The sequence below is a fragment of the Anoplopoma fimbria genome, chromosome 8 (genome assembly GCF_027596085.1).
Source record: "Anoplopoma fimbria isolate UVic2021 breed Golden Eagle Sablefish chromosome 8, Afim_UVic_2022, whole genome shotgun sequence".
Lineage (NCBI taxonomy): Eukaryota > Metazoa > Chordata > Actinopteri > Perciformes > Anoplopomatidae > Anoplopoma > Anoplopoma fimbria.
In genome coordinates this window covers 10,963,798-11,087,619 of record NC_072456.1, presented here as the reverse complement: position 1 = coordinate 11,087,619, position 123,822 = coordinate 10,963,798, and the positions used below count along the sequence as shown (strand labels likewise).

The 123,822-nt window shown below is 40.1% G+C and overlaps 2 protein-coding genes across 2 annotated transcripts in view; one reads left to right on the top strand and one right to left on the bottom strand.

The window, feature by feature from the left end:
* The first annotated feature begins 2,246 nt into the window (after positions 1 to 2,246).
* Positions 2,247 to 64,753, top strand: kank4 (KN motif and ankyrin repeat domains 4). The gene is made up of 10 exons (XM_054603044.1): positions 2,247 to 2,296; positions 47,888 to 47,961; positions 48,618 to 51,932; positions 55,160 to 55,253; positions 58,047 to 58,325; positions 59,907 to 59,991; positions 60,334 to 60,553; positions 60,709 to 60,851; positions 61,433 to 61,633; positions 63,929 to 64,753. The coding sequence occupies exons 2-10, from the start codon at positions 47,943 to 47,945 to the stop codon at positions 64,046 to 64,048; spliced, it is 4,476 nt and encodes a 1,491-aa protein (XP_054459019.1). The 5' UTR covers positions 2,247 to 2,296; positions 47,888 to 47,942; the 3' UTR covers positions 64,049 to 64,753.
* An 18,420-nt stretch (positions 64,754 to 83,173) lies between these two features.
* Positions 83,174 to 123,822, bottom strand: part of lrp8 (low density lipoprotein receptor-related protein 8, apolipoprotein e receptor) — a 152,192-nt gene continuing 111,543 nt past the window's right edge. The window contains exons 5-18 of the mRNA XM_054602128.1: positions 123,078 to 123,452; positions 119,961 to 120,083; positions 118,851 to 118,973; positions 115,859 to 115,978; positions 114,058 to 114,183; positions 107,718 to 107,889; positions 104,528 to 104,752; positions 103,502 to 103,620; positions 102,038 to 102,177; positions 95,857 to 95,998; positions 92,965 to 93,117; positions 90,888 to 91,280; positions 87,102 to 87,170; positions 83,174 to 84,112 (exon numbers count right to left, since the gene is read on the bottom strand). Coding sequence (XP_054458103.1) covers positions 83,829 to 84,112; positions 87,102 to 87,170; positions 90,888 to 91,280; positions 92,965 to 93,117; positions 95,857 to 95,998; positions 102,038 to 102,177; positions 103,502 to 103,620; positions 104,528 to 104,752; positions 107,718 to 107,889; positions 114,058 to 114,183; positions 115,859 to 115,978; positions 118,851 to 118,973; positions 119,961 to 120,083; positions 123,078 to 123,452 — 2,564 coding nt within the window. The 3' untranslated portion in view covers positions 83,174 to 83,828. The remainder of the gene's footprint in view (positions 84,113 to 87,101; positions 87,171 to 90,887; positions 91,281 to 92,964; positions 93,118 to 95,856; positions 95,999 to 102,037; positions 102,178 to 103,501; positions 103,621 to 104,527; positions 104,753 to 107,717; positions 107,890 to 114,057; positions 114,184 to 115,858; positions 115,979 to 118,850; positions 118,974 to 119,960; positions 120,084 to 123,077; positions 123,453 to 123,822) is intronic.

Below are 123,822 nucleotides of genomic sequence, written 5' to 3'. Positions count from 1 at the left end.
CAGTGCATTTCTTCACTCAGTGAGCGTACCAGAAACCCATACCTCTTTATACACATTATTTTGGAATTATCTTAAACCCCACACATAATGTTTAATAAAGAATTGCCTAATGAAATGGACTTCATTATAGATTTAATAACCAGCAGGGGATGTATACAGATTTAACACTGGTGGGGAGGTGTTATGTTCTCTCACATCCCATCTAAAGCATAACCAGGAGATGCAATATAGAGAGGGATTACTGTGTCACATCCTGATAACATCATTTTCTCAAGAGGAGCCCTTTTTTGCATATACTCTGAACAACGCAGATCCTGCCACCCATGTCCTAGTCTATGAGAAATCAGGACAGGGCCTTGTTTTTTAACAGGATTGTCAGACACTGAACAAGGTCACTGGACAGATTTGAGAAATGAAATGGGGGCAGACATGTACCCTCCATAAAATATCCCTATAGGCCCCATTTTGGGAGATTTGTTTCTATTTTCAGATGGCAAAAAAACAAGAAGAAAAACATCCACCTGTTCCGTCTTGAATTGCATGAACTACCCCTACTGTGAATGCAAACATTTCAGAAATACCACCTTCTATCTGCCCACCCAACAAGAATTTAACCTCTAACCTGTAGGAGTAATGAGGACCATTCTCCATGTACTAAGCAATTGAGTTGGCCATTATCAAGGCAGGCTTTGTCCCAGGAGGCACAGAGCTCTCACGGCTAGAGAAGCAGAGGTTGGCGGTGTTGCAGCTCAAAGTCCTGGCCCATGACATGAAACACCCCCCTACAGCCTCCACCCACCTTCTCTCCCGGGGGGGGGGGGGGGGATCCCTGGAGGGAAAATGAAAGCATGTTGAGGGACAGGCAATAGTGCACTCCAAGAATGAGAGGCATGTGCTGAACTCAACAACCATCCCCCCTGAACACACAAGCGTACCTTCTTTTCTGCAAAACTGCAGGGTGATACAAAAACTATTTAACCAGTTAATTACAACAAACAAACTAAGTATAACATGTTACTTAATGAGCTTAAGCGGTGCTGGCAGGTGGATTTTGTTACTTTTGGACAGAACCAAGCTAGCCGGTTCCACCTGCTTCCAGGCTTTGTGCTAAGCTAAGTTAGCTTGCTGTGGGCAGTAGCTTCAATTAAGAGTGGTATCAGTCTTCTCAGCTAACTCTCACAAGAAAGCGAACATGCGTATTTCACAAAATGTTCAACATTTCCTTTCATTTTTTTTATTTCTTAGAGAACAAAACTGAAGGTTTACTTTATCCACAAGGAATTGAAACAGGGACATGCAGTGATTCTTAGCATTGAAGAAGCTGAAATCAGCAAATGCTAGATCATTTTGATTAATAATTAACTTTAAATGAATTATTGATAATTGTAATTGTTCACAAATGTTAAGGCTCTCCTCTAATTCATAAAAAAATGAGGCAATTAATAAATGTGAGCCCTCATCACATGTTATGGCCTCAGTTTGGACATGGAAGTGATTTTTCCCTCTCAGATTGTTTAATTTGAGTTTTTTTTAGAGGCCAAAGGGCTGAAAAAAATACAGTATTTCACAAGATTAATTAACTTTTTCAGCGCCTCAACGTCTGTGAGCGCCAAGATAAACTCATTAAAGGCTGTTTTTGCCATGAAGACTGTTATTGCTTTGCTCTCCCATCTGCTAGTGTACTTATTTTCACTGAAAGTCCCGGCAGACATCTCACACAGGCTCTGTTCAGTCGAGAGAGTTCTTTCTGTGTGTGTGTGTGTGTGTTTTTGCGTGTGTCTGTCAGTAAAAGGGGGTTAATGAAATCCTTTTATTAGTGTATGCATGTGTGCGTAAGCCCACATGCATATGTTCATATATCAGATCAGATTAGGAAGATTTCTCCCTCGCTCCCTCTGCATACTTTAGAGCATCTGAGAGACTCCCATTCGATGCATGCTTGACGAGGTGGGTGTATCCAGCCCAGCCGCTCTGATGTTAGGAAGCAGCAACTCTTCCATCCTACTCAGTCTGCTCTCTACTCTCCCTGTGTCAGCCAGTCTGTCTGCCCTCTAGCGTAGTACTCTTCTTTCACTCACCACTATTCATCACCATCCAGGATACATTTACACAAACCCACGCAGGTAGACAGAATACTGTCCCGGTGGACTGAAGAGTTTGGCTGATAGATACAGATATATATGTACATTACCTTGGAAAGAGCTGGAAAGAGGGGATCTGTGGTGGTGCTGTTAAAGCTAGAGTTTTCCCCCCACTACGTTTTTTGTCCCAAAGGATACCACACACAGCTGCAGAGGTAAGGGAAGGATAGATGTGGTCTACGCTTTCAGCTTTTCCTCTCTCTTTATTTTACTGTTTGGCTCTCATTCTTTCTTTCTTAGCTGTTTCTTGTTTGCCTCCTTTCTTATCCTCTCATATCACGCTATTATATAGTATCTTTCTTCAGCTATTGATTTAACATATTCATTATTTTATTTTCATTCTGTTTTTTCTATCAAGTATTAAGATACTTGCATTTTCCCTTCTCTCTGTCTACTCTTCATTTTAACATAATTTCTAGAACTAAATCTACATTTTCAAACCAGCACACAAATATACATTCCAGCTATGTTGTGGTGACTCCAGCTTTTATCATCTTTCTCTCTATATGCTGATGTTTATTTCTACTTGTATCTGTGTGGTAATCAGATGCTAGAAGCGATGCATGCATGTACATATTGGTACACCTACGTACAAACATAGTGTCATAGGGAATCTCTCTCTCTTTATCTTTATCTGTTTGTCTTTTACGGCTCTCTATCTCTCTGGTAGATCCCTTCTCTGAAACATTTCATTAGCCGGACTAGGTTTAAGTAAAATTCCCTTCTGGCCTGACTAATGTCTTTCAGCCTGATACATGCACATATTCACACAATTACAATAGACACTGTAGAAAGCATGGTAACCAGGCAGTGGATAGAGCTGAGAAGAAATAGCAAGTGATGGTTGTTATTTAGATTGATCATATATGCAACTTTTGCATGGTTGCTTCTTAGCGGTATGCATACGTTCAGTCTGCATCTTTGCTTCGCTTGCCATCCCTCCATTGCTGCCTCTCACTCTCTCTAATGCAAAACCTCCCTGTCTCTCTCCATCTCTGCTCTTTTACGGTCTGTATTCTGAGTTAGTCTTGGTCACTGCTCTGCCTGCCTGCCACAGAGCATTGGCCATGGTTGGCTGGCTAACCGCAGCTACACAACATTAAAAAGGCAAAGCATTCTTGTTACATGGGGCATGTTTACAGGGTGTCACGTTGTGTGTGTGTGGGACTGTGTTTTGTGCTGCTTTCATTGACATTAAGATGGCTTTCACCATCCATGCTCAGGTTAAAGGGCACATTGTTATTCATGCACACATACACACACACACACACACTGTCTTCCAAGATTTGGCTGACCCGCATTAGTGTACAGTTCCTGGCTATATGTGTCTGTGTGTTTATCTTTGTATGCGTGTGTGCGTGTGTGTGTGTGTGTGTGTGTGTGTGTGTATGTGTGTCAGGGTGATTTCCTTGGAGGTGCAGAGAGGTGACTCATACCAGCTTACATGCTGGTGGCTGTTAGATGCATTCACTGTTACGATGCCATAATGTGTGGTTCGCAAATAGGCACTGTCTGATGAAACCATGTATCTGTGAAATGTAAACTTTCAGGAAATGAAAACAAGCAAAACAGTCTCTTTGTTTTAGCTCGCCAACCCTGAATTTTAGGTTGAGTAAGATCTGAGAAGGTTTTGTAACCCCAAATCCCATAGCATTTTTAAACACAGAGGAGCGTGTCATCTTTTAGGAGTTGAAATATTAAAATAAACTAACGATTGCATTGTAGTAAAAAAATGTAATTGATACATTTATTTTGAACTGAAAAGTAGCTCCAGGGACTGCAATGTCTATGAGTCCACGACTTTGGTCCGGACTGAAAACTGGATAGCCATTAAACTGGGTTCAGACATTCATGTCCCCCTCAGAATGCAGTGTAATTACTTTAATGATCTCCTGACCTTTCATCTTGTACCATCATCAGGTCAGATTTTTAATTTGCCCAATACTATTTTGGACATTTGTCTATGAACAAATAAAACATCTGCAAAACTAATGACATCCCCATCAGCCTCAGCTGTACTTTGTTTTTAGAGCAAATTAGCAATTGGTAGCATGCTGACATGCCAAACTAAGCTGGTGCACATTGTAAATGTTATACCTAATGAACATTAGCATATTAGTATTGTCATTGTGAGCATGTTAGCATGGCGATGTTAGCCTTAAGCTCAAAGCATTGTTGATCAAATTGCCAACAGAAGGGAAAACAAAAAGGGTTTTCTGTGGAAAACTAAATGTCATGAATAGTCAAGTAGTCCACTTTGGTCCTGCAGTGGATATCAGACCATTAGGGACCGAGCCTTAGGTAGAACTGTATAGGAAAGGCTTCGCAACTTAATCTGATGGAAAGTGTATTGAAGCACACACACACACACACACACACACACACACACACACACACACACACACACACACACACACACACACACACACACACACACACACACACACACACACACACACACACACACACACACACACACATCTGTAGTCACTCCAATGAGCATCTTAGGATGGCTGCTCTGATTCAGAGCAGCCATCAAGAACATTCTGAACAACAAAACATGCTTTGCCTTTCTCCCATTGTCACCACATGGAATAAACACTGGTTCAGAGTTAGCGTGATAGTCATGACGGTAATTATTCAAATTCGTTATCAGCTGTCAGCTAAGAAACAACACAAACCACGTGGCAGGCGACACGATATCTTTACACAAACACAGTAGTGATGAGTGTGTGTCTGGCGCGTCTAGAGCAGTGTTACAGGTTGTTTTCTCACTGAGCGAGCTGTGCAGCAGCGTGTGTGGTGAGTGTCTGTGTGTCAAGTTGGCCGGGGCCAGTCGATGCCAGCCTGTGCTCTGTCTGGACTGGCTGAGGGCCCGGTGCTCCCATGTGGCTCATATTCTCCAGACTTTCACATCCATTGGCTCCTCCTAAGGCTTCTCTGAACCTGTAAATGCCTCTGTTGGCCAACACAGCGGGAGTGTGTTTGCTAAAAAATGTGTATGCTAAATTGATTGCTGAAAGGGATCAAGGTGTTCATTTTCTTACTGAACCAAATAATCTACTAGACAGACAAAACAAAGCTATAAATAATAAAGCTTGTGAGCTTTCCAAAACAACAAATGTGCTCGAGTTCGAGCCTTGCAGGGCGACACTAGTTTGGATTTTTTATTGTTTTATCTCCAAAGATAAATTAAAAAAAAGATGTTTTTTTCATAGAACAAGTGGCAGAGTCTGGGCTAAGGAGCTTTAGGGCATTTTAGCCGTGCTGTGGGAGGGAAAGGGGCTCCCTAAACTCTCTGTCTGTGTCAGTCAAAGAAGCCAAAAACCCCTCGCTGAGAACACAAAACAGATACATGAGTGCCAGGAGTCAGCAGGCTCGCACACACACACACACACACACACACACACACACACACACACACACACACACACACACACACACACACACACACACACACACACACACACACACACACACACACACACACACACACACACACACACACACACACACACACACACACCAGCTGAGCGAACGCCTAGGGATAGCACTACTAATCTCATTCTCTGTTGACACACGATTCCTCAGCTGTTCCATGCTTTCACAGCTCTGTCTCTCTCCATGTTGGTATCCTAAAGCTAGATGTGTGTTCCCTCCTATCACTGTCAGCAGAAGGTGCGTTCACACCGCGCTGGAGGTGTGTGTATGCTTTGTGCCTGCAGCACATCTGCTCTGCAAACCACAGCTTCCCACAGACTGCATGACTTTATGAAACAGTGGGACTTTGCAGAAGTTCAGTTAAAGTGGCTCTTTGGTCCTCAGGTGGTGTTTAAGGGTTAGGTAAAAGTGTGAGGAGATTCTCTGACTAAGCTATTATTACTTAATACATTTAGAACAATTTAATTTCAACCCAGTGTCAATTTACTTTATCTTATAGCTTTTTCTTTAATATTTCATTTCTATGGACCACATGTCGGACCAAAGCATAACATTATAATGTATGGATTCAGAGAAAGTGTGAAACTTAATTTAACTTTGACTAAATGAAGAGTTTGTAGACATCAGCATTTTGGCCCCTGACAATTCATGAGTTTGTTGTGGCTGATTCAGCGCATTTTTGAACCGTAGCCAGCTAGCATCGAAGTCATTGCCAAGGTGGGCAGATTTCTTTCTTTGCTCTGAAATCACATTTTGTGTTTAAAGGAATGTCAGCTGGCTTAGATCACAGACTATGTATCCTTTTAAAATCTGTTTGGTTTTCTTGGCAAACCTATTTGAGTCATTTAGTTTAGTGTCGTTACATAACACTTAATAATTCAGGGACCCCTTCTTATTTGTCCAAAGTTCTACTGCTGTGTAGGTTAAGATCGATAATATAATTTAAACTAGTTGCCAGACAGAGAGCAGTACAAAAGAAGCTGACATGGCTATTTCCCTTCTTTAGCCCAAGTTCTTGAAAGACCCAAATTGTAGAAAAGAATGCAGCTGATCATCACATACACCATATGTTGTACTTCAAATGTTTATGAGTCATGTCTATGTGACTGCATGATGCCTTTCATCAGGCAAGGGTAGTTGTGTCGGGCTACAGGGCAAAATATATTCCTATTGATCACCATCACCGCTTCACCTATGGGATTACAAAACTTTAGAAGGAATATATAAATAAATAGAACGTATTTTATCACTTGAAAGCAGGTGAGCTGTCAGTGAATAAAACCCCATATTTTTCAGTTTTATTGTTAATTTGCTTCTATAGTGTCCCGTTTTATGTATTGAACATTGATTAGGGAGAAATGCAAAGGCATTTTTTGCTTATCAAACAGCCACAAAAAGTCGCTAATTTCTTCCAGGGATTCTTCAAAACAGCATTTCTTCTGTTTTATTGTAAGTGATGAGGGAGATGATGTAGGAAACAGCCTTCTCTATGTTGTGACAAATATTTATTGTGTGACATCTTTATCAGATTCTTTTTTTGCCTTTTTTGTCAGAACAATGCCAGTGAGAAGTGTTTCCAACTTTTTGTTAAAGTGTTAAAAAAGGGGGCACCTAGACAGTCAATGTACACCTCAAATATTAACAACATGTAAAAGCTTTGTGTGAAATATACTTTTGTAAAACAGTCCAGTCTTTGAAAGACAGTGAGTTATGTGATGAATTGATTTGCATTGTTAATCGTCACATGTTTGTATGAGGAGTTTCCATGGTGGATGTGTGAGTGGGTGAGTTTAGCTAGACACAGGTCACTGAGGTGGGCTGCAGTTCAATGTTGAGGGGAACTATGGAAATCAGAGGAACAATACAGGCTGCAAGGCTTTCATTTTTTTCCCTTTTCTGTCCGTGCACTCATTGGCTTTGGAGGTAGATCATAAGGGACGGGCTGTCAGTGTTGTCGACTTGGCAACTTTCTTGCTAGATTTAGCGACATTTGGAGGTAGTGCTGCTAGCTACTTTCATTGGAAAGAGTTGGCAATGCTGAGCTGGGTTTTGTGGTTGGATAAGTTTTTAGAAACCTAGCTTACCCTTCCTAGTTTTTCAAGATTACCAACCCTAGCTTTTAAGTATGGATGTAAAAGTTTCCTTAAATGCACCCCAAAAAAAACTGCCCCCCTCGAGATGATCACAGTCCTAAGCATTCACAGTAATGTATTATCTACAGTGTCCACTTGCTTTTTATACTTACCTACGTCAGACCCTGTTTGTGATTTGTAGTCAATGAGCTAAAACATGTTAAAATCAGAGCCATATTTTATACAGCCATGTCTTCAGGCAGTATTTAAGACGAGGTCCTCCATTTCAGCTCAGCCAGAAATAAAGCAGCACAACAGGACATTTCTCAAGTAGCAACGGCGAGGAACAATGGCTAGGTCCATCCTTACATTGTTTCCCTACGTTGCATCCCCACCACTGCTCATTAATGGGTTCCTGGCATTGACAGGCAGGAAAAAACAGAGTCTGTCATGAGAGGAGTCCAGAGTGCACAGGGGAAAATGGGACTTCCTAATGGAACCCTCATCACTAAATGCTGTGTTGTTATTGGCTCGCTGCAGGAGGCAGGAACTTCCTGTCTAAGTGTTGTTGGAAGTGACCACTCCCTGCCAAAAGTCAAACTTATTGTGTAGACTTAGTGTGTGTTTCCATATATATGTGTGTTTGTTTGTGGGAGTCAGTTGTGTCTGTTGAACTTGAAATAACCTTTGGCTCTCTGAGTACATATATTTGAATATTTGAGATGCTTGTGTGTGTGTAAATATATCCAATGTGGATACAGTGCGATCTTCATTTGTGGAGGTTGTGGGAGTGTTGATTCCTTTGCATACTACTTGAGTTCCATTCAAACACAACATGGTTAATTACTAAAACATGTTTTTTGCACTGCGGTCTATTCATGCACACTCTTGTGTGATATTTTCCCATACTTTCTAATTGCTCAGTTAGCAAACATTCCTGTAACTTTTTCTACTGCTGGTCAGTATTACAGCATTTCCCACTTTCCCACTGACCTCAGCATCCACCTGCAGGTTCTGATAATACGTTTTCCTAAGAGGTTTATTATCTTCGCTCCCCATATGCTGCACTTAATGTATGCTTACTCAATTATCAACACTGTACATACTCTGCATCCACATTATGAGTCTGTTCCATGTGAGTTCACTGGCTGAAATGCACTCACAGCCTCAGTGGCCGTCTGCATGGCCTCCTACTGCTCTTACTGAAAGCGGGAGTTGCAAGGAGAGATTGTGAGTAAACCACAACTATGTGAAAGTTGTGGTTTGGACTGTGATTGTCACTGTGGCTGCTGGACAATAGTGGGAAGTAAGAAGGATTTAACTGTTATATCAACTATCAAACCGAGCCAGTGGTTTGCAAAATCTTGGTTGGTTTTGAAAATAGATCTTTTGTGGCCCCCCAAATAATAAAGTCCAACTATCTTTTCTGTAGACTATAAAGACTGTATTTCTTAAATTTGGTTTACAGACTGTACAATAATAAAAGAGTTAAGGAGAAATATAAGGTCTGAAATAATTAGTCTATTAATAAATAAGTTGATCAGAAAATTAAAATATTTTAATTATTGATGAAATTTTAGGCAAAACATATCTTCTCAAATATGAAGATTTGGTGCTTCTCTGTGTTTATCACTTTAAACGGATTTTCTTTGGGTTTTGTACAGTTGGAGGACAGTAAATATTTATATATATATCATTTTTTAGTTCAGCTCTAAAATGTATAAAGCTAGAAGGCTCTCGTTTGACCCATTTCTGTTATATTCCTATGTTTTCTTGTGGCAGACAACTGGCCAACAAGTTACCAGTGGTGAGCATCTTAAATGCTGCATGAAAATTGCATGGATGGACGAGTGAGAGGAACAAGTGACATCCTCTATGGGGTTGCTAGAGCCAGAAGTAAAAAATGCCTTACGACATATTTCTCAGCTGTGTGACTTCTAAAATGTTTGACAAATACACATTGAAGACAGAACACGGAACCGTCCCCACAAACCAGACACAACCAATATTAGTCAGTTGCCCAGCTGCAGTGCCAGCATGCTTGTGCTTCTTATCAGCTAGAAGAGAAATGACAGCAGTCAAGTCAGTGTGTGCGTCTTTTTGTTTAGTTTGTGTTTGTTTGATTTCAGATTTTACATTTTAATCCTGTGAACATGTAAATGATTCATAAGCTGCTTCCACGAGCTGCTTCGCACCTTACATTTCTTGTTCTTCCTGCCTGAATATATTTAGGCTCTGATGCAATTAATGTAAAGGTAATTTGTGATAATGTAAGTTGCCAGTGCTGAAGATTTTGTTGTATCACTTTGTCTTGTGTGTGTAGGTTTTAAAGTTTTTTTCATCATTTGCTAGATTTTGTCATCTGTTTTGTTGTTGAAGGTGTTATTGTTAATGGTAAAAATCAGTCATAATGCTGCTGATGTGCTTGTGTGTGGGAATCTCTGTGCACCTGTTTCACTAAGTGACAGGTTTTATGTTTGTCGCCTTCTCCAAACCCCCCAGCCTCATTCTCAGGACATCTCCAACACATGCTTTCTCTATCTGACAACCCTTTTTTTCTTATGAAAGTTTTATGTCTCCCATCTGCTAGCAAAAGAGAAAACTATCTTTATGGCACTTATTCTCTATCCTCCACATTCTCTCTCCCTCTCCCTCTCTCACACACATAACACAAAGCACACCCACACACATACTCTTCTCTGTTGTTTCTTAGGTAGTTATTGCTTTCCCAGAGGTTAAAGCACACACATTTTAGATGATAGAAGTAAAGAAGAGCAGAAGAAAGGCAGAGATGAAACAAAAATGAAAAGGAAGAAAGAAATTGATGGAATGACTGAGGGGAGAGACATGATTTTTTTTGAAAGAGAGAGAGAGAGAGAGTGTGTGCAAAGCTTGTTTGATGTTCTTCCCATCTTTCAAGCTAACTGTGTTGAGATGGCTTGCACTAATGGGTTGCATGAAGCTCAGGAATGTAGATCAACAGATGAATGCCTCACCGCTGCGTACGACTGTGTGTGTGAATGTGAGTGTGAGAGTGAAAGCACTATGCAAGTATTTGGTGTTGGTACATGCACACACCCACACACACACACACACACACACACACACACACACACACACACACACAGCACACACACAGGTTATGAGCTCTCACACACTTGCTTGTAAGCTACCAGGTTATGAGCTCTCAGGGGTGTGTGTGTGTGTGTGTGTGTGTGTGTGTGTGTGTGTTTTTACCTGAGTAAGAACCGTTCTCGTGTGAGTTGCAGAGTGTTTCGCCTCAGAGGAGCTGCTGCCTGACCTGGATTTAATGAGCCCTGAACCTTGTCTGCTCTTCCACCTGTGAGTGTGTGTTTGTGCATTTCAGTTTCTCACAGCTTGTTGTTGGAGCTGCTCAAACACAGGCTCACACCAAGGACCATGCAGAAACGTCTATATCTGCCCATTGTTTTCTGTGTTATGTATACACTCTAATATCCACAGAGTTCCCAGAACATTCTGGAATCCAATGTTGGAGCCAACAAATGTGAATTAGGTAGAGTTTACGTAATACTGTGTATCAACAGAAATGTGCTTAACAAGCAAAGATTAGACCATTAAAATAATTCCAAATAGTGCGTAATTGAAAAAGTGTGTTAAATACAGTTTGTGGCATAAATATCTCTCCGTGGACAAAAAATAATGAATTGTGTGTGCTTTCAGATACAAGGGCACATAAGTTCACAACTGGGTTCTGCTGGCAGCAGGAAATGGGATCCAAAAGTTATTAAAAAGGCAGTTTTTGGAGGGTAACACTTGGTGACAAGCAGTCAGGATCAGGCAAACAAACACAGCAGACTTGGCAGACACAGCTGGCAGGCAACAGGTAAGAGGCAGGCAAGAAACTAGTAGAAACCTGCCTGTGTAGCAACATTAACAAATTTGATGACCTGGCAATAGCTGGAAAAGCTAAATATATACCTGTGTTATCACTCAGGAGCTGCTTCCTTTCCCTTAAGAATGGATACGTCAGAGCGGGTTGACAAGGCTGTCCCCTTTCAAGTGTATTTGAGAAATGTGGCCTCCGATGCATCTCTTTCAGCTCTTATTTCTACTCTGCATCCTTTAGCAGGAGGCGAATCCTGACTACTCTATTACAGAGACTCCAAAAAGAGAGTCAGAGGCATAAGAGGAGGTAGAGAGGGAAAGAGCAGGTGTCACAATGACACAATCAGACTAGATTGCAGCACTTGAACTGGCACACTCACCACGAATGACTCCAATCAGCAAGATTGTATCATCAGGGAGGCCTCTTCTGTCTGTCAATCAGAGCCCAGTGTTTAAAGACGATCTTCATTTTGAAATCCAGGTCCTGAACTGAAATACCAATGTCACAAAATGTTGCTTTTAGATTTGTTTTTTTATTCTTCAATAGTACAACAAATGAATGAAAAGGGAATAGATTTTAAGATCCAATAACTGTGTATGAGTTTATTGAAAAAAATATGCTTTAAAGCTCTACTGAGTAGTTTAACTACTTGTGTGACATAATAACTAATCCACGCTGCATATACAGAAACGCAGTTTTATTACCATCCGTATTTTTTTAAATGTACTTCGAGATGTTGTACTGTTGTTTACATTCATTTTTATGTGATTTTTTGTGATTTTTTTATCCCCAACACTGGGACCACATGGCTACTTTTGGGCTTTTTTCTGTAAATCTCTTCTGCTGGAGCATCACAACAGATTTAGTTGTTGTGTATGTTGGTTTTACAATGTATTTGGTTTCTTAAGTAGTCCAGTTGTTATTAGACAGTGGCAGTATAATTTCAACAATTATGGCTCATGGAGAACAGAAGTTATTATTTTAGTAAACCATAAAATAAACTTTATTTCATCAAATTCTAACAAAGAATTGAGAGTTGCACTTGGAGGCAGATTTGTTGTGTATGTATGTGTATGTGTTTTCATGCAGTATGTGGTCATAGTTTCATTCATTCATTTATTTCCTTGCTACACCTCATAGTGATGTTTGCAAAGCCTGGATGTACAGTTCACAATATGAGATCAGACTAAAATCAATAAAACAAAGAATGTGACAAAACATACTTCTACACGACCGGCCATTAATTCTACGACTATCTTCTTCTGGCCCCTGCAGCTCCAGAAGTTGCTGACACCTTATCTCCCTGTTCTCCCCGGTAACTAAAATCCAGAGAACAGCTCTCCATGTCAGCCAATCAGATAACAGATAGCCCCTAATTTCGAGTCGGTGCGGCATGCCTTTCATCTTGCTGCTAAAAAGCGTTTTGCTAGACAGATAGGATCCTGTGGAGTGTTTACTGTATGCAGCATGTGAGGAATGGACATAATGAGAAAGAGGCTACAGGGGGGTGATCTTGTGCTTGATTTCAAGGATGAAGAAATGAATGAAGGGAGGAGGAAAGGGGTGAGGTATGCTGCGGAATAGATGAGCAGGGAGGTTGGAGACAATTTGAAAGAAAAGCGTTGAGAAGGACTGATGGAGGGAAGGGACGAGAAGAAGGGAGACAAAAAACTTATTTCAGCTCAACTCTCCCATGTCAACTATAGGGAGGCCTGGTAGAGAGGCATTAAAGGAATGGAGGAGAGGGAGAATGTCAGCAGGGCATTCCAGAGGCCATGTTTCCCCCACTATCTGTCTTTCTGCCTGTATGTCTGCGACCCAATCAGACATTTCTATCAGTCAGCAGTCGGTTCCTGAAACACTGAGGCTCTTTTTGCATTCAGTAAATCAGATGCAGAGATGGAGGAAGGGAAAGAGGGAGAGAGAGAGAGAGAGATTGAGGAGAGACAGGGGAAGAAAAAATCAAGAGAGGAAGAAGACGAGGAGGCAGAGGTGATGGGTGAGGGGGGAGCGAGTGAGGGAGCACACTCTTCATCCCTGATATAATTGGCATCTTAAATAAGGTTTTCTGTAGCACCAGTACACTCACTTTATCACTCTATCACTCTCACTCTCATATTTCCTGAGCAACATTAGTGTCTTAATGAAACTCTCGTCTGAGCCCAGGCCGAGCCTCAGAGCAAATTAGATTCCTCATTGCTAAGATTTCTGGTTGTTCCGCATATTAACAACGGACAAAGAAGGCCTTCCCGTTCAAATAAGTCTGCTTGGTCGACTGTCACTGTGAATTATTTTAACCATCAAGTGATGTAAATGTTTCAGATTTTCAGGGAAAGGGTACAGACGTACTTGCAGTTTCATAGTGAAAAAGGATGCGTATAATAGCAGAAAGGAGCAGTCAGTGCAGAACATGCTTTCAATAAATATATATATATATATACGCATCTATATGCACATCTACAATGTAGATGTGTATATATACGCATCTACATTGTAGATTAATATTGAAGACATCCAAACTATGAAGGAACACATATGGAATTATGTCGTAAACAAACAAATGCTCAACAAACCAGAATATGTTTTATATTTTAGATTCTTCAAAATACTTGAATGAGAAGGTGTGTCCAAACATTTGACTGGTACTGTATGTATATCAATATGTGAATGCGGTTTGGTTGCGGTCTTGGAAGAATGTGCCATAGGTGAACAGAAATGCAGAATTCAAAGTATGATGCACAACATATTTGTACTAAATAGAAAAACTGAAAGCATTTTTGAAGTTACATTACAGCAGTTCAAGATTTTAAAGTTATTGCTTTTGGGCGTTTTATTTGTACCCTTTACATTTGGTTTGTTTCATTTTTTTTTTTTTCTCTCTACAGTGACACATTCTTGTTGTGTTGGCTCTGAACTCCAGCACATTTGAAATTAAACATGTGTTCACATTAATATTTGGGTGAATCATGTTGGACTGAAAAAAAATGAAGCTACTGCGTTTAAAAAAAAGCTTGGGCTAAAATAAATAAGTCAACATCCAAATACTACGGACTACCCTGTATATTGCACCTGTCAGGTGTAATATACATTTGAAAATGAGGCCCGGGTACGTCACACTTTGCTCCTGCTGTGTGGTCATGCCTTCTCCCAGTAGATAAAGCCAACACATGCAATTGGCAGCCTGCATCGCAGCACAAAAACAAACCAATAGTGACCCACTGACGCATTGTTTTTCTGTGTCATGATGCCACATGCCGTGCATTGTCTGCAACTCACTAAGCCGCTTCAGAGCTCTCTATGCGATGTTGCAATTTGGCCCCAACCCAAAGCCCCAAATTTGTACTAAACCATTTCAGTTAGAGCATCTGTGCCAACTGTAGAAAATGTGGAGAGAAATAACTAGCCTGCATAACAAACCAAGCTTTTATCAGCAGGATCAAGCAGATGGGTCGTGTTTAGTTTGTCTTTTTGGTCTAGTCCTGTCATCTCTTTATCTGAGCGTCTTGCTTTATTGCACACTTGTCTGGCACATGGTCATAGGTGGCCATCTGTTTGTTTACTGCAAAGAGATGTATGCTATCTGGACAGCCTGTGCCTCTCTTTGATGGGTTGTTAGGTTGCATCTTCTTTATAAGGTGACAGTGTATGTACAGTATGTGTGTTTAATATATCTTTTTTATTGATGCTGAAAACAGGATTTTCTCTCTCGTCCTCCCACTGAGCTTTAACACCACGGGCGCACACACACACACACACACACACACACACACACACACACACACACACACACACACACACACACACACACACACACACACACACACACACACACACACACACACACACACACACACACACACACACACACACACACAAATGGATGAAGCGAGGTCTGCAGAATAAATCTCTTCCAGGCTCCTAGGTTATTTTTATCCTGAATGCTCGTAAGCTATGTGTCTTCCTCTTTACGTACCTCGGCCCCTTAGTGACTTCTCTTTCCCTTTCAAATCTCTCTCTTCTCTCTCTCTCTCTCTCTCTCTCTCTCTCTCTCTCCACCCCCTCCCTTTTTCTATCCAGCCATTCATCTGGGCTGTGGGTGAGTGAGGCTGAGAGCAGAGATGAGAGAGTGGGTTTTTTTCACCATGGACACACATGTACACATAGTCGCACACAGCTCTCCTGATGTAGTTTGTGTTTGTACAGTATTGAACTGAATACACATGTAACTGTGTGTTTTTCTTGCATTCTGACATTCATATGTTACACTTCTTGATGAAATTCTGATGAAAAGGAAAGATGAATGTGCTTTGGATTTGCCTAAATTGTGAGATTTTCTAAATGTAAAAGTTGTATCATTCTTAAATGTTTGTGTGTTAGTGTGTGTGTGTGTGTGTGTACACACCTTATAATTAACCAGGATAAGTGAGTTTCCGAGAAACAGTGGCAATGCATTTCTGATTTAACAAAGTCAGAGAGATGGTGAGAGAGTCTGTGAATGTGAGAAAACACATTAAGCAGATGTACACTCTCTATCTCCCTCTCTCTCTCACACACACACACACACACACACACACACACACACACACACACACACACACACACACACACACACACACACACACACACACACACACACACACACACACACACACACACACACACACACACACACACACACACACACTTGCTTTAGTAATGATTTAAATGATTAATTGATTAGTGTCATCCATTATTGTTTTTGTTAATCAACTAATCAACTTGTTTTCTGCCAATTTAGGAATGTGAAAAGGACAAAGCTAATCACTATGGCAGTCACCAATAACGGCCAAAAATGCTAATCTTCTTGTTACCTTTAACACTGAAATGCATTGCCACAATTAATTTGCCTCATCAATGAGAAAATCCTCTCTGCAGGATCTTAAAATTGAATTGATTGACGCTGTAGTGCTGGACGCTGTAGTGCTGAGTGGGCTGTGACGTCTCGACGCTGGAGCCTGGTTGACTCTTGACATACAGCTTTGTGTGGTATTTAACATGGTGGGTGAATGGGAAGAGCGTAAACTGACAGGCAGAAAGAGCCCTCCCTTTGATAGGATTAGCACAGTGGCAGACAGAGACTAGTGCTTTAGATTGATTAAAGTGTAATCCTAGTGGATAATCATGCCTCCTGATGTGACATGTGTGGCCAGCAGCCCCCCATCTATAGCTTACACATAAACACAAACAGAGTCCACATTCACATGCTCTGTGCTTTCTCCATCTTCTTTCCCATTTCTTATTATGTCTTTCCTTGACTGTAGCCTCTTGTAAAAGGTCAAGAGTAATGGAGAAGAGATGGCAAGGATAGGAAATTAGCACTTTATCATATCTACTATGTCTCTTTGAAGATTTATTCGGAAGGTTTAAGGGATTGTGTCAAGCTTTTCTCGGAGAGTGGAAAAATAAGTATGTGAATCTAGGACTAAAATAGAGAGACGCTATGTCCAAAATCACATACTGGATAAGCAAAAGTCTCTAGTGGGTAACATTTTTTAAATCTAGAGAGTCATGAATCTTCATTATATTTGTACCATCACTGGCAGGTGCATAACTGTGATTTACACATTCACTAAAGGCAAAGCACTGAGGGGTTTTGACAAAAAGTAGTGTACATGCTAAGACCAAAATTTTCAGTGTTTTTAGTGCACAAAATGTATTATTACATTTTCGACACTGACAGAAAGTTAATGTAGTGCACTTAAAGAAAATGGTGATTTAGAGACACTGTCCTACAGTGGTTTTTTTTGTTACAATTAAATATCCTGTTTTGACAGTCTACAATTTTAAAAACGGCTTTTATTGTTTAAAACCCTTTTCAACATGAAGTCTGGTGGACATTTGCAGCAGGTCTGGCTGCAATCTACAAATGATTGGTTGTTGCTCTAAGTTTGGCTTAAAACCATTGTTCCCTTTTCCCCCTTGATTTTAAACAACTTGATGTAGTGGGAAAAAAAATGTATTGTACTATGATGTTGACAGAAGGTTTAGAGTTATCTGACTGGTTTTAGCCTGGCGCCAGACCTCTGAGCAGCTACCTACATCTGGGATTCAAATAGTGAAACAAAATGTCAATTCATTCAAATTAGGCTGTTAAGTAGCACTGTCTCTGTTAGAAACACAAGTCAGTAAATAATTGTAATGAATGCTGGGGATGCGGTGATAGTGCTAGTACTGGATTAAGTTTAGTTGGTTGAGAGAAAGTTTAGCGACATCAACTTTTGTAATAAACAAATTAGTTCATTCATTTATCAGCAAAAATGTTTAACAGTTGATGGTGTTGCATAAAACATCAACCGCAACAACAGGATTTCCTGCTCTTGCTCTCTATATCATTGTAAACGTATGGTTTTGGATGGCCTGACAACATTTAGAATTTAGACTTTTGGAAAATGTAGTAATCATCTTTCAGTATTTTCTTAAATATTATAGATTTAATGATAAAAACATGAAATCAACAAACAAACTGCAGATAAATTAATAATGAAAAATAATCCCTGAATGCCAATAAATGATCATTTATAGTATTGAGCAGTCTCACAGTATTGTATGCCTCTATTAGCAGTAAAGCGGTATTTTTTTAGCAACATGGACACAGAATCGTTTCCAGTTTTCCATGCTTCGTTCCAAGATTTGTGGCTCATGGGAACACTGTGCATGAGGGCCACTGAGAGTATAGAACGGAGGTCAACTATCAGCAGTTACTCAGGCATTATCATGAGTGGGGGAAAAAAGCTGTGAGCTCTGTAGAGTGTCTGTGTGAGCCTGTAGTATGGGAACTTGCCTGCAGCCTAAAAGAGGGAGAAGGCCATTTATTTTAGATTTGGATACCACATCCATGTTCTGGATAAATTCAGCTGCGATGTGTTCGTCATGTTCTGAGGGAGGTTAAAGTGTGGTTTTGCTGGATTTTGTGGTGACTGTGTGGTTTAGCTTTAACTATGGGCAAAAAGTTAGGTATTTTATTAAGACTTTCTGAACTGTTTATTCTGGCATTTATACTGTGGGTTGTATAAGAGGCAACAGAAGAAATTGTAACAAAGTGGATAGTGAGAGAATAACAAAGAACAAAGAGCTGTAATACATACTGGCAATTAGGAGAGGAAAAGCAAGGCGGAAATATATAATACAAAAGCCAGGCTATTTATTTCAGCTTCACACAACAATCACACAAACATACTAGGTAATTATTGAGAGTTAGTCATCCTTATATCTCTCCTTGTTCATTTTCATCTCAACTGAACAAGCTGCGCATTTCTCTTCCCTCTTTCTTTTTGCTTTTTTTCTTAATATTATAGCAACTCAAGTGGTGACATCTTATCCTGGCAGACAAAGCAGAGGACAGGATAGGAAATCAATACTGAGAGAATGATATAGATCCAAGATCTGAGATGATGCATGCTGTTATGTGTCGAGATGAAGAGACAGAGATGTGGCTGACCCTGATTCTGCTGCTATTCTCTGTTCATCAAAGAGAAGGATTTGGCCCCCTTGAAGCATATTCTGCATGGAAACATATAAAGGCTTTTCAGCTTGTCTGCTGGTAGGTATGTAAGTAGGCCTGTGAGGCTGTAGCTGTCCATTGCCATATCTTTTAGTTGATTTATTTTACTTTTTGCATCATGTGCTAAAAGTGTCCTCCCATGAATTTGTTTTTACTCTTTTTTTCTATAACTGCTTTTCAGGTTTGAATCATTCGCTAAATCTCTCTTTGACCCTCTTTCGGACAGACTAGCCTCACACATAGAGTTCCTTCTTAAACCATCTGCACTGTGTATCTCTGGCCATCTGCTTTGTCAACCTCTCGACAGTGGTCAAAATGTTTCTCAGTGCTGTCGATGGAGAGGCCAGCAGATTAAGCTTTTTGACGTTTTTTTCCCCTCAGATCACTCACAGTGAGTGTGTGGTTATTGGAGACTATTAAGTAACAGATGGTTTTCTCACATCAGCATCATGATAAGAAGGGGATAGTTGGATTTGAAGGGTATTCCCTAGAGGTGGTTATCTAATAAACATACAGCGCTTTTTGTTTTTATTATTGGTATGATTATCCTTGCATCCTGTGCTACAAATTACAAATTGGACACTGCTGACTTATAATGTCTTATAATGTGGAAATAATATTAGTCCTTTGATAGACTGGTGACTTGTCCAGAGTGTCCTATACTCGCACGATAAGAGCCCCTCAAGGCATTAAACAGCATTAGGGTGTATAGATGAGTGGATGGATAAATAGATCAAAGAGTGTGTCACATTGCAATGACTTGCTATAGAGTGTGAATGCTAATTCATTTTCTTTTTGAGAGTTAGATGAGAAGATCAGTAATCCCTCTTATAGCCAGCAACAGTTGGGTGCAGTGATTTCCTGGAGTCGTCACAGTGAGGTTGCATGATTTAATGAGTATACTCAAACCTGTGCTCGCTAACAATATCCGGCAGCAGGTACTGTTGTGGAGTCACGGATGTTGTAGAAGTGCTGGGCAGATAGATAAACTGTTGTAATACCTCAACTGTGTACCGATTAGACAAATGAGAGACAATATCTTAAACAGGCCCTATTATGCTATTTTCCGGGTGCATATTTTTATCTCAAGTTACAGTTAAAACATGTTTACATGCGTTAATGCTCATAATCAGCCTTGTTTTTCTCATCCTGGCTGTCCTGCAGCAACTCTTCTCACCCTCTCTCTGAAATGCTCTGTTATAGTGCTTGCTCCTCCCTCCAGAAAGCAGAGTCTGCCGTGATTGGTCAGCTAGCCCGCTCTGTTGTGATTGGTCCACGTTTCACATTTCAAAAAACTCTTCCTCTGGAGCTTCAGCTCCGTCTCTCTCTTTAGTTGTTTAAGGGCGGGCCAAACTACCCAGAAGGAGTTTTACGTCACTTCTGTAACATTATGACCTCATAAAGTTACTGAAGTAAAGGAGATAATTCAATCATGCCGTTTCAGGCAGCTCAGGAGCAGTGTGTCTGAGGGGAGGGTAGATCCTTTTAGGCGTGGACTTCAGGTTTTACACTCTACGGACCTTTTACATGTACACAAATATATATAACACACTAAAGAAGAGGGAAAAAGTGGAAAAGCATACATAATAGGGCCACTTTAACTAAGGTTGAAGAGGTGATGTGGGCGGATTTTTAAACGTTGAACAGAGCCAGGCTTCCCCTTTCCCCCTGCTTTCAGTCTTGCTAAACTAAGCTAATCTCCGTTCTGAAATCAATGTACAGACATGAGAGAGGCCAAAACACACTTGAACAAAAAGCAAACAGGATTAATTTCCTAAAAGGACTTTTTAAAACTGTCAGGTAATTGTAAAAGTAAAAATGATGGTTCTTTGCTTGTCACATTATTTTTACTATACACTATACACTCATTATTTCATATCATTTTGAATTAAATACCTACGGGTTTTCATGATTTCACAAGATACTTGGAAGACATCGCTCTGGGCCATAGGCAGCTGTGATGGGCACTTATCATTGTCTGACATTTTATAAGCTGAACCATTAATCAATTAATTCCTTGCTGTGCAGCTTGATTAAAATCTGGTTAATGTAGTCCCTTTGGAGCTGGTATTAACTATAATCTATTTTTACCAATAATGGAAAGGGGGTTATTTAAAGTCTTCATCCTTTTTTCTTTCTTTAAATGTTTTTTTATCCCTCATGTTTTTAGATTTGGTCTCCGTAGACTTTCGTGTCCGCCTCAATTATTCTCTTCATCTTGACAAGTGTGAGTGTCCAGAAAACTCAGCACCATGTCCACCTCTCTCCGCTGTAGGAAGCCTGCCTATTTTTACTAGCTTGCAAAGCTGTAATTTCAAAGTGGCTTTTATAATTCAGGCACCTTTGCAACCTATCCATGTATTTCCTAAGTCAGTTGTCCATTGCTAAAGGAATACCTGAGCGGAACAGCATGAAGTTATCATAGTGTTGTGGCCACAGTGGTGAGAGAGAGGAGGAGCAGGTAAAAGAGAGCCGAGGTATAAAGTAGGGACGGGTTAGGAAAGCATGCACTCAGCTCAGGACATAAAATAAGAGAGGGCGGAAACAAACATGGCTTTACTCCATCTACTGAAGAGAGAGATAGAGTTATGGTGCTTTGAGGGGCAGGGGAATCCCACTGTGGTGACCAGCTCCCAGAATTCCTTGCTCCCCCAGTTTCCTGTTTGTGGTTCCCCTTCCCTGTACCATATGATCATGACCTTAAGAAAATAAAATATCCTTTCCATCGGACTGTCATAGTTGCTTCTCTGTGTCGTCTCACAAACGCACAGACTTTTATGTGATATGTGATATCACGGGAATCCAGTGGCCATGCAAGATAACTCCGTGGCACCCAGGTGTATACGTCTGAAATGGTGTGAATGTTTAACTGTCCAGTGTCGAAACATATTTTCAGTTACTGCTGCACTATTGGACACTCCAGTCACATTAAATCCATGCTAGGATAACTGAAATCAACATCACATGGTAATAAAGGGATTTATGCTCATTTAAATAATATTGTATAATCTTTGATAATACAAATAATGACAGAGCAAATGACATTCAAATTAGGGAGGAACGTGTATGAGCGAATGCTTCAAGCCAGCACAGAGGGTTGTCTAAACACAGCCAAGTTTTTACAGACCTTCGCTCTTCGTTCTTTTCCCATTTGAGTGCCTGCTGCTACTGCCTCTTTTTGGAAAGCATAACGACTTCATCAGTTTATTCCTTGGCTGCTCCAACTCTGTAATTTAAATTGTAAAAATGGCCGTTATCTTGCGCGTGTAAAAGCCATGTTTTTAAGTTCAGGCTATCACAGCTAAAGCAGATACATTGTGTATGTTACCCTCTCTATGTTGGCTTTGGCAAGCACATCAGGGATCAATGAAATGTGTTATTTGTATTAGCTCTGTATTTACTTTATTGCAAGAATATCAAATTATGAAATATTCCTCCTCACATCGGCCTCTACTCAGCCAGCCAGCCTTGTGTTTGAGAGTCCTTTTTGCCGCCCAAACAGAGTCTGTTTTTAAATAAGCTCCCTTCAGGCCAAACCATACTGTGTTCTCTCCAGTTATATTTTTTTGTGGTCATTTTGTGACCCAGTGCCCGTGTCCATGTCTGACTGTGGCTTTTCTTCAGTAGAGTCTTACAAAATGCATTTTAGTGGTCTCTTTATATGCTAAGTTGGAAGTTCCTCTCTATAAATACCAAGTCCATAAATACGTATTTCCCTCAAAAAGTGAGGAACATTCTCACTTGATTCACAGATATCCCAGTTGATAAAACTCCAATCCATTTGCCATTCATTTTTCCAGGCTTTTTGCTATCAATTGCTAAACAATGGAAATACTACTAAGTATAAAACAAGTACCTCAAAACACAGTAAAGTACTTTAAAGTTAACGAATTGAGACCATTGCTTATAATGTTGCATTAGCTACATCGTATCAACAAAAATGTCTGAATGTAATACTGCCAGTTAAACTGAATTTAGTCAGTAGTTGTTGCTTGGTGACAACTGACACCAACTGCTGGTGAACATCAGTTTGATATATACATTTGCAAAATCATGATAAATGTACATATATACTGGTATTTAAAAATGTTCCTGATTTATATTGTTATAATGATTAACCATGCCCAGCATAAGTGTTGATCGGATTCTGACTAGTTTTTCTGAGGCGTCACTTTGAATTTAACACTGGCATGACGGATGATGAAAATCCTTCGTGTTGCTTTGTGTAAAGCAACAGAGTATCCTCATGGGTATCTTCAAGGTGCCTGTGTATGTTGCAACCCAGGGATTAGTCACATGACCACTGCAGTCTCTAATTAGGCAACTGCAGGACTCCCATCATCAGAGGAAATGATGTATATCATCTGCCCTCTGAGAATATACATTAATGTATCCATCCTTGATTATGTCTGTGTGTGTGTGTATGTGTATGTGTGTGTGTGTGTGTGTGTGTGTGTGTGTGTGTGTGTGTGTGTGTGTGTGTGTGTGTGTGTGTGTGTTAATCGAGTAAGAAAGAGAAAGGGAGAACGAAAGTGACCTTGGTAACCCTTTCTTTCCCTCCGTCTTATTTCTCCTTGAAGTAGAGAGTAGGAGGCGGTGAGGAGAGGAGTGGGAGACGGATTTCATTTGATATCTCTCCGCTGCTCAGGGAATAGAGCCCCCCTCCTCTCTCAGTCTGGCTATCTGAGTGTCTTTCTCTTCGGTTTACAGCTGAATAAAAGCTGCCCTTGGAATTAATGACTTGGATCTTGGTCTCCATTAACATGGACGATACACATGATCTGCTCAGGGATCATGGATGGATTTTATAGGACTGTCTGACCTCTAAGAAACCTTAAATTAGAATCAAGATGAGATTAGTGCTGTAAATTATGATTAATGAAAAATACAAACCCTAATGCTTTGTCTAGCCTGTTATGAGCTGCTTTCCAATCGTGTAGTCTCCTTGTTAACACAAAATAATGAGTAGAAATGTTTCAACATCTTCCAAACTTCTTGATACTAATACCATTAAGTTTAACTGAACTTCTACCAGTGGCTTCATTTACTGATGTTAAAAAAGCACTGATCAATACTTCCTTTCTGGTCTTGTAGCTGTGACCGGAAGATAAATTGGCTAGAAGCTAAGCCATCTTGAACACAAAATAAATTGGGCCTCTCAGTGCTACACTGTAACCATGTAGTTATAATGCTGTGTGAGCATGTGAGTATGATTCACAAATACCCAAACAATTATTATGCGATTAGATGAGTGCTCTGCGCTGTTTAGGTGCCAGGCTGTTGATGTACAAAAAGAAAGACACTCTGCACCTGGCAGTGAGCTTTATCAGGACACAAGTAGAGATGTGGAGTCATGATAAAAATAAAAGATGAGAGAGAGAAAAGAGCAGGAGGCACAGAGGGAGACACTCAGACGGAGAAGACAATAATATCAAACTGCTGTGTAAGTGAGTTGACAGAGCTTGCAAGCTGGGGATCACAAACAATTTTAGTTTTCTTGTATTTGTGTGTCAGAATGGTGTGTTGTTGTTTTTTTTAACTGGTATTTTGCTGTTTTTCCCCCCCCTTTCTTCACTCATGCATATTTAGTCTGAACCAGCAATTAGCTCAACAAGCACCACCTGTGCCACTGAGTGTGACCCATTTAAAGGCCCTGCAGACCTACACGGTGTTTTCATTTATTCTGGCTGATTAGACCTCTGCTCAGGTTGAGACTGGGAAGAGGAAGGCTAGTATAAGAGATCATGGAACTCCACTGCTTAATTAAAAAGGGTGAAGGCGTTAAAGGTGCAGTGCGGACGTGGAATGGGATTCAGACAATAAAGGAAGTTTATAGAATACAGAAGTCTGTTAATGCTAAGCATTTTAAAAGAGGATGGCCCAGTTGTAGAGAAGGGGTGGTCTTTAGACGGATCTTTAAGGATTTTGCAAGCAGGTTTTAATTCAACACTATATTTCATTGGAAAAAAGTCCTGTAAATCTTTTTCGGTGATGTAAATCTCCGGGAGGATGTTGAACACATTATGATGCTCTGTAGTAAATATAATTCAGAGAGGGAGATACTAAGATATATTGTAGTTCATATGAGGCAGTGCAGGAATGGAGTTAAAAAGCATTATTGAATGTAGGTCAAGGATCCAGGGAGCTCAGAGGAGGGGGTAGTGTGTTATATTATGGAGCCCGGATTAGAATAAAAACCCAATCAGTATTCAAATGATTTAATGTCATGAATCTAGGTGGCAGTATGCATCCTTCACGCTGGTTTGCGTTCCGCGAATAAACAAAGAAAAAACAGAAGATGCGGCCCTGATGCCGCTCTCTATTTGTTTCTATGAAGCTTGATAGTTGGACAGATATTGTTGTTTCTAATCTGTTTCTATAACTACATTACAGATTGATGCTACTTGGCTACAGTGAGTGCAATTACATTGACCGAGATTATTGAGGGTAAAATGTAAATCAAGCACATTCTGTAAACACCAATGCAGGCCTGAGAAGAGGTCTAATCAGGCAAAACCTACTGTATGTGTGGGCAACATGGATGCCTCTAAAACCAGTTTTAGGACTCAATCTGCAGTATGTGCGATACTTGCATACGTAGGAGATAATGTATCTTAAAACCAGCCATACATTTGTTGGCTAGTAAGTTTTGTATTTATCGCCATACTTGATGTGATTTTTCCATTTCTGATAAAACCCTTTAAAATGTCATTCCTTAATTAAAAGTCAGACATGTAAAGTGCCCACCATTTGCATCATCATTTTTGTAAGAAAAAGAGAAAAACCACCAAATTCCATAAGTGGAAGTAAAGGGAAAGCTGAAACTTGAAATTAATTCAGGTTTTTACTGTAGTTCCGTCTGCTGTTCAAGTTTCAATTATCAGAGTACTAATTCCTCATAAAATTGAATACTATGTTTGTTGACTTTTGACAGTTTGAAAAATGACCCTGGCATCACTGCAGACCGTCCATCTCAATGAAACCTCTTTCACCAAGCTGCAATCACTTCTTGTGTTTTTCATTGAACTTAAAGTTGAGACACCTTTCGTATTAAATCCGTCTCACATGGATGCACACTCACTCACACACACAGCATTGGATTTGTATTCAGCTGCCTTTTCAAAACCCTGGTTTGATAGTTTCAATCTCTACTTTTTAGAAACCTCATCAATCATCCTGAACGGAATCCTGTCTGTGTCTTTGTAATATGTAAATCAATCTGGTATTGGCCCAGTGTTTAATAGTTGTTTTTCCGGGCTCTCACTAACAATTGCCCCTTAGGCTATCTTCAATAATGAGGGAGTACATCTGCTAAAGATCCATCATCACCTTTTCTCCAAAACAGATGTATATGACAGCAGGTATTGCTACAACAAATGACTGAATACATCTACCATTTTCACGATAAATTAAATGGGAAATAAGTGTTAGGTCTCCCCAACACGCCTAAAACATTGCCACTTAAGACAAGAATCCACATCAGAAAGTACAAGGTGCAACTAAAGCAGTTACAACCCTCTGACCAACACTTTCTTCATCTCAGTTCAGCCACATGCAAAAGTGATGGATTATGCCACAGTTGCAACCGAGTGGAAAATCAATTTTCCCCTGAGAAAATGTTTCTCTTTCATACATTATCATATTTCACGCTACAAGACACAGACTGAGATGTTTTATTTTCAGACTTTTCAATTTCGCTCACAGCAAAGCAGAAACGGGCTGATGATTAAAAAACTAGGAGCTGGTTAACAAGGTGAGAAAAAAATAGTACTTCAAAAGTCACAGCCGGGTGGTGCCGGGTTGGGAGAGAGTTTTTTTCTGCTCATTAGGAAAGAGAGAGTGATAGGGGTAGTGGAGTATGACTTGGGGTTGTTAACGCTTAGAATACTTACAGAGTCAGGGTTTCTACCTGGATGCTAAATTACAAAAAGGGGTGCTGATCAGAAATCTGTCTATTAAATGTCTAAAATATCTCTCAGTGGTCGTACACAACTAATCTCCTAATAATTCAGGCCCCGTTCAGTCAGTATATGGAGCAATTTCAATTTCAAGCAATTAGTAAAACAAACCAGCGTTAGATTGGTGCTGCTTACATAGAAACTATCAAAAACAGCAACAGAAAATAAATTGGCCTAAAATGAGAATACTTATTGGGTGTCTCTGGTGAGTCAGAATGGAAACATTTTCTCAGGCTGACTGAGTTGACTCCCACATGTGTCTATGGCAACATCATCAGTTCATGAGTTTGGCCATGGTACCTGAATCTGTTTAGAAGTTATGAGCCTTTAGAGATGCTGGTCGCAGCTAAAAATGTTTTATGCAAAGAATTAATGTGTGAAAAATTTCCCTTTCAGACTATCAATGCTTTTTAGATAGGGAAACAGAGTGTTAGCTTCTCAACGATGGATGAATTACTTTCAATAATGTTGATTGTTTTTTTATGATTGCAGTTAAATGTCCACTAATTGTTTTCGGCATATCTTAGACAACAAATTTAAATGACCACAGCTGGCCACCAAACCCAATATCTGACAAGTGCTCTACATTTTCTACAGCTCTGATTTGTGCGTCGGACTGTCCATCAGGTATAATTATTCCAACCCAGTGAAGATTAGGGGACTTCTCACAAACATATGTTATTGTTAAATTGTCCAGGATACTCCTCTGTTTCTATCATAATGAATGTTGAGCATATCATAAAAAAATAAGGTAAAAAAAATGTCTGGAACCAGCAGCTCCTCCGAGCTCACAACTCAATAAGCTTGTTTTGATTTTTCATTCTACTGCAAAGACTCAACTTTCCCCACAGCAATCATTTTTAATCTATTATAAATATATTTATAGAATGATAACAATTCATGGCACTTTATCATATTATAAATCATATTCAAAGAGTAAACACATAAGATTGCATATCATTCCACTGGCTACAGTATGTTTGCAATTGTCAGTATGCCCCGAGCCCTCAACCTGTATCTCACAGGATATACATATCAAGCATGTTTGGAAAAGATAGCCGGGCATGTCAATGACTACATAAATGTTGAGCCATTGTTTCCAGGCTTCGTCTCTGCTGTAGCATATTTACTTTGGCATCAAGAAACAGGGGGTGCTGGGTTTTTTTCCCACATAAACATGCAGGGGTTATTTTAACATTTTCTCTACCTCCCTCTGTGTTTCAGTGTCTTTAAAAAAGGGATAAAGCCTTTGGTCTGTTATCTGGTAGGAATTTTGAGTTATTCCCAGCTCACCCTATGGTTTCTGCAGAGATGGATGGCTTCTATTAGACTGTGAGAGACAGAATGAGGTGAGTTGAATGGGGGTTTGGCTACACAGAAGCAGATACCCCCCCATAAGACATTGTTCTGATAGATTTGGGGTCGATGAGATTTGGGGATTCAGCTCCAGTGTAAAGGGAGATGGGGAGGTTCAAACGATGTCCCTATTGTTCCACTAAGCATGTCCCAGATCCTTCACATTTGTGAATGCATGTGTGTGTGTTCCTCTCATTTGTGCACGTACTGCATCTCTCAAGCTGCAGTGCTTGCTACCTGTGCCATTTGTGTGTCTCCTTGTTCGTGTTTGTGTATGGTGGTGTGCATTTTTGACTGTATCCACCCATTTTGGCAGCTGACAGACAGACAGATTGATGCACAGCAGTCGCAGCATCTCTCCAGTACCTCTGGGGTAAGCAAACTATAGTGCTGTCAATATGAAAATCCAGTAGCTGCATTTTGCAGGAGGGCTGTGCTAAGATTGAGTAGGACCCAGTGAAAATGCTTACAGCGCAAGATCAAAAGCACTTAAAAAAAAACTTCGGTTTAATTAAAATGATTGCAGGGACGTGATCAGAAAGACAAAAAGTGCAGGGAAGCAGTACTCTCCTTCTCACAAAAATGAGCCTCCTCGAAATCCTCTAGAAAATTAGAAATATACCATGCAGACACCCCAGCTAATGATTTATCTCTGCTGGCAGTAAGAGGGAGATAGAATTAAAAGCCCTGCTGTCAAAATGAGTCCAAGCTGTGTACTACAGGCATGTCCAATAATCAACACCCCCTCATCAGCATCTTGTGTCTGTCCGTCATGTTTCTTTCCTGTCCCTTTTTAGTTTGTTGTTTCATCTCCTCTCTTCACTTTGATTAATTTCCCTTCTCTTCCAAGTTATTTCATCTGACGGATTAACCTCGATTCTCTTCTCTCAAACTTTTGTAATTGCCTGCCCACTCATGATTCCAATGATCACTCCATCTCACATGATTAAAGACATGTTCACATCGGAAAGTTCATCTGCACATCTTTGCAAAATAGTCCTAGCTAAAGGCTTGGCGACAATATTGGCAGAATGGGAAAAACAGGAATACCTCTTGTTATTCTGACTTAGGAATGTTCACCCATTATTACAAGATGCTTAACCCTTCATCAAGCCTTTGCCGCACCACAAAACTATCCTGAATAGCTTCTTTTGTTATGTTACTTACAGTATTTGAAGCTTTTTGTTAACAAGGGAAGTCAGATCGAAACAATGTATTGATCCTGGTAAATTAGTTGTATCTCATATGCAGATGTAGCTGGAAGTGATTGTGGCTTTGCAGCTCTATCACCTGTGATTTATTGACACTTCAGTAGTTCTCTTTGCCAAGTTAATAAACTAAAGTAACCTCCTCCATTTTGGACTCTCCATTCCCTTATAGGTCAGCTCTTGTGTTTCCATTCTTCTCTCTGTATTTTAGCTGTTTGCTATTCCTGGATTCTCCCATTGCTTTTTTCAGCCATTCCTAATTGCTCTTACTTCCTATCATCACCCTCTCACTCTCTTCATCTGCTACTTTCTTCAAAAACGTCGGGGTCAACATCTGCATCGCCACATTCATGGTGTTAAGGCCAGCGGGCCTCGTTGCTCACGCCTGTCCAAACTCCCGCTGCTGCTCTTTGTGCAGAACTTCTGCCTGCAGCGCTGTGCCGTATTTAGTGTGCTTCTCAGTGTGGCCAGACAGATAATGGAAAGAGAGAAGCAAAGCAAAGAGAGAAGTACAGGTGGAGAGAGAAGGAGTTTGAAGAAATGAAAGGGTTCAGGCCTGACTCTCTTCTTTGTAGCCGCAGGCAGCTGTTGCTCTACAATGCCAATAAACAAACCTCTCCCCTTTGGTTGCAGTTCATCTTCCAGATTAGTTTGACAACCCTGCTTTTTCAGATAGGGCGCCATGGAGAGTGTCAGGAAAGATAAGAGAGCGGGTGTGACACACAAAAAGGGCTGTGAGCCAAACTTGAACCCTTTATTTCAGAAGCACATGGTAGGAGTGCAGCCAGCTGAGTCACCAGCGCTGCTTCCTTCTACATCTCCTTGTTTTATCCACATTCTTTTTGTTTGCTTGTAACTGGATCCAGACCAGCAAAATTCCCTCAAAAGACACTTTATTTACCCAAAGAAATGATTTCCATTGTTATCAGCAATTATGCAAATCCCCTAAGCCATTCTCAACATGTGGCCCCAGTTTTTTTTTAAATTTACAGCATTTTGTTTGAATTATAAAGATTTATGTACATGCCATCTTGCGGTTTTCTCTTTTTAAATCAAAGGAAAACATTACATACACACAAAGGGCTCCCTCAGGGCAGCTAAAGATGGCTCTGCTTTGTGTGAGCAATACTCAGTGGTCCAGAGTGGGAGTGAGATGAGTATAGGATGTTTATCTTTAAACCTCTTAACTCTATGATTAAGGCTCCCATCAGATTTCTGTGAGGCATTTTCTTTGCAATCATAACATTTTGTTGTCGTGTCTGTCAAATCTATCCACATGTACTACATTACTCTCACAGCATGTGGACCTACCAAATAGATTTAACCCCTTTAGCATCAACACAATTCTGACCCACAACGCATCACTCCCCCCCTCCCATTTGCACTTATGTAAGGAGAGATTCCTGAGAATTGTTAGGACAGGGTTGCGACCTCATGTAGCTTCCTGTAACACTCAACAAATTGCCTGTGCTGAGAGAGCACCTCTGTTTTCCAGCTCAGATGTGCCTCAAGAGAGTTGGGCAAATGTAGAGGAAATCAGCAGAGAACATGAATATTCTTTACCCTCCAATTTGGGCCTAATCCACACAGAAGCACCACTTTGAATCTTGTGTTTATCAGAGATGTGCTGATAAGTTTCTTGGAAATAAATCATTTAGCATAAAAAAGCCATGACAAATTAATAAAGAAATCTTATTCGACTAAAACCAAAATAACAGATTAGTCGACTTGTGAACTAAGAGGGTCAGCCTTAGGTTGTTGCCCTTGTTAAATATGTTTTTAAGGATTTGAAAGTGATTTTCAAGGGTGTTATTCTAATATATATATATATATATATATATATATATATATATATATATATATATATATATATATATATACACACATATATATGAATATAAATATATCTACGAGACAAATTTAGCAATCTTAACAAATCATAATGATCATCAAAATTCTAATAAAAATCCAGTAATGACATTAATCAGTGCTACCCACTGATTTCGCATCACTGTTCACAATGGGCTCAGCCACAGATAAAAACAGCCACAGATAAAATTATATCGCTAAACTCTACCTCTATTATAGAGATTTGGGAAATATGGCAACACAAACCGGGCATGAGTGAATGTCAAACATTTGTCTGTGAATCAAATCAAAAGAAAACACACACAGTAGTCCCCCAGATATACATGTATCTACTGTAGCTGCTTAGCATTGTGAAACCATTTTCACATCTGCATTTTTCAAACAAGAATGACACCCAGGTTGAAAATATGAAGAATTTCCCTTTTACCACACCCACATTTTTTTAAATAAATGTGGAAAGTATTCATTTAGATAGTCAATCAATCGATCTCAACATTTAGTCAGCTATTGTTATACTATTATCACATGGTAAGGTAGTCTACAGCAGGACTGATTTTGATCTGAACTATAGAGCCACTGCTTCCCATTGTTGCCTGTAGATCATTGCATTTGTTTACATACATAGCTTACAACTCCCCCCTTATAGACTGGTGAGACACATTGGCTGTTTACTCTGGTCATTGTTTAGACTTCAGTGTTTTCAGGGTTGATTTAATGTCTGGAATACACAAGAAAGATATGACAATAAAGAGAGAAATACAAGATGTGCCATGATTCTACAAAGACAATAAAACATAGATAAAGATAGAGCACATAAACACTACCCCTCTACTTTATTCCACTCCCTCAGTGCTCTCTAGCTGCGGTTTCTTGGCTGTAGTGATTATTAGTGATATTAGAGCCCGGGCTGTAGTCTGTGTAGTCTCTCGCCCCCACAGGTCAGCAGAGTGCAGCCCTACAGGAAGAGGCTGTCTGTGGGAGAGAGTAGACCAAAGCCACAATCAGGTTATTGCTTAGCCATGATTCATCCACACTTAATGATAAAACTCTCTCCCTCTGTTTCTTTTCCTCTATTTCTGTCTTTCCTTGAATACTTCTTCCTTAGGCCTATTTTTTTTTTTGCTTTCCAATTTTTCAGTTTGTCCTTCCAAACCTTAGAAAGATGGAGATTGAGACAGATAAAAGGGAGAAATCAAATCGGATTGATTGACACTGGGTGGTAAATAAAAACAGATCTTATTTAGAAAGACGATAAGAAACTAATGCCGAAGTTCGCCTCCTGCCATCAGCCACTAGAAAGTGCTTCCTCCAAAATCAATGAAAGCTGATCACATTGTGTTCGAGCTGCAGATGCATTGTTTCACACCCGAATGGAAACGTGCAAGCTCAAAAATTGCCCAGATTAAATTCCTGAGGCCTGACACATTTTCATCTCCATCTAGTGCACTGAGCCAACAAGGAATCCATTTGATTGTCTTGTTTTACGGTTTATGGACTCAAATGAAAGTCATAAAAATCCATACAACCTATCATGCCCACTTAAAGACAGACCTGTACAGCTGTAAAGTGGAAAATCTTGTACAAAAAGCAAGTTATTTCAAGTTATATTTGCTACTGTATTGCACCAAAGCTGTTGTTAAGCACACTATTAACATTGTAAAGATGCATTCTTTCAAAATAAGCTGCTCTGTGGCAGCTAGAATGACACTTTAGCACATGTTAAGTAGAATTTGTGGGTTATAGTGAGTCTGTCGGGTCTGAAATTACACAACCAGGGAAATGTGATTTTTTGAAATACTAAGGAAAGCATCTGGGCAAGTCAGAATGCACAAGAAGCATGAGAGACATGCAGATGAGGTGAAAACTTTTCTGTTTCTCTGTTTACCATCTGAGCTGCTTTCCTGCAAGTTGACAATGAGGGCTGTGCTCTCTTCATTCATTTCACCTCCCTGTCAGGCTGCACATTAACTAGCGACTACACCTACATGTAACGTAGAGGAGAGAATGAGAAATTATAGAAGGAGGACATTTAAAATTCCAGTGGTTTGAGAGGAAAAGTAGAAAGTGGCACACATAGATTTGCAAACATACAAGAGAAGACTGTATGGATATGAATCAGCAGTCTTCTAGCTTTAAGATTTCTTCTCTCTCTGTCTCTCTCACGCATATCTTTGTTTCTCATACGCACCCAGACACGTTCTGCACACACATCACTCACCACAGTTCAGGTCATTTCTTCTTGAGCTGTGCAATGAGGTGTGTACTGTGGTCAGTTCAGTGGGCGTCTGTTTCAACGTATAAACAGTCTTTTCCCTGCCCGGAGGCCTTATCAGCAACTGTCCTTCCCCAGGATGTCTGCCAGCCCTCACCCACACCACACACACACACACACACACACACACACACACACACACACACACACACACACACACACACACACACACACACACACACACACACACACACACACACACACACACACACACACACACACACACACACACACACACACACACACACAAATATACAGTATACACACCCAAACACATGTTCTCAGTGGGAAATTCTGGTAGTAGTTTGATTCACTGTTTTTCCCCATTTTAAACGATCCTAGTAATGATAGTAGTATAGTAATGATAAAAGTAATTTGTTGTTATGTTACACTTACAGAACTGAGCAATATATGATAGTCTGGCACATAGTCTGGGACTTGTCACAACAAGGTTTCACTTGCCATGAGCCATGGATCCCAACCTGTCGATATAAAAACAATTCTCAATAGTTTTCTAGTGAATGATTGAATGTTTTCTTAGTGTCTTGGTGTCTGGAGAAATTCCAATTTACTGCTCAAACAACTAGTCAAAAACAATCTTTTTGACTAGATTTTAACATTTGGAAGGTTTTACCTTTGCTTCTCCCAATACCACACACAAAGAAAGCCAACATTCACCTGCACACACAAGTGCAAATTCAACCTAAGAGAAGATTTTTATTTGTATTTATTGATATTTACAAAAGCTAAAATTGAATCAGGGGAGAATAAGCAGGCTGTGCGTCTCCAGCATTATGCTTGTCTCTCTGTCTCTATGTGCATCTTCCTTGTAGGAATGAGAAAACAGAGCTATGAAAAAATGCAGCACACATTCTTTTTGTCGGGATGATGGCCAATGATAGGTTTAGTCCCGACTATATATGGTTTGGAGTTTGGATTTTTAACTTACAAGAAGAGTAAATTGATGGTGTGTGTATCCACGCGATAATGTATTGCTTCAATAATCAACACGCATTTCAAACATTAAAGAAGGATGCCATTATAAATTTAGATAAGTTTGACATATGTGGTCTGCCAAAATATTTGCTAGGTATTATAAATCAAGAAAATAATCTCTGGTCAAATAATTTACAGTATTTTGCTTGATAAATGAGCAACACTGTAAAACTATGAAAAGCATGGCAAGCCTAAACAGGGAGGTATTGCCAAATAGGATTTAACTGAAATTTTATGCGTCCCCAAGCAAAGAAATGATCTCATTTATGAATGATTATACATTTCTGGAACTGGATTAAGAAAGAAAGAAAGGTGGAATTTAAAGCCCAACTCTGAACTTGAATTTGAAAACACAATCATAGTTGCATAGTTGACTTAGTTACACTTCTTACAATATTTTTATGCTTTTTTATTTAGTGGATTTTGACACAAAACTTTTTTTCCCCAGAAGGCTTCAAGCTGTTGGATTTGATGTTGTTTGAGAACTGTGCTCTTTGCCAGTAAAAACTGTTTGGGTTTTTTCGCACTTGCACCCACTCACACACATGCATACACATACTGCAGGATACACTTGTGTATTGCAAGGTTTGGCATTCATTTCAAGCTGACATTTTTCTAAGTTATGTTACGAGACACAGCAGGCTTTTAAATGAGAGTATTCCTTACAGGATAATGAAAACATTAATAATTTCCATTTCCATAATCGGTGTAATTAAAAAAACTAAACGCAAAGACAAATATTCAAAAAATAATCTTGACTTGAGGTGGGTTAAAAATTTGGTAGGAGAACATTTTATTTGTAAAGTCAGTCTGATGGTGAGTGATGAGAGTGGTGGCTACTAATCATTAGCTATAATTACATTCTGCATATAACAAATACTTTATTTTGTGTTTCTTAACTACCAGTTATAAAACTCCCACATATGACTGCAAGCTGTTATGCTGAACTGTATGTTTACGAGCTGTAGAGTGCAGCAGTTAAATATTTTTAGGTTTTTCTCACACAGCCAGACACTTTCAAACACATACATTTGCAGAATCCTGTGGTGCCAGACTTTACATAACGCTGCCTGTTGTTATTTCAACGTTTTAACTGTGTGTTTTTGGTCACCCTAGAGCAGAGAGAATACAATACACTTTGTCACATATGTCCCACACGGATATATTTTTTAGTTTCAGATATGGAGAGTAAATCTCTAAAGCCAGGTTTCCGTCCACCAAGGTCCCTGCCTTCAGTGGTCACCTGACTGTCTACAAACTGTACACTTACACCTATTCTTGTGAGCCCACGTGGTGACGGCAGAGACTGATCTTCCAAGAAAAAACACAATGTCCATAGTATCAGCAAGTACTCCAAAAGGCCTTATGTTTACATCCAAGTGACAAAATCTCTTGTGGCTAATTATGACGTGAGCAAGGGGAGAAGTCAGGTGATATTATCTTGTACAGAGGAGGGTGGATGGATGGGTAACAAAACTTTGTACCTAAATACAAGAAACATCTTTTTGTTTCCCATTTCCAGTCAACAGACAATGAGAAAGGTCCCCTAACCTTAACTACTGATATAGATCTTTCCGCAAACCTAACCATTTTGCGCTGAAACCTAACCAAACATTGTCAACTCATAAAACAATTATTTTCCAACAATGATTTGTAACAGTTTTGGGAGGCACAGACAAATGATGTTGTCTTTCCAATAAGATCAGGTGTTTATAGGTCATTACAGATGACGCGTTTGGTCATTAAATGAGGAAAACTTCTTAAGATGGTCAAACAGCACGTAAAACCTATTCTCCCAACACCTTTCCGATGTTGGAATTGGGGGGGTTGCGTCCAACAATGAGTGAGAAAGTGTGAAAGATTTGAACTTATCATTCAAGCTCTCTTTCCATTTTTTACACAATTACTTTCATCACTTGTTTATGTACCAACAAATGCAACACTATAATTGTCCTCAAGAAAGATTGCCCTTCAAACGTGGACAGAAGACGCAACATACAAACTAAATCGTTTTGCCTTCCCTTGGGAGAACCTTCCATCAGCTATTTCCCCACAGGGCTCAGGGTCATGTGGTCGTGTGAACCCCTCCACCATGATTGAGAGGGTCAGTTTAATACTCCGTATTACTGTGGGTGCTGCACCAACCCAGAATTCAATTTCCTACTCCATCTTCCCTATTTCAAGACAAAGATATACTTGAACTTTAGGCAGACTCACTCCAAAACGTTGTTTTGTTTCACACTATTTTGAGATTGCATTTTCATTTATATTTACATGAGAACAAGCGAGACGGACGACAATATCTAACCTTAACACACAGTAAAAAGAGTGAGACTCTAGAAGTCCTAGGGGTCGGAGGTGGGATCTGATCCCTCCTGACAGGAGACGGTTCATGTGATCGGTAAGAGGGAAGCTTAACCCTCTAGGCCGCATTACACCCTCTTTCTGTCTGCTGCTTTAGATGAAAGGATGTGAGCTGATTTTATGCAGTGTGTTGGACACATAGGTAGAGGGGGGTGATTTAGCCATGGATTTGTGTTTGACAACGGTTCTCTGTGCAAGTAATCTCTCTTAGGAAAGAAAATCGTGCAAGAAATATACTGACATGTCTTTCTAAGCTAGTGAGGAAGGTCTGCATCGTATTTATCTTCTGTTTATATTCCTCATATATAATGTGTAATGGATTCCACTGTGCTGTGCATCCACATACTGTACTGTTTGTTTTCTCTTCTATGTCTGGCTCATAAGCATTACAATTTGTCTCCACCACACACTCTCAGACATCCCCACATGGTCTGCGTGCATAACTCTTATTTAGTCATTACAAACAGCATCATCAAAGTAAACAAAGTAATGTATTACTCAATTATCGTGCAAATTAGCAGTTAGGCTATCAGCAGTGTGAGGATAACTTTCCTACCTCCAGTCTGATTTAGAATAAGCCCTTTGGCCTCCAGAAAACATCCATTCAGACAGGTTTTATTTAAAGGCCCGGCATTGCTAAAGCTATGCCATGTATCCATATAAATATTTGATGTGCTCTGTATATCTCTGCACTTACATGGCACGTCAAGCCAAAGTGTGGAGGCTATATTTTACAGATGCTACGTGCTTGCTGCTGAGCTGTTTTAGGGTGGATGTTTGCTTTTAAAATGTGTTGCGCACACTCCATAAGAGGAGAATAAGCTTTGGTGGTCTGAGGGATCGGTGCAGGAACGAGATAAGAGATAGGAACCATTAGCCTGGGCAGTTAGCCTATTTAAAAGCTGTTAATTATTTACACTTCATAGCCAGCCTGGCCAACCAGGGTTTACTCATTATTGAGATGGACAGATTGAGATGGATTACTCGTTAAATTCCAGCAAGGCATGTTGTATGCATCTAAAAAAGTCGTTTTGATCCTGTGTGGAGCTCCACCAGGTCAAAGTTAGCCTCGTGTGGCCCTGTGGCAACACAGTAGGGGTTGACTTTAAGTCCTCCAGTAATAATTAGACTGGTGCAAGTCAGGCCTTGTGCCCGAAGGCTAACTACACATACCTCAGAAACCCACTTCCGTGCACACACACCGGTCGATGCATTAATTAACACAAAAAGTTTGCATACACACAAACACAGAACCACTCTGCGGCATGTATCCCTTGTGGTCATTTTAACTTTAGGAAATCTCAAGCTTTACACACACACACTCGCATCAACACACACTTGAAGTTGTTGCACTATCTATAACGCGTACAGAGAGGCAGCAGTGGCTGATTACTGTGTGTGTGTGTGTGTGTGTGTGTGTGTGTGTGTGTGTGTGTGTGTGTGTGTGTGTGTTTTCCATTGAGCCCATTTATCTTTCAGGGCGTTACATTTTTCTGGGGCAGTTGGTTGCAGCGGGCAGGCTGTCGAATCTATCCTACTAAGAGAACTGATAGTCTGACCAGCTAGAGAGCTTCTTCTCTTCTCTTCTCTTCTTTTCCCTCCACCCCTCAGCACCATTTGTGCCAACACCACCACCCCTTTTGAACCCTTCCCCCTCCTTTTTTCCTTTATTTCTCTACTGAGGTTAAAAGAGACACAGGGGCAGTAGCACTCACAGAGACAGGAAGGACAGGAGGTGAGTGGAGCTGTGAGGCAGGTGAGAGGCAGACCCCCCCCCATGACATTGTTTTCTGACTCATCCTCACATTTTTGTCTTGTTTGCTCATTCCCCCATATTATTATTATTATTACTTTTCTCTCTCTCATGAACACATTTCTCTCTTTATTTCTCAGTTTTCCTCTGCCATCATTCCATTTTTATTTACCTCACATTGCACATATTTTCCTCTTTGATCTGCTACCCCCCCCCCTCTTTTCTGACTCCCTCTTTCCCAGTCTATTTTTGCAGGCTATAACATAGGTCACATGTTTTTGCCTGGGATGTGTGACAAAGAGTGTGAAGTGAGAAAAAAAAAAAAAGAGTGTGTATGTGTTTGTATAAATGTGTAAGTGCGTGCGTGAGAGAGAGTGAGAGAGAGAGAGAGATATAGAGGGGTGTTTTTCTGTCCACAGAATGTTAGCACTCCCCACACAGCTTTGGCAGCTGACACAATGCGGGAGGAATAAATGGACAGGCTGAAAATCACCACACACACACACACACACACACACACACACACACACACACACACACACACACACACACACACACACACACACACACACACACACACACACACACACACACACACACACAACACACAACACAGTGAAATGTTATTGAGCTTCTCAGTTGGGCTATCAGCCAACTGAGAAGCTATTCTAGGTGGTATTTGAAAGTGCGTGTCCCGTCCGTGTTCTCACACATGTAAGTGTGTTTTTCCTGTGTGTGCAAGCAGAAGCCGAGTTGGAAGGCTGTCATCATGCTCAGATCAATAGAGTGCGAATTTAGAAGTGTTGATTTCCTCCCAGAGTAGTCCTGCCTGCTCTGCAGACGGTGCTGCACAGCCGTCACAGGCTTTTTATCACCGGGAGGTGTGTTACTGTGAGGGAAAATAAATTGTGTGTGAACGCATTTCTGACTGTGCTTCCGTGCACTATTGTCTTATTTGATATTTGCCCGACCGTGTTCAAATTTTCTGATTGCATGTGAGTGTGTGCGCCTCCTTTATATTGGCTGCGTAAGTAGAAAGTGATAATTAATGAGCAGGGGGACCCAGATTTATTTATAACCCACGTTTCCATTAGAGCATGTTAATACATCAGCTCAGACTTGATTATAGTGTACATTTGAATATTTTATACATGTTTGTGTGTGTGTGTGAGTTGTCTTTGCCTGTCATAGGGAGCAAAATTGATGTAATGTGACATGGCAGCGCTGTAAGTGATCTTAGTCTTTGGCAACGTACAGCACACTTCTCTTTCCAATCTGCTCTTTCTCTCATTCCTCCCATCCCTCTTCCCCATGTCCTGTCTACTTTTCACTTTTTGTTCCACCACATTCCCTTCTTCTCTCTTCTTTCTCTCCATCTTCCTGCCATCCCTTACTCTGCCACCCATCTCCAACTGTCCCTGCTCATTTCATCACCTGTCACCATACTTTTCAATCCATTTTAACATCTGCTAATGTTGACATAGGAACGTCAGATAGCCCAGATTCCAATTAGCGGTAGCAGTTACTTCACCAACCTCATTAACTTCCTCGAGCGGATGTAGCCGTAATGCTAACGCAGCTCCAGCTAGAAGGGGTTGGCTGTGTGCTCCGATGAATAATAGATGGTGTGTCACTTCCCTTATCGCTAATGAAAGCAGGCAGTTGCTCCTTGTGCTGGAATACCACTAGGGCGTGAGGAGAGACCCCTGAAAACAGAAGAGGCTTTCATTCTGTGTATGGAAAGATAAAGCCATCGAGCGATAGGCTGATAAGAAAACAGTTGCAGGGAGGGCCTGGTGTAAGAGTTATCTGTCCTTTGACAGTTGAGGCAGAAGCCGGACAGTGGTGGTAATGCTACGGTCACGCCAATACAGATAAAGTTGAAATGGCATCAATTTTTTGACCTCTATCGATACCCTTTTTCAACCATCAAAAACGCTCCAAAATTATCCAATATTAAAAAACATCTTTCACAGTGTATACAGATAAAATATTTCCTGTGTGTATGCGGCTGCAAGGACAAGAAATGGATACAGTGCTCAGCTACAGATGTTGAATAGCATTTACTGCAGAGAAGCAAACCAAAGCTTATATCTCTGTCTGATTACTGATGCCGTTACATTTAGTCTTAGTCTTTCTCACTGCTTAAGCTCCTCATTCGGCTGTAATCTGATTGAACAAACTGCTAACGTTCATATTATCAATACTTTGAGGGCAGCAGTGTTGTGTAAATTTAAGCAATGTTCAGTGCCCAATATAGCTTTGCTGAACATCAACAAAGGACCATGGCTCAAGGTGGAAAGTGCCGTGTGAAGGCCATTTGTGAACATGGTCTGACATATCTAAACTACTACCAGTTATGCAAGAAAAAGCCAGATAATGGATAATGGATACAGATACAGGTCTGTTTATTCAACATTGGGTGTCTGTATTAATTCGGAGATGTTGACAAGGATATCAGGGGATCAGTTTACCCATCTCATGCTGCAAAGCAACAGAGCTCTAATATTTGGCAGCAGCCAAAGCAAATCTTTCCAAGTTGAACATAAAGATACATTGGAGGTCATCTTCCACATGCATCCTGTACATTCTTTCTGAATGCAAGTGGAATCTTGGGCCTTGAAGTGTTTGATGATTTACAACTAATTTCCTTACACAGAGGCAAAGGAGGCTTGCAACGGAACAATAGACAGATAGACTTAAAAGCCAGCAATTTGCGCCTTTTTTGTTTTTCTTTGTCCAAGCATGGTTTTCTATTGTTTGCTCTGAGCTTAGAGAGAACATTTCTATTCAGCAGTCACAAACAGAACATATTGTTTGATGTAAGCTAAACTAAAGCAGTAACAGGCACAGCTGGTTAGTTTTTGTCTCTTTTGGGCTCTACAAATAACTGTCAACCAGTTAAGGACTGGATGTAAAGAGCTTTTTAACTTAGTTTTTTTTGCCCATATTTTCACTGATGTACTGTGAGGACAACTTCTGCTTATCTTAATTAAATTCATTTTCCACTTTATTAAAGTATCGAGTGCAACTCATAATCTCAATTTGCAGTTCCACACAGAAAAGCAGTCTGACCTATAATAAAACCGAGTAGCCTACTCACTGCAGCCCTGCGGGATGATTTAGACATTCATTTGTTTAATGAAGCCCATAGACAGAAGTTCCCTCTCTCATTTTCTCTCTGGGGTTGATTGCCAGATGTTGTGTAGCATAAAGGGAACAATCTGTTCCCTTGTGAATACAGCCACAGTCATACTGGACTAGACTAGATCATACTGGATTATGACTGGAAAGAAGAGGTCTGGAGATGTATTACAGTACAAGAGGATATTGTTGTAATATACCACAGAGATAATCTTAGACTGGAGTAGGATGGACCAGACTGTGCTCAAATAGCTCTTGCAGAGCAGAGAGATTAATCAGTTCCTATAGAGCACAGACAGACTCAGCACCGAGATATCCAATAAATGTCTCCTAGTTCCATCCTCAAGTTCTGGAGGCCAACAACATCCTGCATTTAATCTGGTTTAGCAGTCATAAACTTTCCAGTTGCTGATTGCCTTATTAGGGAATTTTGAGCATCTCTGTGTTGTAGTGTGTCATTATGCGAGATTGTGATCTTCACCTGCAACTGACTAGTTGAACTAATTACGCCAGCTGAGGCCTTCACTCACACTTCGTATCATTGGGAACTGCTCTGTAATGGGAGGCAGATGAGTACAAAATGGATAACAAAAATCTGATTTAATGTAAGCTCCTTTAAAAAGTAACAGTTTTTATGATGTGATGTTAAATCTATTTTAAGTAAGACTTTGTGGCAAAAAAAATCTTCTAATTCAAATGAGGTAAACCTGCTAAGAGACATCTGAAGTAAAAACTGCTAGATATTGTTTTTAATCCAGTAAGTTTAAATTTTTGAATATCCTCAAATAGCTTTAAATGTTAATAAGATACATTTTAACACCCAAATTAGGTTGCAAAATAATATTTGACTGTGGTGCCCCATGAGATATCATCTCTGCTGCTTTGTTGAAATTGCCCTCCAGTAAGACTGTGCTGCAGAAGCCATTTAACCAAAGTGTTCTGCACTTTGCATATGCGTCTTTATCTGTGTCCCTGTTTGTCTGCACATGTGCTCTTGCTCCACTTTGTTTGTGTCTCTCTCAGGCTGAGAGTCAGTGTATTGAGGTGGACAATCCTGCTTTCATTCTCAAGGTAGTACATGGGTAAACAGAGATAGCTGGTCCCACGTCAAGGACCCGTGGCCTGTGTCAGTGCTGCTGTAGTGTTCTCACAGGACTTTGTGAGAGGGATGGGTGGACTCGGGCCTTCTAGTTGGGTCCGAGGGCAGAGATTTTTTTTTTTTAATATTTTAAAGTTAAATGCATCAATGGGGTTCACTTTGTGAAGTGAAGAGGCAAGAAGAACTTTGGGATCTTGTGAATAATTCTGTGCTCAAGTAGTGTTTAGTGGGCTCCATGTGTTGAAAAATATATTTTTGTTAATTCTGAAACGTTGACGGGCCTGTGTCTGTTTTCTTTTCCTCTGACGCCGCTTTCACAAAAATAGCTGATAAACAATCATGTTTGGAGTTGCAACCAGGTGCACAGTGATTTAGTGTATTTGTACAAGATGTAATGCATTCATGTGTTCCTCAATTTTAATGTGATAAAGTATTAGGCAGAAAAGGGACAGAATGACAGCTAGAGGAGTTGGAAACATAATCGTAGAGTTGCTCTGCGGTTACCGTAGAGTTGCTCTGCTCTTTTACACTTTCTCATCATCCACTTTCTCTCTCCCATCCGCCCACCACCTGGCCCCTGCTTGCGATCTCCAATCTTATTTCCTGTCGGCCTGTCTTCTATCTGAGCCTGCTCTGTGTCAGTGTATCAGACTAATTCAATATCCAATACACAGACACTCCAATGTAATGACCCGTGACATTCAATTAATGCTTTCCCCTCTTTTCTGGGTAGGTTGCGTCAGCAGTAATGCTCTGTGTATGCGTGTTTGTCTGGTCTCTGAGTAGGTGTACATATAATTTGAAAAATTTGTTTTGTGTTTTTGACATTTTACAATACAATGATGAGTATTTCTTTGTGGGTCTCTGTTCCAAAATACCCTAAAAACTATATTACTTTGGTTGAGGTTTCAACCTTGATGACATGAAAACGTCTGGCTGTCAGTATGAGCTTATTTACTATACTCTTATTATTCCTGTCTTCCGGGCTTCACATTACCGACGTTGCCGCCTCTCGACCAGCTGTCACGCTTATTGGATTGGCGTTGAGTGATTCCTGCATGTCCTTAAAGGGGTTATTATGTTCATGTGTGAGACAGAGAGACTTCAATAACAGTGCCTCAATCAGTCACATTGTAAGCACATACACATAAACAACACCGACAAAGAGGGTGACTAAAGTGGTGCTGACACATGCAGCACAGTTCTGGACACACACCCGTGGCCTCCTTTTAGCCTTGTTTAGCCTGTAGCAAACACTGTCAATTCGGATTAGCATAGCCTTTATGAGCTTTTAGCTCAGTGTCATTATGACTGTAATCCATTGTGGATCATGCATCATCCAATATTTAATAACAAGCCTAACCTGGATCATCTACTAGTTATTGTGCTTAGGTATGGGGCAATATGGGATTTTATTGCAGAGCGCAATAAAAAATAAGAAATCAATCATGGTGAATTTCCATGATCAAGTTAAGTGTAAATTTCTGTCTAGCTCACTATCATAAGGAAGGGGAAAATAGAGCCCGATTTTAAAAACACAAATTATGTGAGTAAGAACAGTCACATCATGTTGCAATTTTTTTTTTAAAGAATATATTTTACTTTATTTATGCAGGGGGACTGTAAGATTTTTGATTACCTATTTAAGATTATTTGTTTTTCCACCAAGAGGATGTTCACTAAAAAAGGATGCGTCCTATCAGTGATGCAATCATATATTTAAGTCTTTACATCATGAAAGATTAAGTGATTCCAATATGTTTTAGTGCCATTAAAACTTTATGCGTTTTAAGCATAATTTGATGAATATCAGGATAATCTCGTGAATTGCAATTCTTTTGGCCAGAATAATTCAATTGTCATATCGTCCAAAGACTGTGCTACAATAACACTGTCTTTATGTACAAACTGTGCATTTGCAGTGGATATTTATATATAATATAAACCATTACTCATAATTAATGCTACTCATGTATATTACCCAGCTGAAGGTCATGTAATACAACATGATTCCTGTTGCTCTGAGGCCTTTCATTAGCCTTACAAGCATTAAGGACTTCAATTAAAAAAAGAAAAATTCCTCACAACTGCACTCAGGAGAAGGCAAGGTAGTCTCTTACTTTACAGTTCTGTCAAGTCACTGATTGTCATCTTTTGGGTCACTTCTGCCCTCCTCATTTCTTTCTGTCATATTTGTCTGCCAAACTGAAGCTCTCATTCTTCATCTTCATCCACATGTTCTCCACCCTATTCCTTTTCTCCTCCATCCTGTTTGTTTAGTTCCCCCTCCTATGGTCCCTTCTCCATTCTCTCCCACTCCCTCTGTCTCTCCGTTTCGGTAATGATCTAATTAAGGAGGGTTTTGTTGCCTGCCCACTGTGCATAATTGCCAGTGGGGTCTCTCTGTACTTTACTCAGCAATTACGAGCAGCATTCTTCTGCTCCCGAAACGGCTAATTAAGCCTTAAGGACAGCAAGCCGATCATGGTCACATAAAGCATCAGGAGGAGTCAGGAATGCCTGTGCTCTCCTTACTCCTGGGAGATGCATAAGTACTGGATTGAAGAAGGGTTGCCATGGTAGCAATCACATGGTGTCAGATCCTGTGCAGAGGCTGTCAGTCAGTTGATCTGTGGGTCTCTATCTATGTGTGCCTGTATATCTATTCATCTGTAACAAAGACAACATTTCTGCTCCAGGTCACCAGCTCTTTTCATTATTAAAGCTCAATCTATGTGGACGGTACAGGTTCCTGTTTAGGCCCCTGGGTGGACTGGCTGTCATTTTGATTGATTGTATTTTCAGCTCATGTAATGCTTGCCTTGCAATATGTCCCCACTCAGCACAACACACAGCTGACCCAGTGGCCTGGACTATGCACTTACTAAAAACTTCTGTATATCAGCTAAGTTCCGTTTTGTACAATCACACAAACATATCTAAATATGCTTTAATGGATGTTTTATTGCATATTTACCATAGTCATTGATTACAGGGGCTGCTATATATATGGGACATGAAATGGAGTGTGGTTAGCTTTTAGAAAAAACTGTTGGTACAGGGTCAGTTGAAAATTTGATAAGAAACTACAACTGAACTACTACAGATTAAAAGAATCGCTATGCATAACACATTTTTTTCAGTATAACAAACTCCTTGTGGAACAGTGCAATGTGGAGGTGTGTGTTCACATTCTTTTGAGACATCAAAGCAGCCATTTCAAATTGGAAAACCTCTTTAGAGACTTTGTTTTCATATTCCCCATTATACCTTTATCTTCTTTGGTTGTAAAGATGGTATTAAAATACGAAAGGGCAGAGGTAACATCATTAAAGCTGTACTGTTGCATTATTATTACTATTTGAGTTGCAATATAGCATTGGTTATAATATCTGCAGTAACTTGTAACCCAAGGGCATAATAAAATACAATACATGAAAGCTTGGTGAGAAAAAAAAACACCTCTCGTACCTGTTCCAACACATAAAGTATAATGTGAAACAGTGTGCTAGACCATCTACTAAAAAAATGAAAACGTTGAAGTTTGAACATCAGCATGTATTAAACCAGAGCTTCAGGCACTAGGTGTGCCATGTCTCCTACACAGCAGATATTTTTCTCCAGTGACACAAATTTGCATTGAAATTACATGAATAATGTGTGCCTATTTGCTAAAATAGCCTTAAAGTTGACATTTGTCTGTGAGGGCTCAAGTGTTTATTTAATACGGATTTCAGCTGTGCAGCTCACACAAATCTGACCGAATTGCCGGGTTTAATCATAAGTAGTGGATATTTTATTAGGAGGCCTTAGATAAGCCCTTAAAAGTTTTGCTCACCTTGCTGAATTGTTTTCCATCTCACTTAGATTAACTCTTCAGCAAGCGAATTGTCAAAGAAAAAGAAAAAAAAGGGCAAGTGTCTCCAGTTTCTTGGCTTCTCCAGGAGGAACCAATGATACAAAGTGACACCAAATGGAAAGTGTTCCTTTTTGTGAACCCGTCCAGGGTTGTGTTGACTTTAAATGGCTTCTAAAGGTCTGGCTCCGAAAGGCAACTTAAATTAAGTTAATGGACATAATGGTGCTGCCTTTCACCCTCATTGTGCTCTTAATATTTGCTGTTGCTTGGTATAATTTCATAATGTTGTCTTCAGTAGAGAAGCAGAGACTGCATAATAAATAACTGCATATTTACCTTTTTACAATAAAAGTCATGGCTGAATATCAGACAAATTATTTGAATGCCTTTCCTCACCCCAGTATAACCATCTGGATTGTTAGTTATGCTGCTCGGCTTCACACTGAACAATTTGTCATACAAGGAGACCAAAAATATGTTGTGTTTTATGGTGTGCCATTAAATATTACTGCATGCATTTTTTTACATAATGTTTGGTTTACCTAAATACAGTTTCAAATTGCTTAGCTTAGTTATGACACAAGTGAGCATATTTTGTACCATTTATTTCCTGGCATCCTAGCCAAGAGTGAAACCTGGTCTGACACAACTTATTGATTTTCTCAAATATTTGTTGTATGAGTCGGTGATAATTTAGTTTGATTGTATTTGCTGTACTGGATCAGTGAAAATATATAGTGAATCTTGGAGAACAAGTTACTCCAACAAAGGAAAGCTACCTTATCACACAAGGTCCAAACACTATTTTCCTCCATTCATTTGATTTCCCAGATCCATCATCCTCCTATAAAAATCTGATACCGTCGAATGTAGAATTCAGTTCTGTTCAGATAAAAATTATGGATAATATGTTTTTCTCACAGCTTTCTCCCTTCTGTTTTATCCAGGCTGCTAGCTCCAACTGTAGCAAACACAAGTCGATGACTGAGAACTCCGCCTCCCATGATGGACAAGAAAAGTGGTGAGTGTCACTAAGCATGCATTTTACAAAAGAACATCCCCCTGCTTCAAACTTGTGGCAACACAAATCAGATTTTTCTTATTTTTCTACAACTGTAAACACAGTAATTGGTCATATAGAATCTGGTTGTACATTACAGGACACACTATCTGACACAAAGGGTTATATGTTTAACTTCCTGTTCCTGTATGTGGCCAAAAGCAGTGAAGGGTTCATTTCCTTCAGGTGATAACCCTATTCAGAAAATGTATACAGCATGAGCAGCATGTTGCATGCTGATTAGTTTGTTTAGGCGCATTCGCTGCATGATAATTACTACCCAGTAAGAGATATGGTTTTACATAATGAAGAAACATTTGTGCAGCACCGTACAGCCTGTCTCTACAAGCAGGTGATAAGGAATAATAATGCTGATGATATCCTGTGATTTGGTTCCTATTCATTTTATTGAGAAATTGAACATGTGAATCCATTTGAGTTTTTTCATTTTAGCTATTATTATTGTCATTGTTATTATTTGTAGTAGTAATAGGAGGAGGAGAAGCATTGGTTGGTTGATTGATTGATTGATTGATTGATTGATTGATTGATTGATTGATTGATTGATTGATTGATTGATTGATTGATTGATTGATTTCCATGTTAATTCCTTACAGCCAACGGCTTTCAGACCAAGGCCAGTGAGGGTGGCGTTCAGAGGAAGCAGCTGCCCTACTCAGTGGAAACTCCCTATGGCTTCCACCTGGACCTGGACTTCCTCAAGTATGTTGACGACATTGAAAAAGGCAATACCATCAAAAGGGTCCACATTCAGCGCAGGGTCAAGGGCCCAGCCAAATTCAGCACACTGCCCAGAAATTTCAGCCTTCCTGGGCATGGGGCCAGGCCTGCTCCTAAGGAAAAGGACAGCACATGGTCGGGGACGTCCACCCTGGGGACCAAGCCTAAATCACGGGTGACGGAGGTCCAACAGATCTACGACTTCAGGGCAAGTGAAGGGGGGACTTCCAGCCAAACCAGCAGGGGGACAACCAGTCAAAAAGCTGGCTATGTTTCAGCAAAGCCCAGAGATGAAGTAGGAGCTGGGGCTCAGGATGTTGAAGAGAAAACTGTGGGAATTCAAGGTCGACCGAACCTGCTCCGAGCATCAAGCATGCCCATCACATTACAGCAGAGGAAAGGTTCTGATTCGAGCAGTCCAGACCGTATTGTGGGAACACCGGAGATCGGCTCGACGGAGAACGTTTTTCGTGCTTCACCGGACATAACAGAGAGACGGTGTGTTCCTCAGGATCGCACAGGGCTTCACCAGCAGATCACAGTGGCACTGAAGCGGGTCAGAGAGCTGGAGGAGCAGGTTAAAACCATCCCAGAACTCAAGGCTCAGATCTGCACACTAAGGGAGGAGAGGGAGAAGCTACTGCTTCAGCTCCAAGCCCAGGTCCGAGCGCAGGTTTCCAAATCATCCTCTACAATAGGACCCAATTCGGATTCTGGGACACACACTCAGCCACAAGGACACAGACCTACAGAAGGCCTCAACTTAGCTCTGATGACTCAACCCACTGGAGGTTTAGAAGCTTCAGAGCGTGTGCCGACAAAGCTGGTATCAGGGAAAGGTGTTACAGAGAAAAGTCAAGTTTTACAAAAAGAGGGGGAGATGAATCAAGAATCTGCGAGACAAACACAACCATCAGAAAAATCGGACAAACAAAAAGAGACAGAGAGTACACTGGAGCATGCAGTGCAAAAGCTATCACAGGATATTGCAGGACAGGAATTAACATCACTTAGGGGGGCTATAAAATACGCAGAGACTAGCAGTATTCAAGATGGTGACGCAGCAAAAGCAGACAAACTTGAGACAGACCCAGACAGTATGCTGAATCTGCAGGAAAAGTTAATGATACTGGAGGCTAAACTTACTCAGGCTAGCCAAAATCTGGAGAGAACCAATTCTCTTTTGAAAGAACAAATAGATGAGAACAAGGTGAAAGAGGAGAAAATACTACAACTGAGTGATGGAGTGAGAGTGGAGGTGTGTACTCCAGAAGCACTAAACAGGCCAAGAAGAGACAGTATTGACACAGGGACCGAGACAGAGAAAGTTGATTTTGCAAACCAAGAGACAGAGACAGAGCCACCTGGTACAGTAGATCAGGGAACCGATACAGATAGAATCTGTATTGAAGTGTCTGTACCCACACCAGGGGCTGAAGGTATCGATCAAGGAACAGAAACTAATAAAGTTGACACAAATGAACAGTTGATAGAGATGGAGGCAGAAGCAGCTGTTGTGAGCCCACCAAGACCCAGAGCCAACAGCATGGAACGGGGCACAGTAACGGAGAGGATCGCCACTCAGGATCAGATGACCGAGACGCCCGTAGCAGAAAGGGTAAACCAAGTGACAGAAACAGAGGGGGAGACAGTGACAGACCATCCACAGAGACCGAGGGCCAGCAGTGTAGACCGGGGGACAGAGACAGAGAGAGTGAACACTGTGGACAGGGTGACAGAGACGGTTGGAGCACAGAGGACAGACCAGCAGACTGAGACGGAGGAAGAAAGACGACAGGATAACAACCCATCCAGAGATGTAGAGGCAGAGAGTCAAGTGAGAGAACGTCCAGGAAGTGAAAGATTAGAAGATGTAGCTAGTGTGGTCAGTGAAAGAGTAGAGGATATAGAAGCAAATGAAAGTGTTCAAAGAGAGAGTGGAGAAAGTGAAAGCGTGGCCGTGGAAGAGAGTTCAATTACAGTTCTAGAAAGCAGAGTGGAAGAAACCATAGTTTCAGAGACTGTAAGTCAGGATCAAGGGCTCACCAGTGCGCTTGTTGCAGTTGAAGAAAATACAGATTCTAAGATTGAAACAGTTACTTCACAGAATGACTCAGAAACAAAAGAAATGGAACCCCTTAAGAGTGAAGGAAGAGAAATTGTTGAAGCACAACAGATTGCAAAGGAAACTGTAGAGACGAAACAAACAGACGTAGGTGTGATTGTGTGTGCCGCAATCAAAGAGACTGTAGTCACTGACACAGTTGTAGTAGTAGCAGCAGAGAATGAAGCTGTTAAGGCAGTAGTTCCTGTACGACCCCAGAGAGGCCGAAAGCTCTCAGCAGATCAGGCACAGCCAATACCTGCTCAAGTTCAGGCTGCTCCGGTGCGTCCTCGTAGGGGATCTGGTGAAACTCAAGTCCAGCGGTCCCAGCCCCAGACAAAAACCCAGCCCCAGGCACAAGTTCCACTTCAGCTTGAGGCCATAACCCCCACTCAGATGTCTGAACCAGAGGTAAAACATCAAGCACCTTGTCCGTCTCCGGTTGAGGATAGCACCCTAGCAAAGAGAAAGTCTCAAACCACTGCAAGTCGACGGGATTCCAAAGAACCTAAAGCATCACAACCTCCTTGTCAAGGGTCAGGAGAAGCCCAGACCTCTCAGGGCTCTCGTAGAAGTTCCAGTGAGACTCAACCCCCTCAGAGAGATACAAGCGAGACACAATCATTGCGCAGAGGCTCCAGCGAAACAGCTCAGCGTCGTGATTCAAGTGAAACCCAGGTATCACGTCGGGATGCTGGCGAGGCCCAGCCACCTCGCAGAGGCTCCGGTGAGTCACCAACGTCGCCTGCGGCTTTGGGCCAAGTCGTTACCCGATTAACAGGGCTTCTGGGCGAGCAGTGGGCGCAGCTGGGGAGCAGCTCTGGAACTCAACAGACGGCCAGCCAGCAGGAAAGCCCCGCCGCACAGAAACAGAAGGCAGGGAAAAGAGCAGAGGCAGTGAAAGGAGCATCAGCCAAGCCTGCAGTGAAGGCAATTCCTGTAGCTACAACAGGGAAGCCAGCAGGGAAGCCTGGTCCTTCCAAAATGAGCTCAATTCAAAGTCAACTGGTCAGCTCTCTCAGTGTCCTCTCTGCCTTCTACTCACCAGGCCAGAAAGCTGCCGCTGCCAGCAAACAGCAAGAACAAGGTAGGCCTGTTGTTTAGTTAGTATCCCATGGTTTATAATGTCTATACATGCGTGCATCTGTCTGTCAAATACTTGCTTACCTACTTGTGATAGACTCAATGAGCCGTTCCAAACTCATATTCACTGAAGTTATCCTCACACAGCTCCTACTCTCCATGCCTCTTAAATACAACATGTTCCCTCTAATCTCTGCCAAGAAATCTTGTGATTAACGTGTACAACTGAGTAGCCGTAAATAGCTATTTCCCATCCTTACTTCTCACCCCTGAACAAAAAGGCCTACAGGAGTAGCCAAATACTGTCAGAACAGTTTGACAGATTTCTGTGGGGTCACAGATATTTAATAGTTCTGGTAGAACGCTTATTCCTTCATACCAGCACCCTTCTTAGCCGATGTAAGACACACTATTACTAGCAAACTGACAACAGGGTGGTGTCATCCTGCTTCTTAGTGACTTTAGTTCATTTTTCTCTGCAACCTGAAACCACAACAGTCCTATTAAATAATTCAGATATAAACTAACATGATGTCAAAACATGTCTTTCGGTGCTTCTTTCAATAGTACCATGTCAACACAAGGATTCTTGTGTACAGTACCTGACTTATTAGACATGAAGTACTGTTGGGATAGGATAGAAGAGTATTGCTTGACATCTTTATAGGGGTACTTAGTTGGACTTCAATTAGCTGTCACTGTGACTAGATATCAGTTTGACTTTTGGCAGTTAAAGTAGAATTGACCTCTTATCTGAATTATAGTACTGGTTACTCTTTTAGATACTTAAAAAATCCAATACTTTGGTAAAAAGTCTAATGACTGAGTTATATGGACTGTGATGTATTGTCACATCCACACGCTAATACTCTACCAATTAGTGTTTCAAAGATACAGTAACTATCGGCATGTAAAAGAGTTGACAAACACATGCTACAAAGCACTGGTGAAATAACATTCAATTACTTTCATGAGTATGTCAAGTACCTATTTCATGCTTCAGGCAGTATGGACAAACACACACCCGCACTCATACAAAGAAGTGCACACGTATGCTTACAAGCACTTACTTACACAGACAAATGGATACTCAAGCACAGACCCTCACACACACTCACTCACACACACACACTTTTGATGCCTTTCTTCTCTCCCTTGATGTCTCACTGTTCGGATTCTGGCCCCGGAGCCGAAGTACACAATCACTCTGCCATCACACATATTTTATGTTGAGAGTTCATTTAAAGTTCAGTGTCGGGAGTACAGTCCACAGGAGTGATTTTAAGTGAATTGTGTGTGCATGCATGCCTCGATATATTATACATATATATACAGTATGTGCTCTCTCAAATTGTCAATGTTTTTTTGTGGTTGCTCTCTCCATCTTTGACATCTGAGATTCCCAGCCCGACTTCTCTAAACTACAGCTGTGTTTTACTTCCAAAAATATTGGAAACAGAAACTTTCTACTGTTGCGCTGAGAACGTTCACTCATCCCAGTCATCAGAGACTCAAGTGGAGCTTTAGAGATTTGTATGGATGGGTGAAATATCTCCGACGCAGTGAGGCAAGGTTAAATTACACCATTGTTTTATTTATCAGAAGATAGAGGGTGTATTAAAATGTCAAATATGTTCTAAAGCTCACTCTGCTGCTACTATTTCTCCTGAGAGAATGATAGGATCAAAAAGCAGTACTAGGTTGGTGGTGGCTGGGATCTTTACAGCTGGTGGTATCTGGCTCAAAGCCACATCCTTATGTCCTTGCATAAAACATTACAGAGCCTCTGCACCATGTCTCGCTGTCAGGCACAGCTAAGACATCCATGCCAGGCTAAGAGCCAAGGGGAGTCAGTAAAAAAAGCCCATGCAGCATCAATTAACGGGCAGTTACGTACATTAGTAGGCCTGACAATGTCAAAGTTGTATGTTGTCTGTCTATAATCCTGACCTGTCTACATCGATTTAAAAAAAAAATTGGGAGGTCCTGAACGTTTGTAGAGCCAAAATAACTGCAACAGTCAGTCGATATGATGTAGTTGATAATCTTGAAGTTCTTCTCACCTGCGATATCCTTAAAAAACGTAATAAGCTCTCACTAACAATTTATTTGTCAGGCACTTCTGTTAATTCTTGACTGTGTGATGCTGTTCAGTCACAATGGTTTTATTGTTGCCTCTACATGAAGTAAACAAATGCTTAGCTTCCCTTTTCTGCCAGATGTTACACATACCTTCACACACTGCTCAGTGTGTATTTCTGTGTGTCAGGCAGACATACTGTGTATACTTTCACATAGAAATACAGTCAACATGTGCAAACCATTATTGTATTACCGATATGAGTTTGATGTATTGCTTTTACTCAGCCTTAAGACTTATAACTTACTTTAACTTGGTTGTTCTGTTGTTTGGATTGTTTTTGCTGGATACCCACTTCAGAAATCTTTTATTCTATGATTGAAAGACAAATATATTAAATTGATTTAAGGAAATGCTATGTATGACTCTCGGAGAAGTTGAATTTGCAGAAAATGCAAGCACATTTGTTTTTCTAGAAACTTTTGATTTACAGAGCTTGTCAATTCAGCTTCTTATAAAGACAGATGACAAATTCAACAGGAAGTTGGTTCAAAACCTCCCGTAGGTGTTTAACTGGGTTTAAATTTGTTAGACTGCAAGTTCCTCGTTCTACTCATGCGCTTTTCGACAGCTAGTATTGTGTTGCTGTCAGAGGACTTTTTGTCCTTCAGTTAGGTATAATCCTGCAAAGGTAGGACTGTAATAAACCCTTATTTTTCATAACTTAATCTGTTTGGACAGTTGAGGAAATGATGATGATGTTGTTGTGCGATGTCTACTGGGTGAGATGAACAATCAACAATCTTGTTGGAGATGATGTGAAGAGGGGAATAAAATCATGCATCTAGCAATGGCACAAGGTGTAATGACTCAGTTTTATAGTTGCGTTATCTCAGCCATACTTTTACAAAAGGGGTGAAAGATCTCAAATGCTCATATGAGCTACTGACAAACAATCTGCTGTGTTTTTTGTCTAAGTATGAGAACGTGTCAGGAATAATACAGAGTATGATTTTTTTCAGCATTGTGCATGCACACAGAAAACAAAAAACACTCAAATTCCCCAATGGCCTAATGAATTTTTCCCGCCCGCCCTCCCACTTCCTTTTCATTTCTCTTTCTTCCCCTCTCTCTGTCCCCCTCTCCACCAGGTCTCAAATCAATTATGAAGAAAAATGGTGTTGCTGACAAGCAAGGAAACAAGGGAGCCAAGAAAAACCTGAAGTTTGTTGGGGTGAATGGAGGGTAAAATCTTCTTTTTTATCAGCGTCCAATTGCTTTTTGTGATTCATCTCTTTGTGTGGGCTGCAGTTTTTCTGTGCATTTTTGTTTGCACAAAAGTGTGCGTTTTAATGTTCTGTTGACCCTCATGAATCCTTTGTGCACAATAACTGAATGCTATGTCCAATTTTATCTTGATTAAATTGAAGAATTCTTCCAAGTCTCAGATATTTCAGGTTTAATGTGTACAAATAAATTGTAAGCTGAGTTGGCTGAGTTTGAACACAGTGACTGTGAACTAAGTCCAGCTGTGTTTCACACATCTGCTTCATGCTGTTAGTCGTCAAGGCTTACTTGAAGACACACTGCCCTGACTGTGACCTCACTGCTGCTACTGGGAGTGTGAATGTGTGTTCGCATGAATATGAGTTGCACCTTATGTGATGCGTGTGCATATTTTTTGTCAGTATTGAGATACCTCAGTGTTTTGTGCAAGCATGCTTATGTCAGCATTTTCTGATGCTGGATGCAGTGTTTTAGTTTGTGTGCGTAAGATGATGAATCGTAATTATGCAGATGGTAGTGGTTGGGAGATCAAAGGTGTGTCTCAAAGCACGGAGATTATTCATTCTGGCTGATGTGATTATAGGTAGGTGTCTGGTGTTACAGTTATAACATGAAGCACCTGTGAAGACACAAACACACACACACACAAACACACACACAAACAGCCCTGTTCAGACCTGGCATTAACATGCATCTTGGATAATCCCATCACAACTGACAGCTCAAAGTACATCTGCTCACATCTGGCATTAGAATGCATCTCCACATGTGTCTCAAGTGACCACTTGCGACCGGATCTTACTTCCTCGCTCTATATGCAAATGCCCTTAGTCTACACTGCTAAGCAAAACCAAGTTTAGAGCTACAAAAAAAAAAAAAAAAAAAAAATGAACAGATTTTGTCCCCAGAGTGGAAGTGGATGCCCACAACGTGACCATGCAGACAGACTTTTGTCCTCACAATGTTCATAAATGTTATCATAGACAAATAAAACCATATTCGTATACAGCTACAGAGCTATTCACATTCATAGTAATACCTCAGTTTTGCACACGGCACTGACAGCAATCCGCTTCTCTCTCAAAGTCACAACAGTCAAGATATCTTAGATGTTTTTTGCAATGTCTGATTAAAAATAGCCTTTACCATGTGGTTGTTTCATGTAGAGTATTTATTTCTTTAATGACCAGTAAACATGCTATATCTGCATATATATTGTTATCGAGATATTAAATTACTTATATTGGGATAGAAGACATTGACCATATGGCCCAGCTCCAGCACCATGCACACATTTAATGAAACATTGAGGCAAATTTAAGGCATTGTAGTTGTGTCTACATTGCTTCAGAGGTATTACCTCCTGCAAATCATCATATGGCGGCCATTAGGAGATATTTTTCATTCCCGTGTTCATGTTGTTACATTCCTGAGCTTCACTGTTTTATGACCTTCTCGCCTTTGCTGTGTTTTGTCAGAGCTGCAGTGAAATCTATTCCTTCCTCCCTGTTTTAGACTGATCTACAAACATAACCTCCACAAACATTCTCCAGAATAAATAATAAATTATCATTCATGGTATTGTAAAGTGCTGCTCCTTATATAACCACTAAAAGGTTATATAAGATGGTCCACATCTAGTGTATCTCTCCAGAGTTTTCAACTCTTGTTCTTGACAATAAATATCTCTCCATTTCAGTTACAGATGCTATTTATAATGAGACAAACATGTCAAACCACAATATTTTCTCTGACTATCTTTAGTCTTCTTCCCACACCAGGAACTGGGCTGCTGTTTGCATTTCTGCTCTTTGGATGGTCTAACCTATCTTTGCTCTCCCTTGAGCTCCTCTGGAATCCAGAGAATGCTGTGGCCCCTGAACGCATCTTGTGGTGTGGTGTTTCTGTGTGTGTGTGTGTGTGTGTGTGTGTGTGTGTGTGTGTGTGTGTGTGTGTGTGTGTGTGTGTGTGTGTGTGTGTGTGTGTGTGTGTGTGTGTGTGTGTGTGTGTGTGTGTGTGTCTACAAATAAGCATGAATCACTGGCATTCAGTATAAGACTTGTCTGATCACTGGCCTCATAGAGGTTCCTTTATGATACACCCAAATGATTTCTCTCTCTCTCTCTCACTCACACTCACACACACACACACACACACACACACACACACACACTCACACACACAACACCTGTAAAAATGTATCAGCCTTTCCTTATTGAACAAGGTTAGGTTTTGTCCAAGCTCACGTATGTGAGTGTACAAACACACCCATGGATTTCCATGTATATGTTTAACTGTGTGGAGGATGTTTTGGATATGTGGGCAAAGGTTGCAATAGACAAGCATCTTTCTCATGTCACGCTTGAAGTCGAGAGGGTAGTGATCTGTTTGTATTTATCTAGCCTTGGCTTCTGTTGACTTATCGGCTTTCCTATTTGTATTTACCTACTTAGGTCTTTCATTGATGTAGCTGCTTCTGTATCCATGTCTAATTTCTGTACATTACTTTTAGTGATGAATCAGGAGTTAAATGTTCCAAAGCCAATGACAGACCAAATTGTGTCCGTACTGCATCATTTATAGATAGATATCTGTAAAGCTAGAAAGTATTTTCTAAATGTTTAGGCCACCTATGGGCACTCAACACAGATGGAGAATGCAAAAGCTATAATCTAGATGGTATAATATGGATGATGTGGGTGTCTATGCTCTGAATATTGTGTACATCCACTTGTTTCTGTCCACCTCCAGCTATGAGTCGACGTCCAGCGAGGAGTCCAGTGGAGATGAGAAGTCGAAGGTGGAGGTAGAGGAGGAGGAGGAGGAAGACAGCTCAGAACCAGAGGAGAAGAAGGAAAAGGAGACAGAGCCTCAGCCAGCAGACAAGCCTGAGGAGGTAGCAGAGACCCAGCAGAAGGATGCAGAGGTCTCCACCGAGGGAGGAGGTGCTGTAGCTGCAGCGAAGGAGGGTGAGAGAGGCCTTCTGGATATAGAAGGCAGCCAGGAGCTCCTGGAAGAACAGGCTGAAGGGTGAGACAGCAATGCTTCATTCATACTTGTCATGGGTTCTGATATAGCTATGGAGCCTATGCTGTAAGCTACGCCATGGGTACCAAATTAACTTTGATTGGTCAGCACTGACTGCTTTCTGTTGCTGGTAGAGATGTTGTTGATAGTGAAAAATACATGAGGCAAGTTTAAAAAAAAAAAATGGTTGGGTAATCCTTTTTTTTGTCAAAGTAGCAAAGCAAAGTAAAAAAACTGCAGACCTTCTGCTCACTGTGAACCACGCTCTCCATCCCAGTGAATGAAAGAACATAAACACGGCAGCTCCAAAGACTAGTCTCATATTCAGTAATTAAACAAGGTTGACCTTCTCACTGCAGCTCCAATCATTAAGCGAATTAAAGAGTAAAAATCAGTCAAATGCAAGTAATACGAAGTGATTAAAGCCCAATGCAGCCACATAGGTGACAGTGTGTCATATGTTAGGTGAGAACAAGTCAGGGCTTTGTTCTGTGTCCAGCTTCAGCCTATATACTGTGTCTGAGACAGGTGCTGAATGATGCTTCACTATACCGTGGGCCGCACACACACAAACTGAAAATCCAATTAAAACACAATCATACCTACTTACACTTTAGTACAACCCCCCCTATTTCTTAACATATCGCAAGACTCATAGTATAAGCCTCTGTTTCATACACATGCACACTTCATGCACACTGGTTTCCACATACAAAAGCGTTGCACAAGCACACACAACTTGCTCCTACACACTTCAGTATAAGCTGCTCTCACTCTAATCGAGGACTCAGACAGACACACGGATACACTTCATTCCCCAGAGTGCCATGGGTCTAGAACAAAAAGGTAAAATAACCAGCAGTTTTGTTCTCGCTGTCATTGACTTATCACTTATCTGTCTCAGGTATGTGGACAGGGTTGAGGGCCCCTATGTGTGTGTGCTTGTACATATAGTGTGTGTGTAGTGTGTGTGTGTGTGTATGTGTGTGTGTGTGTGTGTGTGTGTGTGTGTGTGTGTGTGTGTGTGTGCGTGCGTGTACGCTATGGCTGGAGTACAGTGTACAGTGAGAGTGTGACCTGCTCGGGCTTAGAGCTGCTTGAGATGCTCAGTATGACTGTGCATGATATAAAAAGCACCATGAGCACATGGTTAATAATATTGGTCAGTGAATCAGCACAAACTGTTACTGTTGAGGTTTGCATGTGCCATCAATGCGTCAGACTGTTGACTGTGTGTGTGTGTGTGTGTGTGTGTGTGTGTGTGTGTGTGTGTGTGTGTGTGTGTGTGTGTGTGTGTGTGTGTGTGTACACTGCAGAGCCCACTGCAAGGCATCTTTTATCTTTGGTTTTCATCTTAGACAGAATTTACAAAATAACTAAAGTAGCCGTCTCTTGGCCAGATGTTATGCTGACTTGATGTCATTAAAGGAAATCAGGGAAAGAACAGATGTTGGGTTTGTTGGTTGAAATTTAAAAATGATGTTGTAAAACTCTGTTCTGCTTGATAGTTCTCCACTGGAAAAATATTTTTGAAATGTATTTAGGATGGGTAAAAAAAAAGTGCCATCTTGTCTTTATTTGCAGGGGGAAAGTTGACCAGGGGTTTATAGACGCCTGCCTCTATGTAAAAGACAGAATGGAAGAGGTTTCATCACCAGATAAAGAAATGGTAAGACTTTCTTTCGGCTGTCGTTTTAATATTTAAAAGTTATGTAAAATAATTTCATGTACTTCGTCAGATCTGATTTGACGGCAAAGTTAATGTTCATGCTGGTCGGTTAGTTAGTTATTTAGTTTTTGATAAACGGATAAAAAATATTTTTGTTTTTGTGAAAAATGCCTGCAATTCTTTGTTGATGTTGTGTCAGAGCTCTCTGACTTCACTGACTAGAATAATGTGCTGTTCCTCAGGCTGAAAATGCAAGCTGCTCAACAACCCACACAATATAAATGTTCATGGAACACAGGCGGATTTTTCATTTATGTCGTTTCAATCTTCCTCTCTCCCCAGCGTCAGGTTTTAGTGGTGCTCTACCAGGAGTGGTTCAAGATCTCCAGCCAGAAGGACTCGCAGGCCGATACGGTCAGATTATACCTGAGACAAGTGGGCTTGACCACGCCCACGCTCCTGCCATACGTAGTTAACTTGACCGACGGCAATGGGAATATGGCCCTCCACTACAGTGTGTCGCATTCAAACTTTCCTGTGGTCAAACTGCTGCTGGATACTGGTGAGATGCAAACACACACAGTGACACATGCAGCTGAATTAACCAGAGGAGCTTGAATATAGAATTTACAAAAAAAAGTGTCCCAATAAAGCAGTTAAACCCTGCAAAAATTGCATGAAATGTTCTCTTTGACGTATTAAAACATTTGTCTTCAGGTCTCTGTGAGACAGACAATGTGAACAAGGCAGGCTACACTCCAGTGATGCTCGCTGCACTGACGGCTGCTGAGAGCTCTGATGACCTGGAGGTTGCACAACAGCTGTTGAGACTGGGTGACGTTAATGCATGCTCCAGACAGGTAATATATAAATATATATGCCTGCACTGAATCATCGGGTCCACTAAATTGACTGAATATTGAATGATTTGCTGTGTCGTGTGATGTGTTATTGTTGTAAAGGAAGTTGTATTTCAGGCGTAGTAAGTCTGGGAATTTAATAACTCCTCTGGGGAAATCAGTGCATCTTAGGACATTTTTACAAGTGGGTCACATTACAGGAATTCACCATAATTTCAGCGATTCTTTCTCAACAGCAAGGACATCTACTAGTCATGCATGCTAGACTAGAGAAGTGCACTGACATGTCAGGAACTCTTAAATGTACCCTTTGCACATTCATTAACACTGTGTTAGAAATGAATCTTCATGCAGAGCTCTGTGAAACTGAATTTCTGTGAGACTTTGTTCTGCGGTTTTAACCTGTATTCAGAACCAAAGGCCATATACAAAACTTTGATTTCAAAACGATATACTTTACTCCCCACTTTTGCTAAATGTAATTGTCCACTTTCACTAACTTTTCCTTCTCTTCTACTGCCTATATTTCCTCCCTCATCTCCCAATTCTAACTCTCTGTAACTCTCTCACTCTTTCTCTAGGCGGGCCAGACGGCACTAATGCTTGCGGTCAGCCACGGCCGTGTTGCCATGGTAAAGCTGCTTCTGAGCTGCGGTACGGATGTAAATGCCCAAGACCGCGAAGGCTCCACGGCCCTGATGTGTGCCAGCGAACATGGACACATAAACATTGTTCGTATGCTGCTGGAGACGGGTCGCTGTGACATCAGCCTCGTGGACAAGGTACACTGTTATACCGCAAAGTCTAAATTACAATGTCAACTGGACTGTTTTACCTTTCATTGAAGATGGTTCAGAAGGTATCAAAGGTTAGATGCCTTCTGAACGTGTAGTCTCTTCCCTGACATGTAAGACCTCTTTAAGATCTTGTTCAGATTGTCCTGCTCTCTCCAGGAGGTGGACATTTTTGTTCTCAAAGCTGTTTCTTTTCTTCTCATATAACTAGACATAAATGAAGGCATTTTGTTGTTAATGCACTTCACTTCATAAACAGTTCGTCTCCACTGATGGTTAAGCATGTAGTCCCATGGCTGAAGTGTTATATGCAACATAATGCCGCGCCACACAGACAAATATGGTCGCTAACGGACACTACATAAATAAAATATAGAGACAAATAAAGAGGTGCTCTCTGTGGGCAAAAATATCAGCAGCCTTGACTCCATTAGGTTTCATTCTTCACTGAGATGCCAGGGATCACTGCTTCATTTCAATACCTAGTTACCTGCTGCTTGTTATATTTGGCCACCCCTGCGGTCAGCGTCAGTAGCCCAGTAAGGGCATAGAGCATACAGTAGCTGGTGCCTGGCCCACACAAAGTAGATTGATTGTTCAACCTAGTACATCATTGATTTCTCTAGATTGGTCGATTCTCCTCTGCAGCTCGAGCAGCGCACCCAGAGAACTGCCATATCACGGCTGCAATACCTCTGCTACTGCTCATGTAGCATTTCATCAGCCCCACATCCACACCTGTTTAAAACTGTGGGCTTAGAGTCTGGTTGCCAAATCAAATAAGGATTGTCACTCCTAGTCAACATGTTGCTGAATCCAATGCTACTTTAAAATTAAAACATTAAAACTTTTTCCTGCCCAGTTCTGCGGGATGGGACTTGAGAGGACACCTCACGCAGTGTTAGCCTAAATCATGAGATGTCTTAAGTGCAGCGGTTCAGTAGATTGTTTGACCTGGATTTGAATGTATAACATGAATACCCAACATTAATCTACAAAGTGGCTCTGGTAGATAATTTGCTGTGTGACTCCATGACAACACATGAGTATGCACTATATTTAGTGTTAAGACGGGGACAGACATCATCTGAAAACTGAGGAAATAAGCAGGTCTCGCAAGCAATTTCAAATTATATCCAAGCAAGTCATCTTTGTGTAACAGGTTTGTGAAATTGACATCAATTATAATACACAGCATTCACACTGTTATGGGAGGTTTTTGTTCCCATGAGACAGGAGATCTCTCTCAGTATGCAGCATTGTCTGTTCTAGTTTGCTTTAATGTCCATTATCAAGCCTTTGATTAAAATAATAGATAGGAAACACGAGGACACACTGTGATAATGATGCAGGTAGTTACAAACAACATTATAGAGCAAGTTTTGTCTTCCTTTGACAACCAGTCAAAGGAAGACAAAACTATAAAACTATACAGAGACGAAAACTATACAGAGACGGATTTAGCATTATTTTATGAGAGACAGCAACACACATCTGAGCTGTTGATGAATCCAAAAACTGAAAATAAGCCAACAAACTGCTTCACCAATATTGTTGAATCTACAGGCAAATATCTTGTTCAAAACCACACAAAAAACCATCCATGTGAGTTTAAGTTCAGAGGAATAGATAGATCTGTAAAGCTTATGCATTTTCTTAATTCGTTGATTAGCCTATATATTAAAGAAAAAAGTGCAGATGCAACATTGGTTGGTCCATACATAGTATATTTTCAGATTTTTTTGTCTTTTTTGTTTAAGTATTTGTATTTGGTCTGGAGAAAGAAGTTCTTATATTAAAGTATCAAAAATTGCCTTACTGATGTTTACGTCTTGCTTGCCTTCAGGCATTTCCCCATTTCCCTTTCATTATGTCCTTAATAACCTTCCCAGGCATATTATTTTGCCTGGCCTATTCCACAGGCAATTTCTGTATGATGCAAAGAATCTTCTCAGTGGATATTAATATTATAATCTTTGTTGCACAGGAGAAAATGATTAGATCAGATTTACAATGTTACAAATCCTAATCTCATCTGGCATTTCAAGAAGGGAAAAATGCTATGCTAAAAAACCTATTCCCAGATACTGAACCCAGCTCTTCCAATGATGTTTACAACTAAGTAGTATTTTCTGCATTGGGGCAGGTGCAGTAAATACACATGAACTATAATGTCAAGTTGCTGGAGAAAGAGCAACACAACACTGCCACAGTCAGGATAAGAAGAGTCATTGCAATGATCTTTGAGATGAAACTGTGACATTCGCTTCTGTTTTTCCCCAGAATGGACAGTCAGCGCTGTCAGTGGCAGAGGGAGCCTCCCACCAAGAGATAGTCGACCTTCTGAAGGCCAACGCTGCGACCCAAGCCTCTAAACCATTGTTTACCCCAGACCTACTCTGAACCGGGCTGACCCTGATATCTCCAAACCACTCCAGCTCGCCAACCCCCAACCCTTTAATTTCCAAGACATTCTGCCCACCAACAAAGAGGGAAAAGGAATGAAATGATTTGAATTAAAGACATGATGACACCATACAAGACTCAGCGAAAAAAAGTGGATAAACTCTGTTTACCGTGGACCTACATTAAACCTCTGAGACTGGAGTGTACGCCCACATTTTTCTTCCGAATCTCTGCCAACATGCCCCGTGGGTGTTTATGGATATGCTGCATCAACCACTCAGTGGACGGACAACAAACAGGGCCCGGTCGATTTGACAATAAGGTGTTGCCATGGTGACAAGCGTGATTGAAAGGATATTACGTAGGGGACAGGGTGGGAATATAAAAGGGCAGCAGGGACGGCCGGACTGGCAAGTGGATGAAGAGATGTTCTGACAAACTGCTGCTTCTTATCATCAACTAGCTCTTCAAGCAAAATACTAAGCACATGATCTACCTTTTAAATATACAATATTTAATATGACATAATTTCTATTTTTTCTTCATACCATTGGCCATTATTCTTTTCATATTTGGACATAAGCCATTATTAAGATCACAGTATATGTAGAATGTTATTTTAACGCATTATAATCATACACAGAAACTGTATTTTCTACTGCACTTTTTTATTGTTTTGTGTACAGTAAACAGTTCTCTCTAAGAAACTATATATCTCCAAAAGTGTGAATTACAAACAAAATATGTTATAACTATAGAATAGAACTTGTGGTGAAATTTCCCATCATTCAGTGGATATTTGACAATATTTATTGTATTGTTTTTGCCATAGTAATGATGTTTTTCACATACAGGAACATGGGTGAATTATTGAAAAGAAAAAATGGTTTAGTTGGAGATAAAATGTTTTCTGTTGGACACAAACAAAATTAATTTTTATAACCACAATATAACCTGATTAAAGAAAGACAAAAGTTTTCTAATAGGAAGATTGTACAGTTCAGAAGGTGCTGCATGCCAATACACAGTTACTCCCCCTACTGGTTGGCCTATTATACTAAACAAACAACAGTATGTTGTAATACTGTCTGTTTTCATGTCTCTTTCTTCGTCCCTCAGTTCAAATATAATGTATGTCTTGTTCGCCTGCTCGTTTCGAATCCAATCCTGTATGCAACTGCTACAAAATGCACAATGAATGTCAGGCTGGCTGTGATACATTCCAAGAAAACAATGTAGCAAGTCTAACTGTACTGGCATGGATCATGGGACTATCAGAGACATAGGAATGAGTCTAAATATTTTTTACAATGTGTGACTAAAGACACTTAATCTTGATAACAAAGGTCTGATCTGCCTGTCTTCAAGTTACTAACACTGGCTCACTTTGTTCCTGCTTCAAGGCATTCATATTTCAAAATTGTATGTTAAAACCAAAAGTAATGAGTTGTTTATGGCTGCAGTCCGAAAAGAAGCAATATCAATGAAAAAAAACTACCTTTCTAATCAGAAACTATAGAGGGAAGGGCTTTGGTACAGCCTCAATCAGATGACCATATTACATTTTAGAGATAAGATGTGTTCCAGGGAGTGTGGTCGTCTTCCTCTATTTCCCACAAAATGCACACCCATAATCCTAAAGGTTCTTTAAACAGGAGTACTGGTCCGATCAAATGTTTACAATTTACCAGCTCCCCTTCAGTGACCCCTGCAGAAAACCCTTAAATGTCCAGCAGGTCAGGAAGTTTCCAGAAAACAAATGGATCAATAATTTGACCTGTAAATGGTAGGGCTGCCCTCGACCAAGGTAAACTTAGTCAATGAACCCTCATGGGATGTTGTTGACTAACCGATTAGTTGATTTCAATCGACAGATTGTTAAAACTCCACAAAGACTCGCACAAAAGCACGACTTTAAATCTTTTGCTTACCAATGATGTGATGTAAGATTCTTGGAAATAAGTCAATCAGCATGAAGAAAAAAGCATAAAAAAACAGGCCGCTAGAGGAGTGTTCGACTATTCTGGAGGGGGCAAAAAACATATTTCATCATGTTTTGAAAGTTGACTTTTATTTCAAAGCTTTAAAGGGATAGTCCAGCAATTTAGTAGTGCACTTTCATAATGTGGAAGCAGCAGAGGCTGAGATATCCTTATTTTTTTCCTTGTTATGATTCAAGTTGCAGGGGTTATTGAAGTTGGAATTGAAAAGGTGAATACCACTCATGTTAACAACTGCCATATATGTGGTCAATGAAGGTCCAGTCTGCATTCACAGTCAGATAATAAATCGCTCTCTACAGAGGAGAGTTTGTGGGCCAGACATTGCCATGCCTACAGTGTGAAGTGCTGAATTTAACACATTTCTTTATCAGCTGGAGTGTGATCTTACCACTGATGCTGCACCAGTGCTCTTTCATTCCCAGACAGTCTATTTGTATGGGTGCTAACATGAAACTATATGGATTCACCTGAAAATAGACCTATTAAAGTATGAAGCATAAAGTATCTTGATTATATAGTAGTATATACAATGGCTGCATTTACTCGGAAACAATGGGATTTTTTCAACAGTGGCTTAGTAATAAGATAATCATTTGTTGTGTCACAAAGTAGCACAGATTTCCTCAACAATGAGGCTTCATTTTCACAGGATCAGAAATAATTCATTTTAACTCAGTGCAGCGGATCTGATCATTTCTGGTTGTCTGTACATTGAGAGAACTAAATTAGAGTCTGTGTACCTCCCGGGTGTTAAACAGCTAAAGGATGATCCGATCTGTGCTGTGTGAAATATCTGATATATCTGGTCTTCCGTGCCTGTGTATTAAGTCTTAAAGTACATCACATCCATATGTTTAATCCAGTGTGACCCAGATGTAATATGGTTTCAGTACTGGCTCAACACCAAAGAAGTGAAATCAAATCTGTTTCACATGGGGTTGAATATATAGTTTTATCTGTTCCTGTAGAAGTAACTGAAATACATGTACATACAGTATTGTGAAAAATATATAACAAGTATTGTCTGACAGTTTACTCTATAAATGATACAATTATTTATTCAAAATGCTATATTTTTTACCATATATAGTATACTTATGTATGCATGGACAAATATTCCAGTGATTGTGTTGGAGGGGAATTTGAATGATTGGAAATTATGCCGAGTGTTCCCTGATGATGTGATTATTCAGCTTAACTTTGATTGGTTGAGTGGTGTAGTACATGTGTGATGTGGACGAGGTTTTGACTATGTCATGTGCCCTTTAAATGCTACCTTTGACATTTGTGGGGAAACTATAAATCAGATTCGACACTGGCTAAAGCTAAACGGGCAACGTCTCCCTTGTTTGGATAAGTGTATGTACATGACAAAGTCAAGTGTAAAAACATGTACCTCTCTGTAATATTCCTTGTACAACGGGCTTATATGTTGCAAACCAGAGAACTACTTCTAAATAAATAAATATGAAGATTAAAGACGTATTTCATGTTGTTCTCGATCATTTCCAACTAATAACAGCAGCACCTGCCAATTGTGTTTATCTATATTTATTGTGCCTTTATTTTTTAGAAATGATCAGTTAGGATAGGCACAAAATGATTTTGATCTAAGTCCATGGTGTACAGTAGTGAGTATATAGTTGTAATTTACATAATATAGACAAAAGTTACTAATTTGTCCTTGAAGCTTTACTGTTATTTTGATACAAAAACTAAATGTCAGATGATGGAACTTAATATAATTTCCTATCAGGTACTTTGAAGGCAGCCTCAACAACATTTACACACAAATATGATCAGGTTACATAAGTTGTTTTAGCTTTAACGAGGGAAAAACAGAACCAAAAGGATGCTCTGTAGTGCAACTTCTATATCAAACGTGTGTGAACATGATTTTTTTGTATCCCCCTCAAAAAAAAAATACATATATACATATATATATATTCCGATGTGTTTGATTTCACAAGGATGAGGATGATATTGTGCATTTAGTGCTACTAGATGATTATGCTTTATCTCTGAAACAGGATGCTAATGTGCATGTGGGCCTCAGCTCCAAAGCCATTGTACAATGCAGTGAAAAGCAGTGACCAGCAGATGGTGGTAGAACAAAGGTATCTTTATTTATCTCAGACCTACCCAACTGAATGCAGCCTCTCAGGCAGGATGTGGGGTCAAAAAGAAAAGTTATGACAAAACACAAGTTCATAATCATTGATCAAGAAGTCCTTATAACATTTACTCACGTTAAAGTAGCAATATCACACTATAGAAAGGCTTCAAGCGAAAGTAAAAGTCATGCATATTCTTTGAAATGTGTCAAAAGTAAAAGTACTCATGCAAAAATGCTTCTGTCATTATTATATCATTATATTATTGGCAGGGATGGAAAGAGTATTAGAATGAGGACATTTAATCAATGTAAAAATGCGAGTACCTACTTGTTTAAAATGTTCTCGGGCAAAAGTAAAAGGTAGGTCAGTTAAAATGTGCTCTGAGTAGATGTTACAGCGTTAAGTAAAATGAAAGAACTTCTTTACAAAATAGACTGTATTAAATATCAACATATAACAACATCTTCAAGTCCATTAAGTACCTTCACTACAGACGCACTTTGCTTTTGCAGCCTGTGCATACAACTGATTATCAATATTCATAGAGGCCTATTATAGCCTTCCTCAGTGTTGCCTCGCTAGGGTTAGCTGGAAAAAGAGACAATACTCAGACAAACAATGAACAACAATAAATAAAGTCACCTCTGTGGTTGAAATAAGCATTATAAGGCCACATGATTGACATGACCTGCCACTTCTTATAGAATCAAAAACATAATAAAAACATTACCAAGACAAACAACACACATATGTTCAATTTAATAATATAGACTCAACAAACACATAGATTAAAGCAAAGGGGAGAACTGCACACACAGTCAGGTAGAGCAATACACAACACCGGATGTTGACGTTCTCATTTGGAGAGTGAGTACTGAGTATGTTGTTGTACTCACCTGTCTGAAAGGCATCACGTGACACATGAGCACACCAAGGCCGCTCTGTCGCAATATAACCTGTCTAATCTTCAAATCCAAAACGTTTTGAGCTGAAAGAGGCTCTGAAGTCACAACATAGTTGAAAAGTAAAAGTAAAAGTTCCTCAGTGAATGCTGAAATCATGGCTGGGGAATCCACCAGGAGCATGTTAGCATTTAGCTTTTAGCCAGACCCAGCATGCACCTTTTCACAGCATCTTGGGTGTGTTGGATTTGTGTCACTAAGCATACTGACCTGGGGGGGTGCAATTAATCAGTGATTATAAGGTCCAACCTTTGTAATTGTATAACTATACCGAGCTACAATATCACCAACCTGCTTGAGTAAATGCTTTAAAATGATTTTTAAAAAAGTATAAGAAGGCTACACAGGAAAGTTACTTTGTTGCAGTGACGACTAAATGTAAATAGTTGTTTTTTTTCCTCTGTCTGTAAATATAATATATTTTTTTTATTGCTTATTTATAATACTTGTTTTATTTTATTTTTATTTTTCATTTTTTATTTTTTATTTTTAGCTTGTCTTCTTCTACTATGTCTCTTGTGTGCACTTTACTCTACGCTGTTGTAAGTCTGCAAATTTCCCCGCTGCGGGACTAATAAAGGATTATCTTATCTTATCTTATCTTATCTTATTAAGTGACATTCTACCACCGCTCTTATTTGAGGTTTGCTACATGGAAAGGTTTTTTTATTCATTGGACACAACACATGAGGTAATGGTGCAGCAGCGTACCCACTGGAAATAGTAGCTGTATAAGGGCAACAGTGTCTTTATTTCTCAATGGTAATAAGATAATAATCTTGATGTCACAAATGACAATTGTCTCTGAATGAACGTACAGTATGATCTCTGCTTCAACATCAGCCCTCTGGAAAGCACTGAGCTCTCAACTTTCAGCTGCAGAAGCCAGCATAATGGACGATTCGGAGTACCTATCATTAGATAACCTTGATCACTATGCCTTGTTAACTGCTTGATTTCCTCAGGGACTACGCCTGCTATCGATAGTCTTTGTATTCTTCTTTCTCAAGTATTTCTTTTGTTCTTGCAGTTGCCTGAAGACATGGACGACTCAGATTTGGCAGATTATTATCTAATTCATTTGAGCTGTAAGTTTGCCTTGTGGTTTGCTCAGTGACTGTCAAAGATTTGTCAGATTTTAAAGTCACATTATTTATACAAACTGAACTGTAACATGAATATTAATAAAAATTGAAAAGAAATGGTCTAGTTTCTACTAATAAAGACAGAAGCATTGTGCTCCGTAGCTATGAAAAGAAATAACGTTCAAGACAATAAAGAGAAATAGAAAACTTTAATAAGTCAAGGTACACTCACACTAAAAAATGCCAGCAATTAAGAAGAACAAATTAAGTTCTGTAGACTCTGCAGTTTAGTATCATTGGTTATTTCTGTTTGATACAATCTTATAAAGTTTTAAATTCTGAGGGATTATTTTACATTCCCTTGTCATTCATACCAAATGTCTTTTACATAAACACACAATACATACTAGTGTTACACGCATAAACATGTGGACGCCCAACACACACATAGTGAGGCAATTTTGTATTTCCCCTTCCGCACACTGGTAGTATTCCCATTTCCTGAGAATTGTAGAAGAGAGTATAATGAGTAAAAATGATGTTGTTCTCTCCTCAACTCCTGTTCGGAAGCCAGGGGATTGTAAAGATGAAGGCTTAACAGGCTGGTTGCAAATCAGATTAGTGATACTTCTGGGTCTGATCGCCTTCACCTGTCCCAGCAGGTAGAACATTTAATTAAATCCATTTCTCACACATATGCAAAAATAACATCTGCAGCACAAAAGGGTAGTCACATTTGTTTTGCTGTTTTTTGGGTAATTGCAACTTACATATGTTTATGTTCCCGTTGTGGGCTGCCTCCGAGTGCAGACACCATTTATGAAGGGAATAAGCCCATCACAGGGAGTGAAGAGTGAGCCCATTACAGCCATCCACTTTATGTGGTGTATGGATGCCCTCAAACTCAACTCACGCTGGGGTCCTGTGCCAGCCAATTACACTGATATACAGTGTTCGTATTGGCGCGATGTACACCTGCACACACGCAAACACACACTGAGAGGCTGGCTTCTTATTCAAAATAGGAATAACAGTAATCCCATCACGTGCTAAACACACATACATGCACATATAGAGGAAGAGGGAACAGAGCAGGAGGATGCACACACACACGTACACACAAGTGCTCCTAATCTGAATTGCAGATGTTTTTTTGTGGCGTCCCTGTCTGCCAGCACCATGATGATGAGCCGTTCTTGTTAGCATGGAGACTTTTAGCCATAATTATCTGGTAATGGCACTTAGCCCATCAACTCCTCCTCTAGTGTGTTGTAGTGCACGCACACACACAAACACACATGCTGGCATGCAGCCATACAGACAGACAGACTTCCAGCCATACACACACACAAAAACACACACACACACACACACACACACACACAAAAACACACACACAAATACACACACACACATACACAACTGGATGGAAGTCCATGCATATAGAGAAAGAGAAGCACACTCCGGCAAACAAACACACAAACATAAACAGGGAAATATGAATAACCACACACACATACAGCTAAACAGAAGACACACACCGTCAAACACACACAGGCGCAACACACACACAAACACACACATGTGACATATCCCGTCTGCCCCCATGGCTAATCTTTGCAACTTATTATCCAGGAGATAATAGGAACTGTCATCCGTCAGGCGGAGAAGGGAGGAGGCAGAGGGGTGGCCGTGCGTTCATTGCATATTTAAAAAGAAAGAGACTTTATTGCAATAACTTTATGAGGCCAGATGTGCTGAATTAAACGATGTGGCTCCTTTCACTAAGTCAAAACATCTTATCACTGCAACAAAAAGGTGCCACGGTGTGAAAGCATCACAGAGGGAGCAGCAAAAACTGCTGATAGAGGCAAAATGAAATGGACCAAAAGAGAGACAGAAGGTGAACTGGAAAATGTGGGAGGGATAAAAGGTAGAGGGAGACACTGAGTGTTAATTTGCTTTTAACAATCACATTTTATTGCAATGGTTGTGAAACACTTGAATTGTTAATTCTGTGAAATTGTCCAGAGACAGGAGCACCATAAACTGGCATATCCTCTGCAAAGCTCTCAGAGGCAACACAAAGGCAGATAGGAAGGTAATGAGAGAGAGATGAAGAAATAATGAAAATGGGGAAGAGAGGAGACAATAATGAAGAATGATTAAAAGGGAATAACTACAGCAAACATAAGGACATGCTTTGCTTTACGGCACTTCGCTTTACAGAAAAGTGCTGTGCCCTGAAAACAAAATTGAGGATTAATCTTTCTTGGATGAATAAGCCAAGCAGATTGCCAGCCTTTTCAGGGTTTCAGAGTGTTGCTGTTACTGTATTAATGGCAATACCATTAGTGTAGTGGGCGCCTCTGGCCAGCAGGGGCAGTAGAGCACTGTGTGTTTGTGGAAGGAAGGACCCAAATGCAAATAAAGCAAAAATGCTTACAAGCCAAGAGTCAGGCAGGAGCAGCAGCAGGCAGGTTACCGGTGAACAAAACTCCATGCAACAACAAAAGCGAATGGACAAAGAACAAATGTTATAAAAATTTAGTGACTAATGGGGAGGTGGGAACAGGTGAGCAGAAGGTCTGGTGAGTGCAGGGCTAACCAGGGACAGGTGAAAGTAATCACCAGCACAGATATTCAAAACTGGTGGGAAAAAACACAGTCAGGAAGGGGACCTGAAAACGAGAAGAGAGGTGACTAACAAAATAAAACAGGAAACACTAAACATGACTGAGTGACACGAAACAACAAAACAAGTGTGCTGCTGATGTATGCTGCGTTGTGTCACAGTGTTATTCACAAAGGAAATAGACACGATTATAACAGCTGCAAATAACAAAGCCCAGTCGTGTTTGATGGTGAAACAGCTCCATCTCACCAAACAAAAGTAATCTGTTAAATCAATAATCAATGTTAATTAATAAATCACTATCATTGTTACAAAAAATTCCTTTTTGAATAATGCAAATTCATTAAACCTTTTATACTCTTAAGAACAAATTGAATTTTTTTTACCTTAAACAGAACTATTCTGTCGACAGAGGAGGAGATGAGCGGAATGGGGTCAGCTTTTCTTTTCCAAAATAATTTCATAAGTGGAGTTGTCATGCCAGGCTCCCAAAAATAAATTATTCATTTTTAAGTGACAGGTAGAGAGTGGAGATTTTCTGCGCTCAGCCACCTGGATGCCCCACTAACTCCAAATGTTCCCTAAAGGAGTCCGACATTAACTCCATTTAGCACAGGAGAGGTAAATATTTAGAGGGGGAGGTTTTGAAGTGAGGCTGAATCACCACCTCAGTGCTGTGAAAGTGGATTGTTGGAGGATTCTTCAGCTTTCTGACCTTTGCTTGAATCGAAACCAACATTAAAAATGATTGGTTGAGTTTTGGAGAGCATCTCTTTAATTTGCAATGACGTGCAACATCAGGAGCAATATTAGAAAATACCAACATAGAACGTCTTGTTGAGCGCTCTGAAAGTACTTTGCTCTTTAGTTTAGGGGCATATTTTGAATTTAAAGGAAGGACTGAGCAGCAAAACTATTAAGACCGCTCAAAGTCTGATGTTTAAGAAAAGAGGGGATAGCAACCATATGTCACCATTGAAATCTTAGTATATATATATATATATATATATATTTTTTTTTTTAGGCACACTGCCTTCTTCAGGATGACATGTCATAACAGACATAAATTCTGGCAAAGATAGGTGTAACAAATCAGAGTTTTCAAGGCCACCGATCATCCTGAACATAGAAACTGAGTACAAAGAGAGCTCATTAACAGCATCCAGCGTGAGCTGGTTCTTGGACATGATGTTGGAGGCCTTCCTTGTCTATATCTATGGACTGTTTCTGTGCTCAGAGGATAACCCTTAGCACTCTGACTTCAAACATCTATCCTTGACTCTGCATCAGTTGACTGATGAATCTAGAATTTCTAACATTTCTATTTCAACCCTCTGAAAACTGCTCAAGCATTAACTTCTATACACTTTACCAATAAAAGTTGTAATGAAAGAGAAAGATGCAAGTTTAGACTCAAAGGAATAGCCTGAAATATGCTGCAGTCTGCTCAGACCTACAACACTGACATACAGAGTATAGCCCATAACACCATAACCCTTTGATCGACCACAACTCCCTCAGTTATCATGAATCTTCAATGACACCCTTGACTTCTGTAAGGCCCGGGGAGATGACAGCGCAGGGCACTGGTCGGGTTGAATCTTCAAAGAAGGGCAACGGCAACTCTGCAACAATGGGCAGAGAAAAGAGGGTCCAATATCCTCAACCAGCTCTCCCCGCCAGCACATCCATCAAACCCCCAGTGAACTGTCAGTCCTTTCAACACTCCAGGGATGACACACATCCCCCGACAAAACTGTAACTGTAATATGTCTTCCCCCTTTGTTTTCACTGTCAGCCCAGTTTACTCTCACACTTCAGTTCTGTTTCCCCTGTCCTTTACTGTAACTTGTCGGGTCCTTTTTGTTTTTCTTTCTCTGGAGAACATTGTGAGTAGAAATTGAGGAAATAAACACTTGGTGACATCTTTATCCATCATAAAAGAACACACATGAAAGTTTTGTTTGGGACAAATGTCGAAATCACCTGTGTGTCCCTGTGAAATCATTCACCCCAGTGTTTCCTGTGGACAGAATTTGGTACTAACCCAAATCTTGAATGAGTTGTTTGAACTTTAAAGTTCAAGCTAACGCAGCAATCTCTTATTATATGAATTGCAAGACAGGTGCGTGAGTGAGCGAATCATGTGCTCTGCTGAAGAGACATCAGTTTATAATCTAGGGAAGAAGCACTCAAAACTAAATAATAAAATATATCTCAATAGTATTTATTCATTATTGACTTATAGTGTGTTCATTTTTGCTCCAAGGCTAAAGATTAGTCAGCTGTAATTATATCAAATATAAAACCGGTGTGGTTCCTCTAAGTAAACTGATGAATTAATAAAATAATTAAAATAACAATTAAAAGATTTAAAAGTGCATTTCAAGTTTACTATACAAGTAAATGATCTACAGATTGTAAAACCCTATGATGGGCATGTCAAGACATTATATTCAAATGGCAGAAAGACAAGCTATAATATTTTGCCCTACCTGATTAAATAGCTTGTTTTTCATTTACTCTTAGTTTCTCTGCAGAGCAAAGTATCAATGGTAAATGGACTGCAGTTATATAGCAGTACTCTAACTTAAAAGTGCTTTACAATTGACCTCTCATTTCTCTTGCAAGGTACTGGCTTGTCCATCAGAAGCAACTTGTATTTTGCTTCGTTACATTAATTTATTAGCTATGTCAAAATATTTTTGTAATACTAATGGGAGGTAGAAGATGCTACCTTAGCTTACAGTTTTACACAAAGGATAATTTACCCTTTAAGTCAATAAAAAGGTTGAGAAATGAGGCATGTGATGCAGATAACAAGTCCAAGTGATTGGACTTGTTACCTGCAGAGTCCAGATGTACCACAGAGAGACAGATAGGTTGGACAGTTTTTATAAATTTAATATATCAATATATAGAGATATTTATCAACAGCTTGATTTCATAGAAACGTGAGTGAGACCATTTTGGCATACAATACAGTAATTCCATGTAAGTACAGAAGTTGCTAAATTTTTAACTCCCCCCACCCCATCCCTCACCAACCCGCCAGTTAACCCCTCCCTCACCTCCCGCTGACACATAACACAGAAAAACAGAAAGAGTAAAAGTATACAGGAGCACAAAACAAGGCACCAATAAATTAAAATTATAACCCCTCTTTTTGTTTTAAAACACACAACAACAAAGTCTATTCAACAGAATTAAATACAGTATGAACACTAAAAATCTGCAATGCTGTTAAAAAGCAAGAAAATAATAAACAAAACCCAAACATATGGAACAGACAGGAGAAAAAGTAAAATAAAAACACTTTGGCAGATTATTAATTTTTAGTTACAATCAAGTAGTAAATAAATCCAGTGCTCTTGAGTACAAATAAATTCATATATAGTCTACACTCCTTTTTCCCCCCAGAGGTTTATGTACATCTTTTTTTACAGATACATTTAAAACATTATCAAAAGGTTTTTGCTGTATGAAAACGTATTTACAAGTCATGATTCAAAACCATTGGACTGTACCATAGGACCCCGCCCCCCTCCCTTTTATTTCCTCCCCTCCTAAGAACGTTATCTCTTTACACAGTGCAGAAGGCTTCTTGAAAAGTTTTGTGCAACAAACAGCGTAAAAAAATGCCTGTCGTATGGCTGTGGAATGGACTGAGCCCAAAATGGTTTTTGAGATTTCCTTGCAGGCAATGACACCAGCAACATTTTGGTAGACAGTTTTGCAAAATTGGAGCCAAAACTTTCTTATATTTGCAGTGATTATCTTCAACCTCAATCACTGTTGAAGTAAAACGTCCAAATATATGACAAGACAGTTATTTATCAAAATGTTGCTCGTGTATATCATCATCCCAACACTCAACAAGATTTACAGACAGACTTCACAACGTCCCCATTTCTGTCTTCTTCCCCAACCTTCATTTTACACTGACTGGTATAAAAAAGGTAGGTGACTGAACATTACCCTTCAAGTTATCAAACAGCAAGAAGATCAAATATGAAACTGAGAATGATTTGGCAAGGAGAGAGAGAGAGAGAGAGAGAAAGAGCAACAACTACAACTCACAGACTAAAAACACATGATAATAAGAGGAACCAGTTGAAGGTGTAGGAGAGTCACTTGGTAAAACAACAGCTAATTGCCAGCCAAGAAGAGTCAATGAAGGCTCCTTCCAAAGTCCAGAACTATATCCGGGGGGGGGAAGGGGGGAGGGGCTTCTCCTGGCTTGTTCGCCTGCTTGCTGGTTCACGATCAGGAAGTTTTTTTTCTAGCTCTTGGGGTTTCCTTGTTATTTTGGGGGTTCCAGGTTATTTCCTCCAGTGTTTTCTTCTAGTGTTTGTTTGTGTGTGTGTGTGTGCCGATCTACCCAAAGACTGATAGCCCTTGCCAAAGGAACAATGTCGATGGCTAACATGAAGGTGGGAGGGCAAGAGAATGAGAGTGCACGGAGACAGCAAGGCCGACTTTGCTGTCTAAACTTAAGCTCAGTAGTATAAGAACCATGAAAACACTTGAAGTCTCACAGCTGGTGTTGATTTTGATACAGTGCATGATGAAGTGAAGTGGTGGAGAGATGTGAGTGATGTTAAAGCAGTCAGTGTATCCTTGGTCAGATTCTATGTCAGAAAAGACTTGAAGCAACCGATTAGAAGATCACAGAGAGGAGGAGAGGGACAAGCGATGGGACGGTTAAAACCAGGGAGCACAAATCAGAAACACTATAATTACAGCATGCAATTACATTGGATTATGGGTTATCATGGCTGTTAGGATTTGCTAAAATCATTTTATAATTCAACATTGAATCAACCTGATGCAAACCTTGTCATGGATGTTTGACATAACCTATTTGTGATAGTAAGCTGCCTATTATACATTAGACATTGATAACAGTAGCAACATCCCAATGCTTTATGAGTGTAGGAGTTAAATCTATAGATGAATCAGCCAAAACAACATAGGCATTTGACCTCAGAATAACTGAACACAAACACGCACACAGTTCATTTTTCTTCATTTTCTTCAGCAGAGTGCTCAACTTGATCCTTCCCACTTCAGCCGGATGTTCATGGAGCTGAATGGGCGTAAAACTATGATTATGCTTCCATTGGGGCATTCATTAGCTTCTAAACGATTCCTGAAAGTATGAAACAAGAATTTCCAGACAGCATGCTGTCGAAGCATGTTCTCTTCAATTACTGCCTACTATATGATGAATGACAAAAAGACCCTTTCTGGACTTTCTCAGCGTCCTTCAGTGGAAACGGCTGCTGTCAAGGTGGCCACGAAGTCTTCACACTGAAGCAATAATAACTTTTCCACGATGCCACGCTCAGTCACCTCAATAAATAAGCAATTTATTCTCCTAACTGCTAACCCTTCATATGGAACTCCATTCGACCTACAGTGAACATGGACATGAAGGAAACGTGGAGAGCAGAGCTGGCTGAGCCCAAGGTTCAATACAGCAGCAGTTTTGTGGTTTATTTAATCTAAAATTCACAAAGATATCTGACCTGTTTCATCTTTCCTCGCATCTTACATCACCTTCATATTTGCTTTAGGACTTCAACATCATTTTGTATGAAAAAATATGAAATTGTGATTCATAACAATTCCCACAGCCATCGTACCCACAGAAAATATTTGAAAATGACCACAGTTCATACCAAAATGCAGCTGTCTCGATTTGGGTTGTTTCCTTCATGTCAATCCAACATTCTGCCTTAACACCAAACGCTGCATGTAGCCACATAACTAGTCAAATGCATTTTATTTGGATTCATCTGTGCAAGGTTAAGATGAAGGGAGATGGCCTCCCCTTGTGCTCAATCCTCCTTCATTAGATAGGCAAAAGGAAGTGTATTGCTGGAGAGGACTATAATTTACCTGTCTAGAATGCCAATTGTCTCATACATTACATACAAATCCCCCTCTGTGCATCATAAACTGAGAGGAGAGAGGGCCATCCTTCTGAAGGAGGTGAAAGGGAATGAGTGTCAGAATACAGCGACACAACATCAGCAGAAATCTGGCAAAATAAATGGGCCGCTATTCATCTTCCAAGCACAAACCTGTTGGCACACAGTTCAGTTTAGTCTGAATCCTTTGTCCTCATCTTTTTCTTGCTTCCTCCCTTGTGGTTACACGAGCATCCACACTGAGCAAACATTTCCAGGAAACAGTGAGAACCATGAATAATAACTACCATTAATCAACTACTTGTTTGTATACACAACCTGTCTGTATGGTAAGATGAATACATACGCTGAGTCTATACGGAGCCTTAGTTGGAAGACGTTACTGGTTGCATTGTATACTTGTTTTTGTTTGTTAAAAAAAAACTGAGGATGGGAAAACAAAACATTTCTTAGCTCAGCTCAGCTAAAAATGCAACATTGTTCAAATTTGTTATTCTGAGAATGGAAGACCAGTGTGTTTACCTTGATACCTTATATAATGCATTATAGGTGTGCTCAAAACCTTCAAGATGCCCTTTAATCAGACTAAATGACATCCAGAATAGGAAAGTTGTTATTCTACCATAACTACTTGTAACAGCTATCATATTAACTTGTCATAACAGCCTATAGTAATTCACTATTACAACACATTATGAGCAATTATTGCGATAGTCACGGGGCATAAATTCCATCTGATTCAGTGAGCTGGAAGCATGTCTGTGGCAAGCCAATGGAAGATCAGCTCTTTACGCTGGTTTACACGGATCCTCTCTATCCAGCCTTCAAATCAAATCAATGCTCGGCTCAGTCAGCCTCGGCGTATTACTCATCTGCTCATATAAAACAGGGCCTTTAACAACCACGCTGAACAGTCAGTGACAGGGGAAAGTGATTCCTTCCAAATGTGGAAAATTTTTACTGCGGCTCATCCAGCAAAACACACAGCCACATTGTTAAAAAGACTGCGAAGTTATCATACTGAGAAACTGAAACTCTGAGATTGATAATCATGGAGGAGTTTTGAAACCAAGTCATAGAAAATGAAGGCAGCTACTGTTTACGCCTGAAAGCGAAGCAGTGTTGAATGCTATTGGAGCCAAAAATTCAAAGAGATGGGCAAAAACTCACTTTGCAGTTGTCTTTGTGTCAGTGGATAAATCAATCAGTAAGCTGCTTTCTTTCTCATACTTCAATTTCATACAATATAGCATGTGCAACTATGCATTTAAATGTATACAAATCAATAAACCAAATAAAAGGTGGAATTTTGAAAATGAAAATTAATTTAGAATAGAGTGATTACAAGAAAATGATTATTTTCGTGTTTACGTGCCCCATGTTGGGTTAAAAGTAGAGATGCACCGATACAGATGTCGACCGATACTGAATCAAACAGCTGCATTGGGTATTGGTGACAATGGAGCCACTCTATTCAATTAAATCCTATGATATGATTTAATTATTATAATTATGATCTTATATTGCCGTTCAAGTTTTGAGCAATTTGTTGCTTCATTACAAAGGTTTACACTTGAACTGTTATCTCTGTTCATTTTGAACATTTTTCACAAAGATGCTGGTGTACAATTTCTTATTTCATTATTAAACAACAATTCAGTAAATGTATATCCATGTATTTCTTTGTTATATTTTATAAAAAAAAATTAGGAAAGCAATGTTTAACTCAAGCCTGATGTTGCCTTACACATAAAAGAATGATCTCAGTCACTTCCACACAGTGAGACATACACAGCTTATTAATCAAACAGCTGGTACAGGTATTCGGTAATGGCTGGAACCCTAAATCAAGGCATAGCTATCAGTATCGGGACAGAAAAAAGTCGGATTGGTGCATCCCTAGCAGAAAGTCATAGAGCTCAGTACCTCAAAGCCCCATCCATAACGCCACACAGTCACATGAAGGTGTTTTTGTGACACCGAGTCAGGAACACATGTGAGTCCTGACATCCACCGCAAATGAACAAACAATCCAAAGTTTATTATCGACGATATGCAAACCTCTGATATAAGGAGATAGGATTACCCATAATCCTTTGCATTTCCTGCCCTGCTGCTTTTGCCTTGAGGTACTATCCTCTGGTGGCACAAATCCTCCTATTCCCATCCAAAAAAACAAAAAAAACCCACCCTCACTAACTCTTTCACCTCGAAATCACCTCCAAACATGCAGACAACCCCATCATTTTCCTTTACTCTTTTCCCCTTGGCTATATTTAGCTTTGCCTGCCTACTATACAGTATGTCAAGGGGTGGAATCTGAGAGACTGGTGTGAAAAAGGATGACCTTATTGGAGCTATGAAGAAAAATAACCACCTTGCCTACTACTGTATATCCTTGCAAAGTTGAACAAATCTGCCTGTAGCACTGTAGTACTGAGAGACCCTGGTAACATATTTACAGCATTAAAAACATGCAAATAAATAAAAACGTCACAATATGAGGAATTAAAAATAATATGCGCCGGCTTTTCTCCCCCTGCACGGTGGCCAGACAGCCTTCTATTTACAATGTGCACTGAGGCAGCCAAATGAGGTTAGTTTGAACAAATTCATCAAGCAGCATTTAACACACCACTACAGCTAACAAGAGGCAGAGAGAAGAGAGGAGTGGAGACTACTAATAAACTAGCACTAAGGGAAGTAGTGGTTGCTAGTAGTGGTAGTAATGTTACTCCAGTGAAGAAAATAGGAGAGAAAGGGGGGGATTTACAAGATGTACATGTCATCCCTGCTCCTCAAAAGGGGAGGCAAAATGAGGAATCCTTCTCTTTCTCCTCTGCGTTGTACTGGCCTCTTTAGTAGTGGTGTAGAGGCTGTGGTGAGAGGAGGGGCCAGGATGGGATTGGGGAGGGGGGGGCGGGCTGCATCCCCCCCCCTCAGGGATAACCATCATCCTCCAGACTGAGTGCCACGCGCTGCAAACAGCAGATAAAAAGACTGTTACCACAGCAGGCTGGTGAAGGAGAGAGACAAGTGAGACACAAAAAGAAGCATGATGGACAGGGAATAAAGAAAGAAATCAGGGAATAAAGAAAGAAATCAGGGAATAAAGAAAGAAATCAGGGAATAAAGAAAGAAATCAGGGGGAACAAAAGATTCAAGTCTAAACTGCACCCAGAAAAGAAATGGCAGGGTTCATATAGAATCCATCCTACTGCTCTTTCTTTCGGTCCACACTCCTCTCCCTGACCTTCCTCCTCTCCACTTTTTAATCCCCCCCCCGTCCCTTATTCATTCCCTCCTTCTCTGGCGGCTCCTATGCAAAGAATGCAGGATGCTTGCCTACGGCTTCCAATGTCTGGCCCACATAATGCCAACCTGATTTCTCTGGCTGTCTGAGTTGCCACAATGCCACAAAAGGATATGAAAGAGAGGAAAGAAGTGGACAGGATACCAAGAAAACAAGTAAAAATTCAAAGACAATAAAATAGATTTGTGCAATTGTAAATAATAAATCTGGGAGACGGGAGATAGTATGGTTCCCTCTGTGCAGCCCTTTGCTGAGGGTGGTTGTTAATTCGACCTTGAATCTTAATATGACTCAGTTGTGCACCTGTTTCCTGTGTGTGTGTGTGTGTGTGTGTGTGTGTGTGTGTGTGTGTGTGTGTGTGTGTGTGTGTGTGTGTGTGTGTGTGTGTGTGTGTGTGTCCCTAGCCTGACATCATGCCAATGATACCCAGAATTCTTTGCCTCCCTTTCTCTCTGGAGCAACACAAAGCAATCTGTGTTACCATGCCAACTGATCACAGAGCCAGACTCCCAACCCCCTATAATCCTTTTTGGCTGCCCTTCCCTGTTGGCTTTCCGATACCTAAAACAACAAATATATTCAATACATGTCATAAGAGTCCAAGACATTTAAGTGCATTTATGTGCAAACCACAGCTGGCATAGTTTCAAGAAAATGCAGCTTTGAGAGATTCTCAAAAATGTGTCTGCACCAATGGGAAATCAGCACTGTAGTCTGAAACACATGAAATGTGGAGATTCATGGTTTCTGCAACTGAACTGAAGACCCAAAACAGTGCTAGATAAATTATTTTGGACTGTCCTGTGTTCTGATTTGTGCTCCCTTTGTTGAGCTCCATGTCTTATTCAAACTGTAACTACAAATAATATCAACTTACTGTAAGGGCAATGTCATGATGTTACTATCCTCTCTAAAATCCAATTTATTTGGAGAATGGTCAAGTCCAGTGCTCTGCTGTCCTTTCAGTCAGCTGTCTGAGGTGACTATAAAGCTAGTCCTCTTTTTCTCCTCACCCAACACTAAAAATAATTGTATTCTTATAAAATAAAACGCCACTGCAGAGGCCCCCCGTCATGCATCTTTTATTCATAAAGCTGCACTGCATCAAGACAGCAATAATCATTTAGGTCTCAATGCCCCTCTAATATCTGAATGACCCTTTGTCATCATGTTTAGCAGCACACATAAAGAAACATCCACAAAATTCCTCTCTGACAAGGATGCTACCTTGCGGCACATTTTTTCTGTTGCCTAGTGACCATGTTGAGGAATTAGATTTTTTTGCATCAGCTGCTTCTGTAAACAAGGATGATATGCGTCTGTGTAAGGAGTTTTGTCAGGAAACCGTGGCCTCATAAGAAACATGTCGCCCAGTAACAGAACAAACACTTCAATAACCAGACATACGGACACAATGTACAAGTAGATGGGACGGCTGGTTGGCAACAAAGATGTGATGGTGATAAACGTATGTACTGTATGATTATGGTCATGTAGGTGAAATAATTATGAACATAATGAACTTGTGAAGGGCCTATATATGTATGTAAGATTGGTGTTTTCAGTGATCAATGCAATAACGATGTGTGAGAATGTGGGTGTGTGCAAGCCTGTTCTTTCTTTCCACCAGGCCTACATGTAGAACAAACAGGCTTTTACAAACCCCTGCTCATCCTCCCATTCCCCCCAAATAATCCAAACTCCTTCCTTTCCTCTGCAGCTCCTCTCATTTGCTGCTGGAGAGCATCGGTGCCCCCGAGTACCAGTGAGAGTTGCTGTCTGTGACACCGCTCCCTAGAGGAAGCGCTATGAATGGCTGACTGTGGCTGCCACTCACTGCAGGATACACGTGACCGATGGACTCGCTGTGTCGCCCGATGTGGATTTCGTCGTCGTCATCCTCCGTGGTTTTGCGGTAAACCGGGTTGTCGAAGTTCATGCTCTTGGTGTTCTTGCGCCGCCAGTTGCGCCAAACCAGGTATCCGCCGGTGCAGAGCAATCCGATGACCACTGTGGCAAGGATAGGGACTGCATGTGTTTAACACACACAACAACAACAACACACGGCGGGAGCGTTAACACAGCCCAGGGGACACAGAGCAGCGCTTTAAGCAATCACACATTCAAACACACGTCACACACTTTCAGTTCTGTACTGAGGGCTCATTATTATCTGCCTTTTTTTTTTTTTAATCAAAGTTGTATATAATCTAATGAACACCTGTAAAACAGATTCCTAGGGGAATAAATCAAGAGGAAAAAAAATGGTGGACTCCCACACACTGTAATCTAGGAATTAATTTGTGTTCATTTTGTTAAAAAACATTTTTAAACATGTAATTAAAACCAGGACTATAAAGGATACCATTTACAGCACAAACACTTTTGTAGTTATTTCATTTTGTTTGTAATTAATTTAAGGCCCTCAAAGTACACAGAAAGACTGTTCACTCTTTTATATGCAGAGAATGTGCGAAACTTTGCTTGTCACAAGTCAACTTTAATTACTGTTGCTAAACTGCTGTGATCAGCATCTTCTTGCAGAGGACATAAAATCCTTGTGTTTTACATTGGAGGTTGGCCACCAAGCCAGGAAAAAAGACCACCTCTGCTAAAATAGGAGAGTGTTGTGTCTGAAATAGAACGCCACCCTTCAGTGAGGAGCGAAAGGGGGATTTGACACAGCAAATGCCATATATTTAATAGGTGTAGCCATGCTTAGGCATTCTTATAAAAAAATGAATTGATAACAAGAGGAGACAGGATTACCACCTTGGATGTGGGAAACCCTGTATATCCATCTGCTATTTAAATACAAAAACCCAGATAATTTTCAGGTGGTAACTGGTAAAAGCTGAAAACAATGAGCCTTCATATTGTATCCATACATTCCATTGCATTCCTATTAAGTCTCAATCTTACATAATGATCAAAAACAAAACATGAATGCACATGCACAATTCGCAACAATGAATGCCTGCATGCACCATCACACACCACACATCCACACACACAACTACATGCATACACAATAACTGAATCACCATTGAACCTTGTAGTATTCAGGTCCTGAGGCAAGTAATTCTGGGGGGGTTTTCTGTTTTTTTTTTCAATTCAAAAATCAAAGCCCTGCAAGGTTACTTAACTTTCAACACCGCATTATTCTTGGACTACCGTTAGACTATGATTTATATTTTTGCACTAGCCTGCAGACTGCCTGACTCTGGTGTTTTGGGGTGGGGTAATGAAGCAAGAATGGAAAGGGGAAGAGGATGAGAGGTAAAGGGGAATTGGAGGGTTTTTGAGATAGACTCTGTCTCTCTCCTCTCATTACCATATTAGCATGACTGCCTAGCTGCCTTTAAGTACCTGTGTGTGTGTGTGTGCTTGTGTGTGTACTTAATGTATGAGTCTATGTCTGTGCAGAAACCAACAGCCAAACCAGAGATGTGTCAATGAGGAGCGATAAAACAAGTGTGTGTGTGGGTGTGTCTTTGTGTGTGTATGCCCACATCCGTAGATTTGTCTGCGTCCCCTGTGGAAGCCTCATCTAATTGCTCTTTTGTTGGATAGGCACTTGAGATCCCTGTGTGACTGGGCTGGAAACCCCAGATTCTCCTTTGTTCTTCTCTAAATGCTCACTGGTTTAAAAAAAACCATAAAACAGCTTTTGTCTCATTTAGAAAAAATTCACTCTAATTAGGGAGAAGCATAACAGCCTGACTTTGGCTAAATACCGATAATCATTGTTGGGCCGTTACCCCTTGCGGAGCTGTGGGTGGGCGTGGTGCATTAACGGATGTGAGCGGAGAACTGGGGTGCAGAAATCCAGCCCTTGTGGACCTCCAACAATAATTAACGTTTCAAAGCTGCCAAAAAAAACGCAGAATGGGGGGATTTATGGCTGCAAGGACAGAATGAGAAATGGAGTGGAAAGGGTTAACAGTCTCCGGGGGTTGTTTTAATGAGCTGATATCTCAATCATCGCGACTGAAAAGAGAAAAAAAAAATTAGCTTTACAATGTTTTGGAGCTAACATAATTTATCAAAGTATTCAATATTAGGGATGAAAGAGATCTCAATTAGGGACATATGCTGCTACTTTGAGGTCATTTGCACATTCAGCGGATTTCTCGGTTAGGTTATGCATGAAATATTACATATTTCCATAAAATGAGATTAACATTTAAATTAATAGAATATATTGGCTTTACTAAGCTGGTTTGATTGTAAGAAATTGCATTCTCTTATATTAGTTGTATCGTAGTATGGTGGCCTAATAGTGTCTCTTCTACCCTTCATCGACAATAATGTTATTTCCCAGGTCCACATTTCCACTACTACCAAGACAAAAACACATTTAACGCATTATGCCACTTTTCCTCCTATTCACAATCGGATTCCAGCAACCGTGTTACCCGCTGTCAGTCCACTGGGTCAGTCAAATAGGTGGACTGATTGTAGTGTGAGCATACTGTATGATCAGAGTGGGAACATGAGCTTAATGTTATAACAGCTGGTCAAATGTGATGACAAAACATGAACTGAATTTCCCATTTGCTCAGATCTCATTATAAATGACATAATGTGCACATTACAAAGGCTTGGCCATTGCTCGCTGACAAGCTTACTGGCCCATAATGGCTTTTTCTAGCCGTAGGCCAGGAGGCTATTGTTGGATAATCGTACAGCCCACTACAATTTCTCAGTTACTAAATTGTAACTTTGTGCGCCAACATCAGCTGAGACTGACACATGACTTACATGTTCAACATGACACAAATTGTTGCTGTTAAATCTGAAATATACATATTTTTATCACAGAGTATAAACTCACAAACAAACCCAGTCACACACACATGTAGCCTGACAAAATAAAATTACACTTTCACACTCAACATGCAGGACTTGAGCGACAAGCAGAGACGAAGAAGCGAGGAGGGAGAAGCAGGCAGGCAGAAAGCAAAGGCAACACAGCGAAGAAGAAAAGACTACTCACCGATAGGAATGACTATCCCAAGAACAGCTACAGTGATGTTGTTACCTATGAGGTAGTGATCGCTCGCCGCTGAGATGAAGAAGAGAAAGAGAAATAAAACTGAGCAAAAAGTTGCGTTTCCCAACACGCTTCCTAAAAGGCATTGCTAGAGAGAAATACAAGTTTGAAGCATCATGCTGGAAAAAAAGTATTTGCATACTATAAGGGGAGAGATTCAATCTGATTTTTGGACTGCTGACTGCTCTTTTTTAAAAACAGCATGTGTAAATAAAATGCAATGAGATGCATTTCAATACAAGACAAGACAAATGAAATTCAAGGCAGTAAGGCATCAGAATCTTTACGAAAACTAAAATACATCTTCATTTTATGTCACAATGCAACACAGTATTGATTTATCCTAGCCACGCCTTGTATCCCTACTCCCCTTCAGCTCTCGACCCCAACAGGTCGGTGAGCAGCGTGACATTAATCCTGGTCCCAACCCTCCCATTAGCAGCAGGCTAGCCATTAGCCAAAGTGTGATCAGATGGCTTTAATGAAGTCTAGTGAGGAAGATTTCCAAGGAAGAGCCCGGCGCTGTCCCTGCATACTGATTGGCTCATTTAGAAAGAGACTCTGTGTAGCTGTATGCACGGAAAAGTTACAGATGGGATGTTACGGATGGGACATACAATTATGAGATACTTTTCTCTCATAAATGCAAACAATTAGAGGATTAAACTGCATTTAGATGAATGCACACACGCACACACACACACACACACACACACACACACACACACACACGCACACACACACACACAGTAACATCAAGAGGCACAACAGGTGATTCGACTTCCGAGTGAGCAGTGGACCGTCAGAGTCCTGAGTCAGCAGAAGTGGATTGGGCTTTTCTTAAAGTATGAGTGACATCCAATGGGTCCCAAGACTCTAAAAGGTGGATTAATATAATCTTATTAAAGCAGCAGTTATAAAAGAAGCAGTGTTGGAAATTGATGGCAAAGAGAGAGAAAGTGAGAAAGATTAAAAAAAGAAAGAAAAAAAGTCTCAATTTCATTAAGACTATTATTGCTGGAGGGATTTTAAGTTAAAAAAGAATTTACTGTTTGCCTCTATAAAAATGTCCCCATTTATATCCCTATATATTACTCCTTTAAATATTACCCAATCAAATTGTGTAGGTAAACTAGATAACAGATAAAGATAAAAGATAAAGTATAATAATATATATAATAATCTAAATATTAATTGCATACATTGCTTGTCATACCTTGATACAAGATTGTTATGGTTGTGAATGTCTTGCAAGTTTATTGCATTTCAAATTTCATGTTTGCCCTCAAACATGATAGCCATCAAAGGTTCCTCCTGTTAATACTGCCCATTTAAATGTTTTCCTACAATGTACATGTAAGTGATTGGTAACTATATCCACATTCCAAGTGCTCTGTGCAAAAATGTATACCGAGTTCATTTGAAGCTAATATGGAGCTTCAGAAGTCTGAGTTGTTCAAATTAAATTATTGTGTTTCTACAGACAATGTTTTCATGCTGAGCTGCGGTGGAGGGATGGTAACACAAACAGGGAATTTGCTAATTAAAACTTTGAAAAATACTCACTTGATTTGTCTCAGACTGTTGAAGCATTTTATTAACTTCAGATAAAGCTCGGGATGCATTTTTTGCACAGAATGAGGACTGTGGATTTTGTCTGCTTACATTGACAGCACATTAAGAAGGGATCTCCTTAGTTCCAATAGGAACTGCAAGGAAAACCTGTTTCAGTGTTCACATGAGCACCTATCCCTTTTAACAGGGAGATAGCATTTTGTAGTCTTGTCCAATGCAGCAGAAAGATTGATGAATACTGGCATCAAGAGTAAAAGTTAAAATTTGTAAGAGCATAGATGCATTTGGCCTTTGTGTACCAGCTGTGGTTTATATTTTATTCCTGAAACTCCTGGTTCTTCCCCGCTCCACCATGCCAGCTGCAGCGCCGCACATGTGTAACAGCTGATGCCAGCACACTTGACAGTGTGCACTGAGTTGAAAATTATTACACATGGCCCGTGGGTTTGGAGATGCGTCTTGCTCATGCCCCATTTTCTCATCCGTGTCTGCTCCACCTCTCATCTGGAGCACTTGTGGTGTGGTGAGGAGGCTGACAACTTCAGAGACTAGAGGAAACTCGCTTCTTAGTAGCTCTGAAAAAACCAGGCCCCCAAAGTGGTGAGACTAGCTGTGGCAGCCATTCTCTTTAAGTCCCAGAAAATCACTTTCTCTCCTGCCTCTTCTCCATCCCATCTTAATGCTGTTTTACCTCCCAACCGTGTGTCATTCTATAACTCCCATCCTCCCTGTTCAAGTGCTGGATGGTCATGTTCCTGTAAGTGCTCTGTTCATTCTTTTTTCTCTAAGGCCTCCTTATTGCCTCTCAATGTACCTTCTCATTTGACATAATTAGTTTTTACTTCTCACTCTTTATGTCATTCAGTTCCCCATCCTCCCTATGTCTCCAACTCTTCCTCCAACTCTAAACACCACTTTCATCACACTTCCTTTCTCTTTTCCCTCTGTCTAGCTTTTTCAATCTCACTCCTTGCTCTCCTGGTTCCTCAATATAATGAGAAATGTCTCTGATGTAAATGCAATGTTTTCAAATCTAAGCAGCTTGCAATCTTTCTCACTTGCCACCAATCTTCCTTTACTTCTTCTATTCCATCTTTAATTATCCGCTGAGCATTAGGCTATGCCACTCAAGTGTAAGGCATTAGCTAAAGGTTCTTATTGAGTGGGTTAGTATGAATCAGTCAATTTTGGAAGTTGTTTTACTGTTAGTTTTTCATTTTACTCTGAAAAGAGTGATGCAAAAGGCATTGCAGCAAGAAGAATATACAAAAAGAAATGCACACATCCCCATTTCTAGACACTTTTTATCAATCATTTTTTAGATTTTTGTTATTTTCTACTGTTATAAGGAAAAATGACTTGAGGACAATTAGCTGTGCCTGCAGTTTGACAGTTACCACTATATCATGTTGATGTCTATATAGCAAAGTTCAGAATGATTAAACTAAAATATTTCGCTATATCTATCAAGGATTCTTCTCCACTTCCAAATACAATTTAAGTCTTAGCGTGGTTTTGTAAAGCATTGTTTCTGTTTTCTATAATCTGCTGTCATTATTTGAATGGGCCTACAAATTGTAAAGTGTTTTTTTTTTTTTTTTTTTTTTTTTGAGGCCCGGAAAGCTGGAATTGGTGCAAGAACCAGGAACACTGCCAGTCTTAGAAAGCGAGTATGAAAGAGAGGAGCAGAGAGAAAAACAAAGAGAAAGAAAAAGACAAAGAGAGTGAGAGAGGCTGTCAGAAAGTGAGGATGAGTTATGAGAGGTATGAGGTGAGAATGGAGGGGACTGTCGTTTGTTAGCTCTGACAGCTCTGTTACACACTGCTCATGGGGGACCGACAACAAGCAGACAGAGAGATGCGAGTATAGTGTGTATGTGTGTTGAGAGGGAAAAGCGGAGATGGAAAAAGGATGCACAGTAGGGCGACAGATGGTCAGACACAGAAACGAAGGGGGAAGCGAACCCAGAGAGAGGACGAACACTGATGTAAGTAGTGGTTTTCAGCTCCCTGCTGTTTTAATGGCAGGTGGTAGCAGTAGTGGTGGCAGTGGAGCATTGCAATCACGCAAGAACACACACACACTGTATCCATACATACACTTCAAACACACTCACATTCTTATGCACAAACCCTGCTCACCATGATCCTTACCTCTGTGGGAGAGGTTGGCATTGCTCTCTCTCTGAATGCTGTTGGGGGCCCCGGGGCCCAACAGGGGTGTGTGTGTGGATGTGGACGTCTGACGTGTGCTGCTGAAACTGGTCATCTCTGTACTAATGGTAGTGGGGGTCCGAGGCGGCTCTGTAGAGGTTCTTCTGGGGGTCTTAGGAGCGGCAGGTGTCGTCAGGCGTCTGGTTATATGCCTGAGTGTCGTAGCAGCAGAGGTGGTAGTGGAGCTTGTGGTTGAGGTGGTGGTGGTGGAAGGGAGAGCTGAGGTGGTGGTAACAGTTGTGCCAGTTGTTGTGGTTGTTGTAGTTTTTGTAGTGGGAGTTGTGGTGGTGGTGATGGTGGTTGGAGCAGCTGTTGTGGTTCCTCTGGGTCGAACTGCATAAGAGAAACAGGACAATGATCGTAAGGAGTTGGGTTATTACTTGAGGATGTTTACAGCTGGCAAGTATGTCGACAACAAGAATTGTAGTATTTTGGCTTGGTACTTCAATACACAGCAACCATGTGATTCTGTTGAAATTTAAATATTAAATTGTGGCTCTATAGCTAATATGGCTAATGAACCCCTGCTTTGTAGTAGACGGGGAAGGTATCACTTCCCCTTTAACCATCTTTTTAAAAAGTCATATTTGTATTTATGTATTAAATAGGGACAGTATTGATAAACTCTGTAGCAGGTGAATGGTATGATATGATGACACATATGCACAGGTCCCCATTGATACCCTTCTATTTGTGTCATTTGACAACCAAATGACATTATAAAGATTTGTGATAGTGATTTAAAAGGGCTTATCCAAATACATTTCAGAAGGTTTTATGGTAGCTGCAAAACTGATAAGGATTTGCTCCAAAATAGACAGAGAAATAAAGCAGAGAAAAAGAAGAACAAAATAAAAAAGGGGGCATCTTATCCAAATTTAATAAGAGCTCAGCAGAAACATTTGTACTGCATTAGGAAGTCCAAAAATTGTTAGTGCAAACATTGTCTCTCTCTCTCTCTTGCTCTCTGCACACTCAATAGCCATGTTCTCTCTCCTGTCCTTTCTCAGAGGGATTCCCTGAATGGTGGCCTACATACATCATCATCTCTCTTTCTCTGCACCTGTTCAAACATGAAATTCAAAACAGTGCAGGTCTATTAAGGACAACAACTTCATAAATGTGGTGACTGTACAGGCTGGGGACTATATTATTTCGGTGAAATAATGGAGGTGTTCTGGGGAACACAGGTAAGCAGGGAGAATACTTGGCCAGCGTCCAAAGATAGCATTACATTAAGCACAAGTATCAAATTCTCTTTGGCTATTGAATCAATCATAATTAATACAATAGGACAGTAAGATGTATGATGTTCTGCATTGTTGTATGCTGGATTTGGATAAAAGCTGTTATAGTTATGTTATAGGAGCCTGTTCTAATATGATTTAAGTCCAATATAAATATGAATGGGTATGCATATAAAAGCTTCAAATTCCCCGATAGCAACAATACCCTTTTGATATTTGTTTTTGTATGTTATATATTTTGCATTTACTGTGTATTTTACTGACAATAAAAAAAATATATATTCGGTAGATCTCATCAAATTTTACACTTCGGGGTGAAGACAAACATGGGAATACCAGTATGGAAAGCTACAGCTCGAGAAATGAAACCTATAAAGAAATGGGTTGGTCTTGGTCTAGCTGTGGTGAGAGCAGAACTTAAATCACATTTGAAATTACATCCCAAGATTCAATTCATCCTACAAGACCAAAAAAATAACCTACTAGCATTTCCTTCAGCCTGTAATGGCATGGACATTTTTTTGCCATCCATGAATAAGGTTGGATACCACCAAATTACTGAGTTTAAGGGTAAAGATGTATTTAAAGAAAGTTATTAACATTTAATTATGTGTTGGACTCCTCTTAGCAGTGTTGAGAGAGAGAAACCAGTTTAATATCTACATGGCACTCCATCATGTCACTGTGATTGCAGCAATGTAGACTTCACGTGACATTCCTCAGCACAATCCCTTTAATTAAGTGCGGGTTTCAGAGTGTGACCGACTTACCTATAGCACAGCGCCTCATGTCGGGTCCCAGCTCCATGCCATCAGGACAGGCACAGGTGTACTTGGGAGAGTGGTCTGTGATCTGCGGGGCCTTCAGACAGAGGTATTCACAGCCCCCGTTAGGCAGACTGCCCATGTTGCAAGTATCTGGAGCTTGAGGGACACAAGCAGAAATAAAATAAAGGATTAAAAAGAATTTGGGGGAATCTGAGTTTCTTCATTTTTCCTGACAAATAGATGAAATAAATGTAAAAAATATATCATTTTGCTTTACATATTTGCAGTCTTATATCTCTATTGAAAACTGTGCATTGAAAACGGCCAATAACAACATTTTATAATCATTTGGTGTTTTCTCCAAATGTTCTGTAAACTGAAGTCCCATGTCAACTCCGGGTTGATGCACATAGGTTTACATGTAATGTAGACTGGTTTAGAGAAAAAGGCTAAGGCTAAGATAAAGGCCCAATTTCTGTCAGCATCAAAAGCATCAAAGTAATTGTGACCTGATTTTAAGCAGTAAGTGTCTAATCAGTCAAAATACACTTGTACTACGTACTACCTATTAACCTTATTGTGTATCATACTGATTAAGAACATGAAATAGATACTGGGACCACATTTTGCAGTGTTATTTAGGCACCTAACATTTTTTCAGGCCCAGTAAAGAGATGTGTAGGTTAAGGCAGTAATGTCTAAACATTATTTTTTTCAATCTCTGCACTCAAATGAAAAATTTACATGTATTTTCCCAACCCGAGACTCAGCATTATGGAAAAATATTGCTGCTCTTGTCATGTGGGGAAGAACCAGAAATAGGTCAAGTCGCGGTCGGTTCTGCCTCCTGACTTGTGCGTAGTTGTAAAGAGCAGCGCATCAGAGGAATCCTCAGCCATCAGGGGGAAGCAGCAACATCACTCATGACACACAGTGAGATTCTAATAAACTGGGAATAGGTTTGTGCTCGGTGTACGATATCTCAACATATCAAGTATGTCGTATGAACAGCTGTCTAAATGAAACTCTGAATATCTTCACTTCGTGCCTTCATAATTAAAACGAAATGAGGCTCTTTGGGTAAAAGCAAGTCTTTGAAATGCCATGACACATTATGACTACTCATTTAAATTCTATGCTGAGGGAAAAAAGGGGCAGAAAGGTGGATGAGGAGGGTGGAAACAGGAAACAAATCCAAGAGAAGGAAGGGAGAGAAATGAAAACAATAGAAAAATAAATGAAATAATATGACAAGGAGGGTTATAAGGACAGAGTGTAGAGGAAAAATATGTAGAAGACAATAAAGAGAGTGAGATACAACTTTGCAAAATTATGTCATTCTGAATTTGCAATATCTCCACTGCCTCCCTTAGGTCCAGAATAAGAACAAACATAAATAAACTAGGCTTCAAAGCACAGCTGGACGGATAAAAAAATAAAAAATCCCATTTGGGGTTTTGTTTAGATGAACGTATTTTCTGACAGAAAATGATATGAAAAGCAAGAGAGAAAGATAAAACAGTGAAACAAAGAGACATCACAAATTGACTCACTTAAGGTCAAATTGTATTGAGTATTTCACTTATCAGTACGACTAGAATCTTCACAAGGCAGCTACAGTTCATTCAGTTTATCTTCTTCTTTAGCCTAGAAAGGCCTGGTGAGTTTTATGTCTTGCGTTTGTTGTCATTTTGAAAAAAAAAACCAACTTAAAGGGACAGTATGTAAGTTTTAGTGGCATCTAGGGTTATATCAATACTCAATACTCGGTTCTTATACAAGACTCCATTTTCTTTTTATATAAAGAGTTTAAAAAACAAATGAATTAAGAACATGATTAGAAGTTATAATTTAGACATAACTAAATATTGTTTCTAGAGCAGCAACAGTCAAGTCAATATATAAAGTAATTAATATCTCACTGGAAACAAATGAAAAATGTCTATAAAATAAAAAAAAGAACACAGACATCAGACAGTATCAGTCTTTCCTCCTGTGCTTTGTCTTTTGTCCACCTGGGTTCTTTGTCTCAGCCAGCAGAAAGTTTTTGGTCGATCATGCGTGCTTTGCTTGTGCAAACATAGCGGCGGTGGCTGAGACTGCAGACAGAGCCCTAAGCAGAAATGAATTGCTTTTTCTAAGCTGAGGAAAACATAACGATTCTTTGTTTGGGATGATTATACACTGATTAAAACAAAGTTATGAATATTTTATTTGATATATGCCAATAAGCCCCCACCTAATTCCTACACACTGTTCCTTTAATTCTGTGTTATTTGTTTGAGCAGAACACTTGATTTATTGATGAGAGAATGCAATTAGCTCCTCACGGCATTCAGACGAGACTGTTTTGAGTTCTGAATGAGGGAAGAAGACAAAGCATGAAAACACAGACTCCCGCAAGCAAATTGCTTGTACACACTGTCAAATACACACAAACACACACACAAACAAACACACAGATATGCTAAAGTGTTCATTTGAACACTTTGCACTACTACATCAAAACACAACATTTGACACGCACAGCACACACATCAATCTTATCACACATCTCAGGTTACTTGTTTATTATTTCAGCTAGGAAGTGCAAGGTTGAAAGACTTTTTATTTTTGGTTATATTTTGTTGTTTGTTAAAGTAATCATAGTCAACTTACCAACACTGAGCTATCATTCACACACAGGTATTTTAACTTATTCTGTTTGATTACACTTCTGCTCAGGGTGACGTTTGATGTAGCTCGCTGGGAAATATGTGAGGTCTCCAAATTCTAGTATGAGCAAGTATGATCAGAGCCCCTGATGTCATCTTTAGCTCCTCATGTTATCAGTTACCACCGTAGAAACTAAAAAAAACCCCATAAAATATCAAATCATGTTGCTGCATGTCTTACCCTTGGGCTGCCTCTGCTCATGAAACACCACCAGGTCCAGGGGGTTGTTCAGGTGCTCTGCCACCTTTGCCACATCATGTCCCGTCAGTCGGTTGGCACTGTATATTGCTTCATCCTCCAAGTCTGTCCAATATATGCGATCCTGGATAAAAAACAAAAAGAAGAACATACATTTTAGCCACAGAATTATTTACTCTCCTTAATTCATGAACATGAAAGAATAAAGGATCAAGTTTCAAAAGAAAGTCTAGTCTATTCGTCAGTGACAACATTTTATTATATTTAGGGATGTGGATTTACAATTTACTTGACAGAGGAGACTCATTTTAAGGAAATGTTCTATGCCTGTGGTAACTTTTATTAAATTTTAATTGAAGGCAAATTGAAGACTAAAACATAATTTATTGAAGTAGGGTGAAAACATTGAATTTTAATCAAGGAAGTTTAAACGGACTGAATAAGTAATGTTGCGCTATATGAGTGAGCAGTTTTAACTGTATTTTCTGACACAGCATCCAGCACTCAATCCTGACAATCAATTAATGCTTAGCAAATAATACTCTCGGCAATACTTTTTGTCAAAATGTAGTACCCCTCATGCATTGTGAGAGCTAATAATTAAAGATGGTGATAAGTGATTATAATTGTTTTGATGAAAACAAAACATTTCCTCTGATAAAGTTACAGGCATACAGCACTGATGTGGAATTTCAACTAATGAAGAAAGCAGAGGCGGTATTCGTTATTTGTAATTTTTAATCATAATCATAACTGATTGCCAATAGTTGGCATCTTTTGGGATGATTTACAGTGAAGTCAAAATAACCTTTCAGCATATGGTGGATAAATGTAGTTGTGTTTTGGAAGAACGGTTCATCGGTCAGTGTGCGTCACATGAAGAACACAGAAGCGGCAATACCCTTTGTGTTAATTACATAAAAAAATGGTTCACAGCCCAGCTCTACAAAGTAAAGGCCGTCTCTAACCTCTCGTGAATCAATAGCTGTGTGTTTGTGTTGCACTGGGTATGTTATTTACATACTATGCTCTGACTGGACACTTGTGCTGTGACGTAGCAGCTGTACTACACGCAAGGATTTTGTTCATTACTTGAATTACAGTTTGTTTACCCCGAGTACAGAATATATTTATAAATGTCTATTTTTAACATGTTAGGGGTTATTGAAAGTGTTTTAATACGACAATGGCGCCCAAGTTTAGCATTGCAGACCTGTGTCTGTGCCGGAAGAAATCCAGACTCCTTTTGTGGTGAACCTTGAATGGGCACTTACATAATGTTGAGCTTTTCTATACCTCTGTATTGCTGCATAAAATCAGTCACCCATGTACCACAGGGATATCAGAAAACACTAATTTTAAAGACATATGTACAGTAGTAGGTACAGGGACCTGTTGCTGATAATGCAATAACCTGGCATTAAACAGCTACAACACTAGAAAACATCCATGATGAATACTGGCCCGGTAGATGTACACCTTACTGTTTCTCCCTATTGTTAAAGTCCCTTGAGCTGTTTCTTTGTAAATAGAGGAATAAATACTGCCAGCCCTGACCCGTGAGATCACTCTATCATCTTTCACTTTAGCTTTGCTGTTGGATTTCTCTTGCTCTCTCTTACACCTCCTCCCAATTCTCTTTAGTGACACTACATTATAACAGAATACGCTGCACAAGCGGTAATGGCACTTGGTTTCCATGGCAACTGCAGACTTCTCCATCTAAGCAGACACGCATCAATTAAGAAAAACTCAATAAAATGAGAGCATGAGAAAACACACAGGCGTTGAGATCACAGGAAGGGGAAAAAAAATAATTATGAAGAGACAATTCAGGAGGTGAGTGTGAGACAGAAAGTTGAAACAGCAATGATGGTTCATATGGTCATCATGCTAAGGTTGTGTTAACAGTTATCTGGTATTTTTAAAGGGCAACGACCTTGGGGTCCAACCACAGATTTGTCTGGTGGGTGCATAAATGTATTTGTGTATGACTGTGCTGTAATCCACACTCTCCATTTGTGCTTGGTTATCAGCGGACTTGACATTTCTCTCACCTTCTCCTTTTCCATCTTTCACTGAGCTCTCTATCGCTCCATCTCCCCCTCACTCAGATTCAGATAACCTTTACTTATATGACAGTAGTGCTGAAACAATGAAAGACAAATATCAGCCATGTTGATAAAACAATACTCAAATCTATCATTCCATCTCTCCCTTTGCCTTTCTGTCTCTGTGGACGTCTCGGTCTCTGTCAGTCTCTGCCTCGGTTTTTTCTCTTTCAATTTCTCTACTGTCAGTCACCGAACCGACACTTTTTCTCACATCAAAACCTTCAAACTGCAATGCAATACCTGAGAAGGTCATTGCTCTTCATTGTAAGATCAAGGTGAATCTTCCACACACAGAACTTAGACACATGCACACGCAAAAGCTCTCCAGAACACGTTATTGCATCACTTCAGTCCGAGCCGTCTGTGTCTGGAGATGGGACTACATCTAAATGAAGTGATCACAGGGTCGAGGGGAGAACAGCCCTTGATGATTTTGTCATGATTTTGTCCCAGAAGAACCTCCTGACAAATGCTGGGCCCTTTTTGACTGACACATCTGCCTGATGCTCTTCTGGTGCTTCCCTCATACTTAGATGTCATGCCAGGATACTAGAAGTGAAAGCTCGCACAAAGCCAACCCACTCAACTTTTGCAGCCTTTGATCGTTTGGGTTTGATTTGTATTTCTTTGTTGTATCAGCCCAAGTCATGAAAAAATAATGTAGGCATGGTGTTGGAATCACTTGATGTTAGGAAACATTTTTTGTTAATCTCCAGTAAGCTGCAGACGAGTATTAAAGCCTTTTCACACTCATGGTACACCCACACAGGTGTTTCCAGTTATTTGAGCTGATTAAACCTCTTATCCGGACTTGACTGACATTTTCCTCACTATTTTGTTAAAACTTTGGTCACGCACGCTTCAGTCTCAATATTCACTTCAACTGTCGTTTATTTAATTGATTCCTGTGTGACTGATGAATTAAAGAAGATTAAAATGATGAAATCTGAAAACAATTAATTTCAATAGAATCGCCACAATAAAAGAATCCACTCAGGGAGGCGAAATTAGCTTTGATGAACTTTGACAGACAAATTCATGCGTCGAAGCTAATTAGCCATGTAGCAAAAATTCACTTTTATTTAATCTACAGTGACGGAGGAAAAACTGTTCCACAAAAGTGGAATGGGTTTCTGGGAGTTATGAGACATTAATTGATGGTACAAATACAGCTTTTAAATAAACTGTGTGAATTTAGCATATGAGTTTGCCAACTGGCTGTAAGCAAGTTTGCTAGTTTGGAGACTTATATCTTCCCTCTAGAGTAACTTTTTATCAAAAGAACTGGTAAACCGTACACTGGTGAATAAAATGCTATTGTGACGACTAGTGCTAGCCTAGCCTAGTCAGCTAGCAAGCTAACCGTTAGCTTCAACAAGTCTTCCGAGTAGTCATCACGTCTCAAAGTTTCTGGCCCCACCTATTTTCCATGTATGAGCAAATGCCACTTTTTGGCTCGAACTTCACTTTAGTTTTGTTGTAATGGAAGGACAATTGAGTTTGGTAAAGTTGTATAATTCCCAGTATAGCTCCACCCACTTTCAACCTCAGCAGAGGTCTAATCAAATACAGAAAAAGAAAACACCTGTGTGGGTGTACAGGGCCTTTGAAATGTGATTAAATCGTGTTGAGTTTATTGTAAAAGGACAAACTTGAACCACTGTTTTTCTTTCTTGCTTCACTGTGTTTATTTCGACTACCAAACTGATCTCATCTTCTCCTCTACGAGGGGATAAAAAGTAATGAAAGTAATGCAATGATAAGCCCCCCAAAAAAGAAAACATCTCTCTCTGCATGCCTCTGCAATCTACATGTCCTCAGGGCTTGGTGTTGAGGCAGGGGGTGGATACAGACTGGAAGGGGTTTGTATGAGTGTGATTTTGGTGGTGCGGTGTTCAAACTTTGATACAGGAACCCTGTGTCTTTCCTCTGCGGTGTTAAGAAACTTTAGTACATCCTAATTAAAGTGAAGTTTGCAGATGATATGCTCAAGTGGAATGAATTTGACACTCACTGTGTATCATTCAACAACATGAAGGGCTGTGCAGACATAAAACTCACTTTAAAACTCACATTTGTGAAACCTCATATCTTTCACTTGCTCAGCTACTGTATGGGTGTGTATGTATTGAAGAGGAATGCCTTTGAGAGGTGATTTAATCATCATTGCAGCTCTAGTCAGCAGCACAAGGATGCCTGAAAACTTCTGTCTACAATGAACAAAAAGTCAAAAGTATGTATGCACCTACTCGTTTACTTCTACCTTTCTCAGTCAGAATGTGGTCAAAATTGGCTGAAACGATAGAACCATTTTTCATTACATCATCATCCTCATGTCAATAAATGCGGTAAGCAGTCTAACGCAGACCCAGACCTTGAATCAAAAGAGCTCCATTGAGGATCATTTCACAGATACGACACAAACTAAATTACATGGACAAATAAGGTGCAGTGTTTCAGTTCACAACCCGAAACTCCAAAGAAACAAACTTCCCATTATCGGTCTGTTGGGACCAGGACAAAACTGCTTCACTGATAAAGGGTTTTTAATTTGTTCTGTATCATAACCACAACAGAACAAAGACCAGAGGAGCTGATGGCTATTAATCTCCAGGGATGAACTTTCACAGCCTGCCCGAAACATTGGTTTTCTTCCTCTTTTTTAACACATACACACATATCCTTGCGCACATGCAGCCACACTCAGCTGGACATGATGGATGTCCTCTCTTCCCGTTGCTTCTCATCATCTCAGCGTGTGCAGCAAAGAGAGGAATGGAGAGAGCACTTCCTACCGATAGCATTTTAACTCCCTCTTTCTCCTCATCCTCCTCCTCGCACTGCTCTGCTCTCCTGCTTCTCTTTTTCACCTTCCACATCATCTATACTTGACGGGCTCTAACAGACTGACTCAGTCCTGCTTCAATAAATAAACCCAAATTATTTTCATCGATTGCAGTACTCTATTGTGACTCTACACTGCTCATCCTTGAAAAGATGACTCCTTCTGTGTTTATCTTGCTACTAAAACATCTACAGCTCCCATTTGTTCTCAGTCATTCCCTCAGACAAGGTAAAAACAATTAAAAATAACTGCAAAAACTAATAAACCAATGCTTACATTTGGCTCAGCAAAAGAATATAAAAATACACTGCCAAGATGGGAATCAACAAAACAAGATATGAGGAGTTTCACCTATAAAGGAGAGATAAGTAAGGAAATACCTCTTATCTATCTACCTTTGGAGGTCAAATAAAGACGTAAGCATCTTGTTTGCATTTCAGGGAGAGACCTCCGACAAAAACTGCCAAGTGTTTGCAGACAATGGGGTCAGATAGTGGGAAATTTGAAAATAAATATATATTTATGCTGCATTTTTCAGGTTAGCATTCCCTTGTTTTGTTTAAATATTGTGCTTAGCTTCATTTATGCTGTTCAAGCAATGAAACCATTTCGAAAATTTGTTGCAGTTATTTATTCATTGTTTATATTATTAATTACTTTTACTAGCCTGATATTTTCTTGGATTAACAAACATCATGAAAAACAGAAGCAGGACGGCATTAATATATAATATATATTATTTTTGATATATATTATATAAAAATGTATATATTTTTTAAGGCACATACCTTAGTTGTGCTCCTGTATATTTCAAATGCTAAAATGTTAGACTGCTGGTGGAAACCTATAATACCAAAGACTGGATATTTCGCTGATTAGGAGAACCTTTATTAATAAAAAAAAAGGTTAGACCTTTGCAAGAGTGCAGTCAGACTCTGATTTGCATTTCACAACATGCCGGATGAACTAAAAGCAACATTGAAGCAACAGCTACCTCGAAGGAAGGACACCAAGTTAGACATCTGTTGTGCTCTGGAGAATGTGAAAGACTGAAAAGCAGTGCAATGTAAGCTTTCTGTAGTTAATGGGAAGATTTGTTAAAACATGATGTGGTAATCTTTACTTCATTTGCAAACGAATAACAAGCATTCTGTTAATTAAAAGCTACAATTGGTTGGACCAATTCTGTGGCTGTTTTCTGTACCTCGAACACACTGAGGGCGAAGGGGTGTCCCAGGTGTTGATGGGAGGACAGCAGCACTTTGCGGTTGTCCCCATTCAGATCAACACTCGACAGCAGGTGCAGCTTGGAGTCCACCCAGTAGAGACGCCTGTTAGACAAGTCTGAGAAGATGGAGGAGGAGGAGGAGAGAGAGAGAGAACAAGACCAAGGAGGGAGAGATGGAGTGAGAGAGGTCATTCCATGAGAAAAGGCCTAGGGTGAGAGGTATATGAATGTAATGGCTCAGTAGCAACACCATCAATCTTCTTTGACGTGAGGCCCTGCACTGAGAGAACACAGATGTGATTGTAATATTGCCGGTTGACTTCTTTGCGGGGGAAAATATACGTACCCTTGAGCAAATTGATTAGTTTTGCTGGACTTGCGTAAAAGGAACACTTTGCGTTTTTTTAAAATTCTATCACCATGTATTGGTCCCCAATGCTTGTCTGTAGGACAGGTGGTTAACATGAAACTGATTAAATCAAAATAAAACCTTCTCGCTGTTCTTTTTTAAAAGTATTCAATTGTTTTCAATAAGTTCATCCGTTTAAGCTCAGGTGAAACTTGAGCAGAAAAATCTTCTTTTGGAAAACACTAGTTACAATCCAGATTGGCACAATACTGGAAATAAGGAAGTCCAACATTTTTTACTTTAAAAAAGCAATCGTTTTATATTATTAGTTACCTATTAAACTATTATTATTATTACATATAGTGCAATAGGCAAGTCAGCTGACTAAACTTAAACAAAAGATCAGATTCAACATTATCATCTAAAAAGAACAGAAAAAAGCACATCTTTTTTCATTCACAACTTCACCTCTCCTGACTCAGACAATCAACTGTTTTGTTCGCTGCTCTGTATGAAATCAAGCACCGAGGGAAAATAATCCGCCCCTTCTTTCACAGCGGTCTGGCCAACTCTCTCATTTGCCCTACTCTAAAAAATAATTTGTTTTCATACAGATGTAGTGACACCTCAATTCCACAGAGTGTGGCAACTGCGAGACTCTCTTTCTCCTCAGGCAAGGGCAGCTGAGAGAAATTGGCTGGTGCCGTGGAGGGAGATGAAAGGGATGATGGGAGGTATTGACGGCACAGAGCGTCTGGCTTATTAATTCGGCCCGTGTTCGCTGGCTTGATTGATGAGAGCCAGACACAAACTGAGCTATAACAATAAGAGCTACTTACGGGTTGCAGCACCCCCGGACTGTTTTCTTCTCTAAGCCCATGCTGTTTGCCTCTTTCCCTCTCTCCACCTCTGTGGTCGTCTCTTTCTTTTCTTCCTCTCTCTCCAAAAGCAATATCAGCATTATAACTACGTTTATAAAGCTGCTCTCAGAGTGGATTGATTTTACCTTCCCTGTATCATCTTAAGTTTTTTTCTGCCTTCTCCAATGTGCCTTGCATGGTAAAAGTTGAATGTTTTCTGTCCCTTCTTACCCAGTGTGATTCCATTGGGCCACTCGATGTGTTCGGACACCAGAACTTGTCGGTCCACTCCATTCATTCCAGCCTTCTCAATTTTGGCCTGACCTCCCCAGTCTGACCAGTACATAAACCTGCGGAAAGACAAATTCAGTACCAACCAGTTAGAGATAAATGGCTACAATTCAGTAAATGGATGAAATGTGCAATGTCATAGTCAATTTATAGAAGACAACTAATATACGAATCAGTAAATGGATGAAATGTGCAATGTCATAGTCAATTTATAGAAGACAACTAATATACGAATAAATCTAGTGTACTCTATCAGACAATGTCCGTGTCTTAGTCTCTATCTCATTTTCTCTACAAATCAAATTTAACTTCTTAAACAGGCCTTGAGACATTAAAAGATAGTTGATACTGTTCAAAACTGCTGCTACTGGAAACTTGGACCACTTTGGTGTGTGAGTCTGTGTATATGTGTAAAGCTAGGCTTCATTTGGGGCGGCTGTGGCACATGAGGTAGGTGGTTCAAACCCCTCTACCGGCAACATGCCGAGGTGTCCTTGAGCAAGACACCTAACCCCAAGTTGCTCCCGGGCGCTTCATTGCAGCCCACTGCTCCTCCGGGATGGGTTAAATGCAGAGAAATAATTTCCCCATTGTGGGACTAATAAAGGATTGATTATTATTATTATTATTATTATTTGCATGCTTTTCATTATACAGCAGTTAAGCTTTGTAGAGTTGTGAAAGGAGTCCTTTTGGGAACTCAAAGCATCGGAGACAAAGAGAAAGAGGCAGATAGAGTAGACAGGAGTCATGTCGTATCTCCCAATCATTTTTAAGCTGCCTAATCCAAGAGATGGGTGCAGCACTACAAATACTGTTGGTGCGGTGTGGTAAAAGGCTTGTCTAGCCAACTCTCACTCCCGCAGCCTCCATCTTTCCATACCCTTTCCCTCAACTCCTTTGCAATCTCCTTACGATTTGTCCTTTCATCCCAAATCCCCCCACCCTCAAACTTATCCCATTTACCCTTGGTGTGGATCGACTGCAATGGCCCGCGGCTCGCTCAACTCGGTGGCTATCAGCACTTTTCTCTTCCTGCCGTCTGCTGTGGCAACCGAGATGCTCTTGTTGCCAGAGTCGGTCCAGTAGATATTCTTGTGGACCCAGTCGACGGCCAGGCCCTCGGGGGAGTGGAGCGAGTCGATGAGAGTCAGCTGCTGCGATGAGTCACTGGCCTTGTTGATGTAAGCACTGTTGAATGGTAGAAAAGATCGGTGTCAGTCAGCGATGTGGATATCATAAAATATCCAATAATTTAGAAACAAGCGGAAAAAAGGCACTAGTTGCACTTTGCTAGACGTCTGTCAATGCTAGTCTCATTTTCTTGTGAGGAAAGACTTGAGTGTACTACGCCCCTTGGATACCTAGTTGCACATGGTGGGGAAAACGCGTTCTTTACTCTAGATAAGGCCATGTCAGGGGCACTCAAACCTCACACCTCCAAAGCAAAACCCAGGCCTCCCACAAAACATCACCTCCCAGGGAGAAATAGTCTGACTTTTTTCCATCAGCAGCTAACAAAAAACTCTCTGCCTCTTTATCAGTTTTTGGCCGTCTCTCCCTCTGTGTCTTTCTGTCTCTTGTCTTCTCAATCGCACTCCATTTTCCTCTTGCTGTCCATTTTTCCATTTCCAATCTTCTGTCCCCATTTATGCATCTTCATTTTCCTTACTTCCTCAACATCCTCAGATGTATAGCACGTAATTATCTTCACTGCATAAATACAGGGATATAAAACAAGACAATATCAGACAACTTTGTTAGAAGGTTGGGAAATGCAATGTCCCATTTTATACCCTGTAGTCACATTTTGGAAAAACCGTGCCATAATATAGACGAGAAGTACAAAAGGGAGGTGCAGCTTAACTAAAGGCTGGTGAGGTAGTTGGAGCGAAAGATGAGGTGGAGATGGATGAGTGAGGGACTTGGAAGCAGCTTGCGTTGTTAATTGGCTGTGTTACTGTTTTCCACCGCAGACATCTTCATCTGTGGGGGGTGGGGGGAGTAAAGTTAGCCTGCTGCCATCTTGTGATGGATAATCTGAAGCGTTACTCTTGTGTCCCAGGGTTAATAACATGGACCCAACACCTGTCTCCCACACAAAAAAATTAAAATGAGGTCTGGAGCAAGCTGGACGTGGATGAAATCCCAATTGTTAATGGTGCAACAATGGTCTATTTATTCATATTTGTATTACAACTAATAGTCAATGACATTCCTTGTTCAATATAATAATCACATCATAATCTCTTTTTGACCTAGCGTACAGATTCTTGTACGCTAGGTCATGCATATCATGCATCGAATATAATAATTTATATAATGAGTATTGTATTATTTATAACATCCTTGTTTTTAGTTACAGTAACTCAGATAAACTGGGACGAACAGGTCAGAGGGATGAATAGAGGGCAGACTGGAGTAAGAAAATAAAAGGCAGGGACAGATGAGTCAGAGACACTGAGCAGATTGCATCTTTAATTGGCTATATTATTGTTTGCAACAGACATCTCCATCACAGGGAGGAGTAAGCAAGTCATCGACCCGTAGCTTGCTAATCACTATGAATTAGTCTGGAAAACCACACCGTCACAGTGAGGGACAATGAGGATGAATCACTTTTAAATACACAGCTATTTCTATTCGCTAAAATGCTCCTTATCAAAAGAAAAAGTACTGCACTGGAAAGTAAGTAATGCTTGGGTAAGAGGTGCGATCAATCACGTCTGTAGCATTAAGATTCAAGGTGTGCAGCTATTTGAAACAGCAAAGCATTCATGACACATTATATATAGGAAACAAAGTAATTAAGATGAGCAAGGAATACCCACAGTCAACTCAGAAGCGGCTGCAGCATTTGCTAAGAGAATTAAGCACAATGTTCTTCACAAAGATACTATGATTTCGAAGTTTGTCATTTCTGTCAACCTGAACCGCCGCATCACTGTCATCCATGCTTCTCACTATTTTTCTTGCCACTTTTCTTTTGCTATCTTTCATGAATGTATCTTGGTAGCAAGTTGGCTGCAGAATGGAAGAAGACGTCTTCACCATTCTTAATCCTGCCGACAAAGCTCTGATTGGTCAATTGTCAACCTTGAAATTGTCAATGAGCACCAGACCTATGCCAATCTCTAAACAAATCAGAAATTTGGGACGGCAATTTTAAGCTCTGGAACCAGGAAGGGTGAATAGAGGAAAAGGGTGGAAAACTGTAAATGCCCTTTTAGATCTTGTAACATGGCTGTTGCATTGTGTCTTTAAGAAGGCCATGGAATTAAATCTATGAACAATCTAAAGAAGCAGCAGATTATCTTGAAGGTACTTAGGTATACTGAGAGCTTTGGAACTAATTACAGTCCTTAAGAAGCAAAAATATCTATTTTTTCAAAGGATGAAAGGGAGGCAAACATAACCAAGAACAACCAAGATTCAGCTGTACGAATCCACTTGTTGCTGGCTATGTAAAGTGTCTTAGTGTGTGTGTTTATTTTGCTGCTTCCAAAGACGAGTTCATCATCATGAATGAGTTCATTTGTCCTTTCTCTGTCAGAAGCCCTTGAGTAAATCTCTGTGTTCGTGTGGAAGTGGCTGATGTATGTGTGTGCGTATGCAGATGAGTAATGGTGGTGATTATTGAGGCAGTGAAATTAGAGAGAGCATATGGCTCAGCTGAGATGATAGAAAGCCCCTCCCACTACCTGCCAGCCATAGGGATGAAACACACACACACACACACACACACACACACACACACACACACACACACACACACACACACACACACACACACACACACACACACACACACACACACACACACACACACACACACACACACACACACACAGCCCCCAGGTGTACCTGTCTCACTACCAGAATCATGACAAGTTGAAGCAGACCAGATGGATGTATAGTGGAGGAACAGGGTGACAGAATGGCTGAAGAACAAGGAAAGGGCGTTCGCTAAACTCTCAAAGTCCTGATTCTGCACAATGACATTTATGGTTTTATGTAAGTTTTATGTCCCAAAAAATACTTATGTTTTCACTTTTGACATGTTGTTTACATGTCTAACCTGCGTCAAATGTAATGGCAGACAAATCACCCAAATCACATGTATTTTCGTCCTATGTGTGTGTGTGTGTGTGTATACCTGTATATTTTACGATGATATAGATCACACCAGAACATCTTGTTGGTAGACACGTCTACATCCAGGGCCACTGCGTTCTTCAGCGTGGGAACCACCTGTGTGTATTCACTCTTCAGCAGGTCAATGCGACGGATCTCATGGCGGTTGGTGAACATCAGGTACGGACTCTTTCCTGATGGAGAGGGAAATACATTCGCGTCACGATCATGTATGAGCATGTCTCCTGAAGAGCCATTTGCTGCATTTCATTTACAACTTGACATGAGCGAAATTGGACAGATTGGCCACAAATTCCAGGAGATGTGTTGATAGCATTGGGTGCCATTAACTTCTATTGCAACCCCAAAAGAGATTACATTTTACATTCCCCACCCACTCTTTACTAGACATGGGCCAATCATAAGTGTGCTAGTGTATATGTGACAAGGAAAAATTTGCTGATCTTGAAAATGATACATATATTGTAGCACACATCCCAAACCTGTATTTGAAAGGTGAACCTGCATATTTGCATCTTGTAATGCAATGCGCACTGTTCCTGACAAGGTCACATTGTGCTGCTCACAGGCGGTACAGTGTGCTGTCATCTGTTACCATGTCAACAAGCCCGGAAAATTGATATACATTTTTTTTTTAAACAGTGATAGTGACATGACATATCACTTGAACATTGACCATGGCAACTCCTGCACTTGGATCCATTATTCAACAGATTTTGAATCTAGTTCAACTGACTATCCCATGACAATTGTCCCCCTATTTTATGTTGTTGGCAATATATGAATTGGCCTTGTTTTTGTTGAATACACAGTAGCGTCAAAATGTTGGTCTGTTTGTCCTATTTAAAGGTAAAAATCATTCAGGGTGCTCCAGTCCTTTTTTTGCCCTTCATATGTAGGTCAGCAGTTCTGTCAAAAACCTACACATAAGGTTACAACAAACATACCATGGGTGGTGCTGAGGGTTGATTTTTATCACCAAGAGGGAACATAATGTAAGATAACAAAGGTCTTGTGAAGTGAGCTTAAATAAATCATCCAAATAAATCCTATTAAAAGAAAAAATGAATAACATTCTTCTGCACACACGCACAGATATTATTTGACACAACATAATGCTGTTCACTTAATTATTCACACAATTATGCGCTTCAGAAAGGTAACACATAGATTATGCAAGGTGGCGAGGAGCCTTTAACAGGACACATCTATTTAAAGAGTCTTTGAGTGTGTGTATATGAGTTTGTCCTGTTGCTGGATTAAGTAATGAAGCACAATGTGGAGGTGGATAAAGTAGACCAAAAGCTAGGGATGACACATCATTCTATTTTTAGTACAGCTTGTCAAAAGTGTGTTTCTGGGTTCTCTTCAGCAGTACGTGCTGTTGGCTGGCACGTTAGTTACCTGGGGCAGATTTTTCAGCAGGCTGAAGGTGAGCATTAGTCAAGCATTTGAATAATTGTCATGCAGTTGACAAGGTCAACTTCCTTTTTATTTCACACAGATACAAATATATATACATACAATTAATTTGTATGTAGACCTGCATACAGTGGAGTCACCCCACACAAAACTGTACACATGCTCACAAGTCCATCAAATTTACTTCTAAACCATCAATATCATTCATCATACTGTATTCCAATTGTTTTGCTTTACTTTAGCTCAACAGCATGGCTTTGCCTCAGAATTCTGTCTGTCTGCATCATGCTTCCCTCTCTGTCTTTATCTTTTGCTTTCTTTCACACAAATATCCATCCATCTCATTTTATTGCTTCTTTCTATCAGCTTCACTTCTCTTTCCTATCTGTCAAGTTACTCTCCACTCCACACTGTCCAGTAAAGCAAAAATGCCACGTAACGAGACAAAGTTGGGCAACAGTCACACTGACATACACACACACACACACACAAACTCATACTTTCCCTCAATAGGTTTCCTTAGCCTTGGTTTAATACGGGCTACTGCACAGGGAGAAAATATTACATTTCTACTACTGTTTGGATTCAATCATTTTCCTCTGACTACTAGGTTCGAAACCATCAATTTCACCTGCTGCGCGAGAGAGAGAGAGAGAGAGAGAGAGGGAGAGAGAGAGAGAAAGGAACGCAGTTAGTAAGAGACAGGCATAAGCTAATGTGATGGTCCATCTTTCAAAAAAGCAAAAAATGAAAGACAATTACAGATCAACAGGGGAAAGAAAGAGGGCAGAGTAGAATAAAGAGATGAACAAGAAAGCCAGGATAAGAAAATAACATTTAGAATTGTGCATAATAATAACAACAGAGAAGGATCTAACTTCTCTTTCATCAATCCCCCTGACGCATTTGTTGAAAACAACATCTCTGATCCCTCATCACTGTTGTCGCAGCAATATGTCCTCCAAGTTAAAAAAGCTAAGTCACTGTTCTCCTCAGGCCATGACACCAGAGATATCATCAAACAAGTGCAACATAATCTCTCCTCAATATATCCCGGCAGGGCAACAGTCAGCTTTCTTAACAGGAACAGGATCCCCTAGATATATTTTAATCTGTTTTGCCAGTTCAGGACCGTTGGGCCCCGTTAGCTAATTAAGATAATGTAGAAAAAAGATAAATACGGGCTGGGGAAATGCCGTTGGGGACTGGAGGCACATCGATTTGATTTGCAGAAAAGGAGATGTTTATGTTGTTAAGATGCAAAGTAAGAACATAACGACAGACTGAAAGGTCAGACTACGGTATGAAATTCCAAAAGATGATGGGGGTGTTCGGTTGCAGCCAGTGTGATGACAGCGTGGATGAGGTTATTAGGATGATGTTATGTCTGGAAGTAGACACACATGTCTAGGTCAGCCATGCTCGTTAAAAACATGCTGTATCATGATGAATAGATGCTGCAGCGGGGCAGAGATGAACCTTCTGTCAAAAGTCAGAAAGTCTTCCTTCTTGCTAGCATTCCTCATGACAAAGCAAATTATATAACCTTTCATTATTTCTATGATGGACTGCTAGATTCTCCATTAAAAATTGTTCCACTTCTAATAATTTGTGCACCAACATTTTTAAGCTGTGACCATTATCTTGATAGGTCATTGGCAGAATAAAAGGCAGACACATTATATGATTAATATATATACGTGCACATTGGCATTCTGGATTAATATTACCAACTTTCTTATAGGCGGACAGAATACAATGTTTATGTGCCACAGAAAAACTGAGATTAGGTTTGACAGTGTTCCACAGCATCTTGGATCCCATGGTAAAATGTTTTGACAATGGGGAAAATTTGACCACTGCTTGAAACTCAATTTGAAAAGTGTGTGCTCAAACTGTCAAGCGTGGAAAAAAAAAGGGCTCTTGGCACTGTGGTTAAGTCCACAGTACTCTGTAGATGAGAGAGACAGCAAGGAACAAAGAGAAGGAAACAAGTGCAAAAAAAAGAAAGTGAGAAGTCGGTCCAGAGGCAATTTGTAAACTTCCTTTGCATCGTTGTGACAGCGTGCCCTGTTTTTATCAACCAGTTTGAGCCAGTGAGTGACTGTTAATTTTTTTATGTGACACTTTAATTCTGCAGAGCTGTTCAATTTGGTTGTTAAACAATCCTAGATATGGTTGAGTCCAACAATAAGATTATTTACATTACTTATGTTTGTCCACATGCCTGGCATTATTATGGACAAAAGTAGAAAGACATTTTTTATAGTTTTTGAGTTCTAGTTGCAGCCTTAAACTTTTATTTATTTTAGCTTCTTTTATAATACAGTAATGAAATAATACAAATTTGGACACTGGCAAAACATTTTCTCAACAAATAGTTCTATAGTAATTCTTTTTATGTTTTGACTTGTCAGTTGTGACAAAATAATGATGATAATGAGGAATAACAATTAATCTACGTTGAGATGTTGGGGACAGGAGTTTTATTCCTTTATGTATATGCTTTCAAATTTCCATTGCTCTCTTTCACTATCTTGGTCCTGGCCGTGTCCAATTAAATTTGGACCAACTCTGAGTTACGTATCACAGATGACCAAGCTGGTGAAGAAACTGCTCTCTGTGTGGATCCATCCATCTCGTACATACAGTGAACTCCCACCCTCCGTCTCTCTCTCACTCATACACACAATATTAATAACTCAAGTTGACGACTCAGTGAGTGGCATCACACCCATAAAGGCGTAAACAAAAAAACAATGAATGCAATTAGTGTAGAGCAAGGCTTTCTCAGGAGACTTAATGGACGCTGCCATGTACTAATACAAACATGCAACACACATTCACAAATACCAGCTTAGAAGAGGCAACTCATCACGACTCCAATCTGGGACTTTACTTTTAATTATCGTTGCTAGTGTTGCATATTACTGTGAAATTAATCTGCAGAGCCTGAAACCACGTGTTAGGATTAGAATTAAATGCACTCTTTGGACACCGGACAACGCAAAGAGCAGTTGTAACTCTTCTTTTTTTAGTTATTTGCACAGGCTCAACTTGCACTAATACAACAAACACAAGTAGGAAATGCAGGGGAAAAAATACATATATGCCATTGCATTTAACTTGAAGATGACATTGTGTTTTGATGTGTGCCTTTGAGATAGAAGCACAAATAATGGCCTTAATTTCAATATGTGTAAATAATATTGGCGCTCAGCAAATGCCACATCTTATCAAAGAATGTGCCACTCCTCCTGTCCAGTATCTCTGTAATAATATTGATGAGACTCCTTGAAATAACTGCATGTCCAAATGTGTGACCAGAATCCCAAAGCGTATACGCACGCTGATGTGTGTGGCCATGCACATGTGTGATTGGATGATATGAGCATCTGGGAGTGAGTTCACAGGCAAACAAGGCTTCATTAGGTCCACATTACGTCAGCTTCACGAAGCAAACATCTCTGTATTTATGGTCCCATCTCTATATGCGCCTCGGAATAAATACACTTCAAAATAAACAATAATCTGTCACATTTTCTGTCTCTTCCTCTTGATGCTGTCTCTGTTGGCACGCTATGACATCTGCCACAATCGACAGTGCGGATGCATCTCCACATTACTTCAATGAGCAGAGAGATATCCATCCATCCATTTATCTTTTTTCCCCAGCTGCTCGCCTATCCTCTATTCTAATAAATGTCTCGGCCTCTGACAAGGTCTGTTTGCGCTGCTTAACAGTAATAAAGATTCTAACAGAGAGGCATGAAGTAATCAATGGTGTTTTTTTATGCCACTTAGCTTAGGAGTGAGGGCCTGTTTTCTGCTTTAAGAAGCATTAACAGACCAGTTCACCATATAAAGACTCAACCAAAGACCGATGGCAGTAATCACCAGTAAGGCTCTTTTCTCTCTCATGTCCCACAAAAAGTTAATTTGCTGTATAACTCAATCAGTTAAAGGTTCCATTCCCAATTTAGGTAAATGTGTTGTGTCAAGGCATTAACACTGCCAGGGCAAGAGGTTATGTTTCCTGTAGAATTTATAAGACCGTAGATAAAACACTGATAATAAATTGATTATAGTTTTCAATCCTCTCTAGGTCTGCAGTTACACAGCACTGAAATTCTGCTTTCAGACCAGCTAGGTGTAAAATATAAATCAACTTTTATCATAACATCACTACACATCAGAAGCTTTAATTTCTCAACGCTAGCAGGAAACATTATCCAGACGTTTAAATGGTGGTTGACAGACAGAGTTGTTATCGGTAAAGCCTGCTGTAAAAGACTGAGAATAAGGGGAATGAATCAATTTGCATGGGACTTTTCAAAAGCCACTTTTAGGTCCAGCTAAGAATCTGCAGTTGCATCTTCACCTCAGGATTTAGGCATACCATTTTCCAGTAACAACCTTGCCTGGTGCAACTTTGAGAACTTTTGAGATTTAATTTACATTCATACCACTGCTCAGTGTTCCCCCAGGCCAATGACAGGTATGGACCCTGCTTGTGTCCCACAGTGAGTGGGCATGCCCCCTCCCCACACAAAACCCTTCCCTTAACACTCTAGAGAGAGCAGAGGCAGCTGGCTGCAAACTTTTCATTAGTGAGGACTGCAGAGAAAGGTGGCAAATATTTATCTTTGCACAGATTGCTGTGCTAGACACTCCATACAAAGCAAGCCTCTCGTTTCACAGAATCCCACAGTGTGAGAACAGTGTGGGATGTGCCTCGGTAACTAAGGGTGCTGGAATGGGGGAGTAATTGGTGAATATAAGAGCTAGTCTCAACGTGCGATTCCTTTCGAGAACATGTGTGCCCATGTCTGTATTTTTGTGAGAACATCCATCTAGGACAGTGTGTGTCTTTACCTGAGCAAATGGGTGTAACTGCATGTTTCTGATAAATAACTCACCCACAGCCTTGCAGGTCTTAGAGGCAGGGTCCATCTCGTAGCCTTCGTAGCACTCACACTTATAATCTCCTTTGTAGTTGATGCAGATCTGACTGCAGGCATCTGGGTTCTCACATTCATCTATGTCTGTGGAGAGAAACATGGCACAAAGACATAAAGATCAAAACAACACTACCAACTCACACCAAGTCATTTATTTCTTAAGAGTGAAAAATAAGAGTAAGTACATTTTTTCTATCTAGCATGTAAACAATCTTTTTCAAAAGAATCTTCTCTTTAAATGAATACTCCGATTTCTTCAAATGGAGTTTCTAAGATTTATATCATTCAGGCCGAGAGAGTCAACAGACACGGTTAGAAGATGTTTTGAAAAAATATGCACGCTTGTTACTTGTTAAGTAATATTTGTGAGACAACCATTTCAATTGAATTTAGATGGATCATTATAGTGTATGAGAACTTATTTATACCAAATGTTAAAAAATGATTCTTTATCATACTTTTTCTAAGTCAAAGAAGGAATCTGGTGGTTGGACATTTTTCATGGGCTTTGCTGGATTGGACTTGTTTTTATATTTATTTCACTTGTCCACTGCACATATATGTTGTCCTTGCCAGCACAACACAGATACTCAGTCACAGGGTGGTGCATTTAAACAACTTAAACCAAATACGACCATAAAATAAAAGTTCAACATTTTGGGAAGTGAGTTTTTTTGCCAGCAAACCCAAAGCCTGATGAGAAGATCAATACCAATTTGATCTCCCTGAGATCAGGATTCAGGATGTCTTTGAAGCTTAGCACCAAACGGAAAGTAGGGGAAACTGCTTCTCTGCCTCTGTCTAAAGTAAAACAAATGACTTTCAAGCTACTTTAAAGCTCACTTATTTATGCTTTGTATCTTATCTTGTCTATTTAACTTGTGTATGAGAAGGAATGCTTCAATCTGGCAATGTGATTTCAGGCAGTTACATCATTTGAGCTATCTTTTTGAGTATTCATCTCATAACCAACTCTATGCAACATATATATGGAATAACATTGGCATCATGAATCTTGGCGGGTTGTAAAGACATTTTTTTCTTTCATACAAAATTATAGATCTACCGAAGAATCTGGGCCTGGGCAACCAAACTAATATTACAAGAACACCAAGTGTGTTTTGTGTTTTTACTAATCACATATCCCTATATTTAAAATTGTGTATTATCATTGTAAAAATATGTCTTCTTTCGAGTAGTTTAAAGAAGTTGTTTTTTCACCAGTTTATTCCTGCTTCAAGTCATGTACCAGACTTTTTTCTTCATTCCATTTTTAATGAAAAACATTTCCTAATACTTTATGACAAAATGTTCCTTTTACCAGAAGACGACCACTAGTTAGGGGCTGGAAATGCTATTAAACTCCACCATGGTTTCTCACAGAGCTAAATAAACAGGGCCAATAATTCATCCAGTCAAATGATCAGTACTTGCCAAACAAATGCATCTTTGATAAAACTTTAAAACACACAGCATAAACAGTCTGATGCTTACGACTGCAAAAGTTGTGTTAGAGTTTGCAAACAGATGTGATGATAAAGTTTTGCTGTTGTTAAACGCAGAAGCATTTACATAAACTCATCAAGACTTTCCTCTGTTAATTTATTTTCCGTTCAACGTGAAGGCTTGCGAGAAAAGCAAAGATCTCTTCAAGAATTCAAGATAACACAGGTTGACTAATAAATATATAAATGGTCATTTTTTGGTCAAAGTATTGCTTTAAAATGGTAGTTTTCCGCATAACTTATTTTTTCTTTACCTCCACAAGTCTTTTTGTCCAGGAGTTTATACCCAGAGGGACAGTCACACTCGTAACCAATCCTGCGGTCCCTGCAGATGTGCGAGCAGCCGCCATTGTTGTCTGCACACTCATTCAGACCTGTTGAGAGAGAGAGGGGCAGTGCGAGGACAGATAGAGGATGAGGTAGGAACAAGAGGGGAGGGAAGAAAAGAAGAGTTGAATATGAAATTACTCCGGCAGGCTATTGAACAGAAAAAATTCAGCCTTGATAAAACACAAAAAAAGAGTCAGACGGAAAGACAAACACTAAGAGTTGTGCATGCGAATAGTTTTCATCATCCTGCCAGTTGAGATTAGTTAGTCCTATAAAGTATGTCCTTGTACACATTATATTTCCATTAAAAAAACAACACATTGAGCTTAAAGGCAGCAGAAAATGGGAAACAGTGTGTGTGTGTGTGTGTGTGTGTGTGTGTGTGTGTGTGTGTGTGTGTGTGTGTGTGTGTGTGTGTGTGTGTGTGTGTGGAATATATTCATGGGCCGGTTGTGTGTGTGTTCATTGCCTATAGTCACAGTCTTAGCCAAATGCACCTGGACTCAATCCATCCTCCAGCAGGGAGCGTGGACACGTTTCCCAGGTGCCACTCCACTATGATGCCTATTGTTACACAGACACACGCTGTCTCTCCGGTTGCTCTTTTTTTCCTCTTCTTCTGTTTTTTTTTTTGTATTTTAGAACAGAAGAACAGATTGGACTCCCTCTCCGTTTTGCTTCCTTTATGTCCTTTCCTTTTTGTATCCGTTTCCGCACCTCCATTTACTCCTTTGTCTTTCAACTACCCTCCAGGGAGAAGAGAGCGATCGCTACAGAAAATTGCCTATAGTCACAGTCTTAGCCAAATGCACCTGGACTCAATCCATCCTCCAGCAGGGAGCGTGGACACGTTTCCCAGGTGCCACTCCACTATGATGCCTATTGTTACACAGACACACGCTGTCTCTCCGGTTGCTCTTTTTTTCCTCTTCTTCTGTTTTTTTTTTTGTATTTTAGAACAGAAGAACAGATTGGACTCCCTCTCCGTTTTGCTTCCTTTATGTCCTTTCCTTTTTGTATCCGTTTCCGCACCTCCATTTACTCCTTTGTCTTTCAACTACCCTCCAGGGAGAAGAGAGCGATCGCTACAGAAAAGTAAAGCTGGTACTTCATTACCGGCTTACATTAAAGATTTAGCTTCAAGGCTACAGGTTCTGATGTGAGACAGTGAGACTGGAAGGAAGAGACGGCAAGAATAGAAATGGAGACAGACTGAGAGAGAGTGAAAGAAAGATGTAGACTTTAAGAGACATTTGACTAAAGTTATGGTTGCAATTTAGAGTATAGCCAGAGTATTCTATCAGATAGCAACAAAATAAACTCAGCATAAACATAGTAATTAGGTCAAAGAAAGTGAAAACATGAAAACCTTTTTTCAACTAATTAATTTTAGCAGAGAGCTACATAATATACTATAGGTATCTGTGAGTGTGGTATATGTGTGTGTAAAGAATGTTGAAAGATGTTTGTAACATTTTTTTGGTACATCTTAATACATTCTAAACGATATCTGAGACAATTCCAACTTTGTGTAAACATTTTGGGAGAGTTCTTTTCATTTTTCAACACGATAAAACCTATAAAGAAAATTCTTTTTTTGAGTTTGGTGTGGAAAACTTGACAGGCCTGCACAGAGTTTCGTGGTCTAACATAATTTGCTGACTTCGCTAATGCTTTTGTGGCTGAATGGGATCAAATTTACTGCGGCGAAGTTCAAAAATCTTGTGGAAAGCCTTCGCAGAAGAGTGAGAAGTTGTTAAAATAGTATTTTAATAAACACGGTTAGGGGTTGAGAGGATAAGCCATATGAATGCAATGTTTTGATGTACTTTTGTCCGTATGGTGTGATCTGACTCATAAGGACCCGATGGAGTTTTGGACCATTAGTTAAGTGTTTTTTATGAGTGGGTCCCTATTTTGTTCATATCAACACGTTTCAAATCCTGTCTTCAGTTTAATGCTATTATTGACAGTTGGCAGTGATAATGCAAAAATAAATGAATGCCAACAAATGCAGGGAAGAAGATTGCTGGCAAGTAAACATGGAGTTGAAAAAATGCATGTCTGCCAATGTTTTATGAGTTAGGATATGCATTCATTTTTAACTATTATATTTAGCTTTGGCTTGGGCTTGGACCAGGAACTATTGCGTTATCCACGTCGTGCATAATTGCAGTTGTAAGTTATAGCTAAAACCAAGAGGAGGTGCAGGTCTGCCTTGAGACACACTGAACATCATGTTTAACATTCATGTTATGGTTACGTTGCAATCTCATTACAGTTAACATCCACCTTCTTGGAGATCACAGCTAGCTAAAAGGGCAGCACTCTCACATATAATTTTATAGCCATGTGACTGGCTTATACTTCAGAGCAAGACCATGACAGGAATGCAGTTCCCTTAAGTAATCTCTTGAGTCTTCTGCTTGTACATGTACTTGAGTAGTGTATTTACTTAATGCATTTTAAATAACATTTAATTAACAGGTATGTTTTTCTCCACTGCCTCTCTGTGTTTGCAGCTGGATTGCACTGCTTGTCATGTGAGATCCGTGACTGAAGCTCGCTAAGTGGTAATTATCTATGGTGTATAGATAATCTGTGTGGTTCCTTATGGGTAATGCAGTCCGGTCACGTTTTCCTGGCTAAGATCACACCAGAGGGCAGAGTCGCTTGGCTCTTTGATCATAATAAGGCAGTTGAGAAATGTCCTGATTTACCCTGCCTTGATCAAATGAAGCTCCTTCTACTAAGGAGAGTGACCACCCACATTACGTAGAAGAAGTTGATGATACCTGGATATGAGTGTGTGTATCTGTGCTATTTGTACATCCATGAATGCAAGAGATGGTGAAAGTACTAATGAGTATCTGGGTATGTAGGTGTGTGAAGAGAAACAGAGACTAAATATCTTACCACACTCCTTCATGGGCTCATCAGACCAGTCCTTGCAGTCTTTTACGTTGTCACACACCTTGCTGCTGTCAATACACTCCCCGTTCTTACAGCGGAACTTTCTTGCCCCGTCACACTTTGTAACTGCGGTGGAGACACAACACACTACCAAGTTAGAGATCAGTTTTCCACTTACAGTACTACATCTGTTTTCAGCTAGAAACACACAATGTTCAGGTACTTAAGTAGATGTCTTAGGCTGCATTCACACCAAACCAGGCGTTGAACTGATTTGGACGCCAGTTCTCTCTTCATTTTAAAGTGGGTAGTGCGTTTAACTTGTGGTGATAAGGACTGCAAGGGTTTCTGAAAAAAATGCCTGATTTGGTGTGAATGCAGCCTTGAACAAATGCTGAACAGTTGAACCCACTAAGTATTCTGCAACAAAGAAAACATTGCCATCAAAATGCAAATCGCTAACCTATCATTATTGGTAAGGCAGTCACCTCCAGCAGGGGTGCAATTTTTCTTTATTTTCTGTGTTTAAAAAGATTTAGGTAGGTAAAGTAAATGTTACGCTTTTGCAAACAACACTGTGCTGTACTGCACTTCAAAACACTGGCTTTGACATGGCAGGCACATTCAGCTTTTCTGTGCATTAATATATACAGTATAAACTCAAGGTGATGTTTACGCCATATGCCGTGATTGGATGAATTAACATATCACTGTAATTTGTTACACTTCTTGCCTACATCAAAAGAGATTAAAGGCAGAAAACATGCTGAGACTCTTTTAACACTGTGACATTGTGGCCTCTTGCTTAAGCAGTACTTCTTTAAAGTTTCTCATGAGGCAGATTAGACTGGTGCAGCCAACTGCAGCCATCTGTGCTACTTTCCACTATATCCCCTGTGAATCTTGTTAGCAGTATTAGGGTTGTAATTGAATAGTTTCTTTTTTACAACAGAGATTTGTTTGTAAGAGTTGTATTGTCACTTTTCTTTGCAGTTTAAACTGAATCTCACAAAATTTCCAGAAGCTAAATAATCACATTTGACTACCTGCTTCGAGTGCATAATGTAAGAAGTTCTTTGAGTGTTCAACAACCTATACTCATCTGACACCTACCGTTGACACAGCCAGCTTCATCACTATAGTCCGGACAGTCGTGAACTTTGTTACACTGTTTGGTACCGTGAATACAGGATCCATCGCCACACTGGAACTCATCAGGTCGGCATGTAAGCAGGGCTGAGGAACACAAACCACACAAACATATACATCAGAATGAGCTGACCTGTTATTATTTCAGTTAAAATATAATGTATTGGGCTCATTCGGACCAACAGTTCTCTTCCTTAACTGCATCTATGAAGATGTGCATGTGTGTGTGCTGTGTCTGTTTTGCTTCTTCGATCAGGCCGACTTGGAGTGCATTTCAATCCAACAGCCCTGATTGAAATGAAATCAAGGCAGGTATTAATTTATTGTCTAAGGAAATCCCACAACCAGTGACCTATTGAGTATGTGTGTATGTGCAAGAGTATACGGGCATTTGTTTGTGCTTGGTCTAACGGCGAGGGCAGGTTTATTCAACTCATTCATCTTTTTAACTGGCTGTTTAATTATTCATGTGTTGTGTTTTGGACTGGCTCTGCCAAGGGAATGGAGGCAGACATGATCGATGGCTGTGGAGGCCAATGAGTGGAACACTATCACTGTATCAGGAAATCTGCAATTAAACACAGACACACACACTGTTTCACACCAAAGGAGCACACAACCACAGACGTTCATGTTCTGTTCAGGTAAGCACACACATACAGGCACATCAAACTAGCAAACTGAAATGTCATGTGGAAGACGTTTGCACCTTTACATGAACACACAGATAAACCGACTCTGACTTCTAATGCTCAAATTAAAAATAAAGATAACACACATGTCAATGCTAAAATCAGCAAAGTGAGGAGGACATAATCATGTGCCATCTCAAAAATGTGCTGATTCTTTCAGCCAAATGATTGAGACCTGAGCTCAGCTAATTATGATAAATCCGTAGGAATAGTAATAATAATGGATTGCCATCTGCAGATATGCTGGCAGGAGGAAAAGGAGGGAACCAACTACAGATAGGGTTTGGCAATTTCTCATTTACATTAACATCCTGTCACCCTTCTCATAGTCACTTGTGTCGGCATGTCTGTGAAATAACACAAGATTATGGAGACTGATGTTACAAATGAGATGGGAGGTAATAACCAGGGGACGGGTCTGAGGGAAAGCTTGACGCAATAGAGGAGGAGGAGAGAACAAACTGGAGATATGCAATCATCCTCACCATTCTGATTTACATTGAAATGTTGCACATCCCTAAGCTGAGCTCTGCTCTCTCATTTACATTTTGCAGACAACCCAAACTATTACATCTTGTACGACACAAACCTCCGACCGCCCACTTCCATTAACAATGTGATGAGCATGCACACAGACTGAATCAAGTACATGCAGTAGTACACACAGCTCCTGTCTCATCAATGATGAGAGGTTAAAAAGTGAACATGGTTGTTGAGACAGATGAGTCCACTGGCACATGTAAATGAGGCAAGACCACTTCACTTGCTCTCACTCTGTCAGAAGTCATCACAATGCAATTATGTTATTTTATTTTTGTTTTGTTTGTGTAGACCCACTTTGTACAAATTATAATCATGTCAGTATTGCCAAATAGAACCATTAATCATAGACCTGGGTTATGTCTTACTTTAACCAGCAAGCTAGCAAACTGAATGCAGCTTTTTAGAATAGATATATTTCGGCAATGAAGCTAACAAGCTAGGCTACTCTATTATCTTAATGTAGTGGAAGCTAAAAGGTAAAAATGTAAAGTAGTAGTGTGTAGGATTTAGTGGCATCTAGTTGTGAGTTTAATTCGATGACCCGTTTAGTCATCAAATGCTACGACTCATTTGCATATTGATTTGAACCAATTTATCATAATATATCCATATCAAAACCTATCCCATCATGCAGTGCATACCTGCATAGTTATTTTCACTTCAAAGACAATAATATTAATAACTGGTTGGCCTTGAAAATTGTGTCTTGAGAGTTGGGAGGATTTTTAAGTGCAACAGTCTATACATTGTCACAGCTGCTTGTTTATGGGATGTCGTTAGATTGGAATGCATTTAAGTACCGCGCCTCTTTTGCAACCGGAGGAGTCGCCCCCTGCTGGTCAGTAGACAGAATGCAAGAACCGGATTATGCCGCCTGATTAGAACACTTGCTTCTGCCTGAGTCTTGTGTGAAAGTGTGTGTGTGTGTATCATGTTGTATGTGCGAGGCTGCTGTCATCTCCCTGAGTGGTGTGTGGGAGTGTGAAGAGGAGACCAGATGGGGGTCTCGCTTGATGAAGGACCTTCACCTCCCACACATGCAAGCGCGCGCACACACTCCAACACAACAAAACGCATATGGTCAAACACACTCAGAAGTTCTCCTTCTGCTTCCAGAGATCACATGGTTGCATGGCAACACGCTCATGGATCATCCAGTTAGCATTGATCTTCCTTCAATCATTTGGTAGCACAACAACATTTGTCTTGTAGTCTTTGTTCACAATACATGGCATGTCAGCCTTTGAAGAATATTCCTTCAGTAGTGGTGAGCCACACACGTAACCATTGTTCCGCTACACAACATGCATTATGTAAGTATGCATTAATCACCTTCATTAAAGCCTACAGCTGGTATTACCTTTTTACATTTATCATAAAACTAATTTAAAAAAACCACACAGACACATAGTAACAGACACATTACATAAAAGAACCATAACATTGTAATTGGATAACCTATTACGTCATTACAATGAGCACTTCAAATGTAAATTACAAGCAAAGCTGTGTCCCTGAGCATGTGCAGTGACGTCTAAGCTACGTAGACTGGGCTAGACTGGAAATACAGTCAGAGTTGTTTCGGAATAAACTTCACTGACAGTGTTGGTTTTAATCAAGGACTTTGTCAGTGGATAACAACAACATTGGGTTTAATACGCAAGGACCATGCTGTGTCTACACAGAAAATCTTTCCTTATAGGTTAAATTTGGTCTGTTCAGGGTTTCTTTATAATAATTAAAATGACAGCAGCATTATTCTTTAGAAGTCCATTCAGTTACAAACTCATTGACACACTTTTCTTATCCACCCACATGAATACAATATATCCCACAGGTGACTTACGACAGTTTGCCTCATCGGATTTATCCTTGCAATCTGCGTCTCCATCACACTTCCAGTTCATGTGGACACACTCCCCGCTCCCACACTGGAACTCTCCCACTGGGCAGCGAGGTTTCTGGGGCTCCGTCCTCCGGCTGCAGCGCTCCATGGATTCGTCTGACTTGTCCTTGCAGTCCGGGTCGCCGTCGCAGCTCCACAGGGCGGGGATGCACTCCGAGTCATTGCAGCGGAACTCGTGCTGGCCGCAGGTGGGAGCCGAGCACTTCTCCTCATCGCTGGCGTCCCCGCAGTCGTCATCACCATCACACACAAAGATTGGTGCCACACACTTTCCGTTACGGCATTGGAAGTCTTTGGAGGGGCAGGCCTTGGCATCTAAAGGACAAATGAAACCGGGGGATGAAAAGTAGAGATAGAAGTTTATTTTTTTCATTTTATTATAATCATTGATTATAGTTTATCTACTTTAAATCTCATTATTCTCAATACAGAAAATCATTTGAAAATCGAGTGAATTTAAGAAACTTTATTGAGCTATCATATAAAGCCTACCATTTTGGAAGCAGACATTAGTACAAGTGGGAGTAGTTGAGAGAAAATTGTGAGCTAGAGAACTGATATAGTTAACTTATCACTGCAGATATTCAAACTCCTTCGGGGATAAGCAGTAATATGTCTTTCCTTTTGTAACGGAAAGACTGTGAGCAGAGGGCAATTCCGGCTTTCGCTGTCTGGTGAGAGTAAA

Excerpts from the sequence above, each read along its gene's own strand:
- kank4 (XM_054603044.1), top strand. Across the intron at positions 51,933-55,159 it reads CAGCAAACAGCAAGAACAAG|GTCTCAAATCAATTATGAAG; the intron begins GTAGGCCTGTTG and ends CCTCTCCACCAG. Across the intron at positions 60,554-60,708 it reads CAAACTGCTGCTGGATACTG|GTCTCTGTGAGACAGACAAT; the intron begins GTGAGATGCAAA and ends ATTTGTCTTCAG.